The sequence below is a fragment of the Aplidium turbinatum genome, chromosome 1 (assembly GCF_918807975.1).
Source record: "Aplidium turbinatum chromosome 1, kaAplTurb1.1, whole genome shotgun sequence".
NCBI lineage: Eukaryota > Metazoa > Chordata > Ascidiacea > Aplousobranchia > Polyclinidae > Aplidium > Aplidium turbinatum.
The window spans coordinates 8,145,346-8,289,524 of record NC_137472.1 but is presented as its reverse complement, the minus strand read 5'-3'; the positions used below and the strand labels follow the sequence as shown (position 1 = coordinate 8,289,524).

The 144,179-nt window shown below is 38.4% G+C and overlaps 10 protein-coding genes across 10 annotated transcripts in view; 5 read left to right on the top strand and 5 right to left on the bottom strand.

Moving 5' to 3' along the window:
* LOC145771787 (serine protease 27-like) overlaps positions 1–912 on the top strand; it is a 13,379-nt gene extending 12,467 nt beyond the window's left edge. Inside the window, exons 8-9 of the mRNA XM_082583549.1 lie at positions 231–430; positions 893–912. Of these exons, the coding sequence (XP_082439675.1) occupies positions 231–430; positions 893–912 (220 nt within the window). The remainder of the gene's footprint in view (positions 1–230; positions 431–892) is intronic.
* A 417-nt stretch (positions 913–1,329) lies between these two features.
* On the top strand, positions 1,330–5,366 carry LOC145768910 (uncharacterized). Its single transcript, XM_082580517.1, has 3 exons — positions 1,330–1,438; positions 2,184–2,316; positions 2,599–5,366. The coding sequence occupies exons 1-3, from the start codon at positions 1,436–1,438 to the stop codon at positions 3,597–3,599; spliced, it is 1,137 nt and encodes a 378-aa protein (XP_082436643.1). The 5' UTR covers positions 1,330–1,435; the 3' UTR covers positions 3,600–5,366.
* Positions 4,535–10,407, bottom strand: LOC145771698 (uncharacterized). The gene is made up of 2 exons (XM_082583459.1): positions 7,582–10,407; positions 4,535–4,654 (listed from the first exon to the last, which is right to left on the bottom strand). The coding sequence occupies exons 1-2, from the start codon at positions 10,405–10,407 to the stop codon at positions 4,535–4,537; spliced, it is 2,946 nt and encodes a 981-aa protein (XP_082439585.1).
* Positions 10,408–21,494: 11,087 nt separating this feature from the next.
* On the top strand, positions 21,495–35,482 carry LOC145768905 (serine proteinase stubble-like). Its single transcript, XM_082580511.1, has 12 exons — positions 21,495–21,556; positions 21,649–21,741; positions 22,890–22,948; positions 24,050–24,077; positions 27,113–27,299; positions 28,654–28,757; positions 29,955–30,113; positions 30,579–30,714; positions 31,639–31,838; positions 32,736–32,848; positions 34,110–34,251; positions 34,870–35,482. Exons 1-12 carry the CDS (start codon positions 21,505–21,507, stop codon positions 35,202–35,204), a joined length of 1,608 nt encoding a protein of 535 aa, XP_082436637.1. The 5' UTR covers positions 21,495–21,504; the 3' UTR covers positions 35,205–35,482.
* A 4,174-nt stretch (positions 35,483–39,656) lies between these two features.
* On the bottom strand, positions 39,657–64,932 carry LOC145771511 (P-selectin-like). Its single transcript, XM_082583245.1, has 14 exons — positions 64,890–64,932; positions 64,451–64,630; positions 63,891–64,088; positions 63,319–63,498; positions 62,561–62,758; positions 61,990–62,169; positions 59,796–59,984; positions 59,289–59,477; positions 55,006–55,404; positions 54,201–54,395; positions 52,905–53,018; positions 50,548–50,720; positions 46,588–46,723; positions 39,657–41,208 (listed from the first exon to the last, which is right to left on the bottom strand). The coding sequence occupies exons 1-14, from the start codon at positions 64,930–64,932 to the stop codon at positions 41,069–41,071; spliced, it is 2,514 nt and encodes an 837-aa protein (XP_082439371.1). The 3' UTR covers positions 39,657–41,068.
* Positions 64,933–78,455: 13,523 nt separating this feature from the next.
* Positions 78,456–79,708, bottom strand: LOC145771385 (uncharacterized). The gene has a single exon (XM_082583173.1). It carries the CDS (start codon positions 79,706–79,708, stop codon positions 79,028–79,030), a length of 681 nt encoding a protein of 226 aa, XP_082439299.1. The 3' UTR covers positions 78,456–79,027.
* Positions 79,709–79,835: 127 nt separating this feature from the next.
* On the bottom strand, positions 79,836–91,998 carry LOC145771294 (complement C2-like). Its single transcript, XM_082583071.1, has 18 exons — positions 91,815–91,998; positions 90,820–91,038; positions 89,715–89,891; positions 88,979–89,176; positions 88,113–88,298; positions 87,388–87,611; positions 86,386–86,515; positions 85,456–85,584; positions 84,855–84,931; positions 84,247–84,394; positions 83,682–83,827; positions 82,725–82,854; positions 81,732–81,850; positions 81,430–81,625; positions 81,099–81,264; positions 80,480–80,621; positions 80,103–80,271; positions 79,836–79,936 (listed from the first exon to the last, which is right to left on the bottom strand). The coding sequence occupies exons 1-18, from the start codon at positions 91,996–91,998 to the stop codon at positions 79,836–79,838; spliced, it is 2,841 nt and encodes a 946-aa protein (XP_082439197.1).
* Positions 91,999–98,552: 6,554 nt separating this feature from the next.
* LOC145778945 (medium-chain acyl-CoA ligase ACSF2, mitochondrial-like) lies at positions 98,553–127,375 on the top strand. The gene is made up of 15 exons (XM_082590535.1): positions 98,553–98,708; positions 99,785–99,980; positions 102,133–102,261; positions 102,817–102,989; positions 103,428–103,593; positions 107,479–107,574; positions 108,080–108,228; positions 108,700–108,791; positions 111,465–111,538; positions 120,091–120,198; positions 120,444–120,592; positions 121,667–121,808; positions 124,152–124,262; positions 124,617–124,685; positions 125,564–127,375. Exons 1-15 carry the CDS (start codon positions 98,596–98,598, stop codon positions 125,618–125,620), a joined length of 1,824 nt encoding a protein of 607 aa, XP_082446661.1. The 5' UTR covers positions 98,553–98,595; the 3' UTR covers positions 125,621–127,375.
* Positions 113,692–116,074, top strand: LOC145774758 (uncharacterized). The gene is made up of 2 exons (XM_082586067.1): positions 113,692–114,162; positions 114,548–116,074. Exons 1-2 carry the CDS (start codon positions 113,692–113,694, stop codon positions 116,072–116,074), a joined length of 1,998 nt encoding a protein of 665 aa, XP_082442193.1.
* A 3,216-nt stretch (positions 127,376–130,591) lies between the features above and the next one.
* Positions 130,592–131,794, bottom strand: LOC145779012 (uncharacterized). Its single transcript, XM_082590596.1, has one exon. It carries the CDS (start codon positions 131,792–131,794, stop codon positions 130,691–130,693), a length of 1,104 nt encoding a protein of 367 aa, XP_082446722.1. The 3' UTR covers positions 130,592–130,690.
* Positions 131,795–144,179: the final 12,385 nt, after the last annotated feature.

Here is a 144,179-nt window from a genome sequence, read left to right as displayed (position 1 = left end):
CACAAGTGTCAATTCAAACATTTTGAGTCAAATATCTTTATTAAAATACGAGAGATTTTGCATATTTAATAATGCTTAGTTCGAAATAATTTGAGAACTTTTTAGTTTCAACAAGATATTCCTTTGTTCAATAATTGTTTGATTCAGAATGCGTAAATGGAAATAGACTAAGAATAAATATAGAACTAGTTTATTAAACCCTAAAATTCCATACCTTTTTACTGATGCAGGTATGAAGCTGGTGGTGTGGATACTTGCCAGGGTGATAGCGGTGGCCCTCTAGTGTGCCAACAAAACTCATCTTCCCCTTTCGTTCTTCAAGGAGTCACCAGTTTTGGCTTTGGATGCGCATATCCCAAACATCCAGGGGTGTACACTCGGGTGTCCAGTTTAGTAGATTGGATGGAAAGCAATATCAAAAAAAAGAAAGGTGAGTGTCTGCTAGAAATGTCCACATTTTATTGTTTGACGTAGAGTCTTCTAGACTTTAAAACTAATTGCTAGCGCGCAAATAATGTTTTTGCACTATTGGTTTGCAGTCATAGAAAACAAAACCCACATTCAGGGCCGGATTTAGCTGATTGGGGGCCGGGGCACTTTTAAATCGGGGGGCCCCGTGCAAAAAAAATTTTCGCGCCTATTGCGCGAAAACCCACCTCTATGTCTACAGTAGCATTAATCCAGTAGGCTACTGCACAGCATTTTTCAGAAACTTTAAAGGCTGAAAGGATGAAAAAATAACACAAAATCACATTTTTTCCACGTAGAGTGGCCCTTCAAAAGTCTGGGGGCCCGGGGCACCAGCACCCTCTGCCCCCCCCCTAAATCCGGGCCTGCCCACATTGCTCTAACTAAGCAGTTGTTCATTGTAATAGATCATTATTCATCTCAGTTATTGGAGACTTCAAATAGAAGAACATAATTCTTTAAATTAGAAGAGAGCCATTGAACAAATATGATCAAGTGGGCAACGACAATTGAAACAACGGTGTAGCTAAGGTTCTAAGACACAGATGCATTCATAAAAAGGCTCCACACCCCCATTACATCAGATATGTTTTCAATGCTTAAGTAGTCTCACTCTATTAATAAAATACAATTATGATGCAAAAAACGTTTAATGTTCAAGACTTTTAAATACCTCCACTCCACAGACAGCAAAATCTGTCATCTTTACAGTGATTCAACGTATAAAAATGTAAAAATCAATCTAAAAATGACAGATTTTGCTGTGTGGGTCTGATGGTTGAATCTAAAGCACCAACGCGAATTGTGCTGACGTCACAATTAGTCGCAAACGTTGGTTACATGACATTTACTTTCAGAGAAGGATCCTTTCTTTTCCATCCCTCAGACGTCGTGCGGTTCAATTATTAGTTCGGATAGTCGACTCCGTTTACCAGTTGATCCTGAAACACAACTTTATGCTCCGAACATGGTAAGCGTTCCACAGCTTACTTTTTTAGACAACAGACCAGGAACATGTCTTTCCTGATTGTTTGTGACTATTTCTAAAGCTTTATGCTCTTACCATGTTTTGCTCTTCGTCTTGACTTTTGAAAATGTGCGTAACATGCGTGGGCCTACCATATTTTCATTAACCAAAAAGAGGACATGGTTAGTATACTGTAGCCTATAAGCAAGTAAAATGCGAGTGGATTTTTACGTTTAAACAATTTTACATCTTCTTAGATGATTATAGGCCTAGGTAGCAAAAGTGACAACTAAAACACATATTTATTTGTCAGATTCAGTCGATGAATATTTTGCTGTTCATTTAACTTTAACCACAGAAAACACGAGTAACAGAAAATTCTCCATTCACTACCACCCAGTATACGTCCGGCTTTCAGTTGCAACGACAGCGAAGGCTTCTTATAATGTTTAAGACGGCGTTCTCAATGCTATGTTACATGCTAATTGTACCCAATCAAGCCAAGACTTAATCTCTTTCCAGATTGTCGTCATGACAAAAAGTTTCTCATTTACAAAATTTGCATGCACAGAATGATTGTGTTTGGTGTTGTCTATCTCCCGATTCTTTCCAATAACGAACACTTTTAATATAATTATTATCAAAATAAGCTACATCTGATAGGACCCGCAAACATAACCTATGTCAATGTGGTTGAACCATCATTTAAAAACATTAGTAGCGCTAATTTAAACATGATACTTTACAGAATTGCACGTGGACTTTCAGACCTGAAAAAAATACGAAAACATTTTTATCTTCTGTGGGACGATTTGCCATACAACCTGCCAATTCAAACAGAAAATGCCCTGACTACTTCCAGATTTTATGGAGCGGAAGGGGTAACAGTTTTGATAGAGTTCCGCAGCTTTACTTGGTTGATGTTATATACATATTATAAAATGAATAAATAACACATTTTATAGATTTAATAAAATTCTATAAATAAATTAAATAGATAATAAATTCTATTTCACTAAGCTTTTGAAGATTCTATTAAGAGTGAAACAGCTGGTTAATTCTTGGAAAGTAATAAATAAACTGTAGTTGCACTAGTACTGTATATACACGTATAAGTCTTAACATATAATTAAGATAAATGTATAATTTTTCTTATTGTTTAGAGATTACTGAGAGGGTTTGTGGTATTACCAATCTTCCTTTTGTACTCAACATCACCCACGAAGAAAACGTTGAATTTAACTTGGTCTTTAAAAGTGATGATGCTTTTCAGTTTGAAGGGTTTGTTATTGACGTCAATTTTAAAAGTGACGTAGTTTTAACGACTGGAGTCTCCGTGTTTTCGACGTCTTCATCTTCAGCACCTCACTCTACACCAATGCACACAACTCAAGCATCTTCCTCTACTTCAATGCCCACAACTCAAGCATCTTCCTCTACTTCAATGCCCACAACTCAAGCATCTTCCTCTACTTCAATGCCCACAACTCAAGCACCTTCCTCTACTTCAATGCCCACAACTCAAGCATCTTCCTCTACTTCAATGCCCACAACTCAAGCATCTTCCTCTACTTCAATGCCCATAACTCAAGCATCTTCCTCTACTTCAATGCCCACAACTCAAGCACCTTCCTCTACTTCAATACTCACAACTCAAGCATCTTCCTCTACTTCAATGCCCACAACTCAAGCATCTTCCTCTACTTCAATGCCCACAACTCAAGCATCTTCCTCTACTTCAATGCCCACAACTCAAGCATCTTCCTCTACTTCAATGCCCACAACTCAAGCATCTTCCTCTACTTCAATGCCCACAACTCAAGCATCTTCCTCTAGTTCAATGCCCACAACTCAAGCATCTTCCTCTACTTCAATGCTCAAAACTCAAGCATCTTCCTCTACTTCAATGCCCACAACTCAAGCATCTTCCTCTACTTCAATGCCCACAACTCAAGCATCTTCCTCTACTTCAATGCCCACAACTCAAGCACTTTGCTCTACATCAATGCCCACAACTCAAGCACCGTATTCGACATCGATGCCTTCATTTGATTCAATATCTCCTACCATTGTGGCATCAACAACCGGAGCAAGTAACAAAATGATGTCTTCCAGAGGAGCGGTCCTCTTGTGTATTTTCACAAGTTTTTGGCTATATATTTGAAGTGGTACACTCCTTATACTTTTCCCATGTTAACACATTGACGCTTTCACTTTTAACATGAAATTGACATGCTGTTGCCGAAACACGTTTTCCAAGCTTTTTCAAATGACGTATTTTGTTCAACTCTTCAATTTTTCTCTGAAAGTTTTCTGTATCTTTTCATGACGTTTTTCAGAAAAACTTTAATTTTAAAAATCATTTTTCTAAGAAAATTATTCATTACTTTCATGTTGTTGATAGAATACGATTCATTCTTTACACAAGCCGCTTGTTGCGTTCACGTTGATTGCAGTTCATGGCCATATTGCAAAATTCTATTTTTTACTATTCTGGAATGATCGAATGCAACAACTGGTAATTGTTTACTTGCTATTACATTATTTTTTTCCATTTTTTTAGCAACAATGGTAGCCTACTCTGTAAAAACAATATCATAATTTTACTGTCATTTAATTTGGAAGAAAGTTAGATGTGTTTATGAGCTTTTATTTCGTTTTGATGGTTTATTCATTGCTTGCTGGCATATGTAGATTAGAAGTAATCTACTTTAGCTTCAAGTTAGACTGTTTTCCCAACACTTCTTGCTAGCTTTTGCAAACAAAAATTTCGCTTCTTCTCTTAGCTGAAAGTAGTTTTAGCCCAGATATCCAAAGTGCAACTGATAACGCTTTCTGCAAACTAAGCTTTGCATTTGGTGATTTCTTTTACTGAAACAAGGTTATTCATTACTTCATCACTTTACGCTGTAGATAAAAAGCTTGTTTTCTGTTACTAAAGAAAACATCGTTGATTGAGAAAAGAGAACATCTGGTTATTCTAATAAAAAAAATAATAATCCGGCCAAAATATCGATAGCCGACTAAACCCATGTTCAGCAAACGTTTCGAAAACTAAACTGTCTTCATTTAAGCCTACAGTGCTATGAATGACCTTTCTCAATACTTGTGCAGCTTGGCATCACATAAGATTATTATTTCGTCGCTAATTACAAAAACTGTCGTCAGTTCAAAATTTCCAAAAAGCTTTTTTTCAGTTTTGTGTTTTTGAAGTTGTTTCTGAAAGAATTATGTCGGTTTTATGAAGTTAACAAATAAAAGATTTATCCTATGAAAGTTAAAGGAGAATTGTTCCGGTAAAATCAGTGAAAGATAATTGCAACTGCAAGCGCTTTAGACGCTATTTGAAAAGGTCAGTAGACAAAAGAGAGGTCATATTTAGCCTACCTTGTATTGATAACAACTTGAAAATATCGATCAGCAAAGAAAATGCTTTGTGTCAAAAATTTTTGTGTCAAATTGGGATTTGCCTTTGCGTAAAATTTTAAATTAGTCAGTAGAGAATTTTTGATCTGTGCAAAAAAACAATCCATGATATGGTCTTTGATGGCACTTTTTTTTAAGCAAAATCCAGGAAGCGCTGTTAATCAAACGCTACAACCCAAATTTAAACAAACAATTATTTGTGGGAGGCGCCTCCATTCTGCTCAACATTTATTAGATGTATCACGTACCCCGTGGTGCAAATTCTTTTGTAACTTAGCCTGCAGTTGCCTTTTCCCAATGTAATGTGTTTTCTGTCTGTCTGTCTTCCACACTATTGCTTTAATCGTTGCGTATTTCTTGATGCTTATAGTCAGTTATAGTTAGTCACCTTCAAAGAAGTTGAAATTTATTGTATTTTATAAAAATTTTCAGAATCTTGATGAGGGCTTAAGTTAAGCCGAAAACGTTTGACTGTTAAACTATTTGTAAATATGTAAAATATACTGTTGTAATGCTCAACCCTGTGGTATTGTTGTGTCTTGCAAGTCTGTGGTACAAAAAAGCAAACTCTATCCCGAAGCTAAATGCTACTTTAGTCTTGAAAACGTAGAAGTGCTTGTGTAAAACATAAAACATTTAGTACTTGTTCTATCAGTGAAAGAACTGTGACCACAGCATTGCAAAAAGAGATTGGTGATGGTACTATAGAGAATAATCTTCATGGAAAAGTGAAAAAAAGAATCAACCAACCGCAAGCAAGTAGTGAAGAATCATATTCTTACTTTTCCCCTTATGCCAAGCCCCTGTTGCAGAGCTACCAGCAATTACTTATTGTAGGCCCACTTGCCTTCTTAAACTGGCGTTGGCTTACTTTATAAGTTAAATAGCACAATGCCGGGAACATCGTACGTCCAACCCAATAGCTCAGTTGGTTAGCACATGACTTCATGAACAAAAACTTCACGATCAAGGGGCATTGGTTCGACTCGTGGTGTGCGCTTAATCAATGCATTTTAAAGACTGTTCTCCTTTCAGTTGAACCTAATGGATGAAATAATTCTCCGGCAGCGATAAGTAGCGATAAAGCGAGCAACGCGATACCCACGCTATTACGGTAATTCACGTTAAATAACTCACGAGAGGGGGGAAAATTAAATTAATTTTGGTTTGATTCAACCTTCGTGTCAGCACAAATCGATTTAATTTTCCCGGCGGCTGTGTAGCGTAACAACAATGCCCAATAAGAAATTTACGTTTGTTCTACATTAGTTCGACATCTAGCGACGTTGAATTATCATAAAATAATATTAAATGCTCAACCAGGTACCGGTAACAAATTAATAGCTCAATGCGAGAAGATTGCCTCGATTTACGTATACACTAACATAATTTCGGCACAATTGGAATACTGCGAGCAATACAAAGTCTGTTTGATAAAGAACTAGTCAAATCGGTATCATCAGATGCTGTATCAGCTGAACGAAATAACGGAAAGCAAGGCGCAATAAGGAATAAATGCTTACAATAATTTGACGTCTACTGGTGTTAAATCAATGCAAATTGGGTGATATTTCTATAACAGATTCAATTCTCCAGCTGGGCACGTGTCCAAGCGCCGACAAAGTAGAAAGTAACCCAAATAAAACATCTAGCAATAGTAAGCTTGAATCAACATCTTAGTCTGGTGTACTCTAAAAAAAGTAGTTTTTTTTGTAATCTAGCGGTCCTTACAAGCGCTCGTGTGGCTTCGGCATTTTTATTGCCGACGCTAACGTGTCTTTTATGCATCTGCGTCGGCAATCACCTCGGCAATTGCCGATTGCCAACGCTAATTTCGAAGACTGAATAAGAACCTTCTGATGGTAGGCCTACCAATTTGGTGAAACAATTATTGCTTCGCATTGAACAATTTCAGTAGTGTTGATAGTATTGGTAAATATGATTATACTAAATAATTCGTTGTACAGTGCATAATGGTTCAAGCAATGTTGGTATAGTGACGTTTATTTGTGTCAGGATTGGCTGCAATTGTTTGAGAAACAACGACTTTCCTGAAGGAGTGCGCGCTCTACTAGTCGATAAAGACAAAAAACCAAAGTGGCAACCCTCCAAACTCGCTGACGTCACCGATGAAATGCTAGATGGATACTTTAAACTGCCACAAGCATTGAAAGAACTTGAACTTTAAGAAGATTTTTCAATAATTGAATCTTTTCTAAATAAGTAGTGTCAGCAGGCCGGCTGTGGTGGAACTTATTGAGGTGCATAGACAATTAGACATATATTCAGTCCACAGGTCACCTTATGTTGTGAGTGGTAAAGAAACACTACATATTGGTAGGTACGAGAGCTTTCGACAAGTATTTTTTCGGGACGTTTTTTGTCTTTACCAATTGGCGACCGCCAACATCGTTACCACATTGTGGATTACCTCATGATTGACAACTCATACTACCAACCTTCATATTTCTACAGTTTGTGATGTTGATAGCAAAATGACCCAATAGCTACCTTCCGTTGAACTATGCCTACTGGGATTGAACCCCTGTTGAACAGAATGACCTCGGTTCGCTGTTTATCCGGTGCACACCGCTGTGTTATTATGATGACGTGCTTGATGATGATGATGATGATGTTCGCCCTTCGTTTCCGAAGATGGCCAATGAGACTGAGATCAAGCTTCTTTTTTTTTAGTGTGGGCTTTGGTCAGTGTAGGCTACATGAGTGCGGAGATGGATGATGAGGCCAATCTGTGCGGTGAAGCTTCTGCTGCAGGATGGACATTGGAAGGATGGTTGACTTGGTCCAGGGTTTTTTGAGGCTCGGGCCTTGCGATGTTCTCGTTTTCTGACAGCAGATAGCGTACGGTGTTTCTCAGCTGATTCTGCGCCTTTATAAATAAGACTGCGCCAAGTTGGTCGTTCTGCACCTAAGTCTTCCCACGAATCTACGTCGATGGCGAATTCTTTCATGGAAACTTTTAAAGTGCCCTTAAAGCGTTTTCTTTGACCACCTACATGACGTTTGCCGTTAGTCAGTTCTCCATAGAGCAGTTGTTTAGGAATGCGATGGTTCGGCATCCGGTGGACGTGGCCAGCCCATCTTATTTGTGCCTTTTTTATGAGGGTAAGAGTGCTGGGCATGTTCGCTTTACTGAGAACTTCGGTGTCTGGGACTTTGTCCTGCCATCGAGTCTTGAGAAGCTTTCGGAGGGAGGAAAGGTGGAAGTGGTTCGCTTGCCTTTCGTGTCTCCTATAAAGAGTCGAGGCCTCACATGCATACAGAAGGGTCGTCAGAATAACAGCTTTGTGAGCTTTTAGCTTTGTGGGCAGCTTGATTCCCCGCCTCTCCCATACGTTAGACCTCAATCTACCGAAGGCGATAGATGCTTTGGCGATTCTGTTGTTGATTTCCAGGTCAATGGTGGCTGTGTTAGAAAGAGTACTACCGAGATACTTGAAACTTTGACATGCATGTAGTTTCTGGTCGTTTACAGTGATGAGTGGTTCGCTATAGGATTTTCCAGGGGCTGGTTGATACATTGCCTCTGTTTTTTTAGTGCTGATTGTTAGTCCAAAATTATCGCAATCAGAGGAGAACTTGTTCATTTGTTGTTGGATTTCGCTTTTGGAACAGGCGTTCAGGGCACAGTCATCCGCGTACAGAAGTTCCTTAATGGCAGTTTCGGTCACTTTGGTGATTGCTTTGAAGCGTCTCAGGTTAAAAAGTTTTCGGTCACAACGATAGCGAATTGGAATACCATTGCAGTCTTCATCTCTGACAGCATCTGTTAGCATTGCTGAAAACATCATGCTAAATAAGGTAGGTGCCAGGACACAGTCCTGTTTAACGCCGTTTGTAACTGGGAAGGCTTCAGAAAATTCATTGTCATCAACAACGTAGGCCATCATTCCATCATGAAATTGTCTTACAATGGAGATGTATGTGTTTGGGCATCCGTATTTGTGCATGATCTTCCACAATCCTTCCCTGCTCACTGTATCAAAAGCTTTGGTCAAATCGACAAAGACAGTGTAGAGGTCTTGGTGTTGCTCCATGCATTTTTCTTGAAGCTGTCTGGCGGCAAAGATCATATCTACAGTTCCTCGACCCTGGCGAAATCCGCACTGGATTTCAGGGAGGAGGCCTTGCTCGAGATGGTTTAAGAGGCGGTTCAGTAAGACACGAGCCAGAATTTTTCCAGCAATTGTCAGGAGGGAGATTCCTCGATGGTTGTCGCACAGTTGGGGATTTCCCTTGCGTTTGTAAATGTGCACTATAGATGCATTTTTGAAATCCTGGGGAAGTGCACCTGTAACCCATATTAACTGGAATAATTCGGTAAGACTGTCAACAAGGCCTTTGCCGCCTGATTTGTAGATCTCTGCTGGTATAAAGTCAGGTCCAGGGGCTTTTCTCAAGGGTAAAATGTCGATGGCTTTCTGAACTTCATCAACTGTTGGGAGGGCGTCGAGTTCACGATTGGTGGTTACCTGAGGGAGGCGATCAATGGCTTCGTCGTTTATCTCTGAAGGCCGGTTGAGAACGTCATGGAAGTGTTTGGCCCACCTTTGTAAGATTTGGCTCTTGGTAGTGAGTAGAGTTGATCCATCGATGTTAAAGAGAGGGCATGGTTTAGAGGTGGACGGACCATACACAGTTTTTAAGGCGGTGTAAAAGCGCTTAGTGTCGTGCCTATCTGCATAGCTTTGGATCTCATCAGCTTTAGCACTAAGCCAAGAGTCTTGCATGTTTCGCAGCTTGGCTTGAATCTTGCTGCGCATATTGGTAAAGGCAGTTTTCTTGGAAACATCCAAGGGGTTGCGCTGGTGATCTCTAAGTAGAAGTCGCTTGGCTTCCAGCATTGCCATGATCTCTGCATCGTTATCATCAAACCAGTCTTGATGGTTTCTGACTGCGGAGCCTAGTACCTCAGATGCGGTGGAGTGTAATGTGTCTCGTAAAGTGGTCCATTGACTTTCAATGTTGTTATCACTACTGGTTGTGATTGAGAGATTGTTCCTCAGGGCACATTGAAACTCCTTCACAGTGTCAGGGGACTTCAGCCGGTTGATATTGAGCCGTTTTGTGACTGTTTGGCCTTGAGGTCTTGTCTTGGGCTTGATGTGAAGCGATAGATTGGAGACTATTAAGCGGTGGTCAGTCCAGCAGTCAGCACCACACATGGCTTTGGTCACACGTACGTCATGTTTGTCTTTCTCTCTGGTTATGACATAATCAATGAGATGCCAGTGTTTAGAGCGGGGGTGCATCCATGATGTTTTGTTGCGGGTAGGTAGACGGGATATAGTGTTTGTGATAGCTAGGCCATGGGTGGCACAGGTTTTTAGCAGAAGAAGACCATTGCTATTGCACTTTCCTGTACCATGTTTTCCAATAATGCCATTCCAGACCTGGTATTCACAACCAACACGGGCATTGAAATCGCCAAGAAAGAACAACTTCTCCGATTTGGGGGTGGAAGCAATAAGAGAGTCTAGTTCTTCATAGAATTTTTCATAGTGATTGGCAATTTTTAAAGACATAGTGATTGGCAATTTTGTTTACCCGTCCTTTTAATCTTCATCTTCAAAACCTGGATACCATCAAAATAAGATCAAACAAAACTGCGAAGTGGTAACTTACCGACTTTTTACTAATGTAAGCTGTGAACACATCAACCATGTTGCTTGCAGTTGAATACGCATTGTCTGATTTGCAGCCTCAACGAACATGATATTTATGTATTGCCTATAGCGTGATTGTTCTGTGGTGTCGGTATTGCTTGGACTGTGCCATCTGACTAAAGCAAACACATTCTGAAGTGATGGAGTTACTCAACCGGTTCCAGCCGGTCAAAACCGAGACTTTCACCTTCAATTTATGGATATGATTTTACCATTATCGTCTACATATTATTGTCCCGTCATAATAACTGCACCACTACATTGCATTGATGTTGTCAAAGTGCAAAGTAAGTCAGTGCTTGGCTGTGCTGGACATTGCCATAATCTCTAAATAAATAGAAGACTTCTTACCATACGTCCGAGTCGTCAAGTGGGTTTGTGACATGCCTAACCCTATTCGATCCATCTTGCGTCCACCCGTTTCTGCTGGGAGGATTTATTAAGCCCGGTACCTACTACAATGGGCCTCACGCCAATCAATGGACTGGATCGTAATACTGCTAATACTAGTGATCATCGAGGTGGTTATTGTAGCCGGCGCTGGAAAGTCTGTGCTACCCAGTCATACCATAGCCTTCAATACGACGGCGACACCCCTGACCACTGTGGTGGCAAGGGATGACCTGAGCACAGTCTTCATTAGCGAGGGATGTTTATTCCAATAACCTAATGCACAAAACTTAAAGTATAAATGAAAAGTATAGAGCTGTCTTCTAACAGAAACATAACAGAATCCAAAAGTGAGATAGCCACGCTGGACTAAGATTGCTAGAGTACATCACCGAACAAAACAGCAAAACTCGGCCATTCTGCAACAGAAACCAGAATAGGAATTCGACGGTAAGGGTACATAATAATCGTTCGCTATCTCCGCTTGCAGCAGATTGCGCATCAGCATGAGTTACTTGACAGGGTTCCATGTGATTTTATGAGCCCTACTGCTTCCATGCTGGCTCAAGGCAGATTGAAAGAGGGTGTTATGTCACCAAGGGTATGTCATATGGTCACCAAGGGTGTGATATGTCACCAAGGGTATGTCATATGGTCACCAAGGGTGTGATATGTCACCAAGGGTATATCATATGGTCACCAAGGGTGTGATATGTCACCAAGGGTACATACACGCACTTAAACATAAGTTTTTTGGTAAGACAATTGAATCATTGGACCAATCAAAAGTTACAAGAGCAGCAATTCAACCAATCAGAAAGTTACAGGTAGAACAAAGAAAAAACACAACTGATAGAAAGTAAAATCAGTGAACGTTTCGCCGTAGCCAGCGTGGTCTAGTGGGTTAAGGCTAGGAAATACATTTCGATAATGTCGGTTCGTTTCTCACCCCTGTCATAATTCTTCTGTAATGACTAAAAAAAGTTCAAAGTAGAAGCAATTCTCTGGCTGAATGCTAGATGGGCGACAATTAGACGATAGTCACTTAAACATACGTTCTGATTGGTTGGCGGTGTATCACAGGTCTTATAGGGAATTGTCATGTTTAAGTGGCTACCGAATTCACGGACTATTGGTAAAAATACCAAATATGGGAATCGGCCGTTCTGTAGCTGAACAAAAGTAGAAATAAAGTGAGAGCGCACTGCGTCGGCGCTTCGAGCTCACATCAGAAATGCGAGAAGCCGCCACACGCGACCCAATCGAAGGATCGATAGCTTATGCATACGAGAAGGTGATATGCACATTTCAATTTTAGGCTGCTACAGCAACAAGGAATGTTGTTTGATTATATGGTATTGGTGTTGCATAACATTAAGTAGGAAAACCTGCTGACGTATGCCTATGGTTCACTATAACAAGTTTAAGAGACAGGATTAGTGACTTCGCAAAACCAAAGCATATTTTTATTTATCCGATGATGTAGTCCAAAACCTGCCAAAGTTTTCAAATTCATAACGGTATTTCCATAAAAAGACGCCACTTTAAAGTAGGCAATCAAATAGTCAGGTTGATAATTGAGGGCTAGACTACTTCTTTAATAACACAGGCCAACAACAAAATTTCGGCACAAAGAGTGTGTATTATTTTAGAATGTTTCTAGGCTCCTGATTCCCAAAAATAATATTATTATAAAATGATAGCCTACTATTTACTCCGAAATTGTTTTCCCAAGTCTTTTATTTGATAAATCACGTTTTTATAGGCCTAATTAATAAAGTTAATTCACTTATAATAAAATATAATAAACTCATTTCATAATATCAATCATAAAAAATAACGCTTTAAACAAAACTGTTAGAAGAGCATGCGTTGGTTTATTTCTAAGGCAACTTTATTACGCAGGTGCAGTAGCGTTGACAGGGGCGGTCCAGAAGGTACTTTTGGAATCGGTTCCGAGAGAATTTGAGAGGCCTGAAACCTTTCTGAGAGCACAGAAACTTCGAGAAACCACCGCGTAATGTTTGGACATAATGTGGTTCGCATACATGTGACTTGATTTGCTCAGTGGTTACGCGCCCGGCCCAAGATCACGCGGCGCTGGTTCGACTCTCGGGGTGTGCGCTTGAGCAACGCATTTCAGGGCTGCATTCCATTCAAAGGCATCTAGTGAATGGAATAATTCCCTGGCAACAACACTTCAACAATCGGAAAACTTCACTCTGCCAATCTAGGTAACCTGCCCTGTGTCAAAAGCCTCTGCAAATATGCGAAACTACCAGGAATAACCTATCAAGGCTTTGTCAGTCCGAAGATAAAGATTCAAAACCAAAAACTTTTTATGTTCCACAAAAAAGCAACAAAATAATGCAATTTTCCGAAGAAGGCTAAACACTGCTCACGCAAATAGCTTCATTAATTAAAGAAGTACATCATTGAAAACCTTCTACGGTCGTGAATGAATGTTTTTGAAATGATAAGATGGCTTCAATTCAAAGCAAACTTTCTAACCAAATCTAGTTTTAATTTATGAATTTTGTTGCCGGTGCATGCAAAACGATTATGGTTACATTTACATACAAAATCTGCATCGATAAATAAAACATCATTAACTAAAAAATTGACCAAAACAAGAATATATTTGTCAAAAATTTCTGGCGGCAAGCCCCCTATACCCCCTATCCAACTTTACCATTTCAGAAATTAAGTTTTGCATTGTCTATTTATATTATAAATTTTGCTTTACAGTATTAAAAGTAGGTTCTTTGTCAACTTCTTCTCAAGTCCGCTACTGCATTGTCGGCCTATTTACTATTTTTTAAATCTTAAGAGTTGTTTACTCTTGCTAAAATGATGAATGTGAATTTTCTCTCTACATTGAAAACATTTGCAGCTATAACCCAACGCTTACTTGTCCTATTTTTAAGATCCACCACTAAAGATAGGGGCCCGTTGTTGGATTTCGCAGGAGAGGGGGCAAGATGGTGCTTACACGGCCCTGATTACAAATGTTCCAACTCCTTACCCCATTGTCCTTTCCGCTTTCACTCATATTTTATTGTTTGCTTTTGCACATGACAACACAATGGAAACTTCAGCCATTTTTTGATGTAGTTTTTACCTGCGGAATAAGCGAACATTTACCACCATTGGGGTGTGAGGGGGTTTACACCCCAATAAACTTTACAAGTTTAATCTTGTTTTGATCCTGACCAAGCGACCCCCCCTGGACCCGCTAAAGACAGTCTGTGGCCTAGTTCACCATATATTCTATGCCTGGCATATCATATCTCTGTAAAAATATAATAAACAGCGACAATTAACCCAACAATCTGTGAAAAACTAAACCAAAGAATTAGTAAACATTGTTTGTAATCACATCTTTGTTGTCATTATAATCATAGTGAAAAAGCTTTTGTTTGTTTTATTTGGGGCTTTCCTGTTTCAAGCATGGACTGTAGAAATGACAATTGTTCAGAAATCTTCCCCTCTTTAAATGGTAAGGTAATAATAGAAACAAAACAGCTACGTCTAGGTTATAATTTTATAGAATTCATTATTTTTTGCTAAGATCCCAGCATGGAGTAATAAAATCGGTTCGCTATTTGTTCGATACTCTGTCGTTTTAGTAGCAAAGACTTGTTGAAAGTGACAGGTCTAAGCTGTTGAATACTGAACTTAATATATTCAACTTGACATTCATTAAAGGAAAGATTCTAAGGTGACGTAATCTACACAGCTAGAATTGCTCGCCGCATCTTGCAATATCAAAATACCTTTTGCACAACAAAAGTTAAACCATGGTCACCTAAAGATACGCCTGATTTGTCACATTTTGCAGAAATTTCCAGGTTTTTCTAACTTTGAGCGAACGTTTAAATAAATTTTTCTAAAAATTAGATTTTTACGCTTTCTTTATTCTTTTCCCCAGATGACACTGTGGTTATATATTATTTATGCGTAACTTATAAAAATGTGGTTATATTTTATTCAAGTATATGTTTAAGTATGAGAATGGTTTGTTTATAAATTAAATTAAGATGAAGGCTGTCTAACTGCCTGATGAAATTTCTATTTATCTAATTTATCTAGTTTGGCTATCTGACTCCATTATCTAATTTCCACACAATTGTTATTCGAATTATAATTTTAAGTTATCAGAAGGTGTTCGTATAATGTTGTAGGTCTATAACACAATTTGAATTCAAACAGTACAGAATAATGAAATTACAGGATAGTGAAACATTATCACGAGCTATTACATTTTAATTAAACAATCAACTGAATGTTTTTCTAAGAGCTGAACTGGTCTAACTGAGCTGGTTTGATGTGAGCTAGTCGGATTTGATAGAGCTCTTTGTCTAATAGACCTTTTGCATAACAAACCAACAGAGCGTGACGTTGGAGTCGTGAACGACTAGCCGCTGTTTACAATGCTGTGGGATAGGGTTAGTGGTGTAGTTTGCAGGCGAATAAATTGTTTAACGTTTGCTTGAGCTGTTGTTTTGTGGTCTTTACAGGCGTGTATCAGTGTTTCAGTATAATGTGCCAGAAAAAAAAAACTCTTTTGAGTTGTAAACTTAGGCTACAGAAGTGTCAACCTTCGACCAGTTCTTTGCTGTATTGGAAGCGATCTTGCCAGGCAAAGATAGGAAGAATTTCTTGCATTATACAGCTTCAAAAGCTAAGCATGCACATCAAAATACTGATGCAGAACTTAATGACGAGGCTATTTTCGAAATACCTCAAAATGCTACAGGAGCACTGCATCTACATAGATTAGCGGTGGAAGATTGAATTTTTGCTGGTGTTGAAGCTTCGCCTGGGTTTGATTTATACAGACTTAAAGCACAAGGTTTGGTATTAGTTCTGCATTCGTACTGTACAATGCACCTCATGTATTTAAGGTTGATTAGTTTGAACTTATTCCCTCATCGTGACGTTATCATAGCAACCATGAAGCCAGACTTCAAAAAGGACTACCCAAGCACCATGAACATCATCGACTGCACTGAAGTACGTCTCAAACGATCTATAAAAGTACGAACACTGCAAAGGCATTAGTCATAAGTGGGAGTTGATCCAAATAGGGGTAGCCTAATATGTTTGTATTTCAGTTGTACACTGGTAATATGAGTGACAAAGAAATATGTCAGAAAAGTAGATTTTTTCACCTTTTGAAGCAAAAAATAGCTGCTAATGAACTGCACTTCATGATGCTGTTATGGCCGCTAAAGGGTTTCTTATAGAAAAAGACTTAGCCTACATGGTATTGGTCTACATTTGAATATCTCACCGTTCCTAGGTAAAAGGCCTCAAATGAGTGAGGACGAAGTGTTGAATAAACGAAGTATTGCACGCCATCTCATTCATATAGAGAGGACCATAAAAAAATTCGTCAATTTCACATCTTCGATAGGAAAATACCAGTGACTATGCTTGGTATCATCAATGAAGTGTGGTTGGTTCGTTGCATATTATGTTATGCAGAATGAAAATAAAATGTTGCAAGACAAGGTGCCACTATCGTGGTCCATAATTCCCGGTCAAAATGCACACGCTTCACAATGGCCGTCCTAAATTGCCTATCCTAGTCTGTTAGCCAACACTATGATTAAAACGAACAAGAATTGAAGTGTACCGATAACCTACAACAATTCATAAACACAAAAAATTTACTTTCACCTGCCATCGACCTCACGCTTGCTTGCAATAACAAGAAACGCCTTCATAAACCGTAACAAACAAGCGATTCTCAACCCTCAGACTCCGCGTAACTCAAACGTCACGCTCTGGTGATTTTGAATGTGCAAAAGGTCTATTGAGCTGGTTTGATGTGATCAAGCTCTCGTCAAAGGGCGAACAAACCCTTTTATTTTCTGTTCCCTTTTTTCTATTTACTTCGGGAGCAGTTTACACGGAAAATTACAGAAACTTTAGTAAAAGGCAGGAAAACTTATATGTTGAAATAATGGATCGCTACAGAGGCCCCCCAAATTTGGGCTAAATTGGAACCAAGGGTACCAAGTTTAGCTCAAATTTAAGGAGTTAAAACGTTAACACAATTGTAACAGACATAGTGTGAAATAGGTATGTTTAGTGTTTATGATAATAATGTGGTGTTGTGTTTGTGATATCGTGTCGCGAAGTGATTCTGCGTGGTTCCACCGCCTTCCGCAAAGGAATGTCTGAGTTTGTGCTGTATAAGAAGAGTCCACCGCATAAAAGAATTGGTTGTTTTGTTTGTGAGCGCCGTTGCAAACCGTAGCAGGCATTCATTGTTTGTCTGACTTTTTCTGTTGAAAAGCAGGCCATGCCGATTGACTTGATACAAATGTAGCCTTGTCTTGCTTTTTGCTTGCTAGAGATCATCGCAGTTGGAGATCATTGACGTAGTCGTAGCATTTAATTGTTGGCATTTGGCTTTTTGTATTCTTTGAGAGGCGCTAGAGAGTCGAGTGCAGGTGGCTCTGGAGCAATTTTTTTTTGTTTCAGGCGGCAGTACGCATAATCACGTCCTTCTGTTGTTCATGAATATGATGCAAGATTTCTGAAAAAGGCAAAGCAAATTGATTACAAGTTCAACTTTGAAATATTTAGCGACTTGGTTTATAAGTCGACCTGTACAAAATGTAAAGATACGATTTGAAATACGGAAAAAAAAATTAATACGTAACAAAAGAACATACGCTTCGATAGATCTAAATATCATTCACAAAATCGTAAATGTTCATAAGTTTGAACAGTCGTTCAGCAACTGCAAACAAAACACAGAAATAAAAAAAGATACAGTAGGCTACATGATTCAAAACCATGCGGTTGTTTCATGCAGTATAGAAAGTAATGTTTCGTGGACATATGCATGCTTGCCCAACATAGGTTAATTAGGTTAGTAACATGCCATGCCAACCGTTCGATGCGCGCATTTGCATGCAACTCGCAGTCATATTCAACCATACACAATAAACAAAAACATTGAGCAGACAACTTATACAGAGAGAAAGGTTGAAATAGACAACCACTGGATCTGCCTTGGAAAAGATGCAGACAGTGGAGAAAAAGACAACGATTTCGTATTAATGCAATATTTGCATTTTTCTTGCGATGAAGCTATATAACCTACAGTGTATAGGCAAGAGCTTTTGAAAAGCAGGTTGGCCAGCTTGTATGGCCAGACATCCAAGAATTGCCGCAGTGGCTGAGGTGCACCTCATTTCAAAGTAGGCGTACTTGAGATGGCTATACTGGAAGGCGCTGTACTGTCCTGCAAAGAACTACATAGGATGAGTAAACAGTCACATGTATTTAGAACAAACAAAAATGACCTACATTGCTGCTCTGCAGACTGCAAAATAAACAAATGGACGAATGCTGGAGTGGACAACCTTAAGACCATTCGTCTTAGCACAACAGCTTGGCGCTGTTAAAAAGACACAAAAAATACAGTATACAGTTACATAATTACAATATTAAAATACAACGTACAAGTAAATATTTGCAGCTTTAACCGCATGAGCTGCCAGGCAGTTTGAATCATATTACAGAAAGAAATATTACACAATGGTAATTAAACGTTGCGGGCGGTTGACTGAGCGCCCAGATTTTGACACAAAAGGAAGAAAATCTACTCCTTGATGGACATCACCGCCGGTCGACTGCTGGGCAGATGATGTTATTGATGGATCGTTTTGTTGACCAGTTGCATTTCCTGAGTGGGAAAGTTCATCATTGTCGGTTTTCACAGCGTGTGACGTGACGTCACTTGTGGCGGTGGTGGTACTTTCTTGATGGGCTGTTCAACAAACGGTTTAAGACGATGAATTGAGACTGTGTCTGTTTTATCTCCGCGTTGGATTAGGAAGTGATTAGAACGACGTTCAATCACTTGATATGGACCATCGTATCTTAGATCTAAAGGGCGTCTTTGTTCGGATTGAATTAAAACTTTGTGAACAGTCGCCAACAGGGGGTCAACGTAGGGCATGGAAGTGGGTTGTTGTCTAGTCTGTGTTGGAGACAAACTGTAAAAATGGTGTGCAAGTCTGGAAGCCAATTCAGTGGGATTAATGTCAGCACTTTGAAAAATAGCGGAAAATTTATACGGTAAACGTGTGGTTTGTCCAAATAGCATATCGTTGGGGATACAATCTAAATCTTCCTTTATAGTGTTTCTCAGTGAAAGTAACGTGATTGGCAAATTTTCTGACCACTTTTCTGGGTGGTTTTGCATGCGCAATGAATCTTTTAGCACGCGGTGAAAACGCTCGACCAAACCGTTGCATTGTGGGCGATAAGAACACGTAGTTTGATGCTTGGTATTTAACATTGTCATAAGATCTCGCCACTTCTTAGATAAAAAGACGCTGCCTCTGTCAGAAAGCACTGAAACAGGGGATCCAAAATATTGGACCCAGCTATTCAAAAATGCATGGCAAACAGTCTCTGCAGTGACATTTGGCATGGGATAAGCAGTGAAATAACGTGTATATCGATCTATAACGGTGAACAAGTAGCGATTATGATCTGACTCAGGCAGTGGACCAACAATGTCTACAGATATGTTATGAAAGCGATTTGTAGGAAGATCGAACTTTTGTGGTGCAGGATGAGAATGTCGCCATACCTTACCTTTCTGACATTGTGGGCAAGATTTCACCCATTCTTTAACTTGCTTCTTCATTCCTGGCCAAACATATCGGTTTGGGAAGGAATTAACAGGTTGACGGCTTCGGTCAGACTGAAGATTAGACACACTTGCCGACAGGTGTTCCATTTGATGTTGTAAGCGATCAATCTGTTGCATTAGTTGGGCATTGGGATTTTGTTCTGTAGTATGCTGCACTGCGTTTACTGTGGCATGGGAAACGTTTGTTAGTTTTGACATTTGATCGGCAGCTTTTGCTAATTCGTTTAATGACATTTCGAGGTTGCCAGCCAAAACAAGTTTGATTTGATTCGGGAGTTTATTTACAAACAATTCCCGAATTAATTCCGTCGATGCGACATTTTGAGGAAGTTTTGCTCGCATCTCGGCCAGCACTTCGGAGGGCAGTCGATCGCCGATTTCAGACAGTGACATGACGTCAGCGATACGTTCGTTCAACGTCGGTTCGAAACGCTGAAGTAAGCGTTCCTTTAATTTATCATAGTCTGCCCCGGCGCTGATTAAGTCTTGTATGTTTACAATAATATCGTAAGGCAGACACGATACAAGTTTGTCTGTTTTCAGACGTTGGCAATCAATCTGATAAGTGATGAATCTATTTTCATTTTAGATTCGTAAGAAATCGCTGAAGCTATTGAGCTTGAGATTTTAAATTTTTTATTGTTTTATTGCTTGTTATGGAGTTGCGATGCCCTTTACATCAAACTTGTGTATTGATACATGCAGAAGCCTACAGGGGGTGCTTTATATAAACGTTGACAGAGGGAGCAGGGGCAGGGGGTACTTTTGCACCCGGACCCGGAATAATTTTAGGGGCCGGGAGCCTTTTCAAGAAGCTGGGGAAGTTGAAGAAACCATCGCGTGTTCTTTTAATACTGTGCGCTTTTTTAAAGTGTCTTGATTTGGGGCTCGAGCAACTCATTGGTACGGGGCCAAAAATATCCTCGCAACGGCCCTGAGTATCAGTAACTTAACGGCCCTGAATACATGCGCTTGAATCAGTGGTTCTCAACCTTTTGTCTTGGTGGACCCCTTATGGTGCTTTCTAAGCGGTCGCGGACCCCTAAAAATTTCTATTTGAAACTTTAATATATCGCGTCTCCTTATATGGAATCAAATGTTACATAAATTTCGAAGTAACACTCTTAAAAGAATTTGCTGAATTCGCAACGCACTTGACAATTGATGAGATCGACGAAATTATGTTATGAATCCGCTGTCTCAAAAGAATTAAGTTGAAGATAGCCACCATAGCCTTATTAAAAGGTTTAAGTCATTTATATGATATTTTTTTTGTTAAGAAACCGAACTTTTGTGCAATGTCCGTTGAAATTTCAAACGACGCACCAGTGCGTTGCAACTTACAGTTTGAGAATCAATGTAGGTTAATACAGAAACAAAGCACAAACAGTTTTTAAATTTCATAATTTATCAATCATGCTAAAACCTCGGAAGCTTTCACGGACCCCCTGAAATCGCTTCACGGACCCCTTGGGGTCCACGGACCCCCGGTTGAGATCCACTGGCTTAAATAATGTGGACGTTGCGGTTGCTAGAAGATCATTGCCACCAAAAAGCCAATACAATTTTTGTTTATTGATGCGCTGGTATTGCCATGACAACATTGCTCTTTCATAGTCTCATATTTGATATTTTAATGACATTGTAAACTTCCAGTGATGAAAGCGATTGCCAAAGCTGGTGTTGTTTGTAGTAGAGGGTGTAAAAATACTGCTATTGATTTAAGTACCGATTCTTTTGTTCAATTCCTGTTCATTTGCGACAAAACTCTCGATACCTTTGTTTGTTCTGATTGCAGACCCAACAGATAATGCATAAAAGTCACATCTGGGCTACTCTACTGTCCACACGGCATGGCTCAAAGAGATGTTCACAGTTCAATGCGCTACGAGAAACGTTTAACAAAAATAAGTGTCTACAAGAGCATTAAGGGTAAGGTGTTGAAAATATGTAACTTCCAAAGTCTTGTTTAAAAGAGTTAAGACTGACATCCAACTTTTGCTTTAATTTTATCACAATGGTAGGACGTGGTTGGTTTCTTTTATTGGGAGCTTTCCTGTCCAAAACACTCGCAGTGGAGATTTCTATTGTTGAACAAATCATCCCATCTTTGATCGGTAAGTTGATAGCAATAGAAAGTTACATAAAAGTTTATATGAAGATGAGGTTAACCACTGGTTGTGGTTCATTCCGACCACGCAATGATCAAAACAAATTCGTTCGATCAAGAAACCGGTACCGTCAATTGTAGAGATAAAATGCTATTAGGAACAAAAAACAATGTTTTGATTAAGAGGAGTTGATTTTTGGAATCTTTATGCTCGGACAGAAAAAAGCTTAATCCTGGAAGTTTTGTGTAGCCTACTTGTGGAAGTGTTGAAATACTGAAGCAGACCAGGTTACCAAGGTCGCTAGATTGAAATTTTCCACTTGTTGTTGAAGCTTGTAAATTTTTCTATTTACTTTTCCCGCTTACCGAAAAGCTGTCTGAGAATGTGTTGTTAAAATGCGCACCTCGAGCATGGAAACCTTGCTGTATGATCGTACCGTTTCAGCGTCTCCAAAGTTGAACGCTTACCCAACCAAACTCAACTTTGCTGAAAGTCTGGCTTGAATGTATTGTGTGGCGACAGTGCCATAGGGTGTTGTGACTGTGTCATATAGGGTGTTGCGACTGTGCCCTGACAAACATCTCTGCTATGTTTGGCATATATTGTTTTTCGTTGTGAGGATCATAAACAAAAGCCAACTGAACTGAAGGCTGCAGTTAGATTGATTGAATTTACTGTAAATCTTTAATTTTACCTATTCAGAGCTTTTGAATTCCTCAACTTTTCCTTTCCCACAATGTGATCTTTAAAAATGAACCTACAGTAGGACCTAATGAAAATGAACCTAAAAATGAACCTACTTAAATGTAAAACGAACGCTCCTAATTACTATAATTGACTTTAAATTTAACTTTCGATTTTGCCATAAACAATAAGATTTAATTTATTTTTGACAATAGTAACTTATGCTTGTAGTAATTTGTCACAGCAAATAATTAGCAACTTAACGGTTAATCAATGTCTTATCAAGCTGTAGTGTCATGGCAGTACTGGGCATTTAATTAACTTAAAAATTAACATTTTTGATATGATTTTGAACAATTTCTCTAATAGAGTATTCGCATTTACCTCACCTATTCAACAATTTTCTTGGAATTTATTATTACGTCTTATAACATTGACTTTAGCAAAGTAATTATTTTTTATTATTTCAGAAATGTCAGATGACGTTGAACCAATGTTTGGTTTACGAAACTCAGCTCACATGTTGCAGGTGGGTTTTACTTTATAACTTACATGTTTTAACGTATCACAAACTATAGACAAAACAATCAAAATTGCTACATTTGCCACTTTGAGCACTTTTTTAGAGGATGTTAGCCTGCCCTATGCTATTTAAAATGAAGAATTAGGCTATAGAAACAACATAGAAATAATAAAGCATACTGGAAAAATAACAAAATGGCTGATCGTAGCTTGGGTATCGGATTGCCTGATTTTGAAAGAATTCCTGAAGACCGAGAAAAATGTGACGCAATCCTGGGGAACGGGATATCGAAAACCGCTAAGTCTTGATTTCCGGATTGAGATCCCAGTTCTAAAACCCTAATCGTAGCAAAATGAAGATGAAACAATTTTGTTGGAATATGAGTGAATCGCAGGCAGACTTACGCCCGGTGGTTGAAGATTTAAACGAATAGGAAGGCAAGGAAGACAATCTTCGTGTTTAGGCTACCTTTAGTTGTGCCTTCAAGTGTCTTGCCAAAGACACAGCTGCATGCGCTAGAGCGGCGTCGAACCGGCGCCTGTACAGCGTAGTACCGGGGCTCTCATTGATCGGTTTTGCAGGCGATGCTTTGACTCCATCGTGAAAAGAGCTTTGTCTTAATTTAAGAGAACACTCGGCATCGGTTAAACAGACAGACCTATGCTCATAAAAGTGATGTTAAAACAGTTAAACAACAGCCGGAGTTAAAATTGTGGGCTACACATCGCAGAAAGCTGCTTACTGTATTGATTGCATTTTCATCATAAAGAATTTTTATTTTCGGCGTCTAATAAATAATCGTGTTAACTTCACATAGGTTGCTCATAAGAAGTAGTTTCTATCAATGTATTTATGGTGCTACAATCATGTCATACTTTAAACTGATTTTCCTGTTTTGGTATCAAGCACGTTATAACGTTCGTAATTTGTCACTTTTACCTTTTTCTAAACCTCTGCTATGTTTGGCATAGCCTATATTGTTTTTCGTTATGATGGTCAGAAACAGCAACAAACTAAGCTGGAACGGTATGAAGTGTAACAGTGTAGGCTACTGCAATTACTGCGTACAACAAAGACAAACTTTAATGCAGATCAACTGTGTTGCAGGACAAAGAAAGTCAACTGTCAGAAAACCGTAAGTCATCTGTTAAATTTTTATTTGGAAAAATGGAGTTTTATATTTCTTACGATTGAAGGTATGTTTCAGGGGTTTCAACTTCTCATCGAATGGAACCGACTAGAAACTTTCTTAATCACGAGCGATCGACCCGTCGGTGATGAAGTCACTGAGCAATTTGTTTCATGTGACACCTTCACTGTAAATGAATTTGCATTTATCGCACATTTAGGGGAAGGTGGGCAAGATGAGACGTGGGGCAGGACGGGACACTGTGGATATTTTTAATAGTATTAGCTTTAGCGCCCTCTACCCATTTAGATGTTACAGGATACCATGATTCTCGATGACTTGCAAAAAAAAGAGAAGTTCAGAGAAAAAACGTAGTCGTGGCAGCAAGATAACGGATTTGAGGCTAGTTGCTACAAGAAATCTTATCAAAACTTTTTACATTTTAGCATGATTTCAGAAAAATCTGGAAGATGATGCGTGGTCTAGAGATGCAGCAATAAAAGTGCTTTTTGAGGTATCTGACTTTTTAGATGTGAGTTGCATATATAATAAAGAAACAGAAAATTTCAAAATGCCAGTCATTGGGGCAAAACGGGACAGAGCTGCTTGGGGCAGGATGGGACATCTGTCCCGTCTTACCCCACTGAAGTTATCAATTTTCAATATATGCTAGCCCAACTTGTTGCATAGGCAAGGCCTACTAGCTAGTGCAAATGCTAAGTTAGCTAGTAACTTGAGAGTTAGGCATCTATCAGTAAGCTTTGCATCACACCCTGGGGGTACTCCTACTATAAATGGTAGAGAAGAGGTTACACGGATTTTGTTTTATTGTAAAGTTGAAGCAGATTTAGCATGCTGTAGCCAACCTTTGTTAAAACAGTCATCATTTTAGCAGTAGGTGGCTTGACCGTAAAACATAAAATGGTTGTCACATAATTATGTTAATATCACTTCATTATTATTATCTCATTAAACTAAGTCAAAGCCTCTACAGACCAAAGGACCACCTTTGTGGTCAAGTGAAGGACCACCTTTTTTGTCTCAAAATTCTATCTTTGACTTGAATAAACACAACTGAACAAGCAATCAGTCAATTGTCTGTATTGAAAGCCTAAGATAGTTATTCTTTGTGCAAAAAATGGTGCCACGAACAATTTTGTATGTGATTTTCATGGAAAAAAGTAGTCTGTCATTTTCCCTGATGTCATTATGTGTGCTGTAAATGCAAGTCATTTTTCAAATTACAAGATATTATCAGTGGATTTGTAGTTTTACAGTTGATTCCCTTTATAAACAATACTGTAATAAGTTTTGGTGACAATGGGGCAAGATGGGACATGCGTCCTGTCCTGCCCCAGGTGTGGGGCAAGATGGGACAAATTATTTTTTTATTAATTATGAGGTCATGCGATACTGACTGAGTCTCAATATCCTGCTGGTTGATAGTGGTGGGCAATAGGAATAACACGATACCAAAGTTACCGATGTTGATAAAAAGGAATTCTGCAAAACATCGATTAAAGTTAAGTGTCTCGTCCTGCCCCACCTTCCCCTACCATCGTCAGCACTGAGCAATATTTTCTTGTTACAGTTAACTTAATAGATTAGGTTAAGTTTGGGTTAGGCTGCAATAAATGCACTTAACAACACTTGGAAAAGAACTAGCCTCTTACTTTAACGTAAGCAGCAATCAAACTTGGAAATTACTGCTACTTGTTGGCGCCAAGATAGAGGTTAGCACATGACTATAGATTTAAAACAGAAGATAAAGAAGTTAGCTATAAGCTGTAAGGAACTTTTTTTCTTGTTGCCTATTGTTCTCTTTCTAAAATGTTTGTCCCTCGTTTTTCTTTTCTTTTTCTTCTTTCTGTTTCTTCTTTACTCTTTGGCCAAGAGCCCTGTCTTTGCCTACGTAATTGTTACGTTGCCATCTGCTTCAACAGGCGTGTGTGGCTGACAGGTATTGTGTTTTTATACCTACTAAAGCTCTGATTGATCCAACCAAATAAATTGTCTGAGTTGATCGACAATTTGTCTCACAGGAATATTGACTGAATCTTGTCAAGTCGTCGCTAAATCAGATGCGATCGCCCAGTCGATCGTGATCGACGTATTGGCCACCCCTGGTATATTGCTTGAAAAAGTTAAAAGCATAATAATAATATGTTGTAATATTTGTTTCTTGAAGCTGCATTATGTCGTCATTTTCTATGCATCATTTTTTCTATATTTTGAAATGCATTTTGCATATTATCATCATTTCCTCACTCTTGTCGAGGATTGGAGGCAATGAGACGCCAAGTTTCTCTGTTGTGAGATTTTTCTACTGCAGTTTTGTAGTTAAGTCCTGACCAGTCTTCAATATCGTTAGTCCAAATTCTTGGTGATCTGCCCCTATTTCGTTTGCCGTTCATTTTCCTTCTAGTAGTTGTCTTTGAATAGAATTATTGTGAATCATGTGGCCAAAATATTTCAAATTTTTTTTTATTTAATTGTTTATAGAATTTCCATAATGGTTTGTATTTTAGATAGTAGCCTACATCTTTGCTCGTGACTTTATCCTTCCATGAAATTTTAAGCATTCTTCTATAAATCGACATTTTAAATGCCTCAAGTCGTTTAACCATTTGTGTAGTGTCCACGTTTCTGCATTGTAAAGTAACGTAGTCCATCATATATAGCCTAGCATTTCATAATTCGTTTTCGAGTGTTGATGTTAATTTTACGTGTTGTTGATGTCTTTTTCAATTTCACATTTTGCTAATACACCATAAAATAAGTAAATATTTTCTGTGGTAAATTCTACTCTACCTCATGGTGATATAAGCTATAGATGTTATACCCTTTTTAAGAAAAATCTTTTTTTAAATCACGTTTTTTCTTTTTATTTAACCTTGAACAAACTACACATTATAACATATTTCACAAGACAACGCCAAAGATTGCGATCAGCATAAACATTTTTAAAACACTTTATATACATATTGAAATATGAGGCTCAGGTGAATATATTCCATTGCTCAACATTCTTGCATTTGTAGATCCTTGTGGAGTCCCCGTAATTAAACCGGAAGCAAAAATTGTTGGAGGGCGAACATCTCAGCCGGGAAAATGGCCGTGGCAAGCTTTGATGGCGGGAGTCACAACTACGGGGAGTTTGGTTCAGGTCTGCGGGGGAACCTTAATCAGCCCGGACTGGGTGGTCACTGCAGCTCATTGTACAACGGCGTAAGTTCGTCTTGTTGACAATTACTCGCTGGAAAGTTTTTGCTTGTTCATTTTATTCAAATGTAATTCACAGTGCTATAAACTAATGTATCTTATAGGATGTACTTTGTGCTTTTGCCACAAAGTAGGCCTATCAACCTGATTGAAATTTTATAAGTTTGTAAATGTAACAATATTACAGTATTAGCAGTAAAGGGGGTGAAGTTGAATTGGGAAAATCAGTACGATCTTTTTCCGATATCCTCATTTGTAAAATTTCTTTTGACCCGGGCCTGAGAGAGGATTGGCATGTTCTGCATTAAAAGAACAAATTAAAGACCAGAGCTGAAGAACTACTTTAGCCCAAAATATGACCGTTGATATAAAACAAGTTAAACTTCTTTCAACGTTGTTTAATATTTTATTTTCATGCAAACACTAGCGTGTGTTATAGCGAAATTTAGCCATTTTACAAACCAAATTTTGCGTGTGGAGAGAGGGAAGTAACTATTTGCCAATCAGATTCTATAATAGTACGATACACAATAAGCTTTACATCACAATAACAAACAGTTCATAAACATAGAGCAACGCATAAGTACGCTCAGTGTTGAATAATTTCATCTGATTAGCCAGGAGCAGCGAAATACCAAAACTGCAAGGATTAGAGAAAGAGGGAAGTAGCCTAACTATTTACTAACCAGATTCAATAATTATAATTGTAAGTAATTGTACACAATAAACTTACATCACCATAACATACAATTCATAAACATAGAGCAACGCATAAGTACGCTCAGTGTTGAATGAATATTTGATCATCTACTGCTCCCAACCGATACAGGCATTGAACATCATACAAATATTTTGGTGATCACTTAATTTCCACAAAATTTGACTTAACTAGTTTTATAACTCAGTCGGGCTGTTCCGAAACGAAACGAAATCAAGATAAATAATTTTAGGTCAAAATGAAACGAAACAAATTAAAACAAAGAGTTTAAAACGAAATGAAATATTTCCAAATATTTTTGTTTCGTAAAGAGTTAACGCGATATTTTTTTACACTTTTTAAGTTCCCAAATTCTTGTATATAGGCTATTGTTTCGTTTCGAACACAGAACGAAACGAAATGGCATGGACTTCGAAACGCAACGAAATTGTTTGCTCAGAAATTGTTCCAAAATGATGCAAAATAAAATTAAGACAAAGAGTTTCGCTTCAAAACGTAACAAAATGTTTAGAAATTTTGAAATATTTTCGAAATATGTTTGTTTCGAAGAGCCTGACAACTCAGGTCTTTAATTACATTTTTCGTCTTTGACATCACGAGATGAAAAAGTGAAATCGTGATTGTGTTATTTTCAAACGTCAGAAATTCGCCTGTTGCATTTCACATGTTTCTGGGTCGATACGATTACCAGCAATATGAAGAACAAGCAAAGGAATATGCTGTTTCAAAAGTTATCAACCACCCAGGCAAGTTTTAGCTTACTGTAAATATTAATCATCATCATCGGCCATGCCTGAATAAGGCGTCGGCTACCGTGAGTCTCCACAACGATCGATTGTCCATAGTTCTAATTAGGTTTTTAAAATTTTGGTTTGTCCATGTTGTAAGATTTCAAGTTCAAGGTTTAGCTTACTGTAAATATTAACATCACAGTAAATATGAACTACATCAAATATGAGACAGGAAGCTATAGATAATTGTGTTTATTCAACTTTAAATAAAAGTGACGTCAACATGGGGTTATTAAAAGACGTTGAATAATGAATTGTTCTAAATAAATGATGAAACCCATTGTTTCAATTGCTATGATGTTTTTTTTTATTCATTATTGTTGTTACTTGCACTAGGATATCAACATAAAGATGACATAAATTTCAATGTTACAATCAATCAACATCTCATTTTTTTGGTTTCAGATATGCGCTTAGGCTATATTGCACATTCATACGTTAATGTTAAAAGAGAAATGAAAAAATAATAAATACTGTACGAGTTGCACTAAAAGCAAGACTAAAAATAAAATAATGCAAACATAGACACAACATTCTGCACTTAAATATGGAAAAATCTAGGCATAGAATAAACTATTGAAAATAAAAACTTTACAATTATATTATAACCACAAGGCCTACATATCACTGCAATGTGTTTACTGCGATCACTGCGATCTTTTCCAGCGTCTTTGTAGATTTTCCATCGTGTTCATATGGTATAGCATGATATACTTCAACTTCCTTGAACGGTGATTTGTAGCTGGTGGAGAGTTTCTAATTTAAATGTTACTTACATCAGATTTAACTGAAGTTCTAACTAAATATTTTACAAGACTGTATCTTGGTTAATGTCAAAGGTTTAAAATGTATATAAAGTAAAAGCAAGGAAGTCAAACTTTGTCCCCACATTCATCATGTCATTAACTGCTTTGTTTAAGACACAAACTTGTGCCTCTGATAGGTGTCGAACTAAAGTCCCTTGGAACGTCGTACCGCTAATCAGAGTCAAAACACGGACAAATCCTTGTAGAACTTGAGTTAGCTTTTAAAAGCTCGATAAGCAACTTTTAAAACGACCTATTCCCAAGTAATAGCCAAACCTGTTATTCAACCAAAGATTGATTCTTAAGCCAATTTATGTCATAAATAACTTTTGTCAACTTATTTCAGATTATGACCCCATTACAAAAGAAAATGACATAAGTTTAGTCCAGCTTGCCGGATCAGTAAAGTATACGGATTATATCCTTCCGGCATGTCTTCCGCTTTCCTTTGTCAACGTCACAGTGGGATTGAATTGTTCCATAACTGGATGGGGAAATTCTGGAGGTTTGTTGGGTTCAAGCATTTGCTTCATTTGGGTTATTAGCCCACTCGGCATGCAACAACTCAGCAAGTACATTTCAGCTACTGTCTAATTCAGCGAAGAAGGAAATGAGATTTACTTGCTCAGTTCGAACTTGCTTGGTCGTTGCTTGCTAAACTGAATTTACTGACTTGTGACATGCCAAGTTTCGGCTTTCTCAGTTGTTACTTGCTCATTATCATCATTTACCAACTTCAGCCACTTGCTTAAATGTTGCTTGCTCAGTTCTCACTTGCTCAACTGCAATTTGCTCAGTTCACAACTGCTGACTTGTAGGAGACTTCTTCATTTGTGCTTGATGCTTGGATTTGAAATTTGTATAAAAGTTAGCACATTTCATAGTGAAACTTTTTGATCGGGTCGTTAACAATTTTTGCCACTGTTACCATCATCTGTTTTGATATCTGTTGAACTCAATGACTTTTTAGACCCATCTGTGCCGCGAAACATTCTCCGTGAAGCGACTGTTCCCATTTTGTCAAACGATGTATGCCAAACTTGGTATGAGGCTTCCTCTCCTGAAGCTCAAGACATCACAATACTTGATCGACATGTCTGCGCGGGGTATGCAAATGCAGTTCATGTTGTTGAATTATGAAACGAAGAGAGCAGTTAAAACAAAAAAGAGAGAAAATAATGAGAATTTTCAATATTTTTGTTTTCAACTTTGGACCGGTTATTCCATAAGAGATACATGGGAAGTTTTTAAAGTATCAAATTAAAAAAAATTGTACCATAACTTTAAGAATTCAAATTGACATTCGTCTATGAATAACTTTGAAATATTTTTACCTCGGCCACGCTTTGACATTTTCGAAGTCTAACAGATTTGAGAACTCTTTGAAAGGGGGCTGATGATGCAAAAAGCGTAACAACGACTGCTTATATTCACAATAATAAGTTTAAATCAATTTAAGAAATTTTTGGACCGCTTAAAGCTTTATAATTTCAGGAATGTATTTTTTTGTGCAATATTGTTTTGACTCAGATGACGTAAATGGAAATAGGCTAACAATAAATATAGAGCTATTTTAATACAAGGCTGTGAAGTCGGGCCAAAATTATACGACTACTCGATTGATAACTGCTCGACTCCGGCTTCAGTGCTGCCAGATTTTTGAGAGTTTATATTTTTTTAAAGTTTTTGTCTTTTTCCATTTTTTTTTAAATAATTAATTTCACTCAAATTGCAATCGACGTTGAGACAGCGACTTTTCAAAGAACTGGAAACTTCTATTTTCTGGTAACTTTATACAGAGAATAAAAATAAATAAAGTTAATGGTAAAGTAAACACAGAAAACAAGGAAAAAATATTTTGAATAAAAATTGCAAACAAAAATTTTATTTTCATCGTTTTGCATCAAGCTGGAGGCGTTTTTTTTTAACGACTCCGGCTCTGACTCCGGATCCGCCGAAATCCTTCCGAATCCAACTCTACAACCCTCGTTTAATAGACCACAAAATTCCGTACACTTTTACTGATGCAGGTATGAAGCTGGAGGTGTGGATACTTGCCAGGGTGATAGCGGAGGCCCTCTAGTGTGCAAAGAAAACGCATCTTCTCCTTTTGTTCTCCAAGGGATTACTAGTTTTGGTTTTGGATGCGCAAATCCTTTGAATCCAGGGGTGTACACTCGAGTATCAAGTCTCGTGGATTGGATTGAAAACAATACAGAAGAAAACAAAGGTGAAAACTAAAAGAGCAGCTGATTAGATGACTTTTGCTGCTTTCCACTGTCTGTTGTGTTGCATTTGTTATTGCCAGTGTTCTGTGGTAACAGGCACAAAATACTAAATGATTATTGTAAATGATTATATAATTATATTGGGTTATGCTAGTATCATCATCATTATCAGCCATTGTTGTTCCACTGCAGGATGAAGGCCTTCCCCATATCCTTATAATTTTGTCTGTCTTTGCAAGTTTGTGTCCAGTGTTTGTCGAATTGGTAGTATAGTTAGTATAGCTATGATCTACAACTCATTCAGTCACTTTTTCTTGTGTTTGAGGCCGCCACAGATCACGTTGTTACATCCAGGCGCAGCAGCGAATGGAATTTGTGTTCATCGAGCGTTGTGAGGTCCACATATCTGTCTTGGGGTCGATATACAGGACAATGGTAGATAATGTGGTGTCAGTCACCATAGCGCTGAAAGCCCTGGGCTTGTTTTGCAGCAACAAGCTGCTCCCACCTAGAGATTATGGTGATCAATAACATCTGTAGTGTATTTGTTATGCTCAGCCTATTTTGTAATTTTGTCTTGTTTGCTGTTTTTGAAGGAAACACCGGTTGAAAATCAATGATAGGGTGCCCATTGCATTAAGTCATTCTTCATCATAGTTAGCCTACTTGAGACTTCAAAATAAAGAGCATGGCGTATTAAATTAGAAGTCACTGAGCAAATGTAATCACATGCGTGAATGACAATTGAAACAACGGTGGACATGTTGTACGAAGCGGAAAGTAAGTTCCGAGTGAAGTGTTCTAGTGTGGACCAAACCGATGTTTTGAAACACATATGGTTTTATAAAATGGTTCAATATTTTTATTGCTGAAAATATGTTTGTCATATTTACTTTCAGAGAAGGATCCTTTCTTTTCCATCCCACAGACGTCGTGCAGCTCAATCATTAGCTCGGATAGCCGACTCCGTTTACCAGTTGATCCTGAGTCACAACTTTATGCTCCAAACATGGTAAGAACTGTATGTTGTTGTACTTGGCTATTTGAGATGTAGTCCTGCCTCAGAGATTGCCGTTAAAGTTCTCAAAAAATGAGTTAAATTAAATGAAACCCCTTACAAGGAATAGAAAATTCTTAAAAAAACAAGCATTAGAAAAACACTCACATTAAAATCTAGGCTATATAACTTGGCACATTTCAGTGTAGATAATGGCACACCAATATGTAGATAATCACAGCAGAGTATCAACTGAAATTTTTCAAAGCCTAAAAAGCAGCATTTCATTAAGAAAAACGTTTTTAAGTTTTTTATTTTAATACCAGCACCCATAACGTTCAAATTACAAAGCAGCATGCTTCTAATTTGAAACCACTAAATCTCACCAGATTGCGTCGCACTCGCATCATACCGTGTCCGGTACACAGTAGGTTAGTTTCACAATATGTGGATTTTTGGGGTTATGTCTCAACTGCTCAACTGATAGAGTCCATGCTATTTGAGCAAAGAAACGCTAAAATCAGATATACAATAATTGTACTCTTGGCAATGAATTTTATTTTTATTCGTTTCTCAGCAGAGCCTACTCCACAGGGTGTTTGCATATCTTACAGCACCTCTTCAAAACTAGACCCATTCAAATAACCAAGTGAACGGAATAGTTTACTGACAATAACATGTCAACCCAAAGCAAATGCTTTCCTACAACGTACTCAAGTTGTTTAATTGTTTATTCACTGTTTCACGGCCGTGTCCAGTCTTTCAGCTGCAACAACTGTGAAGGCTTGAAACAATATTTTAACAGATATTTTGAAAACTGAGTCACGTGCAAGATTACATCCTATCTCCTTGACTTGATTGTTTCATGTGGAATAAGAAAAGTTCCTCATTAATAAAAATTGCATGCACAGGATGATTGTGCTTAGTGCTGCCAATATTTCATTTCTTTCCCATCCAATCTTCTCATTGCAATTTTTCTGCAATACGTCCTAGCGGACTCACAAACAATTCGCCGCCTTGATCTAAAGCAGGGGTTCTTAACCAGGAGTGCACTCACCACTGAGGGGTGAGAGACCTATTCTTAAAGGGTGGGGGACCTGTTCCCAAAGAGTGCATGGGTTTGAATAATTATGATTAGTTGTAAAAGGAATCAGTTATTCTAGAAGGGTGCGAGAGATAGTTGGTGGTGGTCATAAAGAGGTGACAACAAGGCAAAAGGTCAAAACTACTGACTTAATGAGTGCAATGGCGCCGATGTACAATTGATGTTTTGCAGAATTGTGTGTGGAGATTGAGACCAGGGAAAAATACGAAAACGTTGTTGTCTTCTGTGGGGAGAATTGCCATACAAATGAACATCAACAGTATAGGACAAATAACCTGTCCTGATGACTACTTTCAAATTTTATGGAATGGAGGTAATTGGTTTTGAAAGATTACTTCACAATGTAGATATTAACGACCAGTTTTAGCCTGATGCTGCGAGCTCGCTGTGTTAATAGCGATTTGCAATAGCTTTCGGAACACAGTGTGCACTAGTGTTTCTAGTTAACTAATGTTTCTAGTTAACACAGTGTTTCACTAGTGTACAATTGATTGAGTTTCGCTTGTGGTAATGGCGATTTGGATTAATTGCACTAGCCATTGGATTGCACTATCGTAAGCTAGTGCAATTCGCTATTACCGCGGCGAACTCGCAGCATCAGGCTAAAACAGGTCGTTAATATCTACATTGTTAAGTAAGCAACGATCATGCTGCTAGAAGCGAAACTCAATCTATTGTTTTTGGAACAGTTTTGCGGTTTAATTTAGATTGTGTTGTTTATAATGTAAGATGATGTATTAGCCATGTTAAAGGCTGCAAACATCCATACTTTATTGCAAAATGAACCATTTGAAAATATCACCAAGTGTGAAGCAAACTGTTAAAGTTTTTAGATAATAATAGTACGGTAGCGATAGTTGTGTTAATATACACGCATATATGCCAAATATATTAAAATCAAATTTAGACTAAAACTTCACCTATTGTTCAGGGAGTAGTCCACGTTACTGTGGGATTACAACTGTTCCTTTTGGAATCAATATCACTCACACAGAAGATTTTGAATTTAACGTAGTCTTCAAAAGTGATGAAAGTTTTCAGTTTGAAGGATTTGCCATGGACGTCAAATTTCAAAGCGATGAGCCAGTAGCGACATCAGCGTCATCATCGGATCCAATATCTTCGACCATTGTGACATCAATGCCATCATCAGATCCAACATCTTCTACCATTGTGACATCAACAACAGGGGGAAGCGATAAAGTGATGTTGTTCAGAGGAGCAGTCCTCTTATCTATTTTCACGAGTTTTTGGCTCAAAATTTGATAAAATCCTCATTCCTTGTGTGTCGATTTTTATCAAGTTTCTGAAAACGTTTCTACATCTTTGTACATAATTATGCAAATTTCCGAACCTTATTAAAACGCCAACGCATGAAATCAATGCAGACACAATTAGAGACTTTTAAGCCATAAATTCAAATTCATAGCTAGGTCAAATTTTTGATCAGTGCGACTTTGTATTGTTGCAGGTGTTTTTGTTGTTGCTGCAATTTTTGATTCGTTGCTACAATCTTCAAAACAATAATTTTCTTTTGCTCATCACTGGAAGATTGATAATTCGAGTTTGAAATCTAGAAGGTTATATAACCTTATAAGTCAGTTAAGCCAATGCTCACGCATCTTGTCAGGACAGTTTGAAAAGAATTTGTTATAGTAGACACAAAATCACTGAGCAAAACTCTTAAACAAAAATCTAAGTATTTGAAATAGTTTCAGTGAAATAAAATCAGTTTCAACAGTTTAATCTTAAGTTCTTCTGTTTTGTAATTTATTTTTTAGCTATCAATCTGAACCTCTTCCCAATGGAGGAGCTATATTTTGATTGTTCCTTTAATTGACGTCTTAAGGGCGCCGTTGGGATTATAATTAGTTTCAAATTAAAAAGTTCTGCTCCCAACAAACGATGGCTATTCTTCCTTGAAAAGTTGTCTACGTGAATCACAAGACAATTTTCCTTTTCAAAAGTTCTTGATTTAAAGTGTTGGACGATTTTTTGTCCGTCCCTATAGCTTAGTTGGATTAGCGTCCGACTTAGCAAAAAAAGAAAAACGGCAAAATAAACAAAACTGGTTCAACTCCCACGGTGTGCACTTGAGAAATTCACTACAAGGATAAACTTCCATTCAACGGCACATACTGGATGGAAAATTCACAAATGCCAACATTTTATCAACAAGTGGAAAGTTTCACTCTGTCAACCTAGGTGGCTGGTCCTGCATCAGTAATTCAAAGCCTCTACAAGCAGGCTATACAAAACAGCCAAGAATAAATTTTCAGAAGTTTTATTAGTCCGGGAATAAAAATTCGATTCAAATCATTCTTAACTTGATTTACCTTGCTTTGATCTTCTTAGGCCTATACATCTTCATTTGCTCACAATGCAGTAAAATATGGAACAGATTTTACAACGTGAAACCTGACAATAAAACATTCAACTGCAAAATTTTCTAAACTTTTCAAATGACATGCTCTCGTAACAATTTATGGTAGCCTAAATGTCAATCAACATGAAACGCAGCTGCAAAAGAACATTTCACGACTATTGACTATTATTTACAATCAAATACTTTCTCAGAAACCTACCAAAGAACGGTCCACTCGTCAAAAATTTTATATGTAAATTCTTTTCAAGACGCTAAAATTGGAACTTTTGACCCGCGTTCGATTGCTCGAGAACATAAAAGAACAGCATAATTAAATAGTACTCGGGGCCTTTAATTTATGTGTGTTTAAAAATCGTAAAAAAATTACAAATATCAATCATCTAATATTCAAATACCAACTTTAACGATGGCGCTGTGCATTATACTTCAAGGATACATAAAAAAAACATTATCATGATGTTACATGGTAATCTATTCAGGTTAAACTTTAAAGTTAGAAATTTGTTGCACAGCGTAATTAGCGAATTCCATATTCTATTTGATTAAAATTGGAACATCCCTTAAAGAGTAAAACAGATTTTTAAATTTTTGGAAAGTAGCAAAATACAGTTAATATACAGTACGCTACACTAACAGGTCTTCAATATGAGCTCAAAATAAACGCACAATTTCTGTTATTATTCGGGGATTACCAAATTGCTTTGTGTACTCCTTTTGAAATCAATGTCCCATACACAGAAGATTTTGAATTCAACGGCCTTCAAAAGTGATGCAGTTTTTCAATTTGAAGGGTTGGTTATTAAAGCGTTGCAGTTTTAATGACTGGTGTCTCTGTGTTTTTGTTGTCTTCATCTCAAATATCTTTCTCGACATCGATGCCTTCATCTGATCCAATATGTTCGGCCATTGTGACATCAACAACAGGGAGAAGTGACAAAGTGATATCTTCAAGAGGAGCGGTTCTCTTGTGTATTTTCATAGGTTTTTGGATAAACATTTGATAAACTTCTTATGCTTTTCACATGTTGTCCCGCTGACGTTTTTGCTTCATGAAATTTAATGCTGTTGTCAAAACACGTTTTTAAAACTTTTCTCTTCTCTACAACTTCTGTTTATCTTTTCATAACTTTTTTCAGAAAACTTCAATTTCTTAAATTAGTTTTCCAAATTAATTATTCATTACTTTCATGTTGTTGATATACGATTCATTCTTTACAAATTTCTTTTGGTTTATGTCCGGGTGGCTTACATTTGTTGAGTCTCACAGCCATATTGCAAAATCGTGAGAAGATGGAAAGTATGAACTTGTTTTTTCAAGTTGCAAGTGTTTCTTTCAGACCATATTACAACGATCGTTGAAAGCCGTAACTTGATTTACTTTGATGCTATGAACCCTTTTTACAATTCTGTTTGTTTAAATAGTAGTAAAATGTGGAACAAATCTTAAAAAGTGGAAACCCAACATAAAAACATACAGTATAAGTGCAAAAGTCTCTATATGTTAAAAGAACTTGCTAACGAATCTCTCGTAAAAATTTATGATAAAATGTGATTGAAAAATGGCAGTTAACATATTGCAAAACTCAACTGTAAAAAACATTTACCACTATTGACTATTGTTTACAACCAGATACCACTTTGTCAGACACCTATTGCAGACAGCCGATCGTAAAAAATATTTTATGGAAATTCTTTTTAAAATATTCCAAAATTAGGCTTTTGACCCTTGTTTAATTGCTCAAGAAAATACAAGAACAGCATCATCCAATTGTGCAGTGCACACAAGCTTTCCATTCATGTCTGTTAGACCAGTGGCGGCTCGTGGTCTCAAAACATGGGGGGGGCTGCATCAACCAGTAGGCTAACCTAGTATAAATAATTATAAACCTGTACCGGACTGAGTTATAAATGCACTGAGTTAGGGTTAGTAACACAGTAACATGTTCTTTTAATTGGTTGTCGTTTAATGTTTTTATCATTTAAAGTAAACTTTTGATAATGGCTTGAATTTGGTCAAGTTTAGGTGGTCACCAGATGGAGCTAATACTATTTTGGGACTTGGTATTAACTTAGTTGGTTAGATCTATGCTTGTGCTTTCCAACGATAGCAAATTTGTTGAAATTGAACAACAAATGGATAAATGGGAGACAATTTCCTTCAGGTGTTTTTCATTGCATTTCCACCCCGTACTTCCTCCTTTATAATTGTCCATTCCAACCTGTGTGACGTATCAACCTAAAAGGACGAATTGTGGAAGAGCACCAATAATTACAGTAATTGGCTTTACTTCACATCAAAACTAGTCTGTATCATTGACTTCTCAAAACACAGATAACCTACGATCCCTTCACCTAATCACCGATAGCTTACACACGCTTACCCAAAAGATTTATGAGAACCAAAGTTGGAATCCCTGACCAGGGTCTGTTCTATTTGCAGTCCCTACAGCGCTTGTTCAGTGACGCTAGAAAACTTTTTTCTGAAAAACCTACGTCATAAAAAAAGAACAAATAACACCGGACCTGCAGAATTTGCAGACCCAGAGTTGCCAATTAATTTTTGTAACACAAATTTTTTTTTATTACAAAAAAAATTAATATTAAGAATTTTTTAATTCTTCAAGCGAAATAAATTAAAAAAACATGGCAAAACTATCTATACGGTATGTAATATAATTCACATATGCACAAAAATGTTGGGGGGGCTGCAGTCCCGCAGTCCCTTATGACGAGCCGCCACTGTGTTAGACAACCGCAAAATAGTTTTACAAATGTAAACAACCTAGTATTTAAATAACAATTATGTAGAGAAAACTGTGCATTACAATGGTCTACTACATCAAAAAACATACATAAAAAAACATTACAATGATGTTGCATGGTAATATAATCAGGTTAAACTGAGCCTGAGCTTTATGCTTGAAGCAACGTAATAAAAATGTCAATAAGATAAAATCTTAATAATGTTTGCTGCAGATTGGTTAAAAATATTTTGGCAAAGATTAAGCTGAATGTCTAACACTTCCTGAACGCAAACGGGAGTCTAATATGCTCCAATTTTCATTATATTTATTTGTAAAAGACATGATTATATTTTGATTAGTCTTGTGGTGCAGATTGTAAACGTTAATCCTTGATTTCAAATATCTTCTTGTGTCAGTGTATTTTTTCATGTGTTTTAAAACATGAAATTCCAGAAGATGTGGGTCTTCAGTAGCTAGAGACCTACTTTTACTTAGGAAAGAGACAAAAACTTTACAATACATTTTTATTTCTTTTTAATGGTTGAAATATTTTGCTGGAGCTATCAATTTGCTTTCCCGCATCTAGCGAAACAAAGATTATATTTCTAAAATACTTTGGAGTAGACAACATTTGAAGAAAGAGCAAAGGGGATAGGTGACTTCAGTAATTTCTTCGAATGTTGTCTTTTAATTTAGTTGTTTGCGAGATGCAAACCAGACATACATTGGTTTGTCAACCAGATATTCGTTGATGAAGGCTGGGGAGCACCTAAACACAAATTTAACAACTAAAAAAGCAATTAAAGAGCAGATCGCTTCTTGTGTAACGTGCACTGACAATGTCTCGGTCGTTCAATTCAAAATCATCTCTCGAGGTCAGATTTGAATGCCGGACCAAAATCATGGAATCCCCAAGAATCAAACGTAATAATACATCTCTCAACATGCAATTATTTGCTTGTGGCTCGTCTTTCCTTCTCTGTGTACTTTAATTGTCACATGCTTGTATTTTACAATTCATGTAATTTATATTCCGCGCCGTGTTATCTACTCGTAATCATCCTTGAATCTCTTCTGAGTTTGTGCTTTTCACTTTCGAGTGTCGTTACAATTATAGTGCACAGTCAGATTTATCTTATAATTTTCATATTATGTATATTGCAGATTTATAACTCCTGATGAAGACACAAGTACGTGTCAAAAAAGTTTGAATTGATTTTATTATGTTATATTTTTTGTGTGTAACACATTATGTTAAACCCGTTAAAGTTGATTTGTCTTGTCTGTCTGTGTTTCAACAAAGCAAACTCTCCACTAAAGCATTATAAATTTGACTAAAGTTTAGCTCAGGTAGTTTGCTTTACAATTGTGAGCTTTATCCCATTGATGTAAGCCCGTTGTAGGTATGACGTCACAAAAGCAAGCTATGCCAACACAATCAATGCCTTACGCAGGCTTGACACTTGTTTGTCTTCGCATTGTTCATGCATAAAAAGACACAAAAGCATACAGCTTCAATCACTGAACCAAGAATTGACAAATTGCGTTTGCTAACGACAGTATCTCTATTAAATAACCATGTACATTGTACAAGCACAATAGGTTTGGAACAATTGTTAACCTAGAAAGCTTGAGTTGAGCAATCTTCGTTCGCGAAAAGAAGGAGAATACCCTTTCAGTTGCCAATTGTTTTTTTTATTTATTTTTATTTTTGGGATTCTAATTAGAATAGTGTGCACTGACAAAACAAAATTAATTACTTTTGCACTCTGAAACACTTTCTTTTGGCACAAGTGTTTGCATCATGAACAGTATATGGGGTCGTATGGATGGAAAATGGCAACATGGTAAACGAATACAAGAATTTGAAAATTGTATCATGTACGATACACAGTGATTGAAAGAGTTAAGGAAAAAAGAACCCAACTTCTTGAAGAAGCCTTTTACAACTCCATATTTTTTAACGCTCTCTCTGCGACTAAAACGGCCATCACTCTTTGCTAACATTGCCTGGTATTACAAGGCCTAGTTTGTGATGGCGAGCACCCTGTAGCGTTCTTGCTGCATGTTCGCCGACGAAATTGTCTACCTCTGCAGGTGGATGAACATCTGGTCCATCTACTCCAGCCGCCGATTGTTACTGCACAATGAAGTGAATGAGTAATTTAGTCAAGTAACAATTAAAGTTGTAAAATTATAGTACTTTATAATATTAGTATAAATTATTAATAATAATTATTATATTAGTTAAAATTAATTGTGATTTTAAACTTGCCCTAGTCAAGTAGAGTTAATTTGGAGTTGTAGCCTTAGCTGCTAAAAGTTTTCAAAGTACAGTAGAATTCGCCTATAACGGCACCTCTAGGGGATTTGCAAAAACTGACGTTATAGCCGAATTGACGTTATAGACGAACTACCGCAAACTATTCCAAAATCGTCTTTTGATTAAAGAAAGAGGTGTATAATCCAGTCAGGTTTACTGAGTACCACCAAACTGACAAAAGTCACGCAGAAAATACAGTAAACAAAGAAATTGTTTAAAAAAAAAAAACCTACTGGCTACTGCGAAAGGTACAGGAAATTTGCGCAATACAGCTCGTTACATATAGTAGTAGAGAAGTTCGTTGTTTATTAGCAAAAAAGGCATTGATCTTCAGCTGTTTCGGTTTTGACACGGATTAGACAAAGCTGTAGAGCTGCTTTTTACACGTGATAGTTTTTCACGCGGTAAAAAAAAGTTAATTCAGTTAATTAGTTTATACAGTAGCCCATGGCCCACTGCAGATAAGGCCAGATTTGTCACATTTTGAAGGATTTTATTAACAGGCTGACTCAAATTGTCTTAAACATTGCAGTTTCTACAACTAAAGTTCTTTCAGAAAATATTGTAAGAGGGTAACAAACATTTCCTTTATTAGTAATAAGTATTTAAAGCTTTGCACGATATCGTGAGCTTTCTTTGAGTTGATTGATAGTTATTAATCTTCATAAATGCCAACTGCAATACGAAATGAAACCTAAAGTTATCAGAAGTAGTTTTCTCCAAACCATCAACATTAACGTAAACGGAGAAAATAAACATTTTCTATAATTCAGTAGATTGTTTCTGATCTTTACTCAATGCACATTATAAAAAAATACGTCTTGGCAGGGCCATTGAGTGCATAATTGGGCCCGGTACCAAGCCAAACTTCGGGTCCCCTCAAAGTTTCAATTGGCAATGCACAAATAAATATACGTACGACCTGAATTTCACTTTCACAAGTTTACTTTTTCTGCATAATTAGTGCAAACTATTTTTTATCACATAGGTCCTCACAACAAGTACGGTGTGTGGAAGAAATAACATACATAAAATAATAACCGTTTTAAATACGTTTGCCTGCAGAAATGACAAACTTTAGAAAAGATTCTGAATACTTGGTGCAAAATAACCTACGTCTTTCTTTAGCATACGACTACAAAAATAATTGCCAATGCAGCAGCCAAAAGAAAGACCATGAAATTGTAATGATAAATGTTTATCAGGGGTGTAGTCAGGGGGGCGAGCAAAGAGAGCAATTGCCTCCCCTCGAAATATTTTAAAGTAACATTTCACACTCTATTACAGGATCATTTGACAAAGTTTTACTATCGATTTTGGCTGAAACAATGGCAATTTTAAGATATATTTTAAAAATTTTTCTGGGGGAGGACCCCAGTGAGTGCTCCACCTTCGATGAAACTCGTTGCCACTCCAGGCTCACTCACATATGAAAAAATACTTATTTGCCACCCCTGAAATTTTGTGCTGGCTGCACCCCTGATATTATATTTCATAGCCTACGTAAAATTTCAAGATTAATACTCGATCTTGCTTCACACCATCACATACACCAAAGGGATGAGAATTATGGTATCCCTACTTTACAATCATACATTATTTTGCATAAAAATACAAGAATTGTACAAATACCATAGGATCATTGAACAAGCTTCGAAAACTTTACTTGGTCAAATTCATTTGGACAGTCTAAACATATAGTACAGTAAATAAGTGTAGGCAATGGGTTTAGCAAAATGCAAGATAGTTAACCTATTGATTTTAAAAAATACACTTACAGAAGTTGAAGCCAAACTGATTGTCAGTCATACATAAAAAGACTCTAGTTATGAAAAACAAAATCCTTGAAAATTGTTGAATGTCATGTTGGCAAATGTGTATGGGCTACCACAATAACTACTGTTGTCTTTGTTGCTTTTCACAGCATGTACAATTTCAGAATACATGCAATAATTAGATGCATGTCCAAGATACATTGAAGAAATGACTAGAAAAAGGTAACATACAAAAATCATAAGAAGGTTTAATACTCTCAGTTGTGGTACCCAGCTGATTAATTAATACCAATTTTTTAACACATTGTTTTGAACATATCTACAACGCAAAGGTACAAAAACCAACAAAAGTATATATCACGTTCCTATCTTGTAGAAGGGTTTGGATACAATGCATCATTGTTCATCACGAAGAGCACTTCTTAGTCTTACAGCATTTTTATAACAAAAGTAGAACACTCCTAATGCAGTAAGCTACATACTCACCATGGCACTGAGGTTTAACACCAAGGTCTACTGAAATCTGTACATGCCAACAATACCAGCTCCACCAGTCACTCTAACTCCATCAACAGATAACGAGAGAGGTGAACAGGTGGCAGACAAAAACTTTCTAATTACTTTTATGTTCATACTTGTCACTTAAATACTTTTGTAGTAAGTATTAATTCTTTCAACTTTGTCTTGTTTTGAAGCTGTTCTTGAACTCCTTGTGTTTTTGCTTCTTGTTTTTATATGAGGCAAAGCTTCTTTATTAATGAAGTAAAACCCGGTCAAATGCTGAGTCATTTTCAAACCACTGATATTTTATTAAGAAATTGGAATGCCTTTCTACCACCAGAAAGTGGTCCATCACCATGAATATGCTTAAAAGCAACTTCATTCCTTTGTTCAACATTACACAACTGAACTTTCCCTTCTATTTTTCTGTTCTTTTTTTGATGAATGAACTTTCCCCGAAAGGACACAATCATTTAAATACAAAATTATAACTTTCAAAAATGTTTGTAATGGCCCTGATTAACTGTAACAGCAAAAATTCTGCATCTAAATGGTGATTGCTATGAACTACGAATAAAACTAGATAAAAGTTTTCGCTAAGCACCTTGGTATAATGAGGATTTCTAATAGTACCCCACTTTTGAGACGATGTTTCAGCCTAACACTTACCAGCAAAAAATAAACTTGTTGCTTCAGGATGTTTACAAACGAGTTTAATTAAAAAAGCAATGGCATTTAAAAAAGTTTTTTCTAATAGACTCACTTTTTAACATATCCATCATGTATTTTTGTTTTTAAAAACACAGCTCCTAAATGTCAAAAAGCTGTTTATGGTAAATATAACACAGTGGTACTTTGTTGGCTATTGTTGCCGCAAAAGTGTTTTAGCTTGTAAAAACATTAATGATTTTGTTAGATTTGTTTCAATGTTAATATTATGTTAAGATTAACTTGATTGAGCAGTCTTTGACCCATTGTAGATTTAAAAGCATTTCTAACTCCTTCAATCCTATTTATTTCCAGTAGATTTAGTGTAAGTCTAAATTACCATAGTCCAAGTCTAAATTACCATGTTGTACGGTACCGGTATATCGCGATTTCGGGTATTGAACCATTTTCAGTGTCACACAACTCCATAACCAGCACATTAAAATTTACAGCAGTTCAGTTTATAAAATGGCTAAATGAAAATGACTGTGGCTATCATTCCCATACAAGGGTTGCCAGACATGGAATTCTGCCCAATTTTGAGAAAATACTTTAGCCTACGTTAAATTGCCCACTCCATTTTTTTTTATAAAGTGTAGCACACTGCAAAAACTTAATCCACATACAGTCAAGTTACTACAATTTTTCATGCATATTACAAAGTATTTGACTTGCGATAACTTGAAAAGATCCAGTGTCTAAATATACCGTACTTGGAGCAAAACTAAAGTTCTTGATTTTTTATCATTACAGTGCAGTGTTAAACACTTGTCATGCAGCCACTTAAAAAATGTGGGCATAAAAAGATCTGGGGGCTTGATTTAATTCTTTCAATTCTGATCACTTTCACAAAAGCATGGCTAATAAAACCTACTGAGACACTGTCATTTTGAATAAACCATGCCATAATAGCAACCACAAAAATGACTGCAATGATGAATGATGAGTTTTTTTATGATGAAATCAGCACCTGTCAGCATACTTTAAAGCTTGGAAAAACTTAAAAGGTATAGTTTTTGCATAGTGAAAATAAAACAGTCATACTTGTTTGACATATCATTGGGCTATGTTAGCTAAAGCAGTAGACACTAGACAAGGCACTCTAACAGCTGCAAGGTATTATTATACGGTATCTGTTAAACATACCCAAAGATTAAATTGGTGAATGCCTAACCTATTCTGGTATACCTATGCCTGTTGAACTGCCCAGGTACTTTTCAGTTTTAACTATCAACTAAGCAGCTTCAAAAAAAAACAGACCCATCACCAGTGGTTTGAACTGCTGGACTTGGCTGGGTTGCATTGATCAAAAGTCTCACCAAATAGCCAGTTGAGTAATGTGGGAGTGGCAAACAAATCATGTTTAGTTAACTCTAGTTAAAATAACAATAACACATGAACTTTTTATCAATGAACTGCTTTTAACTTTTCTTTAGCAATCGCTATCTTTTCGAGTATCCTGCCATATTTTGCCAGCAACTCAGACTGTTAATGTTTCAAAGAAAAATGTGACAAATCAGGCCAGACACTAGAGGGGGCCATGAGTAGCCTATTGCACGTACAACTGTTGCTTTGAGTTGTTTAAAGGTCAGCTGTAGAGCTGCTTTTTACACATGATAGTTTTTCACGCGGAAAAAAAGTTAATTCAGTTAATTAAAGTCCCTGCTGTGAACGACGTAGCAAAATAAAGGGAAGACATTTTGCAAGCTGCAGCGCTAACTGGATTAAAAGACTGACCGTTCGTGGTGAAGGTGATGGCATAAAGTGACGTTATAAACGAACAAAAGACGTCTGGGGACCAACAAAGGGTGCTGTTACATGCGAATTGACGTTATAGGCGATGCTGGTGTAGCCGAACTACAATGTACGTAAAATATAGGAATTCTGCCGGGACCGAGCGAAATGTGACGTAATAGGCGAATTGACGTTATAGGCGAATTCTACTGAAGTAAAACAAACTGCCTGTTAGCACATAAGTTTTCAAAGTCTTTTTTCACAAACATAAACTTAAGTTTTAGCTGAAGTTCACTTTTCAAAAACAGTTTTCACTTTGAAGCTGTTTTAATCATCACTGACATTTTATGACCTCAGTATTTCAAAAACCACATAATCCTAATAAAACATGAAATCCTATCGTATATTACCAACACCCATCTCAGTGTGAAATCATTATAAATTATTTTGCTTTGGATTTCCGGTAGTTATCACTTACTTTCTAAGTACACGACACGAAATCTTCTTACAAAAGACTTCGAAGCTAAGCTCAAATCTAAAGATCTTGAAGTTGATGTGAATGGTCCTCCCGTGCTGTTCAATCGAAGAGACGGTTTCTTTTCCCCATCAGACACCTATGTGATCATATTAGGCGGGTCAATATATGAAAAATATAGGGGCAACCCCAAAAAAATTTATACAAAAGGTTTTTTTGTTCCAAGTGTATGATTAGGTTGTACTATACCCCAGAAAAAAAGTCTACAAAAATCCGACCCCGGGAAAGTAATTAATTAACATAACTATTGGGTCATTCCATGTCAAGTGATCCAGAAAAATGGGATTTCGTAACCCTCCGTCTCAGATTTTAATGAAAATTCACACACTGATAAAACTTTTCTTTCTGATTTCAAAAAACTAATTTTTTTTTAAATTGGTCAACTAAAACAAAAGTTACGGCCACTTAAAGTTGACTGCTTTTTGTGATCGCTGAAGCGTAAAGTCCATTTCGCTTTCACAAGTTTAACTATAGGAAGATATTTCCCAGCTTGTAAGAAATTGTACTGATTGATATTTTCAGGTATTGTAGGACATATACTTCTTCAGCCATATCACTCAAAACTAAAGCTCTTGACCATCACCTTTGACCTTTAACCTCATGTTTATTAGTAGCCCAATTGTGCTCAATCATGCAGAACATAATTTTTGATCATAAATAACCCATGGTGCTCACTAGTTACAATCACATGCAATGCATCATTTTAAAGGTATTTTCAAGGAGAATTGATATCAGAAATAAAATTAATGGTTTATTGAGTATTTCACCTCACAACGTGAAAACAAAAGCTTGTGCCTGAAAATCAGTACTATTTTTTTATTGCAAGTGCGCTATGCCAAGTTCCCCTAGTGATGTTTTGTATATTTATTATTTAAAATAGGCTCATTAAATATTATAATTGAAGAAGATTGTGCCAAACAATGCAAAAACACCCTCCACACCTCCAAGACACCCATTTGAATGCCCCAAGCTCCCAACTTCCCTGGACACAACCACCCTATGGACAAATCCCACAAAAGCGACCAAGCTTGTGGCTGTGTGGGGGAGGCCATGGCTTGACCACTAAACAACTTGGAATGGCTCCTCCTCAATGACTTTCAGGGAGAGGAGCCAACAACAAGATTGTGCCAAAAATTTATGTTTTTCAACTAATATGGGTCCTGCTACTTAAAAATTTTAAGCCTTAGATCCATCTGAGCAACAATGATAAATTCTATTATTCCAGAACAACATTTTGTCACTTTGGGTACATACTCTTTCTTGACCTATTTTGAAGTTTCACTGGTGAGTCACCCAAATTGCCTAAACTTTCATTTAAAATGTTCAATGAGTCACTACTGACACTATCTACCTGCAGTGATTGTATATCGCTTTCACTAGATGAAGAAGCTCTTCCAGAAGTATCTATAAATTGTTGAATTTTCATTCTGCAATTGGAACAAAGTTTTTTTCCAGGTATGAGTTTTAATGAAGGCTGACAAGATTTAACTTTTTCGTGCCATTCCAGACTGATAGTGCGCAAACTTAAATTTCGCACAGGTTTTCTATGGACTTTGAAAACGTCACAGCAAGTCTTCTGCTTTGATGAGTAAGCATCAATATACTTACAGTATTTCTGTGGAACACAGATTGTCTCAAGAATGCATTCTCTTTTATTCTCATCTGCAACTCGAATATGAATAGGAGGAATTCCTGTCACAGGGCTGCAATAAGCAAGGGCTGATCAATATGATAAGCAACAAACTGCGAGAGAAAGGCCCCACGGTTATAAACGCTGAAGGAGATGCCGACTATGATATTGTTCAGGCAGCTATTGCAGCTTCTGAATACCCGGAATGGCCCGTTTCGGTGAGTCCGATCCCTTAGCGGGGGATGTTTTCATTTTTTTTTTTAAATTATCGGGTACCGTGGCCTAATTATCATTGCCGTTTTAGGGTTAGGGGTTAGAAACTCACCGAATCGGACTCACCGAATAGTAGCAGACTCCTGAATACCACACTACAACCGTGGTTGGAGAAGACACATAGAAGGAGAAGTTGTTGGAGAAGACCTCTTGATCCTTCTCCTCTATCATATGGACAGTCGGAAGAAGACAATGTATTTTCGTTCGGACAAGAGGTCTAAAGATCAGAGGGTGTACAATATTAATACCCTAAAGGAATGTCTCGGACAACAGCTATGTTCTCAGTTACTCTTCATCCATGCGTTTACAGGATGCGATACCACCTCACGAACCTTCGGAATAGGAAAGAGAACACTCTTTCAGAAAGCCACCAAAGGCGACAAAGAGCTAGAATCCTTGGCACTTGCATTTACAAAACCTGGCCAGAGGGTGGATGCAATTGAAGAGTATCGCAAACAGTCAATGGTTCTACTCTATGCTGGAAAGCAAAGCGATTCGCTGGCATCTTTGCGACATTCTGTGTTGGAAAACAAAGTAGTTTCAGTGTCATCCTTCGTGGCGCCAGCCCGACTCCCACCAACTGCATCTTCTACAATATTCCATTCCCTGCGTGCTTACTATCAAACAATGATATGGTTAGGACTAGAAAGCAATTTAGACCCTACTGGCTGGGGTTGGAAGACTGGGGACAAACAATTCGCACCAGTAATGACTCTGAAAAACCCTGCACCGGACAATCTGTTAAAGATTATGCATTGTAATTGCACGATCGCTTGCACAACACGGCAATGTAGCCTACATGTAGGAGGTACGGATTTCCGTGTACCTCTGCTTGTGGACAATGCCAACTTGTGTCCTGTGAAAACCCAAACAATGTCCTTCCATTGGATCAAGACGACACAGACAGTACCGATGATAATTGTGACGACTACCGGTACTAGTACAGTATGTAACAATCATAACTTGAAATATGGTACTTCATCTACTGACGTTTAGTGCATATACTCTTCCATCATAGGCGTCGATTCCCGGGTGGCAGGGGGGCGCGCCGCCCCGTAGAAACTGTTTGAGGGGGCAGCCACCCTGTTTTTTTGTTCTTTTTTGTAGCTTTGACAGTGTAATTTTATGGAACTTTTCAAATTTGGGTACATATTTCACACTTTTTATCATCTTGCCCCCTCAGATTTTTTCTTACATGTTAAAAAATCTACGCCTATGTCTTCCATGACATCATAATGACATCACAAACGGTTTCTGATATGTTCATTTGGTGCATAGATACCATGGGTACCCGGACATTTTGCCGAAAGGACATTTTGCCGAAAGACATTTTGCCGAAAGACATTTTGCCGAAAGGACATTTTGCCGAAACTCATTTTGCCTGAAGGACTAATTGTCGAAATTATACAAACGTACTATATGTATTATCATAACCTAATAACGCATAAATATCATTCACAACAAATTAGTCCTTTCGGCAATTAGTCCTTTAGGCAAAATGAGTTTCGGCAAAATGTCCTTTCGGCAAAAGGTCTTTCGGCAAAATGTCTTTCCGCAAAATGTCCTTTCGGCAAAATGTCCGTGCACGGATACCATGTTTATACGTGTTTAATACATTTATAGTGTGTTAATTAAAGTAAAAAAATTTTTTGTGTACATTGAAAAATTTGGGGGTCACCATTTTCAAATTATTTAATTGACCACTTTCCCGGGGTCAGATTTTTATATACTTTTTTTCTGTGGTATAGTACAACCTAATCATACACTTAGAACAATAAAACCTTTTGTATAAATTTTTTTGGGGTCAAACCTTATATTGACCCGCCTATATATATTTTACGTGTAAGGATGATTTTATTGAGATTTTAAATGTTAATTGCACAAGATGAAAGTGGATCTAACTTGCAATCAGCTGTTGTCTCAGACTACAGTTCAAACGTTAGAGACAGACTCATACAGTTGAGCCAACAAGCTGGACAAATTGTATTTCTACGACTAACCTCAACGTATCCGTTGTCGAGATCCAACTCTGTGACGAACAATTGAACTTGATTCCCAGGCTTGGCTTTGATTGTCCACTTACAATTAAAGCCTTGGTTTGCAAAGTGGAACCACGATGGAGAAGAAAAGGTTTGGTTCCGCCTTCTCAGCCTTGAAAAAGTTCCACATTCCACTGACATTAAAAAATAAGTTGTATCGCTTGTAGTATCACAAAAATGTGAATGTGAAATTGAACTATTTTTTGTAATTAAAGAAATAGGCGCTGATGTCTCGCAATCTCTCTTCTGGTTTTTCGATGTTATTGAAGATGAAAAGTTATACAAGGATTCTTCATTTAGGAAGCAACCGAACAGTTAAACATAATAAGTGAACAAAATCAACCACCGTAAAGACAGCTTCTTCACTTCAGTATCTTCTTCAAATAAAATGATTTGAATAAGACACTGAAGAAGTGGCCTTTAAGACGGCGAAAGCTTTAGCAATAAATTGCAAAATTTTTCGAATCTGACTGTTTTTTTTTTACTTGTTACATTTTTGCAGCTTTGTTTCTGTCACAGATGTAAGTTGATCACAGCGCTTTGTAAGGTAAGCAGTTTTGGCGCAACCTAATAGCCTACACAGCTTACAGTAAATTATAAACAGAAAAACATTTCAAAATTTTCACAAGCGATTTCAACAAAACACAATGGTCGGGTCACCAATCTTTTTGCATGCGGGCCACTTTGGCACTAAGGAGAGCTGTGGCGGGCCGTACTAATAAAATTTTGGGTAGGTTGAATCTTTGCTAGAAAAGAACGCATTTCGCACCCAGTATCCAGCGTTACATGCTGTTAATATTCATCTTAGAATACCGCAGCAACAAAATTAGTCGAACAACGCTACTGCCAGGTCAAGTTCCTTTAACAACACTTTTGACTTCTTTAACAATGCCAAATAAACGAGGCCACTTGTTTTGCTCACTTATAGCGAGGCGAACGGTTTCATCGGAATATTCATCGCCAAGCAAGAGTGGTGTTGTCACTTCGCTTCAAAAAAGATATCTTGCAATTAACGGTTTCAGTAAACAAAGAAATGTTTGACACATCGCAATACAAGCAACAATAGTGACCTGCAAACATATCAGCGAAAAATAGGCTCCAATAACAGGGAGGAAGAAACCAGGCACCATGAAACAAACCTTTGTGGAAATCTCTGAAAAAACATTTCTATCGTAACTCATGAACAGTCTTCCCTCTAAAAAAGCAATGAGTTGGTTTTTCATCCTTTTTGTGAGAGTCTATAAAACAGTCTTTCTTTGATTATTAGACAACTGTCACTTGCGGTGCTTATCAGCATGGCAAGAATTGTTGATTAATAACATTTTTGCAGTACTAAGCTAAATATTTTTCAACTGCCCGGAAGCATAATAATTCAACTTTGTACGCGTTTTAATCAACCACTTGGACAGTGTGGATGGACATCGCATTGGAATAACTTTAAGCGACCCTCACCTAGAACGACAATCTGATTGGTCTGTCGGTGGAATCGTATGCAAAGCGAAAATATGCTTTCCGGAAAGTATTGTTTGCCTTCAGGCTCTTTATCTCCTCAAGGAAAATATTTTTGGTTATACTTGTATGCTGATACTTTCGGCGGCCGCATGCGGCCCACGGGCCGTCAGTTAGTGACCTCTGGTCTACATTAATCCGACCTTGCAGATGTACCGTAAATAAAGTTATTTTTCTGTGTTTTAGGAGCCATGGCCACCTAAAGATACGGCCTGATTTGTCACATTTTGCAGAAATTTTCAGGTTTTTCTAACTTTGTGCAAACGTTTAAATGAATTTTTCTAAAAAGTTGATTTTTACGCTTTCTTTATTCTTTTTTCCAGATGACACAATAGGTTTTAACATCCTCACATGTTGAAAAACAAAGAAAATTTAATTTTGTAAATTTTAGTCAGACTGTTAATTTTCAATAACAGTCTGATTTTGCGTTTTTCAACTTACTTTTTTTCATTTGCTACTGCTTCTCCAAGGCAAAAAAAAGTTTTTGTCATTAGGAATTCGCAAAAAGTAAAAACATCTCAAAAAATGTCAGTCAAGCACTAGCAGTAGCTGTAATCAAAATCTGCAAAATGTGACAAATCAAGCCGCATCTCCAGGTGGCCATGGAGGAGCGTTTGCTCCGATCGCCCGCCCCTGGATACATCACTTGGGTGAGTGTATATTTAATTTACTACATCCAGTTGTTTGATACGTTGCATCTGCTGCTGTGCAATGCCAATGTACCCTTGCAGCATCATTTGATATTGTCACAGCAGAAAAAAAAACCTTGGTTATTAAATTGACATAGTAACTTCCAGGTCACAGTTCACCTGTTTCACAATTTCTTCCGCTTGTTCCAGACAAGCAATCACAGGAATATCCAATTTTCCGTCTTCGGCATATTCCTCCATTCCGGCAAGGATCAATTTCACAAGGATTGATTTCTGCCACAATAATTCCTTTTATTTCTCATTATGACGTCATTTCAACGATCATGACACAACAATGCTATTTATTTGAAATAAGCTGCTTGTATAGTATACACCAATATTGAACAAAATTGAATATGTAGACGATTTCACTAAACCTTTATTTTGCTTTTGCGTTGCTAATGTATGAAAATAATAAGGGATATTTTAATTCGTCTACTAATGTGTGGCTTTGAAATTTCTTTGTTTCACTGCAATGAACATGAAAATCTTCTCAATCAACAATATATCTGACAATACATTTTTTATTTTAAGGTTTCATATTTAAACTGATCAAGAAAATGAAATATCTTCTGACAGGTGTCAAACCCACAACAATGTTTGATGTGAACGACTCGGTTACATGTCTTGTAATGCAAAGGAATTTATGAATTTCTTTACATATTTAAATTGAAAGTGTTCTCCAGATAACGCAAACTGTTGTCTCAGGCTATTGATAGTTACAGTGCATGTTATAATCTTATACGTAGTAATGTAAAGGTGAGTCCCATACTTGATCCAAGCATCGAGAGATGAGAAGATAATGTTCTCATTATTATTTTATTAATATTTATTTGCATCAGATCAATAAGTCCATATTTGGTACCAAACATGCAAAAAACAAAACAAAAATTTTTTGCTACGTAAGTTATCATGAAAGTGAAAAAGCACTACTGTGCTTGCAACACCATTATTATTACCATGATTATAAAATATGCAATACAAGTAATAATCACTATAACCCAGTTAACAGATAATGCTGTTGTGGAAAATTGTCAACGAACGAACTGCGAATGGCATCAGTACTGAAATACGACGATTTGACAAAAGCGTTAAAATTGCTGAGAGCATTCATGTAACAATTTTTTGAAGATTGACATCTACATAAAAAATTGTGAAGAGATTCGCAAAGTACTGCATCAAAGGTCAAGATATTTTGTTAAATTGGAATAGTGCGGGTACTATACTAAGCCTTCACCACTAATAAGAGTAGGGTGACCAGTTCTTTTCTCTAGGCCGCCTTTCCTCAGCAACTATGCCCACTCAAAGGCCATCAAAAATCAATGTTAATTTCAATAAATTAACTAAATTACATCACTGTCCAATGTCCATTTATTTGAAAGCTCAAATATTTCATGATGTCAGAATAAAACCTACTTATGCATCGTGGGGTGGCTGCAGACCAAGTCCCATTGCTTAAACACGTGGCCGATAATACTCCAGATGGATGTCCCAACATCTCGTACTGTAAGTTGCACACAAACTTTATACCACTCAGAACCGGAACTGTACCTCCTGTACTGCCGATGATGGCTCCATTTTGAGGCGGCAGAGCTTCAGGGCAGTACATTTCTGCAAGAATGAAGATATATTTTAAAACAATTTACCTTGATTAAGTTTAACTAAAATCTGTAACGTAACCTACTAACTATATCAGCATTTTTATAACTGTCAAACTGCTAGTTCTACTGTATCGCACTTTTTCCTTGTAAGAGGTAATCTTTTTAGAAAACAAAGAGTTGCGTCTAAAATAATAATAATAAATAGGCGAGGATGCAAATGCACCATAGTAAGCAACGCGTAGCATTTTCTGTCAGTCTTAAGGCCTATTGGAAGAGTTCTGGATCCCTAAAATCATCCCTGGTTCTGGTCCAAAAGTACCTCGACGCATTTTCATTTCATTGTAGTTACAAAAAAGCTACAGTTTACTTTCTATTGCATTATATGTAAATGTTGATTTCTTTCTAGCATCAACCTAAATACGATGAAGTGTGTTGTAACTAAGAATGTCAAGCAAAAAAGAGCTTAAGATGTGTAGCAATTTGTTCAATTATAATTATCAGTTGTTCACGCAATCAACTTAAGAAAGTCAAGCAGCCACACATTGATCAAAGAGTAGATTGAAGCATAAAGATTAAAGAAGCCATTGTATCTATAGGGATTCACTTACTATAAACCTTACTTTCTATTTTCTTCGTTTCACACGCGGTGGGCGGGTTTCGATTCCAGTCCCCATTTCTTTTGCATACCAACACTTTTTCTCCGACTACTGTTTCTTTGCGCTTCACGCATGCAAACGAGATTCTGGAACCAGCTCTGTACTCTTCCTGATATCCACCAACAATCTTGATGGAATCTGGGAGCGAAGGAGCCAAGCAGAAGGACAGGCATCTATAATCCCGAATATCCGGTTTCCATCGATTTTCTCCCACGCAAGTCATTCTCGGGTTGTTGTTTAGTTCTTGCAGAGGATGGGAACATTCGACTTGGAGAGTGTCACCGACTGGGTGGGCCAATCCTGTCAATCCAAGGATTCGAACTCGCGGAGGTATCATCGGCTCAAAAATGATGCATCCTACCTCTGTTGGAAATTTTTAAAATTTTATTTAATTATTGATTTGCAAGAAGGTTGGTGTGAAACCAGAATTCAGGAAAATGAGACGGTTAACAAATATATCGGTTCGAAACGAGGCATTTCGTTTTGACTCTAAACAAAACAAACGAAAGCAATAAATTTAAAGAAAATATAGTCTTGTTTTTGCTACAGATTTGAAAAGAAACTATACATTTTTTCGATTGTTTCACATTTAGCTACATTCAGGGGCGCCGGAACGGTTTTTGACTGGGGGGCCAGGATTATGAAAAAAGGGCACTTTTATTGCTGAAAGGCCAATTTGTTTTTAAAGTTTTAAAGATAAGATAAAGCGATAATGCTCATCCATCAGCTCATCATCGAGTAATGATACAAGTGTCCGGTATACAAAGAACAATGGCATCCGCCCCCTTGCCCCCCCGCTTCCGGCGCCTCTGGCTACATTTAATAAGCGCGAAAAATATTTCGTTTCGACACAAGTCGTTGCAATGATTTGGTCTGTTTCCAAGTATAAAAAAGAAACTACACTAATCGAGTAATCGTAATTTCTGATTTTTCCGGTACTACGACAGTTTATCGAACGACAGTTTATCGAACGACAGTTTATCGAACGACAATTTATCGAAACGACAGTTTATCGAACGACAGTTTATCGAACGACAGTTTATCGAACGACAGTTTATCGAAAGACAATTTATCGAACGACAATTTATCGAAAACCTAACCCCTAACCTAAAACCCTAACCTTAACCATTAATCCCTAACCACTAACCCTAACCCTTAACCCCTAACCCCTAACCCAAACCCTTAAATCCTAACCCAAACCATAATCCCAACCCCTAACCCAAACCCTAACCCCTAGCTCCTAACCCCTACCCGCGCCCCTAGCCCCTAACCATTAACCACTAGCTCCTAACCCTTAACCCCTAGCTCCTAGCTCCTAACCTCTAACCATTAACCCCTAGCCCCTAACTCTTGAGTATTCCATTGCATATGTGCTTCGTCGTTCGATAGACTGTCGTTTCGATAAACAGTCGTTCGATGAACTGTCGTTTCGATAAACAGTCGTTTCGATGAACTGTCGTTTCGATGAGTTGTCGTTCGATGAACTGTCTTTCGATAAACTGTCGTTCGATGAACTGTCGTTCGATAAATTGTCTTTCGATAAATTGTCGCGTCACGGATTTTTCCACGTCGTTTTCTTTCTGTTAATTGCTGTAGGTTGCCATGTGAACAAAAAAAGAATAATATAAAACAATATTAAACAAAATACTCTTACTGCTACAAAAAAGTGCTCAATGTCAAGCGCAAAAGCCAATCAGAGGGATTTACATCACATGCAGTTAGGCCTACTAGTGACTAAAGCCTTTTAAAGGCTGCTTATCTGCGATCATCAGAAGGTTCTTATTCAAATGGTATTAATAATTATTCTAATAAAAATTCTATGAATAAGAACCTTCTGATGAACCAAAATAAGGGTGAACCAGCCTGTAAAAGGTTTTAGAGGTTAATAACTGCATTTGACGAAATATTAAACATAAACGTGAACAGAAAGTCCTTGGATTTTTTTTCATTTTATGATTAAACATATTGATTGTCATCTAAATCAAATGTGTATGTTGTGAATAGATTTAAGGAACTTGGTACATCTGAAGATCGTCCTAGGAGTGGAAGACCTCGCACTGCTCGAACAAAGAAAGTGGTTAAGGCTGCCCGAGAAAGGGTGAGAAGAAACCCAAACAGATCCATCCATCAAACAGCCAAAGACTTGAATTTGAGCAACACTTCAATGAGAATCATTGTAGAAAAAGATCTTCAATTGTCTCCTTACAAGATGAGAAAACGGCAGTTCCTTACACCTCTCCAAAATAAAAAGAGATTTGAAAGAGTACAGATTCTTCTCAGAGAACTGAAAGCAGGCATAGCAGGGTAAGAGATCATTTTTTGAGACAAGAAACTCTTCACAATTGAAGTTCAGTTCAATAATCAGAATGATAGAATTTATGCAAAGTTTTCAGCAGATATTAGATTCTGTGAAAATAGTTTACTACGGACAAAAACTATCTTCTGTCTTGGTGTGGGTCGCCATCTCCAAAACTTGGAAGTCTTCTCTTATTAACGTGGAAAAGGGATTAAAATCAATTCAGATAGCTAAATCAACGATATTTTGACTCCAGCCCTTGAAGAAATGAAAAAACTACAAAGATGAGCTCTTCACGTTCCAACAAGATGGTTCACCATCCCACACCTCCAGAAGGACTCAGGACTGGTGCTCACGTCAACTTCCACGATTCTGGAGAAAGAAAATATGGCCTCCTTCATCGCCTGATTTAAATCCCATGGACTTTTGTGTATGGCCGTTATAAGAATCAAAGGCTTGCTCCGATGCTGTAAAGCAGTGGTTCCCAACCTGGGTGCCGCGGCACCATGGGGTGCCAATTGCAATTGAGATATTGCAATAGGCTACTATGGCCCATTCTTTATTTTAACTTTATCCCGTTTAAGTGCGGAATTTATTTATTTTAACTCTGATCCGCGGTAAGCCTTTGTTTTCTCGGCCAGGAAAAACAGCGTGGAAGAGATTTTGACTCGTTGCTGTTCGTTCCATAAAAGAGTTTGAAACGCATCATTATTGCCAGGTTTCAGGATTTTATTTTGGGTTTCACGGCGCACAAAGTCAAAATTGCAGTGATTTCACACAAAGGATTATCGGATTGTGTGACCCAGCACGATTACAAAGTTGCACAATTGTTTGGGGACCATTATAAAATTGGAAACTTTTGTTATATAAAAATTTGACAAGTTCTGGATAAAAATTCAAAATAAATATTCTTGCGTTGGAAAGAAAGCTATTGTGCTTTTGCTACAGTTTTCCACGTCAGACCTATATGAAAGTGGATTTTCCGTATTAAGGAACATAAAAACTAAAAAAACGAGAACGACTGCTTATAGTCGAGGAAGAAATAATGCGGGTGGATTTATCGAATGTGCTCCCAGATATTAAGGGACTTTGTGCAAGAAGTCATGCCCAAATTTTGCACTGACTTTTGAATAAATACATTTATTTACGCGCGCTAGTGTACAACTCATTCTGTGTTATTTCATACTGTTATTTGAAATGCAGAAACCTCATAAAGCTGATTCAGTTTTGTCAGGGTGCCGCAAACTATTTTTCTCTTTGATAGGGTGCCGCAAGGTTAAAAAGGTTGGGAACCACTGCTCTAAAGCAATCACACATGCGGGAATGGGCCAAAATACCCCAGGATGAGATACATGCCTCGATCAAAAGTTTCCGACAAAGAATTGAGAGAGTTATCCAAGTGAAGGGCAGCCACATTGAAAATAATTAAAGAAATTTATTCCTAGTATTGCACGCTCTCATTGTGACACTTTTTGATGGAATTTGATTTATTTTCTATCAATAAATCGTTTATAAGTTGGTCCAAGGACTTTCTGTTCACCCTGTATATGGAATAATGTAGTGCTATGTGATGATGATGTCACATGTTATAGAATCGATTGATCTAGCGTTACATCACTGCGAGAAAACGGCTGCACATTGCTCAAAGCTGCAGGTTTTCCTCTGACTCTCTTTAGGACCTAACGTCAGAATAAAACCCAAAATGTGATGAAGAATTTATAGTAGAAGACAAAATGTAAATTTGGTTAATCAGAAGAATTTAAATTAACCGAAGAGCTTAAAGGCATGAACGAATTTCTTTCGGCGGCAAAAGACTGGATTGAGAGTTTTTATAAAAAAATGTTTTCAGTGCTGAGAGGTGGAACAAGAAACGGCCTTTGAAAGAATTGAAAACATTTCGAATCTACAATTTATTAATGTCGAAACGTTAATGGAAAACTATCACAGTAACCTTCACATTTAGGGACCGCATGTGTCCATACAAATGTATCCAAACAAATTGTGGATGAGCTCCCTTTCAAACGGAATCCTTCTCGGCAAAAAAAGGTGGCGAAAGACTCTGGCTGGTAATCACCATGCCCGTGAAACTCTATTCTGCCATTCTTTGGAGGAGCCAGAGTTGGACATCGATCTCTCGCGACTGAAGATAAAATAAAGCACTTCACATTTTACAGCAACCATGAGTTTGGTATAGTTATTAGTAGAATAGCTACATTATTCACCAAGCATCTTAGCATAACATTTCTTGCGTTCTTCTCGAGACTGAAGGCTAGGTTACCATCGGATGTGTTGGAAATAATAACCAGTTTTATTTTCGACGCTTCGTCAGTTAGCACCCTGCCATTAATAATGAGCGAAAAAAAATGTTAATTATTATCTATGCATAAACAAAACGGATAGTAAAATACTTAATGTTTAGAGTTTAGACTACAGTATATAAATTACAACTTGCTCTTACTTTGTACACAGACAGGAAATGCATCGGACCACAGAAGGTCTTCCCGACAGACTAAACTCTCCAACCCCAGTAAGCGATATCCAGCGTCGCATGCAAACCGCACGGACTCGCCCGGCCGAAAAAGACGGACGCTGCCAACAGTGTTGCCATTTCTAATATCAGCGTTAGTGACTCGTGGACAAGACTGAACTGAAAAGTGCATATTGACCGTAAATGATGTCAGAGTTGGACCACCAATGGGAATTATCTATGTGAGATGAAATGAATTATTCGTCGACTTGAAAAACGTCTTATTATGTCGTACTTTGTTACATTACTTGTCTTATGATAGTACTATTAAAAATGGATTATTGCTAAAATGTCACTAAATATAGTTTTAATAGTTAGTCGGATTCATAAACGTACGAGATATCCGACTACCGGCCAATTCACAGTTGCGCTACGCCAAAGTTTGTCTGATGTTTTCCAAACTTTTTGGCAAATAATTATTTTAGAGCAGCGGAAAAATTATTTCAAAATTAATTTAAAGTGACTTTGTTATCCTTATCCACACAGATCACCATATAATGTGTGCACATTTAATTTAGGGATGGAAGAAGTAGGGGATTGCTCGCTCAAAAGGAAGGTGGACAACTGGAGGGTCATAATGTTATGACAAAATTTTAGTTTTACAATAGCATGGAGTTTACAGCTATACGTCGCATATCCAAGTGCAGCATATGTGAAATGTCCATGTGCTTACAAAGTGTGTATTGCCAAAATACATGTATGGAAATACGTGATATCATGTTTATTTAATGATATTCAAGTCATGATAATGCAGCGGTAGAGTGACGTTACAGTGATAACCTCAGAGTGCTGCAGTAATATAAGGTTTTACCGATGTTTTACCACCCCCACTTGCTGTTGTTTCTTTGGGCAAGAAACTTTACGATAATTGCCTCTACCCAGTGATCGATTTCGAGTAATGGGTAGTACCAAATTTAAGTTATAAGTGGAGTAGACAATCGGAAACAGACATTGCCGTCGGCTGCAGCGTGGGTCAGGTGTACGTCGGAAGGCGTACACCGATGCATAGCGCTCAAGTCCGCTTTCCCGCAATGCAGGGTAAATATATGAAAAAACAAAAAAACAAAAACAAAAAACAACTCAAAATTCTAAGCAAAATATAGCATTTCATTTGATGAAAATGAATTTACTTAAATGCGAAAAAAAATTTCGCAGTTCTCCTAATTTTAACATTTTGCAGTGACTCTCCAGCTGTCCATATCGCAAGAAAAATCAGTAAAGTGAGTCGTCCTGGTATTCAACTGTCCTTAATTTAATTCTATAGAAATCAAGGTGATAGGAACCTTATCTTAATACGAGCTGTATTCATACGTGGAAAGCATGTCACCGGCTATCTTAGCCCCGTGCTAATTAATCGCTAATAACGGGAGCTATGAAAATCACAGAACCAAAATATTTTACAAGATAAAATCCATGTGTATTGTGCGTATAGAAATTAAATTTTTACCAAACAAATTTATTGAAATAAAGTGTTTGAGATGAAAAACGTCAGAAAGTCGGTTTTTATTCTACTTTCCCAAAAATAGCTTCAAAATTAAAATTTTTGAATTATAACATAAAGCAATGCTAAACTAAACAAAAAATTACTTTTGTTCATTAACATAAGGCATCTTTGGGCGTTTTTACATTTCAAAGTAATTGCACTAAGATTAAATTATATATATCTAGCATTGCACGAAAATGTCTAGCCACCTGAGACGAAATCCTTATTGTGAAGGGCAGGGAGGTCGAAAAATTACCAGTGTAGGTTTAGAGAATTTGCAAAGAATAAAAACTAAAAGTCAAGAAATTTCACATTTCTAGCATATTTCCTTCTGAGAAATATTTCACTACTAGAGTGGGGCGTCCTCATAAAACCCATGTCGCTGCAGATAGGGTAAAGTATGCCGCGATTGTGGAAGCTTTCTCTCTCTCTCTCTCTTGGGAAGTTTGTTTGTTTCATGTTCTAATTATAGAGTTCCATGTAACCTGTCTTGGACTAGTGATAGGTATAGCGGATGTCTGTTATGTCCAATGTATTGCCTGATGTCACCATTGCTCAGTTTAGTACAAAAGCAAAACATCTGTAACAATTCCAGATGGAAAGGACAAAAACTGTTTTGACCAATCATGAAGACAAACTCACTCAAACAAGTAGGAACTGGATTATTCCAGCTTCCATCCGACAGACACGTAGATGATGTCATTCCGACTGCATCATAGCCAGCGTTGCATGAATACGTCACTACATCTCCAACGAACCATGACGATCTTAGTGGATTCGCTTCAGCGTGTTGTGGAGTGGCTCGATTGGGACAGGTGATTCCTGATGAAGAAATTAAATTTCATTTTGAGTTTTTAAATTTAGTTTTTATGCCCCTTTCCGATTTACAATGAAAGATGATTAATTATTTTTATAGTTTCGCAGTTTTAAAATTTCGAGAAACATTTCATTGAAGCAAGCCTTAAAAGTACACGTCATAATATATTTGATAAACTGTGAAGGTTTTTACTGAATTTCAATAAGTTTACAAGGCTGATCGATAAGGTCAAAACATTGACCAGGTTGACGGCCGATCCTACACTTTCCCACACGACAAATAAAGCAGCCTGCCGGTTGCAGTACGTGCCTGTCATCAGCGATTTCATTGACTGGTGACGTCTTCATAAACTAACATTGTCACCACAAATCAGTCAACAGACAAACAAACGCTCACTAGTGCACTCTGGTGGTTCATCTGACCACGTTCCATTGTCTTGGCAAGTAATAGTCGATTGGAGTTTTCGCCCTGGGCCGTAAATGACGTGGCCCTCGTCACATGTAAACTCGATAATGCCACCGGATGGGGTGGTAGCCTGGTTTGTTGATATTGAACCAAACAATGGAGGAGGAGGAACCAGGCAGGTAACTTGTCCTGCGATGGAATAAATGTTGTTGGGCAGGTTGAAAGGAATGTTGTATTTGATATCATCCAAATACTTCTTAATGTAGGCTGCATTTGATTTACCTGGTAGCATATTACTTGAAGTGGGCAAAACGACTACTTGGGCGATAAAAAACAAATTGCTCAAAATCGATTTTCAATAGCCTACATGCAATGCCATTGCCAAAGTTTCATAACATGATGCAGAATCTACTGTTGGTTCCAGTTAGACGGAGTGAGCTTGCAAAGACGCAGTTGCGATTCAAGGGAAAACATTTCCTGAATCATCCAATCATGGCTTCGAATGCTTTTATAGGTTTCAGCGTTCTTTTCAAAAATATTATGTGTGCTGATAAACTCCAACTTTGTCATATTTTATTGAAAATTTGGTTTATCTAATCAGAAGATTCCTATCTGACAACAGAGCTACTTCTGGGTACCGGTAGAATGTGCTTTGCTGTCACTAATAGTCGTTTAAGTACAAATGCAGAAACATCTCTGAATGCTAAAAAATAAAAAAAGTCTTCAAAAAACAAATTGAAAACACTTACTCAAACAAATAGGAACTGGATTATTCCAGCTTCCATTTGACAGACACGTTGATGACGTAGCTCCAATTGCATCATAGCCAGCGTTGCACGAATACGTCACTACGTCTCCAACGAACCATGGCGATCTTTGTGGATTCGCTTCAGCGCGTTGTGGAATGGGTCGATTGGGACAGGTTATTCCTGATAAAATATTTGCCTTGGGACATTGAATTTTCATACTTAACTTTTGATTCTTTCAAGTTACAATAAAAGATGATAAACTTTTGTTTAATTGCAGCTTCATTGTTTCAGCTTTTGAGAATCATTTCATCTAATCAAGCATGGAGCGAATATACGTCATAATGTTGTAATTGTGCTGCAACATTTGTTGTAGATTTGTAATAGAGTCGAGGTTGATCAATTAGGCCGGAAATTTGGTTTAGAAATTTTTGACCAGATTGGTTTAGCTGTAACTGTAGGTTTTTAAAGTTCCCCTCACGACATTTAAAGTAGCCTGCTGGTATGTATAATGTCATGAGTCACCATCGTTAAGAAACCTGGCCTTTATGAATTACTCATAAACAGACACTCACTGGTACACTCTGGTGGCTTATCTGACCATGTCCCATCGTCTTGGCAAGTAATGGTCGATTGGAATCTTCGTCCTTGGCCGCGAATGATGTGGCCCTCATCACATATAAACTCGATACTGTCACCTGGTGGAATGGTGGCCCGATTTGTTGATATTGAAGCAAACAATTGAGGAGGAGGAACCAGGCAGGTAACTTGTCCTGCGATGGAATCAGTGTTAAAGAGCAAGAGTTAATAGAATTCAACCACAAGCTTTCATTACCTAAAACCTTGTTGTTAGTTCGTAGTTAGTTCTATGCATGAATGCAATGCATGTTTATTCCAGGTGCAATAGATCAAGAAGAACCCAGTCTCTAAACAGAGTTTAGAATTGATCGAACGTGTTGTGACAAATTGGTGTTTACTGAAGATTATTTGCCAGAACCGAGTTTTTGTTGAGTAAATCCAACAGGTAGCCTACTCAAGCTACTTAAGTGATCTGCAAATTAAAAATTGTCCTTTAGCTGGTTGTCAGGTGAAGTTTGTTGGACTCTTCAATTCGTTTCATTGTAAAGGAACTCACTCGAACAAGTAGGAACTGGATTATTCCAGCTTCCATCCGACAGACACGTTGATGACGTAGCTCCAATTGCATCATTGCCAGCGTTGCATGAATACGTCACTACGTCTCCAACGAACCATGACGATCTTTGTGGATTTGCTTCAGCGCGTTGTGGAATGGGTCGATTGAAACAGGTGATTCCTGATAAAGAAAACAATAAAGTTAATGGCTTATTTGTATTTTTATTTGGTGGTTTTCTATATTATGTAGCTGATGAGGTTAGCGTAGCGTGACCATTTTTTGGTGTTGACTTTTTTTAGCAAACGTCAGTCTACATATATTTAAAAGATCCCTGGATGTGATTCAACCAAGTCAGCTCTACTATTTTTTTTAAAAATACAAGTAGACTAGGATATGCTTAAACTTTCCTAAAAAAGTGAACAACCCCAAAAAAGGTCACGCCAAGCCACTGATGGGTATCTGTGCTCATAAGAATGTGGCATGCCTGTTGCTTGCTGAATTTCTATCTTCCGTTTTCTATTTCTACCTCTAATGTTATGGTGAAAATTATTTTTTGCTTTGTTAGTAGGAAAGAAAAATGAACTGAAATCATCACTAATTTGTGTTACACAATCAGACACTTAAGTTTATCACAAAATGAACATTTTCGAGCGAGTTTAGGTTGAAATTAAACCAATAGTAAAGTTGTTGGTTTAATTCCAGCCTATATACCCGACTGAAGCTGTTCATTTTGTAATCGGATCTCCTAAGTTATGATCCAGAGTTCTTGACCATCGGTTGTCCAACCCGGTAGCGCTTCACAGGAAAATGAATCTCAGAGCTAATCAATAGTTCAACAGGAATGTCTAAACGTAGAAAATATTATTTATATAGCAATTTTATTATACGTTAAACGTTACATAGATGAGATTATCCCTATGAAAATGTATTCGATTCGAAGTACTGCTTATGTGCTTACGTGAACATGTTGGAACCGGATTATTCCAGCTGCCATCACTAAGACATCTTGATCTTGATGGTCCGTTCAATCTGAAGCCTTCCGAGCATTCATACGTCACGATGTCTCCAATCATCCCTGACGAATTTGTTGAACTTTCTACAGCGAATTCGGACGCATTCCTATGCGGACATGTAATTCCTAAAGCAGAAAACAATTCAACTCTTTTTCGTCAAAATTATGCATGGTGTTAGGAAGTGGAACTACTATTTTTGTCTATCAACAGCCATAAGGATACGCCATGTACCCATGTACTTTCACAACCAGCTGTAGCCTATATGTTCGAAAAATTTATTAACTGACTCATTGACTGAGGTAAAAACTAGGAACACATTTTGTCCACCGAAATAGCCAACAAGATCGGATTTAACGGGTACTGCAACGCACAAAGTAAGTAGCCTACCAGCGGGGTGTGCATGTTTTTGCTAGTTCAGTTATCTGCCCCTTTGACCCTAGAACTAGGTGTTAGCAGATACCCAGCTAGAAAGCTACGTATATTACACGTTGATTTTTGGTTGATTTTAGGTAGTATGGTATCTTAGGTAGAATTCAGGTGTTATTAAGGAGTTTGTGTACACCAACACAAATTCACTTGTTTAAAAAACATTTTTTTAGAGACATATTTTAGCTATCATTTAGTATGACTAGTGTGTAAATATGATTCTAGAAGTTTTATCAGGGATTCTTTTTTGAATATAACTCTTGCAAAAATAACACGTGTTTTCCACGTATATTACACGTGTTCAAATTCCTATGATTATTTGACTAATTTTTAAGGTATATAAGGTAAAATTACACCCAGAAGAGGGCATACAAAAGAGAAGAAATGTTTACCCGAGCAGAAGGATGTTTTACCGGAATTTTTTGTATGTTGATTATATGTTGTTTCCACGTGTATTGCACGTTTCCATCTGTTGAAAAGTAACACGTGTTTTCCACGTATATTAAACGTGTTGAAGTTCTTTCGTTCATTTGGGCAATTTTTAATTTGTGTTAGGTAAAACTACCTCCCAAGGACGGTATAAACAGAAAGAATTCTCCACTCAAGTGGATTGGTGTCAACCACGCTCCTCCGCATTTTTTAGGATATAAGTTAGATTATGTGTTTTTGTAGGTATTTTTACACGTTTTTATTACGTTATGTAAAAAGGAAACTTCATGACATTTTTTAGTCGCAAATTAATGTGATCTTTTAACGATAGTTCTTAGTGTAAATTTAAGTGGTCTCGCTTACTGATATTAAACAATTACTTACTAAGGTTTGGTACGGTAGCCACTTTAACAAGTCGAAATTCTGCCACTAAAAATGACCAGAATGAAACCGCCAACCAATCATAAGCTCTGGTTTAAGTGACGTAAAAATGGCGAAAAGAAGATGATACAAAGCAAATTAAGTGATGGATTTTTTGTCAGCTGGTTGGCTTAGGGGTTTTGTCAGCTGGTTGGCTTTCATTGACGCGGGTTCGATTCCCACCACTGCTATTGCTCTTTTTCTTCTCTAATTCCAAATAAAGTTCAAAACAAGCGTTAACTCTCCGAATGAGTGCTAGAAGGGTCACAATTGGACAGTAGCCTCTTATAACAATATGTGTTAAATAAATACAAATGTGTTAAAGTGTTGATTTCAGATACGGTACGCGGAAATTAGGTAGAATGTGGGTGTAAAAACACGTAAAATCCACCACCAAATATACGTGTAATTCACGTGAAATAGTGTCGACACTTATACGTGTATTATACGTGAAAATTAACGTATAATACACGACCCAAGGAAGGTAGAATCTACGTGTCAGATACGAGGAAATTAGGTGTAATGCGGGTGTAAAACACGTAAAATCCACTACCAAATATACGTGTAATGCACGTGAAATAGTGTCTACACATATGCGTGTATTATACGTGAAAATTAACGTATAATACACGACCCAAGGTACGTAGAATCTACGTGTCAGATACGAGGAAATTAGGTGTAATGCGGGTGTAAAACACGTAAAATCCACTACCAAATATACGTGGAAAACACGTGTATTAGTGTTGTCAGATACGAGGAAATTAGGTGTAATGCGGGCGTAAAACACGTAAAATCCACCACCAGATATACGTGTAATGCACGTGAAATAGTGTCTACACATATGCGTGTATTATACGTGAAAATTAACGTATAATACACGACCCAAGGTACGTAGAATCTACGTGTAATACACGTGAAACTTCTAGCTGGGTAACCCTTGGTGCACATTCGTATATAGTTTGAACATTAGCAAGATCATTGGCTCACGTTGACATTGTGGGGAAGGGAGTGACCAATTTCCACTTGATTGGCATATTCTTTCAGATCTTCCCTTTGGTACTCCCACCATCTCGTATCCGTTATCACACACGTACGTGATACTTTCTCCTAAAACCACTTCTAATTGTGATGTAAGAATCGATCCGAACTCCGGAGCTTCAGGAACAATACATACTCCTCCTGTAGACACAACACAAAAAACCTGAAGTTCCAGAGGAAACCCACTTAATACCGAAAAACTCACCAGACTATTGTGTTATTAAACACACATAGCCTACAGATAGAAACACATTTACACTGGCACACAAACAAACGAAAACACAGATACTGCTATAGTTATTTCAGTAGCCGATTGTAAAGTAGGCTACCAAGAATTGACAGCAATAGACACGCGTTTCGCCCATAAAGCTGGGCTCATCAGTATCGTACCATTAAAGTTTTATACCATTGTCAGTAAATGACGTATGTTGAGATGATGAAACAAGGTGTGTAGCAAAAAGCAAATAGCCAACTTACGGATACAATGTGGAGCCCGCCGCGTGAACGTCTTGTCATCCAAACACGTGACAGACAATCTTCTTCCTGCTCGATGTGACAGCTTGTAACTTTCATCGCACACGTACGTGATGTTGTCTCCAACAGCTACTCTGCTTACTTGGGGAACAATTGATGCAAAGTCTGGGGGGTCGGAGACCATGCATTCTTTGTCTAAAGAACGTACAATAGGTTGATGTAAAACTCGAGGTTATTACAAATACAACAAGCTTGAGTTTTGTATACAACACACATCGGCTAAGTCAATATGGTAGGCCTACCTGAAAGGAATTGGAACAGCAGTTAAATTAGGCGAAGCACCTAGTTTTTCAAGCTCATAATTACGGTAATACTTTAGTTCTCGAGTTAATGTCAACAAAACATCATTAACACGAAGAATTAACATCATTACAATTCAAGAAGTACAGTTTGCGTATTTGTAGGTCGCTGCCGCAGCCTAGATGGGGTATTTTGACTTGTAGACACTTTAACATATTGGAACAATTTTCTCCATGAACCAGTTGACTAGCCTACAGTCATTGTGATCTTTTTAGCGCTCAGCCAGAGAGTTGATTCTTTCTTTAAACTTTGTTTGGTAATGAAAGAACAAAAAGAGTAGCCTAATGACAGAGGTGGGAATCGAACCCTCGTCATCGAAATGACTAATTCCCCAACCTTCAAACCGTTAGACCACGCTGCCGACGGCGAAACGTTCACTTAATTTACTTTCTATTTATATCAGCTGTAGGCCTATCTCTCTCTCTCTCTCTCTCTCTTTAGGTATCATAGCTGATGCAGCCCTCGATGTACAATGATGTTCCAGTTTGATCGATCTCGTGCTTCTTGCCAAATTTTAGTAGGGTTTTTGATAAGTGGTTGAAAATTGTGCAAAAATGTGAATCTTTGTGCTCCTCTTGACCGTTTACCTAGAATTTTTCCACTTAAAGATAAATCTTCAAGTTCGCCTTTCCTTATAATGTGACCTAAGAACTTCAGCTGTCGCATTTCTAAAGATCTCAGTATCTGCTGCTCCTGGCCCATCTGTTGGAGAACTGCTCTGTTGGTTCGAAAAGCTGTCCATGGAATTTTAAGAATTCTTCGGTAAAACCACATTTCTGCAGCTTCAATTTTATTTCGGGTTTTTGCCGTTAGTGTCCAGGTTTCACATCCGTACATCAAAATTGACCAAACAAAGCATTTTAACAAACGAATTTTTAAGGTTTTGGAGAGCTTTCGATCTTTAAAGATTTTTGTATCAGCTGTATGAGCTGATGTAAATCTTGCCGTTTGATTAGTTAATAAACCTCATCTGCTGCAGCGAACTGCAGATTACAAATAGCCTACGCCTAGCTACGGTAGAGCTGCTTGGCAGTTGCTAAATGACATAACCTAGGCCGTTGTGATATCTTAATACAAAAAAAAACTTTGTTAACACAAACAAACTTACTTGTTGAGCAGTCTTTTCCTTCATATCTGCTTGAACATAAGCAGAGGTAAGAATCATCTTGATTAACACAAGTTCCACCATTCTGGCAAGGATTTGGCGAACAAGGACTGATCGTTACTACAAGCAAAACAAGTTGTTATCACAGCAAGATTGCAGAAAGTTTGATGAACAATGGAACTATTTGGTGTATGGTTTTGCCTAAAACCGTTTACTGTAAGATATTTCAATGTTCGATTCAACAGCAGCTCCATTAAACATGATGTCGTTTCGAAGCTCACTGACCAAATAGATCAATAGCAAGTAAACCGCGTCGTTAATATAATCGTCGTCGTCGTGTGAGCCTCTAGGGCCGAGGGTCTATCCTTTTACCACCCCAAATTCATGATGTTCCCAGACTACACTGGAAGACTACTAGAGAGCAGGGAGTCTTTGGTTTCATCATCCATGACACGCAGACCTTCCACTCCGTTAGGTGGCTTGAAGATGGAACAGTCATTGATGATGCGGTCTGCGGTCTGTTCCTCTGCACCACATTCGCAGGGGGAGGAAGAGGCCATTCCCCATTGGTTCTTTCTTTGCTGTTTTAACTGCTGTTCCAATTCCTTTCAGGTAGGCCTACCATATTGACTTAGCCGATGTGTGTTGTATACAAAACTCAAGCTTGTTGTATTTGTAATAACCTCGAGTTTTACATCAACCTAGTGTACGTTCTTTAGACAAAGAATGCATGGTTGAGCGGAAAAGCCTGGCGCCCGTACGAAGACGGTTGAGGCGCACCCATGCCTGTCTTGGTAGTGTTAGGCCGATGGGGCGTGTGTTGGTGTCGGAGATGAACGAATAGAGTCTGGTGGCGCTTGACTTCCATTCAGAATACCATTTATGGTCCGCCCAAGTAGCCGCAGAGATGTCTTGTGCATCAGCTTTGTTGATCAGAAATTGAGCTGCTGGCACAAATAGGTGTCTTGATTTCAGTCGACGGGAGTGCTCGTGTGGGAGAGCAGAGATCTTGTTGTGGAGAAGGTGGTTAGGCTCCAGTGCCTGTCGACCGAGGGACAGAGTGGCTTCTTCGCGACGAAGCTGAGCGGGTTGGATGCCAGCGAGAATGGGGAGATTGTCCAGTGGTGTGGGACAAAGGCATCTGGTCAGTGTGCTCAGGGCGCTGTTTATGGCAGTGTCGATGTTATGGCAGTGAGCACTTATGGCAGTTAATATAATAATTACATAATAACTCGAAGTGCCACACTTCTGCAGTCTATTGTGCCGTTAAAGAGCATAATAAGTAGGCGACAGTAGACCTAGGATCCAAATTCCACGCATTAAAATTTCGATAAACTTCAACAGAAAAGTGATTAATAGAAAGGCTGGTAGAAGAAAAAACAAACAAAAGCATGCGCTACCGGTACCGCAACAAGAATGATTTGGTCATCAACATTACAAAATAGCAAAATTATAAGATACGAATACTATGAAAACTACTTGATCATGATCGTGAACAATGGTGAGATGACATATCACTATGAACCATGACCATGAAGTGTTTGTATCCACTCCCATCACGAAAAAGATGATTGCAACCTAATTGTCGTATGACGTTTTGTATATTATGCAAAAGATAAGATAAGATCCGCTTAAAACCACACTAGAGAGGTACCTGCACACTGTGGTGTTTGCACAGACCAGGTGGAATCGCTTCGACAAGTCGCTTCTAATTGGTCAGTTGATTGACCAATCAGACTGTAGCCTTGATCGCAATGAAATGTAATTGTAGAATTGACAGGCAAGCTTTCTTCCGGGGATGACACTCTTCCAAACTGTGGAGATTGGGGAACATCGCATAGAATTTCTGCAAAATCTGTTCCACTTTAATTAATGTCGATACAACCTGTGTCAGTTTTATTCAGTTTATTGAGTAGCGTAAGAAATTGTAACATTTGAAATTTAAAAAATCAGTTATTAAAAAAGTACGACCAAACGATGTAACTAATGAATAATAGCGACCATCACTCTAGCACAACAATTTACGTTCTCTGCACTAGTAGGCTACGCTACAGCTTTTGTTAACCGCGGTAAAGCGAAGATGATAAATGAGTGCTAACAAAACAGCTCACGTCATGACGACACAAACCAAAATATGTCACAGACCGAGTCACGCGGAACTCTAATAACACTCCCCCATGATGTCCAAATCATCGTCAACAAAATAATCATTAAAGCGAGTTGGCAATCGTCTCTGACGCGCTACGCGCTGAACGTGCGCGGCCGAAATGTCCTCTGGTTCATCAGCCCCCGTCAGTCCTGGGTTGATGACGCCATCGTCATCGATGAAAGACTCAGAAATACTTGGCACACATTCGCGATCATCGGGTGCCAAGGGCACAGCAATAAAGTTTTCACTTTCGTCTCTGCATTGGTGAGTAGGGTGGGCCGTTTTTGACTTTTTTTCGAAATTCAAAAACGGCTAGTCATAAAAAGTGGCACATGCATGAAAAAATTACGTGTGGAAAATTTCATCAGTTTGGGGGTGCATCTTCTGCCCCCGCAGGGGGGTCAAACTTTCAATTTTTTGAAAAAAAATGGAAAATTTCTCTTTTCGTTTTAACATATTTTTTTTTATAATTTTTCTACTGGCTAGTTATAAATTGTAAGTGGGATGTTCCCAGAACTTTCCTATGTAAAGGCATGTTCGAAGCGTAAAGTTTACTGCCCCCGCATCGACGACCAAAATGCTGAATTTTCACCAATTTGAAATGCTATTTTGTCATTGCTCAATAAACAAACTTGTCGCAAAAGGGCGAGATGGTGTTAACGCTGTACGCTCATTTATGTTTTGTCCACTACCTTTGCAGGATGATACGAACTGACAAACTATAAGACGTAGTCTTGCTTAAATTAAAGCAATAGTAGGCTACGTTTGATCAGTTGCAGCTATAAAACGCAATCCTATAATTTACTTCAGAATAAAAGCAATATGATCTGCAGGTTCCGTGAACGTAATGTACTGTACAGTTCCACGTGAACTGTTATCATGATTTTGTTTACACAAATTTGTCATTTACAAACCATTAAACGTTCACTTGATAGGCTACTACAGAACCACATACAAGAGTAAACTTTGTTTGACAGCAATGTAACGATAAAAAAGAACTTATGTTAACAAAAAAAAAAAACGAAATTGTGTCAAAAATACAACAAACAACAAGGTCTTTTAGCCAGTTCCCCAGATTTTGCTCAAATTTAGTTCTGGCTGAAGTCTAATGAATCATAAAATCTTGTTTCGACTGGAACCTAGGATTTTTTTTTCCTTGATTGTAATATTGCTTTAATGTAGGCTACCCATCTCTTTCAACGCTGTCCACCACATGTAATGAGCATCTGTTGTGTATGGCAGAGAAAACGTAGAAAACAACTGTTGTGAAGGCATCTTTGTTTTGATGTGCTCTTTTATCACATTGCTGTCAACACCACGCATCGCTGGGGGTTCCGTATCTGGAATATTTTGCCAGTCTATCATCTCAAAGTAACGTTCGGAACTGAACTGCAATATTGACAAGGTGAATTTTTGCTGACGAGTGCTGTGAGGTGATAATATTCTTGAATTAAAAATTCTTCTCCATCCTAGTTCCCTTACATACTCTTTGGTATAACATATGATTGCAATCAAAATGTTTTCAGGATGGGCATAAAACGCATTCCTCTATATTATTTGTTGAGGTTATTGCGAGCTTTATTCGATAGCTTCTGAGCAGAGTGTAGAATTTTAAAGAAATGTTTTTGGCCATTAGTGAAATTGCTTTCCTTTATAATGGCAAACCATACTGGAATATAAACATTCATAATATAGTCCACACGTCCACCAATACAGCTGACGCGTTAGATGCAACATATAAACGTAGAATTCTATTGGCTGTGTTCAACCATCTTGAGTGGTTCATCATACCTGGACTCCTATATGCGAAATAAATTGATATATCTCCACTTTTCACTGCTCTGTGCATGTGTAGAAGATACTTTTGGTCAGTGCTGAGGTCCTTTCCATCAATTTCAATCTCTGGTGCCGGAACTGCTTTATATTTTACAACATGTAGTTGTGTGACAGTGGCTAGCTGCTTTACAATGGGCCCAGTGAAGCTATCAGGTCTGCTAGTATTGCCATATCTTTTATAAGATGCCTAAGAGGCAATTCATTGTACTATGTAGCCTAGTAGGCATATTAAACATTGAAGTGGCTTTTGGAAATGATCTTCCAGGAGCTTTATCACGACGCCTTTTTGACCTGTGTTTATTGCGGTTCCATCGCATCCAATTGCCATTACATTATCGCAGCTAATTTTATTGGATCCAAGATATTCAAGAATCCCGGTAGCTATTGACACATTAGATCAGTTGGCTACAGTAAAATGACCAATGAAATGAGAACTTGGCTCCCCAAGTAAAGTATTGTGCTCTTCAACTGCGAAATGTTTTCGAAGTCGCCCAGCAATTTCATTTTGTTTGATGGTTTAATCATTTCGGCCATCAAAATATATGCTTTGCAAATTTATGCACATGATAGGCCTACTTTCTATTTGAGTTGTAAACCTCATTTTTTTCCTCGCTCTTCTCACTTTGCTTTTATCTATGACTGATTGACAACTCCTACAACTTGTAGAAATGATGAAGCAATAAGTGCTGCAGACCTATCTGAAATACCAGTACGATCGCATGATTCAGCAAATACTACTAAACTGGAAACAAGCCCGCAACCAGGGGGGGGCATTGGGGGCATTTGCCCCCCCCGAAATTTTTTGAAAATTTTTTAAGCGTATTATGCAGTATGAAATGTAGGCCCTACTATACGTCGTACACGTACAGCCATACTGTAGGGTACCCGGACATTTTGTCGAAAGGACATTTTGCCGAAAGGACATTTTGCCGAAAGACATTTTGCCGAATAGACATTTTTTCGAAACTCATTTTGCCGAAAGACTAATTGCCGAAAGGACTAAATGCCGATTAGACAAATTGGCGAAATTATAGAATTCGGTAATTAGTCCTGTCGGTAAAATGAGTTTCGGCAAAATGTCCTTTCGGCAAAATGTCTTTCGGCAAAATGTCCGTGCACGTACTGTAGAGTGTAGACTATCGAAACCGAAAGTAGGCTACGCTGGTTGGAAGCTATGCTAACGATTTTGTTCGATAAATTAGGCTGGCATCCTCATTATCTGTTTCGTTAGCGTATACATAATGTCAGCATCCATCATCACCATAAAAAGCGTTTAAAAACAACTAAATAATTCGAGATCAAAAGCAGCTGCGATAGCGTGGTGAATAAGCTACTCAGTTGAGCTTAGGCATTTGTAAATCTGATTTTAAATGAATTCTTGAAAGTGAAAGGCCAGCAAGTGCGATTGATGCGGTGTCAGCAATAGAATCCCAAAAAGAGTTTTATCCAAACATTTACAAACTCTTGATAATTTTGACTACACTTCCAGTCATAATTACTTCTGCAGAAAGAACAGTTAGCTGTCTACGACGCTTGAAAAGTTACCTTAGAAGCACTGAGGGGCAGGACAGGCTTTCTGGACTAGCTCTTATGCAAATCCATCGTACTCAAATTCCAAGCGCGGAATTGGTGTTAAACGAACTTGCCAAATCAAGTAGAAAGTTAGACATCATGCTCTAAATTAAAATGTCATTTTGCATTTGCAAAGTCAACTTCTTTGGGCCTACAAACATAAAAACTTGCTGAGCCAACAAAATGTTTCAGGATTGTAATTTATAATTACCGTGTTGAGTTTATTCATATTATGTAGGCTATCTGTTTGTTTATGTTGATGTAAATATATGTTATTGATTAATTTATGACTCCAGTCGTGCCAATGCAGTTCGTAGCCTGCAGATGTTGTATTTTATTTGTAATCGACTGAACACATTACTGTGATATTGTAATTTTCTTCCTTGGGTAGTCATAGCTAAATGAGAAAAGGTTACAAAGGCTAGTTTCCTTTAATGCTGTAGGCTACTAAACAAAAACGTGATTGACATAAGTTATGACCACTGAACCGTAGCATGGTAGTGCCACACACTCTATCAATGGGCGTGGACATTAACATAAAAATGTCACAATGCATCATTTTAATGTTTGTTCTTTGATAAAAATTAAATGCCCCCCTCGAAAATATTTGCTGGTTGCGGGCCTGACTGGAAATAACCTTGCTTTTTCTGGGGTTTTCCGAGGCAAAACTGTGTTGATAATCAAAATCTTCGCAGCGTTCTTCATTGGATGACAAAGTATCTGAGCTTGAATAAGAAGTTAAAGGTGTTTTAACCAAAGCGCTACTTGTGCCTGCTCCTGGGTCTTCAGGTAAAGAACGGAATTGTTCTGATCTTGCGACTCTCCTCGGAAAACGTTTAAAATTAGATTTTGTAGCCGATTTATCATGTTTATCAATCACCATTATGCGGGTTGTTCTTTGATCAAGAAGGAACTGTTGTTCTGTAACAGGGACACGATTTTCCTGCGGGCAAGTACATTGCAGAAAATTGGAACACTCAGGCTACAACAACCGATTTCAAATATTTTTGCTTTGCAGATTCTTTCATTTGGTCCAAATTTTGCTGAAATTTAAGCCCACCTCTAGAATTTGACTTCAAAAGGTTATTCATTTCATTTTGTAACTCTTTATTATCAATATGTACTGGTGTTCGTACCTCATTCGTATCATCCTGCAAAGTTAATGAACAGAACATAAATGAGCGTACAGCGTTAACACCATCTCGCCCTTTTGCGACAAGTTTGTTTATTGAGCAATGACAAAATAGCATCTCAAATTGGTGAAAATTCAGCATTTTGGTCGTCGATGCGGGGGCAGTAAACCTTAAGCTTCGAACATGCCTTTACATAGAAAATTTCTGGGAACATCCCACTAACAATTTATAACTAGCCAGTAGAAAAATTATAAAAAAAAATATGTTAAAACGGAAAGAGAAATTTTTCATTTTTTTCAAAAAATTGAAAGTTTGACCCCCCTGCGGGGGCAGAAGATGCACCCCCAAACTGATGAAGTTTTGCACACGTAATTTTTTCATGCATGTGCCACTTTTTATGACTAGCCGTTTTTGAATTTCAAAAAAAAGTCAAAAACGGCCCACCCTATTGGTGAGTCCATCTTCTGATATCACGCACGTGTCTGGGCATTCCATCGATTTCGATGTTGTACTTGGAATTAACTCTTGTGACCCTACCAGGATCCCATGAAAAAGTACAACGTGCACGTGGAGGTTTAACCCAGACTTGATCACCAACAGAAAATTTACAGTCATCGCATTCACCATCGTCCTTCTTGTTTATTTCAGTTTTCTTTTCAAGAAACGGGTTTCGCCATTCATATGAGAAGAGTCTCCTTGATGGAATGATTCTATGATTATGATGGGGAGTGACATTGTACCAAAATACACAGTATTCGATGCTTTTATTTGATCTTGCGGACATCCTTTTTATTGTTCTATGGTTACGTTCTACTATGCCATTTCCGGAAGGCTTGTAGGCACATCGAAAAACTAAATTTACCGACCATAACTCACAAAATTCCCGCATTTGCTTTGATGTAAATGATTTAGCGTTGTCGCACAAAATCTCAACTGGTGGGCCAAACTGGGAGAATACTTGCCTCAACACAGACACAACTTCGATCTCTGATTCACTTCCAATTATTCGCCATATAGCAAATCGACTTGGACCACAGTCAACTACTGTCAGATACTTTTGACGGCCATGATGCGTCACATCCATTGCTACACGTTGCCAGTCCTTTTCGACACTCAGGTTTCCCTCTTCAACTCTTATCGGACTTGGATCAACTGACTGACACTCACGGCAGCTCTTCACAACGCGATCTGCTTCTTGTCTGGTGATGCTCGGGTCAACTTTTCTTGCGAAATGCAGTGTAGTGTCAACACCACGGTGGTGTAAAGCATGAGATTGTACAGCAACACCAGAGATTTGCGATGTGCTCTCACCAACAGCAACAGCACCAACTGCTTTTGTAGAAGACTTTTGTAACCACTGCTTTGGTACGCGCGTTAGTGCATCAGCTTTATTTTTGGCGATAGTTAGACTTTCTGAAGATGTTTCAGATGAGACAACTGCAGCTGCAACAGATAACTTCCCTTGATTCAAACATAGTTTAAAATGCTTTAAAACATCAGTTCCGACTATGACGTCAACATCAGGTACCATCGTTCGGGTCACTACACATGGCACTTCAACAGTTTTTCCAGCCAATGATAAAGTAACAAAAACTTCACCCTTGCAATCTATCATTCTTCCATCTGCAGCCATGATTCGTTTAGCTTTACCAACTCTACCTGTCCGTATCGTTGGTCCTACTAAGGTTTGCGTGCAACCAGTGTCAATTAACGCACAAGCTGATTGTCCGTTAACTTTAATAATCATCGTTGGAATAACTGCGCCGTTGACATCTCTGGGGTCATTGTTGGCGCACACAAAGCCCCTTTTGCGTTTCCCGCGTAATTGCAATTTCGCGCGATATGCCCTAGTTTGTTGCAAGCATAGCAAATAATCCCCTTTGGACAGTCTTTCCGATAATGCGGACCTCCACAAGCAAAGCAACCAGCAATGGGCTTGAAAGTTGAAAGTTTGTTTGTTTATTGGCCGCTGCGAAAAATATGTACAATAAATCAAAACACAATGTACAGTAAAACTGTTGAAAAGTTTACAATAAAAAAAAAACGGAGTAAAAAATGATGGTAGCATCACAGCAGCGGGAGGCTGCGAAGTGACCGTTCAAGGTCTTCAAGTCAAGCAGCCACCCTTAACTCATCAATGATAATTATAATTGAATAACTGAGACAAAGAGATAATAATACATAAATAACGGTGAAGCTGTCCAAGAAGATAAGAAATCAAAAAACTGATTAGTAGGTTAATTTAGCATTTGTTAATATGAGTCAATAATTTTCTTTTTGTACATTCTTTTAAAAGTTGTGAATGAAGATTTGCGAATTTCATCTGATATATTATTCCAAATTTTTGCGCCAGAGTATTTTATTGAGCGTTGTAGTTTTGTGGTTGTGTATCGATAATAATAGTAATCTAGGTTGGTCGAGTTTCGAGTAGAAAAGTTGTGAATTTGGTTACATTTTTTAAAGTAGTTTTGAAAAGTGTCGGGTAATAAATTAAAACTAAACTGATACATAAACTTGGCAATTTCAAAGTTGTACAGATCTTTTAACTTTAGGATATTTAGTTGTTTATAAAAGGGTGTAACATGGTCAGCCCATTTGCCTTTCACAACAGCTTTGACTGCCTTATTTTGCAAAACACCAAGCTTTCCAATATGTGTTTTGTATGACGACCCCCAAATTGTCAGTCCGTATATTAGGTAAGGATGCACAAGAGAATAGTAAAGCTGAAGCATAGCTTTGGTAGATAAACAATGTTTTAATTTGCTTGCTTCCACGACTTCTCGCGACTGCTCCAACTTCAAACGAATCCACCCTTGCGGTGTCAGACATCAAAGCACGGGAGATTTGTACTATTGCGCTTAAATCAAGCGTGTCAATTTTCGGTGTTGCTCTCAACTGAGAAGCAACCTTAGCCGGTAGCCCCATCACGAAAGCAAGTTTAGTAATTTCCTGGCCATCGTCGCCAACACCAGCTAAATGCAGCAATCTCTTTAGGTCTGCCAAATAGACGTCCACAGTCTCACCATTCTCCCACGTTCTTCTTCGAAATTCATCAAAGGCTAAAAATTTGTCCTTTGCAAATGCACTCCTCAATGCTTTTTCAACTGCATTGGCGTCTTCTTTTTCTCCACTGCTTAGTTGATCGTAGACCGCAAACGCAGGCCCATCGAGAAAAAGCGGAATGACGACCGCCAAATCTTTTAACTTTAGCAGGCTTTTTGCTAACTTAGCCTGCTTCAACCAAACTTCCACATCACCGGCTCCGCTGTATCTGTTCAAAACGTCTGTCACTTTCATACTCATCTCGTACCGGTATGTCAAAAGTGAACAGCACTGGCCTCAATAGCTTGTAACTAATGAATAATAGCGACCATCACTCTAGCACAACAATTTACGTTCTCTGCACTAGTAGGCTACGCTACAGCTTTTGTTAACCGCGGTAGAGCGAAGATGATAAATGAGTGCTAACAAAACAGCTCACGTCATGACGACACAAACCAAAATACGTCACAGACCGAGTCACGCGGAACTCTAATAACAAACGAGATGGTTAAGATACGTTTGAAACCTAAACAAAATGCTATCTATAGTGCAACAGTTTCATCAATCTATTAACGAAAATATACTAACAGCGACGCGTTATAACAATCGTTAATTCGACGCTTTCATAAAACCTCAATTCACTTTAAAAACTCACCACGTTCGGGATTGATCATCGATTTGATCCATTGAACAACTGAAGCTACATTGGTGTAGTATCCCGGGAAGAACCTTGGAGTTCTATTGTCCACGTAGCGTTGTCCACACCCATACCCCCAACTCACAATACCAATCTGCACCCAACATGACTCATTGCCGTTTGTCACCTTCACATAGAAACCAAAGTTATTTAGAGTTAACTGCTGAAATCATTAACTAAACGAACCATATGTCTCTTTTGTGTAATTTATATGTGCTTAGAAAATAAACAATGGGTAGGCCTAACAGACGCGCATGTGCAGAAATAAGCAACCGCTCAGCGTTATTTTATGGAAGTTATTCGAGTGCACGAGACAGCAACAAAGATACACCCACTTCTCTCAAAAGAGGTCCACCGCTGTCCCCAGGGCAAGCGTCGATACCCCCAAATCCCCCTTCACCGATCCCACATATCATCCTATCTGTAACTTGGACTTCGTCTTGCAGTAAATTCATATGATCCCTCGCTCTACGACACCTGTGAAGCGTCTATTGTTGCGTTGTATTGTCATTTGAGTGTTTACTTGGTTAAAGTCTATACAAATAAGGTCAGTTTTGTCGGTTTGAAATCTGTTTAAAAATTTTGTATCGAATGCATTAAATCTTTTAAAAGTGCAAATAGAAAAAATTATAAATAAATCAATGCTTTTCTTACACAAAGATTGCACAAATTCTATGTTGTAATGATTAGAATGTATGCACAGTAACTTCTTGAAAGCGATTTCTGGTCACCAAGTAGGCTACTTAAATAAACGTAGTAGAAAGTATACAAGGGCGAAACAGCTACCTGCCACTTTATTTGCTTCTTCAGTTAACTGTCAGAATACTGTGCATTGTATAACTAACTGCATTATATTGCGTATTGTATAGCCTAACTATTTTTACGTAGGCTACGGTATAATTTCATATGACAAAGTCATTGAAGCATTTTGATCACATTTTGATCACTTTTTACCTCGTGTCGTTCTTCATTCTGATCAAACCTTCGTTCAGAAACGGTGACACCTCAATTTCAAGAAAGTCGTAATCCGGGTCAAGATTCATTGTGTGTCCAAACCCGGTCACTAGTGTCTTCACATTCAAATCCTCTGTTGCTCCGTACCTTGGCAGCAACCAGTTTCCTAGAAGACGACAGACAAAGAAAGATCACACAAGAAAATTCACAGAGATTGTATTTGCCATAAACTCACCTACACTAGCAACTATGGATTGAGCGAATTCATTCTTTAAAATTATTTATCAATTTGGTATGGCTTATGATTTAAACATAAATCAAGTAAACATACCTTCAATTTCACACCTTTCTTTGCTGCTGGTCGCGCCAGTCAATAATCCTTCACTTCTTAAATACTCTCTGGCACAACTATCCTCCATGCAAGGAAGACACACAGGACGTATGAATGACGTAAAGTTCACCGAACCGGAACGACCAGTCAGTTTGAACAAATCCTCATCTTGATAATACTCGTTACCAAGTCGAACCTAAAAAGTGATTGAGATGGTAAAGAAAAGCTGGCTAAGGATCGTAGTTAGCTTCAGTCTCAATCTCGCGCTTCTTCAGACAAAGCAAATAAAGATTGAGACTCACCAAGGCAACGTCATAATCGAAGTTGGAAAAATTATGATGCAAGACAATCCTTTCGGCGTCGAACACGCGAGCTGACATTGGCAGGCTTCCATTGCTGGTGGTCACCCTGTCGGTGATGCCTGGAAGGTAAATTGAAAATACAACTCTTGAATTGTACAACAAACAGGCAAGTCACTTTCGACTACGTGGGGGTGTCGCTGTAATTAAGAACACACCGCAAGGCATTGTGGGAGTTTCAAGCAGTGTTTTAGTCAAGCTTATTCAAATAGAATCATATATTAAAAGCTACTATATTTGAAAATGTTTGGCTCAAAGTAATGTTTTAGATCGATAGCTAATGTGTTTATACCAGCCTTGATTAATAATTTTTAAATATAAAACAACTTACTGAAAACTTGAGCTGTTCGAAAGAAAAAAGGTCGATACAAACATTTAGTTCAACTCAAAGTACGGTGGCCAACTTATCTTAATTTCGCTTATTTTGGCTTTCATACCAAAGATAAACAACAAATAAAGAAAATAAACCAATTCAGTTTCAAACACCTTCAAGTTATTAACTTAACTGCACTTGTACGGTTCAATTAAGGTTGTTTATATTTTTTAAAATCACAACAAAAACAATAGCAGAGGTCAAAAAAGGTAGCAGCGACAAGCACCAAAAAGTTGAATATCTTTGCAACATGTAGTGGGCTATGTGACCCGCAGCTGCATGTTTTGTTATGCACGAGAATTGTATCAACAGGAGTCATGCTTGTTTTAAATGAAACTTGTTACGTTCCAAAGTTTATTTTATCCATAAATCTTTACAAAAACTCCTGAAAAGTTCCAACTTTGGTTGGCAGGCAACGTTATTAATTCATAAAACATCGAAGTTGTATATTTGTGTTTTCACTGAAGATATTAATTGCTGTGGTATGAGAACCGTCATTAAATCACGTCAGTATAGACTGGCATGTTTACAATCAGCTAAAATACAATCACTGGCCGGCTTACCTAACGTGAAGAGAAGGTTTTCTTCCCACCTCGGAATCTGACGTAATCGGTCAAACAAGTGAGCAGCTGTGAGTAGCCACTGGCGGTTTATTAAGGTCGCCCCACCAAGCACCCTGCCAGCCTCGTAGGACTGAATAATACAAGAAATAATTAAAAGCAATATGGAGATACGAAAACTGACTCAAATTAAACGCCATGCTAATAAAAATAAAAACAAAAAAAAAACAGCAAACACGTTATTTTACAAATAACTTTATAAATACTCTCTGATGAAAATCTAATAATAATAAAAATCATGCTTTTATTTGTGCCCATTGTGATAACATACAGAATACTGCACTCAAAGATCCGATACAACGGACGACAGGAAGCAACGAAGTGACATATGGTTAGCTGCTCCCCTCATTTTGGCTTGCCATTAAGTGTCTTTGCCGAGGCACAGCTGCGTGCTCTGGAGCAGTGTCGAACCCACGTCCTTTCGAACGTCGCGCAGATGTTCTCACCACTCGGTCAAGCTGCAGACAATCTCAATGACAAACATTTTGGACACGCTTCACTTACCACAAGGGCGACTATAGATAGGTGACAACCAGAACCTACGTAACTGGTAACATTTCAGACCTAACTGTATATTGGATGGGCGTCAGCTTTACATTACCGGGGTTGTTCTCCACAGCTCTCAATTATCCACAAGTATTTATCTAATATTATTTAGCCACTCAGCCAACTCTACCAAATACGCTGAAAACGGAAAGGGGATAGCGTCATAAAGGGCATTTGTCTGTAAAAAGCTTTCCAAATTTTATCATTATGGCGAACAATTTTATAGAAAATCAAGTAATGTCTAAGCTCTAAGGTGTATCACACAATTGATGGGAGAAGTAGGTTACATGGCCAGTCTTGTAGCATAGCAACATCGATAACAGTTAGTTTGAGTTTTGCTGTCAAGAGGCTCACCAAGAAAACGATAGGGTTATAAAATGTGACCAAAGCTTGCCAGGGCCAAGACTTCTCTTCCGACTTGATTCCTCCAACAACCTTCCCGATCTTAATGCGGACTCGCTTCACCTCGGTACTCTTTGACTTTCCGCACTTTGTAAAATCTAAAAAAAAAATCCCTGAATGATACTGTCCTTCTTAATATTAACTGTCTTGAAAGCAAAATGATTGAAATGTCATTATCAAACATTCACGTGGTTTGAAGGAAGTCACCCTAATACTAAAGAGTTGAATCGTGAACATTTATCATTGCAATGAATTAAAAGTAGGTTCACACTTTGTCACGTAAAGTACAAAGCAATTGTCCAGAAAGTATTGTCTCACTTTGGTTATAGAGATCTAGATTCACATATTGGATTAGTCAGTTCAATGATCGTGCAATGAATGAAAAAAATGTTAAGAGAGGGTTTGATCCGTGGACTTTTGAACAAGACTCGAAACACGGCACTGTCGCTACAATTGGTTATTTAAGTATTCACTTTAACTTATAAACGGTTAATGCAAAATCCTCCCTTTTACGCACCAGCAAAGTCGTTGGTTGCATTGAAGATCGTTTGGAACGATGCGACACTGGGGTTCGAGATGAAGAGACCGAACGGTTCCGCTACAGCTTGGAGCTCAGTGTAGGCTGCAACCTCAGATTTCCCATCGCCAAACGTCACCACATATACCTAAAACAAAGTATCAAAATTTGACATTAAACTGAAGTTGTTGACATGTTTGAACGTTGTAGTGACGGCGGGATCTATGACGTCGTAATTTTACTAGACACTGCTTTGGTAAATCATACTTTAACAACACCAAATCACAAGTTACAATCTGCTAATCTCGCTAAATGAACCTGATGTCAAGCCTTCATGTGGGTTAAGATGAGCTTTTGTGAAGACGCTTTCCCAACCAACAATGCCCTCAAATGTATTCCGTATGTAAAATAGATAATTACAAATGACAACATTGGAATTATCACTGTTTGATTGGTTTGGTTAGTTTTTAGTGTCTAGTTTTCCTTGCAGTTTCGCATACTTGTAGAGGGTTTTGACGCAAGGCCGGTTACCGAGATTGATAGAGAAGTAGGCCTACTGCAGTTTTGCCATGAAAACAACATTTTCAAGTAGAAATGCCACTCCTTACATGTATAAGGTCGTCTCCATATGCATCTGCCATGCTCCTCACTGCATCACTTGGAGGAGGACCGAGAGTTCTTTTACCTTTAAAAATAATAAAAAGCTCATAAAGATGTGAAAGAAAGATCCATCAGGTAAAAATGAAATGAAGTTAGAAAGTTCTATGCACGAATGTTTGAATGGAAACATCTATGCGCTGCAAGACAGTGTTCAAACTCAAGCTATAGACGTCTGGCTTAGGCCTATATTTGACAACATGTTCCTGCATTTTACGTTTGTAGATTTTTGTATTGGTTGAGTTTCTGTTGTCTATTTGATGCATTCAGAAAATTTACTTTCTGACCTATTTTAAGTCATAATAAAGTATTTCGGATAACAATGCCTTCTACCAGCTGATTTCAAGTTACTCCAAGACACTTAATAGGAATGATTTCTTCTGAGTGACCCCGAAAATAGCAAAATTTAACCAACTCTCACACACTCCTAGACGTTATAACTAGAAATACTGATCTCCACGTAATTGGGGTTGATTTAATCCTGTTAGCAAAATAAGTATGCTACAGAGCTCTATTTTTTTTTGCGTATACAGTTAATTTTATACTTTTCACCATTAACGATCAAGAAGACGATCCTTTTCCTGTTGTTGTTTTCCTCATAAGAACTAGCAAAGGATGTATTTAGTCTGGCCACCCCTGCATATGTGTTCCTTTCATAGCCGAGTCTGGTGTTTAGATTTTCTGGAACAAAAATGTTTGTTTAAATAAAAGCAAAACTACTTCTGAACAAAGTGTTTGTCATACAGAGATTTGTATTATTTTTTTTTATGAACCTGCCAGTCAGTGACGTATTCATGGGGTGAGGGAGCTATCCAAATTTGTATGTTTTACCTTCAAACATATTCTTAACACTATTAAACCGTTGTAATGATGTTGTATTATATGTTGAATGAAGTTTCATACGTGATTGGCTGCATTCAGTAGCTATATTTTTAAACATAGGCCTACTTTTCATTTCAAACATTAAAAAATTGGCCCCCTTAGCAGTTACTTTTACCCCAAACATTTTCTTTCTAGCTACGTCATTGCCAGTATTGTTCGGTTGTTAAAAATAAATTCCACATTGACCGATAAACGTAAATTTATTTCAAAACAAAACACTGCATTTTATAAACTTTATAAACTTCTTAATCTGATGAAGGTTAAAATATTTTATCACGGCCATGATACTTATTGTTCGGAGTGTATGATACTGTCAAGTGTCTGAGCTATGTATGTGTGTGCATTTGTATGTGAAGATGTGTATGTGTACTCGTGTGCAACTGTGCAATGTGCATGTATGTTTGTGTTTGTATATATGTGTGTGTATTGAGAGTGCCGTGGGCTTTTTGTTTAACTAATGACGATAACATAAATTCATAAACAAGATTATTTCACAATGTAGATGCTAACAACCTGTTTTAGCCATGTGTTTAGACTTGTTTTTAAAGCTGCTGAAAGCGAAACTCGATTTATTCTATAAACAAGATAGTTGACACTTACGCCTGTTGATTCTGATGTCATTAAACGCTTTTATGACGTCGTCACTGAAAGTTGTGGTTAGCTCGAGGATGCCGTCAGCCTCTGATGCAAATACAAAAATGGCCGCTTTGATGGCGCCGGTTTTGTCCACCTGGAGGTACAGAGAAGTTGGATTTGAAGAAGAAATGCCTCGTGAACGGCAGTTTGTTTAAATGTTGGTAGAGAGGTTAGCTACTTAGTTGAACAAAGTAGTTACAGTAGCTTTACCATGGCCACCTGGAGATGCGGCCTGATTTGTCACATTTTGCAGATTTTGATTACAGCTACTGCTAGTGTTTGACTGACATTTTCTGAATTTTTTTTTACTTTTTGCTCTTTCCTAATGATAAAAGCTTTTGGTGCCTTGGGGAAGCAGTAGCAAATGAGGAAAAGTAAGTTGAAAAACGTTCAATCAGACTGTTATTGAAAAATTAACAGTCTGACTAAAATTTTCGAAATCAAATTTTCTTTGTTTTTTAGCATGTGAGGATGTTGAAACCTATTGTGTCATCTGGGGAAAGCAGTAAAGAAAGCGTAAAAATCTAATTTTTAGAAAAATTTATTTAAACATTCGCCAAAAGTTAGCAAAATCTGGAAATTTCTGCAAAAAGTGACAAATCAAGCCGTATCTTTAGGTAGCCATGGGTCTACTTTATAGTTACGTATACCAGCAAAATCATTTACTTTTACTGCAATGAATAAAGTGTAATCTACCTGTTTTAGCGCACAAAAAGTTTTGATTCTAAACTTAATATCAGCTGAGAATTAATTGATGATCAAGTGATTTACGCAGATAATTGTCTGTGTGCAGTAAAGCGAAATCTAAATACTTCATTCTCAACTAATGAATCAAAACGGCCAATTTTGGGTAATAACCTTTGACAAAATTTAGCAATGGCTAATCAAAAAATAAGAAACGTTATGCAGCAGTAGGTGCACAACACTTTTAAAGTGGTCACATCGAAATGCTGTTTTTCATTTTACCATCTTGGCCCACTCGGAGGCGAATTGCAAAGAATCTTCAAGTTCAAATTCTGACACTTCTCGCGAAATATCAAAGAGGAAATATATTTCGTGAATGTTTTCCTCTCGTCCAGCGAAAGAGCGAGAAAATCGGTTGCCTTGTTGTTGAAAGGACGCCTGGATTGAAAACACGTTTTCGCGAAGTTGGTTGAGAGCTTCGCTGTCGTCTTCTGGATATCGAGGGTCTGGAAGATAAATAACAAAAATGCTATTCAGTAGTAGATAGAGTCGCTACGGTATCTAAAAGTCGGGAGATATGGGTTCGATACCCTGTCGTGTCATACCAAAGTTTTTATAAGAATGGCACTGATCTTGCTCCTACTTTGCATGTATATAGACTAGGTTTGGGACAATGGTGTAGGCCTACTCGGCCGTGCCTCTATACAGCTGCACTACATTTGTCTGCCTTGTAAAGCGCTGAGAGCAACACACATGTACGATAAATACAACGCTATCTATTATACATAAATATACAACACTATTATCGTATGTCGAGAAGAACAGCAAGATTTCACTTCATATCGTCATTTGGCAGTGGGATACTAAGCTGAATGAGTCGACAGGCGACCACTTCTATTTGAAGTATCGTTGCTTTTCTTTCAGTTTTCATGGCAAATGCATTGTAAGTAGAAAAACTCACATATATTCCGTGTCGTTTTTGACTTAGTTTGCCGCTTATTACCTACCAATGCAGATCGGAGCTCCTTCTCCGCTCCATTGTAGGAAATAAAGACATTCCTGTGTTTCTTCTCCAACCATAGCGTAGCCATCATCACAAGCAAAAACAACTTTGCTCCCGATAGAAAAGTCGGATCTTACTCTCAAACGTCCATTGATGGGGACACCGGGATGTGGGCAACGAATCTTTTCATCTTCAAATTATTTATAAGGAAATTTTAAACGACTAACTTATTTCAACATAGTAAGAATAAATAAATTAACTTTTGAAAACTTTCAAATTACCTATAAAAGCCAGGCTTATAGGAGCTACACTTTCATTTAGCGTTGTTTACGTTTATTTGTTTGTAGTAGCAAAAATCCTTATTAGCTGAACAAGAAGGCGTGTTAATGACTCCATATCCACCTTCAAACGTGTTACTGACGTCTAACGCTGAGCGTTTTTCATTTGGGGAAATGCTGCAGCCATCTTTAGGGGTTGCTTTGTAGCAATAAATGCAAGAAATAATAGCAAAATGTTCACCATAGCCAATATAATTAAAACAATATGTACTCTGTAAGCCAGATATTTATAATACTTAGGATGTTAAACGGTCCAGATCTGCTTGCAGGGATCTTAGCGTTAGAAAAAGTTAGAAAGCGTTTATTAAGTTAAATAAACTTCAGCAAAATGTAAGCAAAAGCGAAACATCTATCCAGGATTCGGTCATTTAAGTAAAAGCTGAGCGTCGATCTGGTTACACGGCTTTTATGAGTTGTTGGCCGGAATAGTTGGACAGTGAAAAAACGAAGCTCAAAGTTGCAAACAAGTTGGATATTAACTGGTATCGAGCCCAATTAGACAGTGCATGTGATTTCGCGGCATGTTCTTTACCTCTTATATCACAAACAGTGTTTTCCCCGCTCCACTGCCCATTCCCCATGCAGGTTCGTATGCTTGGACCTATCATCTTATGGAATGGCCGGCAGCGGAACCGGAGCTGGTATCCCATCATAAAAGGACCTGGGGTCCAATCCAGCACCTCACCCCTCATAGATTCAAATGCAACTGTTGGGTCTCCACAAGTGATTGCTGAGAATGTTTAAATGGTTACCATTTCGTAGTCAATAGAGTAATCGTGCTAAACAAGCAAAAGAAAGATGTGAGAAAAACAAGTTGTTAGTAAATCACTGACTTTATAATAGTCAAATATGTTTTTCAAATACCGTCTTATACAGTTCAGCTGGCCATAACCCTAAGAAGGGCCGTAAGCATTCCTATCTAAAGCAGCGTAGCCTACTGTTCATAATCACGATAGAAATCAAGAGCTATAGTGGAACGGGTGCCACCGGGAAATCGATGGCATGCCTTTAAGTGTTGCCAAAGACACAGCCGAATGCTCTTGAGCGGTGTCTAACCCTATCCAGTGCTCAACCAAGGTATTCCCTTCGGCTATGCAGCCTATTTCATACAACAACAAGTGAAAGAATTGTTTTCATAAAATACATTAGGCTACATCGTTTCCAAACTATTCCTAGTAAGTAAATGACTGCACAGGAGCTAAACGGTTGGAACATCTGGTCAAAACTAATTACATGATTTCAACTAATCAAAACACAAACTGACTTACCTCGGCAAGAAGGGGGTGTACCTACCCAAGTACCCCCACCACTGCAACCAATGGCAGTCATTCCTGAATACACGAAGAATCCATCGTGGCAAGAATACGTGGCAACTTGTCGAAACCCTTCACCTTTGTACCTGACGTCAGCGTTTTCAACCATGGGAGCAAGTCCACAGCTCACAGCTACGTGCAAGAAGCAAAAGTTAGCTGAGAAGTTTTCCATACACTTACGGATGTTTGAAATGGAAAAAAAAAACGATAGATTATCTTCTGATGAGTGGATTTTAGGCGGTTTCATATTAGATTGAAATGAATTCAAATCTTCGAAGTAGTTGCGAGCTTGATGACATAAATTGTTTAATTAAAAGAAACGATGAACCAACCTTTAAGAATTCTTCTTACTTTAGCACCAGTCTGTTCAAGTATCAGTGTTTAATACAGAAGAAAGTATTAAAAAGTTAAAGTTGTTGTAGCCTATATACTTTATTCGGTATTTCATTTCTTCAATAGGCTTCTTTCTTTAGTAATTATAAAAATGCAATGTTGCATTGGTAGAAATCAGTTATGACGTCAACGTGACGTCATTTGAAATTGAAACGGTATGTCATACCTGGATCAAGGCACGATCTGCCACAGTAATTATCACAACGGCACTTTAGACTTCCCCTGCAATCGTCATCACTGTTGCACGTCACGCCACACGTCATTCCACGACGCCTCGCTCGATACAGACTGCGACGTCTACACGCCACTACGACGTTATAAATCAAACAAAGGTGATCAAAGTGAGGAGGTGATAATAAACGTCATCATGTACAATATTTTGAACAGCGCACTGAGCGCTCAATGTAGGCACAGAGGCCAACTTTCGATTGCTGATGGTAATTGTTGTTATCATAAAAGTTAAGTGTATTTGCATTTTATTTTAGTATGAATTTCTTAAAGATTAAATTTAATATGTACAATAGTATACAACTTAGAGATTTTTAATTTTGTGAAAATCTACTGAGTGTGAATACGGATTCAAGAAAAAAAAAGTTGAATTAATTAAAAAAATAAATTATTTAAAAAACAGCCTTTAAAAAACAATCCCTTAGTAACCGATACTCACATATACATGTTGTGGTGCCAGTCCAACGTCTCCTGCTGTGACAGAGATGGCTCATCACTGGCTCTGCTCGTTTGTAACCAGGTTTGCAAACATACTCCAAAGCGTCGTCATATCGGAACGGGGTAGTGGCCCCTCTGACGTACGTTCCATTGGAAGTCTTCCGGGAGACAATTATTCTTTCCATGTTCGGAATCTTGGGAGGTGCTCGACAAGTGTTCTCTGAAAAAAGGCTCAATAATCATAGTGGCTGAATAAGAACTAACCGAAACAAAGATGCTATACATTTCTCTCGTCATAACAAGAAAGACTACGATGAGAAACGAAGCGGAGAGAGAGAGAGGAGATATAGAGGAGAAGCATATGGAAACTTAGAGAAATAAGGCTGGCATGAAAGAATACTTTTCAGTGAATGAAGAAGATATATTGTTAGAATTATATTGAACGATTGGTAGAGAGAAAAAGGAGAGAACGCCTTAAATGAAGATGGAAAGAATGTAATGGAGAAGATATAGAAGATGTGGATTTGTCCTAACTCCTAATAGGCTACATGTAGGATCTTCAATACTTTAACTATGCCAAAAGTGGAAGCAAATTTTCTCAAAAACATGTCAGATGGATCAACAGGTGTGAGCCAGAGAAAAGTATCAAGAGAAAACAAAAAGTACCTCAAGTCCCCAACATCTCAACAGGTGAACAAAGTCATTACAGATTCAACAGTTGTAAATACTCCACCATATGTCTCTAGCTGATAGCCTATTACCTGGGCCTTCCTGGTCATTAGATGAAGATGATAGCCAAGTAGCTTTGTCTATTATTAGGCTATATATTTTTTAAAACTATGCCGTGATTCACTGACTAGATCAACCTGGCATCAAAAAACTTTACCTGGCTTACTCTATACTACTTCATTCTGCGCATAAGCAAGAATATATAGGGGTAGGCTATTACACAGAGCAGCAATCGTGGTGACTTTTTAGGTTATTATTTTTGTATACCTGTGTTGATACAAGAATATCCACATTCGTAGTCGCATATGCACCTCTGCTTACCAGAGCATGATTTACTTTGAGGTGTGCATACCGTTCGTTTGCATCGCCTTCCAATTGCTCTTGCAGCCGCGTTGTCCCTTGGAAGACATTGAGCTGAACACGTGAAGTTGTTTGTAAAGTAGACAAACATTATGGCTGCTTGCATCTTGCACAATGGTTGTCAAATCATCTCAGGTCAAATTATAAGCCCCAGTCCAAATTTGGGCTCCGAAGCCTTTCATTGCAATGGAGTTTCAGGAGAACCCAGAGCAAGGCGAGATTACAAGAGGGTCGGGAGAATGACGTTTTAACAAAAAAATATTAAATGTTGGGCCGCGGAAGACAGGGGTTTAAAAAATATTGGTTAAATCAGAGGTTAAATGTTTATCTTTCGTTTATGTCCGCGGACTTGTATCACAGTCGTTTGGGCCAAGTCGCTTAAAACAACTATAAATCAGTAGAAACATCAGTCACAAGAACCTCCGCCGTAAAAGCAACGTCTGGATAGACGTGACAATTCATTCAATGAACATTTACTTGTGCGAGGGAAGGAATTGCACGATCAAGCGACGATGGTTCAAATCTTGACATAGGCAGCAGTTTTAGAAAGCGCAGAACACAATCAGTAATGCACTTCAAAATAGCTTTCACTTTTGCGATCTTTCCTATTAGTCCGTTTTGTAAAATAAGCTTGGTCCGAAAACTAAATCCATATACAAGAATTTACCTCCTGAGTGTAAGATCCCTTCCAGTGTCAAGATTACAAGAGATAAAATTATTAAAAAAATCCGCATTCTTCTTGAACAGTGAAAGATCACAATCTTAAACAATGAATACCATTGTATATCCTGCGGAAAAATCCATGACAACTAGTTATGGCAATCCTGTAAGATATATATACGTAAATATACACATATCAAACATACATATCAAATGGCAGTAGCCTAGGCTGTTTATTTCAGATGTGATGAACACTTTGCATTTACTGATGAAACGTCATAATAAGCGTCGTGTTGCAAGTGCCGCTGTATCTACATTTTGCACGTTTTTTTCTTTTTCTTTGTGAAAGCTTTTAGGCTATCCAGTGGCGTAGCCAAGGGGGGGAGGGGGTTGGGGGTTGCAACCCCCCCTTTGGCACGCGTGTGACGTCACGATATTGAGAATGATGCTTTCAGTCTCTTTATGCTTGAGAATGATGCTTTCAGTCTAAAAAAAATTGCCTAATTTTAAACAAACCTGCAAAGAGCGAGTTTTGCCAATACCAAACATTTAAACATCTTAGCCAAGAATTAGCAACAAGAAAACACAGAGACTTAGGTTTATTTTCGAAAAATGCCGAAGAAAACATGATCTTATCCTTTTGCTGTGCCAACGGACTGCACCATTTTTCAGGAACATTTATACCCACATTTTTGTTGAAAATGCTCTCAGAATGCACCAAATTCAAAGTAATTTTTCAAAATTTTCTGGGGCAGGGCAAAAATTTCCCACACCCCCCGCCGCTGGGTCGTCAAACCTCCCCCCCCTTTTCAAAATTCCTGGCTACGCTACTGAGGCTATCAGTAGGCTATATTGACGACACAAATAAAGAGGCTACCTAGGCTAAAACTAGACCTTGTCTACAAGCCTATTGTTTGGCTTAAAGTAAACTTTAATCTAAACTATAGGGATCGAAATGGATGATCCAGTGCTCTTACCCTTTCAAGTTCAGTTACAAAAATCTGCTCTAATCTGCTGTTTATTTATGAATGCAATGATCTTTCACTAGCTTCTGTTTTCGTGAAAATATGCATTCAATTTAACAAAAGCACATGAAAAATTGAAGTCATTGAAAGAAAATGCTAGATGTTAAAAAATACCGTCTCTAAATAAAACAACGCTGTGTTAATGATAGCCCTTCTAGCGCAAAACTTTTCCAAAATGGCTTTTAAGTGTTGGCTTTTGGAACCGATATAGAAGCTGCGGCTTTCCATCTTTGGTTCAAGCTGCTTAAATTTCACGACTAATTTCATCAAAGTCATTTCTTGAATGAAAGTCAAAATTGAAATTGTAAACAGTCGCAAGAAATCATTGCCTTTAGCTCTCTGTTATGTAGCCTTATTATCTTTTTTATGATGAGTGGTATTTCCTCGCTTGTGGCCAAAATGAAATTAGCATAATTCCAGTTGCTGTAGCCACTAACACGTTCTTGCAAGTAGGCTATGCAGATATCATTTGCTTGGTTGCAGTTTTGATTATCTGAAGTTTCGAAAAGATTGTAGGCCTAATATAATTTTGCGATTGATGCAGCAAAATTTTGTTTGTGGTTCAAGAAAAAACTTCCTGCTATGCTGTCTGACGCACAGTAACATTTTCACATACCCCAAATAAGTCGTTTTTACATTGATTCAACGTCTGCAGACGTTGAATCAATGTATACAACGGCTGATTTACTGTTTGGGTTAATACTAAGATAAGACGTCATAATTCAAATTGTTAGTCACAGAGTGTTTTGAGTCGAAAAAGGATAAACCATTTCGAAACTTTGCAATAATTTTGTTTTGTAAAGCTCTACACTAAGTAGCCTAGGCGCAAAGTCTGAACCAAAAACATCTCTTGGTATGCCTAGATTATACGAGATTAAATTGGTTTTTCTCAAACTTTTACTGGACAACTCGATAATAACGGCTACTTTCCCTGGTCTGCAAATTACCTTTCATAACTTTTTAATCTTTTTTTTATGAAAGTATCGTCTCGTATTTAAACAAAAGCTAATAGACTTAGCAGTACAAACGCAACCTGCAAGCACTGTATCGAGCTATTAACCACAACATTGGCACGTTAGCGTGATCATGCATTTACTCAAAAACAAAAAACGCTTTCCTATTACGTCATTTATGGGCTGCTTTAAAATCGGAAATCTGAAAATTTAATAGTTGTATTTCTAACAACTAAGCTGGAAAGGGCTCCATATTCTGCGTCTTTTCAAAATAGTTTAGTGGGATAGAAGCCCACCTTTGCAATAATCGAAAAAACCACAAAATCAAGCAACGCGGGCTCGGCTCTTGAGGCATGTGCTTGAGCAGCGCGTGGACAGCTCTTTATTCAGAGGCATCTACTGTATGGAATAGCTCACAGACAACGACACTTCAGCAACAAAGAAGCTTCCTCAGTCCAAGGATAAAGATTCTCAAATCAAATAAAAATAAGAAATTTTGTCGACGCATCTAAAAGCCGTTTCAAGTTTAATTGCAGTAAATGTTTGATAATAACATATAACAATACATATGAAAATACAACTTTTTCGAGCAACAGGTGAAAGCGTCTTGACCTACGGCGCTAAAGGTTGGACGCTCACAAAAATCATAAAGGGTCGTTTCATTAACTGCTACACCATACTTCTAAGAAAGGAACGCAACATTAGTTGGGAGCAGTGGCGTTGACAAGGGGGTGTAGGGGGTACTTTTAGGCCAGCCTGGAATGGTTTTAGGGACCAGCAACCTTTTCAGGGGCACTGGAACTTGAGGAAAGCACCACTCAGTCTCTTAATATAACGTATTTTTCTTAGAAGTGCTTTGGTTTTTGGGTCCGAGGAACTCATTGGTAACGGCCCCAAATTATGTTCTCAACGGTCCTGGTTGGAAGCAGCACTTCACCAATAAAACCGTCTATGGTGACTTGTCGATTCTCACTGACACCATCAGAAGACAAAGATCACAGCTATCAGGTCACTGCTTCAGTACTCACAAAGAAATTAGGAATATTCTTCTTTGGGAATCAAGCTATGGCATAAGAAAAAGGGGTGGACAAGCAAAAACTTTCCTCCACCATTTAAAGTAGGACAGCAGTGGAGTGCAGAAACACCAACTGTGGAATTTGATGAGGGACATGGATGTTTTAAAGAATTATGTTAATGGTGTCTCTGTGAGCCCGAATAAATGATGGCAGAGTGTTTGATTTATGAGAAATTCTAGCTTATTTGAATCATAACGTAAACCTCCGTACAATGGTGAAGGAAGAAAATCCATTGAGATTTTGATGCAAAATTACAAATGCCCATTTTGTGGTTTCTTGCAACTTTGGTGTCTTTGCGGAGTTTGCGGACAACAATTTTTCCCTTCGGCCACCTGGGGCAAGTTTTACAATGAATCCGGTTAACAATTATTCAATAAATAAATGTTATTGAATAACTTTTTAGAGACAATTTTTTCTTTCCGATTGTTGAAACTTAGTTGCCGGGGAAATATTCCATCCACTAGGTGCCGCTGAACGGAGAGCAGCCATGAAATGAGTTGTTCAAGCGCACACCCCGAGAGTCGAACCAGCGCCGTATAACTTTGATTCAGGCGCTTACCCACTGAACTCACGCGACCGGAAACCGTTTGATAGCTAAAGAGGAGGATACGAAGGCTCAGAGCGATTATTGATTCTCATGACACTATAGAAGGGCGGTAGTTGGTACCGCGTTAAACATGCGGTTCTTTTTTAAATTGCAGAAAGTTTTGTAGTGCAGCTAGTACACTCAGCTACACAAGACAGTTAGCAAGTGTTATGTAGAACATATTTAAATAATATTTGTTTGAAAAGACAGTTGAAAGGTTACCAGTTTAGCTGTTTTTTTGACAAAACCTTTGCAGTTGGCTAAGTGTACAGCAAGTATACGGGTAGTTGAATTAACAAAGTGATTATGAGCATTCATTGAATATCCATACCTGGTTGTAATAGTGCAATGCAGGTTGTCATAACAAAGGTTATTAAATTACTATATGTGCCAATTGTCATTGTATCATAAACAGAGATTATTTAAGATAAATAGAAGCCCTTCTATTGTCAGACGTAATAAAAACCTTAGTATCCCCTTCTCTAGATATCCCTGATTTTCTGACAACTTTTGGAAACGTTCCGGGTGAAACCATCCCAGTCCAGGGTATAACAGTAGGCCTTCCACTTGAATTCCTACGCTTGTGGCAGAGACGGTGCGATCAAAAGAAGCTTTTAATCATCTAATCCGGAAAGATTTTGGAATTGTGATGGTCTGTACAATAGGCTGCGTAAAACACTGCAGTACATTTTGCAAGCCAAGCTACCGCAATTGTTCATGCATTCAAGACGAAATTATCTAAACACATTCCACTGCGCCAAGTAAAGACATTCCATGCAGCCAGAGAAAATCATTCTTATGCAAAGTTCTAACAGCTGAGCTCGAATATAGTGGGGAGCTATGGTTTCAATCGGAGTTGAAAAGGGAATCTGAGATAGAAAGAAAGTTTTAATTGCTTATGATGCTCATTCCTATGTTGTTTGTGAGACCTCGCGCACAGTAATTCGGCCTACTTTGTGTTGCGTCATGTTTGGTTTTTAAACATTAGTCTTGCTTAAAAAACTAAGATTGTTTCCTTTGATACATGGGTGGATAAAGTATTAGGGAATGCAAGGAAGCCAATCTTTATATCTATCTACAAACATGTCGAGTTTGTTTCAAGGACACAGCAGCGTGTTTTTGATCCAACCTTCTTTAAATTATTGCTGAAATAATAATTAACCGATATGGTATTTATTTACTTCATGTTGATGGTGCCTTGTTACGCAATGTTTTGTGTTCTTCATTGTGTGGTGCTATCGAAACAAATTAGATTGACTTGACCATCTACTGTATCTTTCTTGGAATTAACATTGCTGTATCTTTTGTATCACCGTATAGGCTACGCAAGACGTCACGCTCTGTTGCGTTTGTTTGATTGAGGAAAACAAATAACGACTGCAGTCTGCACAATGGACGAAGACTGTCTGCTGTTGTAGTTGAGCTGTTAGAACTTAGAAGGCTACGTTTGCAAAGTTTGCTTGGAAAGGCACTGGCAGTTTGCGCTATAGTCATTTAAAGTAGAGTTGTGCTTGGTTATTGTGAAATATAAATGAAGAAAACAAGTTGAAAATTTGTGCTTCAAAGCAAAGCGAGGACTAGAAAGTAGGCTACCTTGTAATTGGAGTTTCATTATGCTAGATGCAATTTGCTAACGTTTGGATCTCAAATCAACAAATCTCCACTTTTGTGGAGATTTGTAGCCTGCTGTATTTTGACCAAGTTAACAACGTCACACCAAACAAATTAGTTACCGATGGTCAGCACTTACGATTAATTGCTTTGTAAATTGTAATTTTGATTGATCTAATAACATAAACCAGAAATTTAGACCTAAACGAATGAAAATTTGAGAAAGGTGCTCGGCATGTTATTCAAAGGTTGACTATTACAAGACGTCGTGTGTTAAAACGTCTTACATCTGTTTCGTATATTCTCATTTGTTACTGAACAATTACATTGCACTGTTCGTATGCAGACCTGTACAATTGCACTGTATGATGTCACAACAAACCTTAACTTATTGAGGTGAATTGCAATTGTTTTCATGTTTGACAACTGTGAGTCATCATATTTATTTGGTTCTATTCGTGTTTTTAAGCTTTCAAACTAAAACTGGTTCATGTTAAATATTTTTAAATATCACAGTCGTAAAGTAGCTTTTGCTGAGCGCAAACCGAAAAAAAAATGACGCAGATGTAAACTATATTGTTACAAAGCTTTCAGCCGAGTCATAACAGCCATCTATAGGTCGTAGTTAGGACAGTTAAAGTCGATGTGAGACTTCGTTTTCCATTTTAAATATCATTAAATATACGACACCTAGCTCAGAAAAATCACCCAGTGTTTTTTTTCTATAGAATACAGGAAATTTTAGTTTAGTAAAAGATATTTTAAGTATCATCCATCATGGTTCCAGGAGTTTTGAGAAAGAGCGTTGTTGATATTGGCCGATATTTGAACAGACATAAGAAATTAACATCCTTTGTTTATACCAACAAATCAAAGATTTGTACCAGCAGGTGAGTGGGGACTAAGCTAGCAGAATGTACTTTTTCTGCATCGTTTCAACGTTGTTAGACGAAATCGACATCTTCGGCTGATAAGGCGTTCATTATTAATCGAGTCTGCATTGTTAGAGGAGGCTACTTAGCTTTTCAACACGGTTGCTTCCAGTAGCGGATCTAAGGGGGTGATTTGGGCGATCGATCGATCTATAATACATAAAGTAAAAGTAAAGTAACTATAAATAAAAGTAACCGCATTCACGGTGTTTTTGCAAGGTCTGACTTGTGTAGACCTACACATCACTCTGTTTTGTTGAAACCCCCCACCCTAAGGCTACTTACTGGATCCGCCCCTGGTTGTTTTGCAGGTGAAAATTAAGGATGCGCAGAATGCGCAGAAACTTACATTGAACGTTATTTAGAAGATGAAGGATGCTTTAATTTTATTTCAACTTACTGAAGTTCATCGCATTCGTTTATTTACCAATTCAATGGCAAAAAACGAGTTTTGTAGGTTTAGGAAACGCGATAAATAACACAACACTCCCTTTACAGTGGATTTGAGGCTTGAGCACAACAGCAGTGGTTCTTAATCCTTTCAAAACTAGGGATTCCAAATCTTGAGGTATTTTGATGTTTTCCCGCCTGCACAACTTACAAGAGAAATACGTGCCAATAAGCAACACGCCTTATGGCATTGACTGAGTTCCCTGCTGTTTTATTAGTTTCTACACCCAGAGCTTCTTTGAAAGCTTCTACTTCTGCCATTCACGAGAATTTATTTTTTGTTTATTTTGCATCATTAAACGCTAAATCAAATGTTTTTGGACATTGTAAGAAAATTTAAACGCTGCCTCAATTTTCTTTTACGCTGGTTGTCAGCAAGGACATGCTTATTCAAATAGAAAAGATAATAACTGATCATGTATGTATGAGATGAAAGATACCGCTTGACAGGGTGTGGAACTGGTGACCCATGGATTGTCAATCAGACGCGTTTCTAGTACCGTACGCCACCTGTTTAGGTAACATTTCTGTTTCCTTGCATGCTACGGATTGCTACGCTGTCATTTATTTCCATTTCTTTTCAGCCAGTTAGAAAGCAACACGTCGGCCACTCCGCCCAAACTCACTTACAGCTACAGTCATGTATGTGAGGGGATTCCCCTGAGTGATTTGACCATCTGTGGCGCTCTAGAGCAAACCGTGGAAAAGTTTCCAGACAGAGAATGCTTCGTCTTTTGTGAGGAAGGGATCAGAAGGACTTTCTCCCAATTTTGGGATGAGGTGCATACACTTTTACATATAATTGCCGGAATGGCCCGTTTCGGTGAGTCCGATTCGGTGAGTCCGATTCGGTGAGTCCCATTCGGTGAGTCTGATTCGGTGAGTCCGATTCGGAGAGTCCCATTCGGTGAGTCCGATTCGGTGAGTCCGATCCCTTAACGGGGGATTTTTTCAATTTTTTTTTTAAATTATCGGGTACCGTAGCCTAATTATCATTGCCGTTTTAGGGTTTGGGGTTTGGGGTTAGGGTTAGGGGTTAGAGGTTAGGAACTCACCGAATCAGACTCACCGAATCGGACTCACCGAATCGGACTCACCGAATAGTAGCAGACCCTATAATTGCATATACTGCTCTACTGTACTATGGTTATGAACTTCTAAACAATTATAACTTATCACTAAACATAAACCGCACTTAATAATTACACCATATACACATATAGCATACTCCCAAACAACAAAATTGGTCATTTTTACATTGATTCAATGTCACGTTGAATCAATGCAAAAATGACCAATTTTGCTATTTGGGCTACTATTCCTTTTATCTGCTCGATACAAAGTTTTTCGAATGCATCGTATTCCGTTATTATCCAATAACTTAATTTCACTTGGAATTGCTCTTTTCAATAATTTTGTTTTATTTCAAACCGCTTTTCTATATAGACAGTTTCAATTCGAGCAAGAATTTTTTTTTTTACAACGCCAGCTACTCTGATACCCTACAAATCTGCGTATAATCAAGGTAGTGCCCTAAATACAAGAATTCACGGTTGTCAAATAACGTATGTTGGTGTCGTGCATACAGGAAGTAATAAATGTATGCTAAACTTAAAAAAGACGGACCCAAACACGACCTACTAGAACACGGTCAAATATGTTGCTATTTGACGAAATTTCTAAGAGTCTGAATTGTTAAAATCATAGCTATGACAAACTTGTAATCTTCCCATTTCCAGAAGTAAGTAAAATAAGCAATATTTGCACCCAGACATACTGTATGTTTGGCTTGTTTAACCGGAGATTAGGTATGTATGTACTGTACGTTGAGCACAGTTTGCACAATGATAATGCAATATGTAAAACTATCCAACTGCACTCAGGAGGTAGTATCGTTTGGTGTGTCGCTTTTGGCGCAATCGCATGTTCCATTTAAAATAGCTAGGATTTTTCGTGGATGCTATGTTGTAAGTTGTTCATTTGATGTGCCAATTTAAACTTTAGTTGTTTTTTTTCGCCAAGCTTAATTTTGCAAGTAAAATATGGCTATTGGCGAAAGATCCTGCTGTACAAGAACATAAGGACTGTATGATGAGACTACCTCCAGGATGCAGTTGGAAAGTCTTACATATTTTACATTATTGTTGCATAAATTGTGCTTAACATACATATCTAATCTTCGGCAAAACAAGTCAAAAATATGTCTAGATGCAAATATTGCTTATTTTACATACTTCTGTAAGTAGGATAATGACAGGTTTGTCATGGCTATGATTGCAACAATTAAGACTTTTAGAAATTTTCTCAAATAGCAACTTATTTGGCCGTGTTCTAGTAGGCCGTGACCTAAATTTTTCCCAATATAACTGGTATGTTTTTGTGTGAACTGAATATAGTTGCATTTAGTTTGCTTTTAAAGTCAAGAATACCCAAACGTTTCAGTATTTAAATGCAAATATCTAAATTTGTACATGCAGTGCATCTGCAACATGATGTTGTGCACAGTTTATTCTGTTTAAATTGGCAAAAGTATGGAACTGGGTGTTACTTTTTTTTTTATAAATTTTTAAGAGCATCCAATGAATTAAAGCTAATCATCCAATCATTAAATTTATTATCAAGGTTATGGAGTCAAGCTGAAAATATTCAACGGCTACTTCAAAAACACTAACAAACTTTGAACCGTTTTGAGATACCTCCGATAAAAATTAAGTTTACTATCAGGACTAAACAAATTCGAGTTGGGCTAAAAATATTCACATTTGATTATGGAAACTTCCGATTTCGAACCTCCGACTCTAAATCTCTACAAATAGTTGTGATGTCATAAAAGCATAACCGGTCTCGGGTATGTTTCGGTTGCTAGTAGGCCTAGCTGTTTTATTTACCTGTACTACGTTTTCCAGGTGATAGGTTTATTTTTTTCTCAAAGGTTGATCGACTGGCGGCCGGGTTCCTTAAACTGGGTCTGAAGAAAGGTGATCGTGTCGGGATATGGGGCCCGAGTACTTTGGAATGGGTCCTAACCCAATTTGCTACGGGACGTGTAGGCATTATACTGGTAGGTGCTATGAGTGGCTATAGAAGTTAGACAGTTATTTGGCATAAGTAAGTTTTTTACAATCGAAAATTTTCCAAAAGATTTATTGAACAGTTGATTGGTGGTACAAAACTTGAAATTTGTGGGTAGAAGGTTGGTCAATTAGCTCGAAGCTGCAGGTTTCCGTCTGACTCTTTTTAGGAGCTAATGCCAGAATAAAATAAACCTAAAGTGGTGAAGTATTGAAAACTAGAAGAAAAACTAGAAAATTGAAGTATTGAAAATTAAGTATTAAAACTAAAAAATAAAGTATTAGAAAATTACGTATTGAAAACTGGAAAACTATTTTCGCCTTCATAGATAAAAAAAAGAGCTAAATAAGCCTAGAAGTCGTTGAAATAATTCACCACTTCTAGGCTTGTTTAGCTCTTTTTTCTATCTATGAAGGCGTAAATAATTAAAGGTATAAACTATAAAACAATGCCGTTTTATTTAATATAAAACACCATCAACTTGCTATGAGTAGCGATAAATTCTAGCTGGAAGGTATCTTGGCAACATTACTATGACGTTTAGGTGAACATTAACCCCGCCTACCAAGTCAACGAGTTTGAATATGCGCTTCGCTTGGTGGGCTGCAAGGCGATTGTGTCTGCGAGCAAGTACAAGACACAAGATTACTATTCCATGATCCGTCAGGTGGCGCCCGAGATCGAGACGTGTTCTCCTGGACAAATGAAAAGCAAAAAGTAAGTTTGCAATAATTGTTCGGTGGGATCTTGACAAGTGGTGGATGAGACGCAAGACCGTTGTATTGTACTGTCGCTTTCTTTTCCTTCGTGTTAATTATTTTATTGCTTCTTCCGCCACATTAGCGCAGACGGACGCTTGACTTTGTGATCAAACAAACAGAAAGTTCAGACATTGATCAAACGGCAAGCAACAGCTTGCGTCGGTGTTTAAAGCCTCTACAATTATGCGAAACTGCTCAGTCAATCAATGTAGAGGGGAAGCTTCTGAAGGAAAAGTTTTATTTTGTTTCCTTCCGAAATCTCTCTCGCTAACTGGACAGATGTGATGCTTTCAAGAATGTGGTCTTCTAGAGCGTTGCCGCAAAGGCCGCTTGTCATCACTGCTGCTTTTGTTTTTGAGATTTTACTTTTTTGATTGTGACTTTATATCTTCAGACTTCCAGAACTGACTACGGTTATCATGATGGGGGATAACCCCCAGCCGGGAACGTTCAAGTTTGATGACGTCATGCAGATGGGAGGCTCGGCAGAGATGACTGACATCCACAACTTGCAGAAGAAGCTGCAGTTTGATGACCCGATCAACATCCAATTCACTTCGGTATGTCCTTGGAGAAGCGCATCGTTAATTGTTTGTGTCGTTTAGTTTACGTGATGTTACGTTTTGTTGGCGTTGCGCGATGTTTTCGCTAACCTACTACGTTTTGCAATAGATTAAATTTCGCTTTTAGCAGCATGATCGTTGCTTACTTCACAATATAGATACTGTATTAACGACCTGTTTTAGCCTGATGCTGCGAGTTCGCTGTAGTAACAGCGAATTGCACCAGCTTTCGGAACACAGTTCCCTAGTCACGTGCTATGACGAGTGGTGTTAAAGTCAGTGAGTCGTTCTATAATATGGCTCTCTTTGTTTGATTTGAGGCTGCTGTCTGTTGAGTTTCTGTGTTGTTAGGCGTTATTGCTGTGAAATGTTGTTGCATCAGTTGATTGATAGATAAGGTGACGTAGTTATTCTATTTCGGCACGGTTGTTGATCTTCGAACTCTCTCTACTTATGAAAATGGCCTCATTGTGTCGAAATTTCACAGCAATAACGCCTAACAACGCAGGAACTCAACAGACAGCAACCTCAAGCCAAACAAAAGAGCCGCATTAAACAACGACTCACTGACTTCAACACTATTCTACTATTCGTCATAGCACGTGACTAGGGAACTGTGTTCCGAAAGCTGGTGCAATTCGCTATGACCACAGTGAACTCGCAGCATCAGGCTAAATTAGTATCTACATTGTGAAGTAAACAACGTTTTATATACCTTTCAAGGTTTGCCACCTTTTCTCGTTCATTAACGTGCTGGTGGTGCTATATCGACTATTGTAGTTAGTAGTACCCAGGGCTTCGATTTTTGCCTTTTTCGGTGACGAGGTCACTCGACACGCGCCATCACTATTCGACAAGCGCTGTGCCTTACAGAAAAAAAAAAAAGGAAAAAAAACTGAGAGAGGACTAAACATCGTCAGGTCGAGAAACAATCGGAGGGGGGGGGGGCATCACGTGATCCAATCATAAGAGTGCTGACTTACCTACGTAAACTTTCCTTCGCCAGGTACTTCAAAGCAAGGTCTAAAAGCGACGCTTCACACGAGAAACTCCCAAGGCGTCAGCGCCGCCATTTTGAACACTGCGGGAGAATGCTTTGATCGAAGTTCCAACGCCTGGCATCAAACATTTCGCAACACACGTTTCGTGCTATTCGACACAGCGGGTTTCTTTTATAGATGAAATAACCTAGGCTACGTTGAGTTGTCAACGTCTATGCCAGTTTGTATTTCGCAGTTTGAGCTAATTAACAATATTGCTCTGGTAAAAGGACTGTCAGATACTTGCTATGAAAGTTTTTCACATGTAGAAAACAGCCTAGTTTCCGACCAGACGTTCAGAAATACAAATGAAAAAAGCCGCTATTTTTATGGAAAGGAACATTTTGAACACTGCGGGAAAATGCTTTGATCGAAGTTCTAACGCCTGGCATCAAATATTTCGCCACACACGTTTCGTGCTATTCGACACAACGAGTTTCTAACTTTCTTCGAAGTAGGCTACTTTTACTTGTCAACGTCTATGCAAGTTTGTATTTATGTCTGACTTATGCACTTGTTGTTCCAAGAATGGAGAATTTTTTTGCAATGTGAATAAAGAATAGTAGACAGATAAACACGGTTGCAACTCGAATTCCTTCCACTAAAAGGGTTTCTGTGATTACGTAATGTAAACGAGAAGTAAACGTAAACGAGAAGCGAAAAATATACTAGAGTAGTCTATCACGACTGCACTGTTTGATTTGTTGTGATGTAATAATACCAAAAGTAGCGATACGCACGCTGTTACGTTAATTCACCTTAAATAACTCAGGGAGGAAAAGTAAGTTAATTTTGGGTTACCTTTAAAGTAAGTTAACAGCACAAATCGATTTAAATTTCCTGGAGGGTTATATTGCGTAGGCTACCCAGACAGCAAAAATCATCATATTACATTGATTCAACGTCTACAGACGTGAAGTCAATGCAAAAATAACGAATTTTGATGCCTGCGTATCACTGCCCAAGAAGAAATTTACGTTTGTTTTACATTAATTCGACATCTAGCGACGTTGAATTTAATTATCATAAAATAACGTTAATTGTTCAACCAGGTACCGGTAACAAATTAATAGCTCACTGCCAGATGATTGCCTCGATTGACGTTTACACTAACATAATTTCGGCACAATTGGGATACTGCGAGCAGACACGAGTCTGTTTGATAAAGAACTAGCTGTCAGAATCGGAATTATCAGATACTGTATCGGAGGATGAGGTTGTCGCTTCGTCACTAGAAATACTTGAAGACGCAAAACTGCCCGTTCATGAACGCGCGATGCCATATTATCGAAAGCATTACTTTACTGCCCAAGAACCATTTATCGAATTTCGTACTACTTTTTTAACTTGACCCCTTAGATTTTCTAATTCCAATTTGTTTCCGTCATAAAATTCTTTAGAAATTTTGCAAAATATCTCACTAACTTTTCCTTCTGTTTGATAATCTATAACAGGCAAATTCTACTTTTTAACTGTATCTTCTTTCACTATAATTTATATTCGCAATGACATCGGTTAACAATAAGCATTCGATGAAAAAATAACTTTTGCGTAACAATAAGCCGGTATTTATAAGGTTGCAAACTTTTTACAGTTCACAAGAGCATTGTCAGCGCATAAAATAGCTTGCGTGATGCTCTGGGCTACCGCCGTGTGACACACGATGAAGAAACGCATAAAATTTCGTTTGATTAAACACTAAAGCATACGGCAATTGCCGCCGTAATCCAAGGTTTGTTGATTTGGCGACGGCAATGTTTTTGCCGTCGTAGATACAAGCTAATTTCGAGGGCTGTATACATGTCCGGTAGGTACATAACTTAGCGCTTGATACTCCTTTGCAATCACTCAACCAGCGTGCGATCAAAAGCTTAAGTAAGTGACTCTGATACCACACAACTTGTGCGGTAACTCGCGGCCAAACGCTTATAATCTGACTCCTGTGACGTCATATTACTATTCGACAAACAAACGCAGAATTTTTGGTCGTTCGACAAGAAAGAAAAAATCGCAGCCCTGGTAGTACCTTTTACGTCCCGGACGCGTTTATGACGAAAAATAAAATGAATAGCCTAAATGAACGCCATTTCAAATTTATCTCCTATCTGGCAACCCCATGCATTTCAGCTGTTGTCAAAACGTGCCAACGTGCCCCGCTTCTTCAGCAGCAGATTATTCATATTTGGTCAGCTGTGGCCTCCCATATGAACTCCCTCCTATTAGCTCTGATTTTCCCTGGTACTTCTGCATACTATTTATTCCCATAATTTGCTTGATATTGTCAAAATATTTCATTTTTTGTCGTCCTTTTGTTCGTTTGTCTCGCACTATCCCAACCAACATTAAAATTGCCAACGAGTTGCTATATATCCGTTCCGCGCAATGTTCTCTTTTATAATTTTTTAGAATCATGACGCTAAGGTTTTTAGAAACCAACTCACCTATAACCTCTGTTAGAAAGTCACTCTCATTTGGACCAAGCACCACTGACGGTTATCTTAGTCCGTCTTGAGCGACGACGCGCGCTTGATTAGAGTAAACAAGCCTGAAGGTGTCGCAATTCGCAACTTCGCCAGATTGTTATTTACTTATTTATATTATTATCCTATTTCAATTCAAGCACGTCTTAAAATTTATTTTTTGTCACTTCAACCTTTCTCTAGATTGCTTCTAAGGTAGCATGTATTGTTTTCGCTATGATGGTTCGGAAAAAAACTAAACTCGTTCAAGATATTTCCATTTCAAGCGGACGTATTCAATGCTTTTTGACGCCGCATGGTTGTGCACGCGTGCACATCGAGCGTGACGTTAAACATTTGCGATAATTGTTTCCGGTTTGCAGGGAACGACTGGCCACCCCAAAGGCGCAACATTGTCACACCACAATATCATCAACAACGCCATTCTCATTGGTCGTCGGCTCAACTACCACAAGCAGGTAAGTGACGTCATAATAACATAACGCCCTACTGTAGAGACGATTGATAAGTTGTCTGTTAAACTCGTATTCGAATGTAGCATGTCTCGTGTTATGACGTCTGATATTCACGATAGGCCTATGTCTGTTTGAACTAGGACGTATGGTATGACTCCACTGGTAGCATGAGAGCTGTCAATCCAACAAAATGAACCGTCTGTTTGGGGTCTTACAAGCAGCTGCTTTACGGTTAGTGTGTCCACTTCTGAATCAGTAGACATGGATTTGATGGCCTGTCGTGTCTTACTAAAGACTTTTTAAAAGTGTAACCGAACCTTATGTCAGTTTGAAACTCAGCAAAAGAATTGATTCAGGACGACGACGTATTCCGCTGCGCCTCCATACAGCTGCACTGACACTGTCTAACTTTAAAAGCGATGACAACAACATAGGCTATATCTGCGATGGATACCGCGCTATATAAAAAAACGTTATAATCAATTAATTTTTTGTTCTATGTGTGCAGTACGATCGTATTTTATGCCAAGTTCCACTGTATCACTGCTATGGTATGGTGGCCGGTACTATATGCGCTGCCGTCCATGGTGTTGCCAATATATTCCCGGTTCCTGGCTATGATCCTGCTGCTACAGCTAAAGCTCTGAAAGAAGAAACGTAAGCGGAAACACTACAAGCTAGTTGGTTTTTGATTGAAATGTAGCTGAAGTGGAAGCTAGCAATAGCAGCAGCACTAAGCTGTTTTACCAACCAAAACAGAAAGAATGCGATAAAATTAGCAGGCGTTGCTCAAACGCTGAATGTGCCATTTTGTTGATAGAATAAGTAGCTCACGTTGGTAAAAAAATTGAAATTCAGATCATTTCTATTGGGCTTGGAACGAAGCGTTTTTCAATGTTTTCTTGTGACCGAATAGCAAGAGACACAAGACACAGTGCTCTCTAGCGGCGTCGAACTGACGTCTCGCAAGTTAGCCCTTCATGTTGAGATGATGCGTAGTTGCTGGGAAGCTGTAGGCATGACAACGCAATAGTGCCCACTGCACAAAAGTCATGAGGGATTTTTTTGGTGAAAATTCACCACTGATTGTCTATCAACATTTTACATTTGTATTATTTACTTTACCAGATGCTCTGTGGTGTACGGAACTCCAACCATGTACATAGATCTCCTTAGCCAAGTGGAAAACACAGATTACGAAGTTCCGTTGCTTACTAGAGGTAAGTTAACTTTCTGGCCAATTGTAAGTTTCGGATTGATTGGAAGAATATCATACCCCAGGGTATGCCACTGCTAGGATCCAGACCACCCCCCAGCTAAATATAATAATTGAGCTTTATTTGGTTTGTTGCTTTAACAATGCAGCATTCAAAAACGTTCCTCTGGCTTATTTTAGTTGTGTTTTTTGAGAGGTTTTAAACTGACAAAATTTCAATGAAACCGGTTTTCAATGCATAAAATGCCGGATGCTGGGGTTATTGCATAATTTTAAATAGTATCCATTGTTCATTTTTGCTCAACGTTGGGAGAATAAGTCTGTTGTTTCGTTTAGGTCGACAAGTTAATACAAAATTTAGCGTGCGATGAATTGCCAACCAACTTTAGCAATTGTAAAGGCGATAACAAATAAACCTTGCCTTTATATACAGTATTCCCTTCATGAAAGGTTATCACTAAGAAAGTGGTCTTTGAATTTATGAAAACTCTTTTGCTTTTCACTTTTGCTTCTGGGGCAACGAGTTTATCCTTTTATCACCCCACATTCACGATGTTCATGGACTAACTACACTGGAAAGTTACGGGAACAGCCAGCCCGATAGCTCAGTTGATAAAGCGTCCAACTTTATATACGACGAAATAGCGTTGGTTCTACTCTTGGGGTGCGCGCTTCAACAACCTATTCAAGGGCTGCTCTCCATTCAGTGGCACCTGGTGAATGGAATAGCACGCACACAACAACGCTTCAACAATCGAAAACTTCACTCTTTCAAGCTAAGAATTTAAGACGAAACTTTACTTTGTCAACCCCGGTAACCGGACCTGCTTCAGTGGTTTAAGGCCTCCACAAAGATGCGAAACTGTCAAGAATAGCTCATCAGAAGTGTTCTCCGTCCTATGTAAAAAGACCATTTTTGTTGACTGGGTAACAACTGCTTGTTCTGTTCGTGCACAATCAGTTACTACCCAGTACCCAGGCAGCAAATCAGGTGTGTTTTACTTTGCAGACGTTGAATCAATGTAAAAATCGATTGATTTGCTCACTGGATACGTCCTTACCTAACATAGGGTTTGTTTAGTCATATTTTGGAAAATCGGAAAATCACTGTCTTTCTGCCCCGAACCAAAATATCTTGGCGTGACAAAACTACCTTAGGGTGAAATTAGACAGATCGCTCACGTACTGCTACTATTTGGTGTTACTGCGGAAGAAACTCTCTTCGCGTGCTGCTCAAGCAGTAGGCAGGCTCCAGCTGGGGACCGAGGGCTGACACTTTGCTTAGACTACAGCAGCTCTCGCCCTTGTCTACACTTCAGCAGAGTACTGTGCACCTGTTTGGTGCCACAGTGGTCATTGCCACAACATCGACACTGCCATCAACAGCGCTCTGCGCACAGTGACCGGATGCCTGCGTCCCACATCATTGGACAATCTTCCCAGCCTTGCTGGCATCCAACCCGTTGAGCTTCGTCGTGAAGAATCCACTCTGTCTCTCGGTCAACGAGCATTAGAGCTCAACCATTTTCACCATTCCAAGATCTCTGCTCCCCCAAGAGAGCACCCAGTCGACTGAAATTAAGACACCTATTCTTACCAGCCGCTCAACTTCTGATCAACGAAGCTGACGGACAAAACATCTCTACGGCTTATTGGGCGTACCATAAATGGAACTCTCAATGGAAGTCAAACACCACCAGACTCCATTCGTTTATCCCTGACTCTGACACTGACACAGTGCTGACACCCGTCCCACCGGCCTGACCCTACAAAGACAGGCGTGGTGCGCCTCAACCGTCTCTGTACGGGCGTCAGGGTTTTCCACTCAACCATGCACCAATGGGGAATGGCCTCTTCTTCCTCCTGGGAATGCGGTGCTGAGGAACAGACCGCAGACCACATCATCAACGATTGTACCATCTTGATTTGAACCACCTAATGGAGTGAAAGGTCTGCGTGGCTTGGATCATGAAATGTCACAATCAAGATGCGTAGCTCGGGCGGCAGACTGCTTCATGATCTTGAATAGGTGAACTATTTTATTTTGTAATTCTGCTGTGGTGTTTCGACGATTACTGGCCGATAGTAACCTGTAGTTACACAATCTTTTATTGTGAAATCTGTTTCTAGAAAATTGTGTACGTGTAATTCTGGAACTTCCTTGATTTTTTTGATCAGAAGAATGAATTCTTGTGATGAAATATTACCCTTGTCTCTGGAAGCGTCTGGTCCAAGCAAACTTGGACAGTTTGTCAGTTCAAACATTTCATCTATCATCTTACAAGTAGAACTATTCGACGATATATTTGACTGCTTAACATTTGATATCCCTATAAACTACGTCATCAATTTTTTCAAAGTAAGTGTAAGAACAGCAAGAATTGTGACATGACACAAAAGACCGGCTGCTCTCATAGCCTTCCAGTGTAGTCCGGTAACATCACCCTCGACCCCAGAAGGTCACACCGCTACGACGACGACGACTCAAAAACCGACAAGTTGTTGTAGCATATCAGCTTAGTATTATACTGTAACATACCGGCAAATTTCAGATAAACTTTGTCTTTAAAATGAATGTTCATAAACATGTATTGAACACAACACAAAAGTAACAGAAGTGTTTGGAAAGTCATAACGCACTTTGATGAGTGAAACTAACACAATTACTTTCTCGCAGCTGTTATGGCCGGATCACCTTGCCCCGTGGAAGTCATCACCAAAGTTGAACAAGTGTTTAACTTGCGGCTTCAGGTAATATATAAGAATTATTTTGTAACAATGGTAGGAGGACAACGTTAATAAGAAAGTGAATGTTGTACTTTACTTTGGCTTCGTTTACTTAGGTTTGAGATCGATTCCAGGTCGGGTCAAACCGAAGACTTTAAAATCGGTACCTATTGTGTTCTGTCTTGCATAACAAAGTGAGGATAAATCGGGCAATAATGTGGTGACATCGTAAACCTGATATACATTTAATCTTCACAAGCATCAAAACGTTTAAAACTGCGCCACTCGACAACGGCAAATCATGTGAGGTGTGATGAATATGCAAACATAATACAAACTAATTTATAAGATCACACAGATGAAACAAGACGAACCACAAGTGTACAATTGCTTGTTGAACAATGTATAATTCTTATTAACATGCAGGGTTTCCAAGATTTTTCTTTGGATCTCAGACTTGTCTCAGAATATGTTCTTAAATACATTTGACTTAAAATTGTCTGATCCTGTTATTTTTCAGATGTGGTTAAAGCATTATTATTATTATTCCTGACGAGGGCACAGAGTTTGACTAAAAAGATTTAATCTAATCATTTTGTTTATTTTGTAGGCTACATATTTAGACAAACGTTTTACATCCGGGTGTGCTGTTATGCTTATAGCTTATACATGACTAACATTAGAAATAAAACGTAAATATTTTGACACCACACGTGCTTGCCTGTTTTTTGTTCATCAAAACCTTGCACGGTTGTGTTGAATCGAAGTCAAATGTCATAACTAACGTACAAAATATGTCAAAATTATACCATACCTGCTGTAATTTCAATTAAACCGCCACTTGCTTTAATAAACCTTCAAAAGTGTTTGATGTCCAAAACTAAACACATATATTTAGGTTGTATATAGGTTGTATATTTTTGTTGCTGTACATTTGCTTCATTTGTTCAACAAGAATCATCGTCGCTATACTGATAACATCTCCAGCTAATTCAAATTCAATCTAGAATTATAATATAGTGACCTTGTGTTTGAGAAGGTTGGCCGCGATACCACAGCGTCTCAAGAGTCTTTCGCTTGCGGCCTATCATCGGCCTTTATCTGCGTAGTTTTGCATGAACAGAGGAAATAATCGTTTATAAATAGTTGAGATTAACCGCAGTTGCCGACACAAAGGCTTGTTCGATTTCCGTGCTTGTCACATTCCCAGCAAGCGCGTAGGAAGGTTACAGCTTTGTAGCGGCAGTGAGCGGGTGTTGTTTGTTTTTGTTAGCCAGTGGCGGTGTGGGAATCATTGCCGATAGTTTGCCAAGAGCAGACAGCAACAAAGATAAAAATAATACAACAAAGAAAGCGAAATTATAAACTTTAGCCTACATGGTGTTCATGATTTGTGTGACGTTATAACCACCTTGCTTTTGCTCAAAGCGACGTTTGTGGTTACAATATAAATTTCTCTGCTTCTCTTTGAATAAGGCCCTTCTGATGATCCCCCTTTTAGGGTGAAACAGGCTGTAGAGTTTTTAGTGAATAGTAACTATATTTGATGTAGTTATTGATACCGGTATACATATTGGCTGCCCCAATATCATGTCGATCTCATCATATTCTACCATTAAAGTTCTACTTTACAAATTACGTTTTGTTTAATTTTTATTGTGTAACAACTGCAGCAGCGGAAATATTTGTTTGGAGGTCCAGTTATCTTTCATCTTGGTCAAAGAGGCATAGAAGATTTTACAGGTTCAGAAAAATTTGAAGCTTGGCGAATAATGAGGATTAAGAGAGTAAGAGCAGCCACTGGATGAACACCCTCGATTCTGGGAGCATTTCTTTCGGATAATCCTGCTGGTTTACAGTCCAGCCAGCAAAATCCGTTTATACACACAGTATCAAAGTGAAAAAGACAGATTATTCTAGTTGAGGTGTACAGTACTTATACCTACCACTGTTATCTTAGTTTGCGAACAGTTGTTGTTTGAATTAAAAGCTAGAAAGCTCACAACTCGAAGAATTGGGCTGGTTTTGCACGATTTTGATTTGTGCTTAATGTAGAAGCTCAGTAGACTTGGTAACTGAATTGTTTGAAACAAGCAGTAGCACGAAACTATAGAGCTGTAAAAGTGTTATTGAAATCTTATTATTGCATAATTTTGCAGAAGATTTAAAAAGCGGACATGCGTCCTTTGGTGCGAAATATCATAATCTTAATTGGGTCTTTGGCTACGTTTGTGGTTGGAATTATAGAAGAACAAGAAACTGGTGGGACTCTGATGGAGATGTATAACTTATACCCTGATGACTTTCCTTTGCTGTACGGAGACAATGATGATTATGAAGAGAACTATTCGACTCACTCTGGATGCAGTGTCTTCCCTTCCTGCATCACTAATCGCAGTCTGGGGTATGGTATTGAGATTCCTTCGATTAACCAAAAATGTGAAGTCTACGCAAACTGCTTTGAAGTGTCAGAGTTTCCGAGTACGATTCCACCCGACACCACTTTGTTATTTATCCAAAACAGTATATTTAAGAATATCACATTTGAGAATATGAAAAACTTCACCGAGCTTTTGGAGTTGACGATTGAATTCAACGACTTAGAAATTATTGCACCCAAAACCTTTCTAATGCAAAGAAGATTAAAGGTAAGATTTTGAAAGCATAACTTTGTGAGTAGACGTCGCTTTAAATTTCTAACTCATACGCATGCCAAGTTATAACATAAACTGCAATCTCATCCTGATGTTGCCCACACGTAATTGAATGTTGGCTCTTTTTATCTGTGGTTGAGAAGTGGCTGTCTGCTCCGAGTAGCGAGATGCTAGGTTCAGTACTCACCTTATGAATGTTTTGTTGTTAAAGGTCGCTACAAAGTTTAGCTGTCATTTTATGTAGACTCACAACTACCATGAAAATCTTCCAACATTGTTTTCGGAGTCACATTACGTTAATTGTAAAATTAATATTCTTGCTATCAAACCTGGAATCATTTATACCATATTTTCTTGCTAAAAAGATGTTGTTTTCTAGGTGCTGTTTATACAAGGAAATAGTCTGAGTGATTTATTGCCGGATACATTTATTGGACTTTCCTCCGTGGAGAAGTTGGAATTACAAAACAATGGAATCACAAGATTGCATCCAGGATGCTTCACTGGTTTAGGATATGTAACTTACGTCAATTTAAATTTAAATAGAATTTCTAGCCTCGGCCCTAATACTTTCAGCGGCTTGTCCAGCCTGGAAGATTTGAACCTCCAGCAGAATAACATTTCGTCAATTTCTCCATTAGCTTTCCAAGGGCTAGTACGCTTGAAAGCTTTAAACTTGAAGCTGAACCGACTTTCGTCCATCCCAACAAAAGCACTGAAGGTGCTCCCGAAGCTGTCCTCTCTCTACGCTGGAATGAATCCCATTGTCGAGATAAAGCGTGGGGACTTAAAGGGGTTGCGATCATTACGTCATTTATACCTGGAAGATTGTCAGATTCGACGTATCGCCAAAAGATCTTTCAACGATAAGAACATTTACACCCTGGCATTGGAACGCAATTTATTGACCAATTTTCCCAATCTGGGAAGAATGACGCAGCTAGTGGTGTTGAGGTTGGATGAAAACCCCTGGAGATGCGACAGCAAGGCCATCCCCATGCTGAGGTGGTTGCTGCACCACGATATTGTTGATCTCACCGTCATATGCCACACCCCTGAATACCGGAGGGGTTACAACCTTATGATTTATTCAATCGAGGATCTAATCAGAGGAACCGGGGTTCGAAACCTGGAATCGACAACCCTCCTCACACCGATGACTACACATCAGAAATTGGCAATGAATGTTGCAATTACTCAGACATTACTATCAGAAAGATTTAAGGTTACGACTCCTGAACCTCTTGAGGTTTTGTTCTCTTCACCAGACATGACATCCATCGCGCAGAGCCATCCAGTCTCTCAAACACCCCATGCACAAAATACCACCGACCAACCTCTTGTGATGACATCACAAAGCGATGCGGTCGCTCGAAACGCCACATCTTTTGCTGAAGACGAATCGTCTGGTAGTTATGATGTCACACTGACTGCTACTGACGGTAATATGGTGGAAATCGTCATTGATGACGTAATCATCGCTAAAGAACACGCGCAGTCGACTACCGAACATATTGCCATAGCCACTGAAGAAAATGACACCCGCGTCAGTCAAACTACTTTTGTTATTATTGTCATTGTTGTCATGGTGATTGTATCTGTGGCGGCGGTCTTTTTCGTTATGCATAAGGTTAAAATGCGGCGAAGACGCGAAAAGCACCGGAGGTATCTTGTAGGTGACAACCACTTCAAAGCAGCCTCTTCTGTTACCGCGACGCACGACAATGGTATTCGAATGCATTGCCATGGTAACGGAAACCGGCCAAGTCCTGATCTCGGCAAAATCAACGGAAGCCAATTGACGTCATCACACGATGACCGCATGATGACGTCACTGGACGACAATGATAAAGTTGTATCGGATGACTTGAAGATAATCGTGGACGCCAACGGAAACTCGTCTTGAACAAGGACCAATCTCTTCTAAAGTGACATCGTCACAGACTCGGATGCTTGCCAGCTCCAAGGGGCTGGCCTATAGGCGCACGGACTGCGCTTGGTTTTTTTGTTATAATATAAACGGAAGGAAGCATCCCATATTAAATTTGCGTTAGATTACATTTTAGGCAAGTGAATCAATTCTTGTGGTTTCGTATGTTCTTAAAGTCTTGAGTATCTTTTCGTAGTAGTTTTCAATTGCATTCGTTAGAAGTTGGTTGTCTCGTCCTGCTGTTGATCATTCCACCTGACTTAGTTGACCTTTGGATGTTTTTCCAGACAGTTGTATCGGACGTTGAATCCGTGTAAAAAATGGTTGATTTGCTATCTAGATTGTCCAATACCATCCATTCAATTATAGGGCATGGGTAAAGTGCAACTTCATCGTCTGCATGGGTTGAATTAACCCACAAGCTTGATTAACGCAATGATACTTGATGTTATAATGACAAGTAAAATATTTTTGCAGCATCCCGTTATAGCCCATTGATGAGTTGGCTAATGGCTATAGTCGCTTGAAAGAAATTTTGTGCAATTTTGGCAAACTTAGGCTACATTTGAAAAACATGATAAAGCTTTGGTAGAGATTTCGTTTTATTGAACCATTGTTGATCTACTTTTAATCAAGTTAAAAAAATAGTGTTAGAAATGAAAGAACATCTGGCAACACTTTTGTTTAATGCCGCCTACTTTTGTAGCCTGTGTTGCTATAGCTCGCTGCATTCAAGCGAAAGATATTTGTGTTCTGACAATATTTGTCTGCCGCTTCAATTTCAATGATTGCGTGATTCCACGACAGTCGTTCGACTTTCTGTGCTAAATATTATTTTCGTCATACTGCTTCTACTGTGGTAAAGCGATTAACTTCACTCATCGTGGCTTTTGGTTTTCAAGATTTGCTTTTGATATCCAATCATAATTATTGTACTCCACAGTATTTATTTGATGTAACTACACTGGTATTGTGTTGTAATTTGTTGCTTTTAATTTTGCTGAATCTTTATTTCTTGTTGTTGCAATTGATTAGAGACCCATAATAGTAGCAACTGATCCTCATAATAACCTCTACCCTTGTGTGCCAATTATATGTTAGCGCGTCATTTCTCAATATCATGTTCTCTTATTTCAGTAGTTATTAAATATTTTTTTGGTGGCACCCTCTTAAAATCATCAACCAGTTCTCGCACTCTCTTAGAATGGATAAAACGTTATAGTCAGCTACAATTTAAAATGTTGGTTTGAAATCCCGTTAAACAAGCATAGTTCTTCTGTCAGTTTATATCTAACCCTGTTGATTGAACATCTTCACCCTCCCCACTGGGAACACGTCTCTCACTCCTTAATGGTGTGTGCACCCCTGGGGAAGACCTCATGTTCTTTTCCTTGATTATCATGGGCCAAAGTAAGGAACACGACATGTCCTATGATTCGTAATTGCGTTTCCATGTTTACATTTTATTGATTCTACTTTTTCTCGCATTGTACAGTATAGGCTACTATATGAAGTTGACAGCAACTTTTCATATCTTGAAGAAAATTTTATGCTACCGTCTTGTGTCTACTCACAGTCCTGCTGTTCTTTGTTTGTCATATCATTGTGTAGCATCCAGGGCCGTTGAGAGGGTAAGCTCAGTGTCAATTAGATCATCGGAATCAAAATGGGACCAATATTAAAACATTTCTAAGAACAACGCACTATATCCAAAGAATACGCGGTGATTTCTTCAAGTTCCAGAGCCCCTCGGAAAGGTTTCGGGCCCCTAAAATAATCCCGACCTGTGTCAAAAAATACTCTCTGGACCCACCCCTGTCAACACTAGTGGTAGCAGCTCACAATGGCAGCATGAATAGGAATTTCAATGCATTTTGAAGAGAACAGAAAATCCCAACACGTTTCCAATTTCATTGTAAGAAAGGACAAGCAATGCCATTCAAAGACTTTGTATTGAGTCTTCAAAATGTAATTTGCTGCACTTAGCAAGTCTTAGCCACTTAGCATTTGCTGCTGGCCCTCGCATCAATTCATCGAGTCAACACCCTTTAAATTTTGCTTTATTTTGGTGACAATGCAGACAGGAAGAATTTCTTTGCTGCAGATGGAGGCTACATGGTGATGCCCCGCCATTATGACGCCACCCAGCACCTCTAGCATGTTGGCAATATTATTTATGACTTCCTTTCTCACCTGTTGCTTTCCATATATGAAGCAAAGTTATGAAGGTTGCGATCATTAACGTGGATAATTCTTTTCGTGTTTGCGATATGGCCATGTAGCAAACGTAATATTTCTACATTGTTTTTGCATTATTTTTACTTCAAATTATGTGTAATTGACAATGGTGTTTCATAAAGCTCTGTCTACAGAGTGCAATTACGCGGCGTCGTGTGGCTCGATAGACAACTTACTGCGTTAAAATTCCTTTTAATTTAATTTTGAAACATCTCTATGACGTCAGTATACATGCTGCAAGAAACTTTTTTTGTATTGTAATGTTGATACTTGTGTCCAATAAAGTTTCCATTTTATAAATCTGTCTATTGATTAAAAAAATATCTTGTGAAGACCCATAGATATCACCAATTTCACAACGGGTCGGTTTGCATAAGTCTTCTAAGCTGTTTCTGTATATTTTCCTGGTTTGCAAATGGCGATGACTCGCGCTCTTAACGTAGGAACACCGAGTAAGATTTCCTATTATTCCTCTGCGCTTTGTTTCTCTCCATATTTTACAGACAATAACAATCGGAAACTTCACTCTGTCAATCTCGGTTACTGGCGCTGCATAAGGGTTTCAAAGCCTCTACAAGTATGTGAAACTGCCAGGATCAAGCTCTGCAAGAAGCTTTCCCAGTCCGAGGATAAAGATTCAATCAATCAATCCATACATCAATCAATCAATACATACATACATACATCCATACATACATCAATCAATCAATTCAATCAATACAATCACTTAATCAATCGATGGTTGAATACGGAGCTGTTCTCTAGTGACAGTAACAGCGACGTGAAACATACTAGTCATGGGTTGGCCTGCAACAAAATGGTGCTGTCTGTCAATGTTTCAAAATTGCAATCAGACAGACAACTTTTCTTCATGCAGCACACTTTTAACCGAGCACATGTGACGTCACGCGGGGTGAAAAAGTCGGTTCGCGACGTCATTGACCTATTAGCCATTGTTACGTTATCGGGCACTGTTGCTAAGGTACTGCTGGCCTCCAACGTTATCATGAAGAAAAGACAATTTTGTTTTGTGGTGTCTGATGAAAAGCAACGGTTTTCAATTCAGTGTTTACACATGGTTCAAATTTCGGTTCCAATGTTAAACCATACGTAGGTATAGGCCTATCTTTTTAGCATCTATGAAAAAGACACTGAAAACAATTTCCGCAATAAAATTGATGTGCGCGTTTTGCATGGTTCACTTTTATTCGCAAATCAGCAATTTGCGGTGAAGTTGATGTCATCAAAGCTTGGAACGTTGAGAACCGGAAGCACTTTTGCAAATGTTTCCTCATTCAACTTCGCTTGACGGATGTGATGTCACAACACAATCAATTTAAGTTACCGACTTGACCAATGGTGACCTATGAACTTACAGAGAGCACTTTGTCCGTAATTCTGCTTGATTTGTATTTAACACTACGCTGAGATACAGAAAGCAATCTACACGCTGAAACAAAATTAAAGATGTTTTTTCCTGCCTTTTTCTGCTTTGACTTTGCAACTGAGTGTCCCTGAACTGAGTTTATAAAAAAATTTCTTTAATTTACAGGGATTTTTCTTTTTCAATCAAATTCATAGCCAGTTAGCCACATAGGCTAGTGAAGTGAAAACGAACACAGCAGGACGTTTGTTATGATCGGGTGGTCTACCGCTCTCTAAAGCGCTTCTTACGTCAAGGTTGAACCATATAGGCTGTTTGTCTTGTCTTTGTCGTTCACCTCGAGCGGTTCAACTATACGTCATCTATCCAGGTGGCGTATGGGTCCACAGAGACGAGCCCAGTTGTGAACTTGATGTATTACGACGATCCATTCGGCAAGCGGACCTCAACTGTAGGAACCACCCTATCCAATACAGAGGTTTGTCAGAGAAAGCTTAACTCGTTGTAACCAAAGTTGTGTATGTAGATGGAATCTTAAGATTCCACTCCGATAGTTTGTTGAACGCCCGTCTTGTGTGCAAAGCGCCAAGATGATATGATAAGATCATATATTGAAATTAATAGCCTCGTTACTTAGGCTACATCTGTTTTTGAAGCTGCGACTGTAGTAAATTACGCGCTGGTACACTCTACTTGATCACGACTTTGTGTGCGATGATGCAGAACAAGATTGTCGACCCCGAAGGTCACGTGGTTCCGATTGGCGCGCCTGGTGAACTCCTGTCACGTGGTTATTGCGTCATGCTTAAATATTGGGGGGATGAGAAAAAGACAGAGCAGGCTATTGATAAGAGCGGTTGGTACCACAGCGGGTAAGTCATCCCCTGTAGTGGGTAACAGTGTGGATGAGTTTCCACATAGAGACTAATCATTGGGTCAGCGGCGGATCCAGGGGGACGATTAGGGGCTGGCCCAGTGCTGTATTTGTAAAAAAAAAGTACAGGGTATACTGGCAGATTTGCCAAAATGATAAATAATACACAACTTGCAAAATACTAATATTTATTCTACTATAACATGAATTATCAAAATTGGACGAGAGGTACAAAATTACTTATTCTTGGAAAACCAGAGGGCATACTATAGTTGCTCGAAAAGCAAAGAGTATACTGTGTATACCGCCGTATACCCTCGAATACAGCACTGGGCTGGCCCCTCCCCTAAAACACGGAAAAGTAATTGTATTTACGGTGTTTTTTTGCAAGGCCAAATTTATGTAAACATCATTATGTTTATCACCCCCCTACCCCTAAAACTACTTGTTTGATTCGCTCTTGCGTTGGGTTTACAGCCATAGAGCTTACTTATTGTAAAGGAAGATGGAATAAGAGCATCGTGATCTTTATATAGATCGTTGTGGTTAAAGTTAAATAATTCCGTTGCCTTTGGAGATATATCGACTTTTGAGTTGAGTCACGACCACTCTATCTGTGGTCGTGACTCAACTCAAAAGAAATCGCCAGTTTCCACCTGTATCAGTGGACTGGTGTGGTTCTGTGCATTTCGTTAGCGCATCATGCTGCTTTGTTCCATCATGCACGTTTTTGGTTTTTATCATGTGCTAACATGATTGTAACTACTTTTGAGACGCTATTGTGTCATATCCATGATTAGGCGTTACTATACTTATTACTATACATGCGGTATACCCGATATGCTTCACAGCTTCTTTGTGGATTATTTTGACGTTACCACGTTACCTTAATTTACGGACTCTACACATTTGTTCACTAATTTCATAACTTATAAAAAATAAACAAGAACTTCTATCATGCATATTATTGTGTATGTTGGAACGTTTGGTTGTGCAGAATTTGAGGCATCTGACGGCAAATATAGGCATAGAAATGTTATTTATGTTTTGAATTTAAATCTTTTCTTCTCAGAGACCTGGCTACAATGGATGAGGATGGCTTTGTTAAGGTGGTTGGAAGGATCAAGGATGTTATCATCAGAGGTGGTGAAAATGTTTATCCAACCGAGGTGGAAGACTTCCTCCACACCCATCCCAAAGTGGATGACGTGCAGGTGAGGAGCTGGCATGGCGATGATATTCTTATTATACACTGTAGCTCTGCACCCATCGTAGCTATATAGCTGTAGCTATATACGTTGTCAGTGGATTTCTTGGTGCACATTGCACATACGGACAATACAATGGCGACGGCTAAATTGTTAGGTGGTCTTGGGTTTACAATATTACAGAGAATCTACATTATTATGGAGATGAGAGGGTTTGTAAATCTTGAAGAGTTTGTAAAGTTATTAAGGTCCTGATAGAGCAAAATGAAACAAAAACTCGAGTATGGCGTCTTTCATTTTATCTGGGTCTTGATATCTTGATGTATCGTACAGCAGACATCACACACGTCACTTTCTGTGGATTAAGTAAATTAACGGCTTCCGGAAAGGACCGTTAACATTTTGTAATTGTTCATAAAATTTCAACGATTTCTGTCCAAGCTAGTTTGGACTGCAGGAGACGATTAGTTTGTGGACGATGCTTGATCTAATGCCCTTATCTGTAGTTGTCGGCTGCATTGCCGGTTGCATTGTCGAGTGGTGAGAGCCCTGGAACGACGTTCGAAAGCGGCATGTGGCTGTGTCTTTGGTAACACACTTAAAGACATGCATGAAGGACAAAGGTGGACACAAAGATTGACTTCCTTGCCTTCCCGTCCACTTAATCTAAATCTTCCCCCACCGGGTGTAAGCCTGGATACGACAAACAAAAATCTGTAGTTAATGAGTTTGTTAAGTTGGTCTACGATGCGCTGCTATGACCATTTCAGTGAGTGCGCGCCTTAACAAACGAAGCGTATCTTATTAACTAATCGTACCAGATTGATAGTCATCACTGTCTCATTCTTCCATCTTGAATCCCGCCATTGCGAATTTTTGATTTTCGTAGCGGCCGTTTGCATCTTCATCTAACTCACTACTCTTGTATCCTCTTTGATCCAGCCTCTCCATCTTTTTTAGGTCTCCCTTTCTTTTTTCACTACAATTGTAGTGACATCCTCTTTCATTGAAACGTCCGCCCCGTTAACGTAAGCCCCGTTACCTGAGTGATTACGCGCTCAACTCAAGGTGAAGCGTCGCTGGTTCGACTCTGGGAGTGTGCGCTTGAGCAACGCATTTCAAGGATTGCTCTCCATTCAGCGGCGCCTAGTGGGTGCAATAATTCTCCAGCAATAAAACTTCAACAACTATGGAAACTTTACTCTGCCAATCTCGGCAACCGGCCCTGCTTCAAACCTTCTACAAATATGCGAAACTATCAGGAATAATCTATCCAAGACTTTGTCAGTCCGAGGATAAAGATTTAAAACCAATCAAAACGTGCCCTTTTCATGGCAGTCTCGTTTCTCAGTTTGTCCGAATGCTTCTATGATTTCTCCTCGGGACTTTATTACGGCGTCAAAGTCCCGGATTTTCCCTTCTACATCTCCTCTCTGTTTACATCGTTTCTCATCGTAGCCTTTCTTTTATGCCGACAGAATTGTGTTGCATCTTCAAATTGTTGGTCAATTCTAAGGTTTGCTCTTGAATTTGTTTGTTTGTAAGAGGATCACTTTCTGTTCTACAGAGTTGGATCATTGTGGCATGCAAGCTTTCTTTCACCAGTTTGGCGCCTGCTTATTGCACAGCAGGCTACACCTGTAAATTTTCTTCAATCCTGCCAACCCGCTTTTAACTTTGCTCCAACTTTTCCATTCGCACACCAATCGGCTTACATTGTTGAACTCGAATATTTCAAACCGATCACTTCGGATGCTTCCTTTTTTGGCATTTTGATTCTACAAGGAACCTCTTCCTATGCACAACTACTTCGTTATGTTTCTCTAATCTTCATTTCGATGTCTTCTAAGGCTTCTCGCCATTCCAGTGGGTTTTTTCCCCGCTTTGTTTTTTGTGTTGAAGCACCAGGTCATTGGCAACATCATTTTTCGGAGTGTCTTTCCTGTGTTGTCTTTTTTCGACCAGCAATCCAACATCACTGCAGAAAGAAATGGGCCACAACTGATCCCTGATAAAAGCCCACCGTGCGTGACTGTGGCAAGAAAAGTCTCCCCGCAGCCGTTCAGAAACCTCACATGCCTTGCGGTGCTACTGTACATTTCTTGGACAAGTTGTGCAGCCGATATGGTTGGTTCCGGTACGACTTAAAGTTTTATGCCTACAATTCTATAGCTCCTTTACAGTCCGACGATGGCCAGTTATATTTGGATGGTTCATTTATTTATTCCTTCAAATCTTTCCCTTATTGTAGTCCAAAAACATGATTGAATGAAGAGGTGTTGCTTCACGTCTTGGTAGGGATTCCAATCCGATTAGCATTAACCACGTAAGTGGTTGCTATATTTTCAGATCATAGGTCTTCCTGACAAACGGATGGGAGAAGAAGTTGGGGCTTGGATTCGACTCAAAGAAGGAGAGGAGGCAACAGAGGAAGAAATAAAATCTTTTTGCAAGGGGAAGGTGTGTTCGCTTTTCAGTGGTTCATTTTCATTATAATTTGTTTGGATATTTACCATTCAATTTGTTTTTACCAAATCCCATCGCGAGTCTTGACCTGTTCAATGCTGCAGTTAAATCTGAAGCAATATTTTTGGTAGCAATCAAACACGAGCAATATTTTGTTTAGTGGAGACATTCAAATGTTGTGATGCATGTCGTATTGATTCGGGAATTCAGTTCTCAAAGTGGCACCTAGACCAATACATACAGTTGCTAACAGCAGGTTTGCGGGCATTATTTAATATGCCAAGAACAGGTTCGCACAAACTGGCTAAATTCAACCGTAGCTTTTCCCGGCAATTCTTCTTTTTACAGATATCTCACTTTAAAATACCCAAGTACATCAAATTTGTGGACGAATTCCCTATCACTGTCACCCGAAAGGTAGGCCCACTAGTCATTGTGCAAAACACTTTTTCCCACAATGGGCAGATGTTTATGTTTTGATAATTTTGATATAATCGTTCACTGTACAGTACAACAACGCTTCTATAATATATATGCTTTAATATGTAGCAATTGTGAGCCAGGTAGGCTACATTTTTCTAGTTTTCGTATTGTTTTTTCGTTTTGCTGTTGATGGAAGAAAGTGTATCAGAAACTTTTTTGTTCTCTATCCTCTCAAAATCATGAGTACAATACTATAGTCTATTGCACGAAATCAATCAAAACGGATAAATTTATCCTTTTTCGCGAAACACCATCTTTTTGTATGCTGCCTTGTGACCAAACATAGCTGGCCAGTGGCTCGGGTTCCAAATAGCGACTGTCAGAACAGCGACTGTCAATAGAGCGACCACACGACAGCGATTAATTAAAAACAGCGACTGTCAATAGAGCGACTACACGACAGCGATTCATCAAGAACTCGATTAATTAAAAACAGCGACCTCGAAATTTGGCCTCCAAGTCAAAACCTGCTGACTGGCATGATATAAGTCCAAAAATTATAAAGTCGCTATTATGAAGTCGCTATTATGAAGTCGCCATTATGACAGTCGCTGTTTTGACAGTCGCTATCCGGCCTGGATGCCCTGGCCAGTATATGTTTAGGCCTACCTGGGTATGGGTGTCATTACATCCTACTATTGTGAAGTCAGGAGTGGGCATATCCATAGGCTTTGTTCTCTATATTTCTTTCGAACGATAAAATATCGAACATAGTCTCAGATTTGTTACACCGGCAGGTGGCGCTTTGAGTAAGATAAAAACCTTCCAGAAGTAACGTGTGGACTTGAAGAACTTAATTTATTATTTTTCAGGTTCAAAAATATAAGATGAGAGAAGAATTTGCCAAAGAACTTGGTTTAACGACGTAGTATTGTGGCTTGACTGGCTAAATACCGATAGATCTGACGGTGTTGCAATTTTTTTTAGACTAATGGGTTAGGCCTACGACAACTGATCGTGCCCTTTGTGTCCGGCTCATTGATTTTATTATAAAAATGTTAATTTTATAATTTATTTTTTCAAATCTGAAAATTACAGTATGTTGCAATTTCTTAATCAATGCAAAGATGTGTAATTTTTACATCATATAAACTTTTGCAAATTTTGTAAGGGGAGTGGTAGATTGGATTTGGTTAACATGAAGTCTGCCGCATGCGAACTCCCATATTTACCATGTTTCGCACGCTTGTATAAAATGAAGATATTTGCAGATGTGCTTTTGAATTTTCCTTGGCACTTCAATCATGGTGAAGCCTACCTAGAGTCTTTAAAAGGGTATTTCCTGCCAGAAAACAATGAAATGTTTGTAGCCTACCCTCAAAATTCACCTCTGTCAATGCTAGCCTACACATAAACTAACACGTTTACATTAGATTCCCTATTCAATTTTCAGTCTATAGGGTATAGCCTATGCATAGACATATGTGGTGCAAAAATATAGATAGACATGCGATGTTGGCTAATAGCCTATATTTTATAAACTGTCAGCAGTGGCCATACCTACGCTTATGATTTACTTCTAGCTGTCTTGCTTCGAAACATTTTTGTACGTTCACTTTTTCAGCAAATTGTATAGGCCTAGTCTGTATATACTTTTAAGCTATTTAAAAAAGCCATGGGTACGGTTCAATCAAGTAGGGTCTAATCTCCGCTGTTTTTTTTTTAATACAAGTAGACTTAAGGGTGCTAATGTAGGCTATCCTAATTTACAAGTAGAATGCTTAAAGTTCACTAAAAAGTGAACACCCAAAAAATGTTCACGCTATGCCACTAATGTCTTCAAAGTACGCATTCCTCCTACAGTGCAGAGTAGGCTACCCAACTTACCTTAACAGTTGTGCAAATATTATTTCTTGTATCTGTTGTTTTGCTGTTATATGCTTCCCACGCTTGCATAATGTGTAGCACACTGGGAACGGGAAAGTTTTCTTAAGATCCTAATCCGTATGCATCATGAAACTGAGTAGGCTAGGTCTAATTGACTATAAACATCATTTTATTGAAATTATGGATGAATATTCAAATGATAGGTGGCATAATTTAACGAGCCATCGGGCTATTCAAAGATAGGTAAAGGCAATCTTTATTGCTTGTCATCCTTTATAGCTTGTTGCAATTTCAACATCTTCAATTTAGTGCGTCGTGCAGCAGCCCACCATTTGAACATCTCCGAGGGCTCACATCAACTTACAGCACACCTATAGCCTACGATTTTGTGCAACCAATATTTTTGTAAACTCATCGCAAACACAGTTGTTACAGTGAATCCAGATGTAACTTTGCAATCGGGAATTGCAAGTGTTTGCCTTAAATGCTGAAATAATGCAAATCACGATTTGATTAGGATTTACATTTAATCTATTGCTTCATTCGCCATTATAATGTTTCTCATGCGCAATGATTAAAGATGGCGATGAGAGGAAGTCATTCTTTATGTCCACCGTAGTTTACCAACCAGTGAATTGTTTTTCCGTGCGTCTTGCAGGCACTTTCATCACCGAACCGGCGTAGTTCATTGATGCCCATCGCCATATTGCATTTCATTTTCTCGTTGTGTGAGTTACTGGCCTGTAGCCTATTTCGTAATTTAATAATCATGACATTAAAGTATAGCAGTATCGCCATCAAAACATTGCTTTCCTATAGGCCTAGTTATCAAGTGGAGTCCTTTATGTAAGTTATGGTCATGACCAGGCCCGTAACTAGCTTGGAGCACCAGGTGGGGGGGGGGGGCAATAAGTATCCTAGAGGGTGCCCAACTTTTACCTTCCGTATCATGTACGAAAACGACGTTTGTACACAATGTGGGTATATTTACGCAAAAACATTAGGCTAATCGTATTACAGCGTTTACATTAGCATAGTTCATTATCATAGAAACAGCAGCGTGAACTAGCATTGTAGAGTCAAGTACATGCTGTAGCTTAAACAGTATAATGACGACAGCATAGAAATTGAGAAGCAAAATCATTTTTAAAACATCCGACCACCGACTAGTGATAAAATGGTTATAAATTGGCATAGAAACCGCAGTGAAATTCATGATTTTGGAGTTGATTCTTTTGTTAGTTAATCCATTGCCTTTCATGGACTTCGAGTTAGTTTTGGTTTATTAACATTTTCTTCTAATGCGCTGCATAAATCACACAAAACATACTAATACATAGAAAATAGGCGTTTAACTATGATCAAATAGGGCTGCAGCCGCTGCACCTGTCACTCATCGTTATGTAAATAATAATTGTAGCCTACAATGTGTAGCCTATGTTGCACCTCATTTTAACAAGTGCAGAATCAACAATCATCTCTTCCAGATCAATCCTTTGATGATACTAGTGAGAATGTATGTCACGCCATCAGTAAAATGTTTCCTCCCCATAGATAGGTTAGGTCCAGATAGGATAGATGGGTTAACAAAAGGCGTGATTGGACTTCACTGAATCTATTAACAAAAAACGTCCAGGTCTATTTTCTGGGTCATTTCCTTTTTAAAATCCAACAGAACCAAGTTCGCCTATCTCGTCTGGAACATAAACTGTGTGTGGCCTGTGGATTTGTCTTCGGGACTTAGTAAAGTCCCGAGTTTGTCTATCCGAGATAAGACCGGGAAGCTACTCTCACAAACCGCACTGCTGATGGACCCGAATGATGCCACAGTAGCGGCAAGTTTATATACATTTGAGAATACCAGTCGTTGATTGTAGGCTACAGCTCTTTCAGTAGGCCTACTATATCGGAATTCTGGTATTGTGCAAATTGCACATCGTCATGTAGGAACTGCTTTGCGACTTGTAATTCCTTCTCTGAGGAAATATCTATCTTCAGTTGCGTACATAGTGGCATGAGCGATTCACGGTCCAAGAAGTTTTCATTTTTTCTTGAATGGGCACGAACAGATGCGTAAAACGATGATTTGTCTGCAAATCTGAGTTTCATGTCCAAAACTATTTTGTCTATCACAGCATACATCAGTAACTTTCTCAGATCCCTTTCTTCGTCCATTCCTCCAGCAACTGGTAACTCTTCCATCATTAGGAAATCAGTGAGGCTTGTATTTAATCATCACTACGTAGTAACTGAATCACGCTTCATAAGGAAGCGTAAAGGCAGAATACGCAAATTCCATGGCGAAAACAGCAGTTATAAACTGCAAGTATATAAGCATAGCCTACCTAGAACGCAAATGCCAAGGTGGTTGTCCGGTAGCCTACTTTAAGAACGCTTAGTGGCAGTCAACTGCACAGTACTCTGGAGACTGATCGGCTATCACACTGCTTAGCTCAGTTGGAAAACTGGTGTAGGCTACCTACTAGCTCTGGATCTAACCAGCAATAAATCTCGAGTCTGTCTGTTTAACACAACATTCGACCACACCATTCAGCACACACTGCTTACAATTAAACAACACAAGAAAATCGGGTGTAAAACTAAAAAGTCAGCAAACAGAACTAATTAACATCATTTTTCCCAAGGGGGGCCAACATTTTTGCAGGGGGGGCTTCGCCCCCCTAGTTACGGGCCTGGTCATGACTCACGAAGCTAGTTTAATAGAAGCAAATAATCAGGGAAGGCAGCCACTTCAAACCAGGAACATCGACTGCAGGCATTAAAACCTACAGTGCAGGTATTAAGTGGCTCACTTCGCTGAGTAGTCCCCCATTCTAAAATTAGAATATTCTAGCTGATAAATGAGCTCGGGCACCTTATTTGTGAAAAGGTAGCTAAAAACGGCTAGGCTAAACGTTCACTCTATATTTGGAAAATAATGACTGGGAACGCGCCGTGGATATATCCTAAGTGGTTTGGTTTTGAACCTTTATTCTCGGACTGACAAAGCCTTGATAAGTTATTCCTGGTAGTTTCGCATACTTGTAGAGGCTCATGACGCAGGGCCGGTTACCGAGATTAGCAGAGTGACGTTTTCCGATTGTTGAAGTGTTTTTGCCGGAGAATTATTCCATTCACTAGGTGCCGCTGAATGGAGAGCAGTCTTGAAATGCGTTGCTCAAGCGCACATCCGAGAGTCGAGCCAGCGCAGCGTGATCTTGAGCCGGGCGCGTAACCACTGAACTATTAGGACGGCCACTGATCAATGAGAAGTGAGATCACCAGTAAATTTGATTGGTTTTGAACCACTGACACAGAGAAGGCACCGCAATTGACAGAATGACGTTTTCACTTGTTGAAGTGTTATACGCTATCGGGGCGAAAGCTTCTTTGAGAGCTCATTATTATTCTATTAAATTTTTGACTCAAATTTAGCCAATAGTCGGTGGGCTTGGTCTACTTGTGGCATATACAATGAAAATAATCACAAAATTGGCAGATAGAATAGAAAATTTGTAGGCTATGATGGAATGGAAATGTCAATAACTTCACTCGGTGACCGGGCCTGCGTCAGTGATTTAAAGCCTTTAGTCTACAAGTATGCGAAACTGCCAGGATTAAGTTCTGCAAGAAGCTTTCCCAGTCCGAGGATAAAGATCAAATGGGATGGAAGATGAAAAACTTTCTAATCCCACCACATAATTAGTGTTCAGTGTGGAACACTTCAACGATTAATAAACAAACTGCATCGACACCCAAAGTTAAAGTTGTGGGCGCTGGTCATCGTCGGAGAGATCTTGTCAGTTTTGCATAACTGGTCACTTCTTATATCATACTGCACCATTGAGATGAAATAATCAAACTTTGCTGTTCTTCGTTTAGACGAAAAATTACTAGGTTTGATTTCGTTTTAATAGAATTTTCTGTGGATAAGTTTGTTTCAACAGCTGGGCGCTGGCCTATAGTTCATAGCGATCTTTTTGTTCGGTCTGAATACAAATTACACGTTGAAATCTCAATAAAAAGATCACCTTGTATTTCTCACAAAACATAAAAATTGATTGAAAAACATCGCATAGGCTAATAGCACAATGAAGTAATATTTTTTTCATTCAAGATGAAAATCTATTTGGGTCAAACGATTTTATATCAATATCCGAAGAAATATTTAAAATCAATTCTGCTAAGGACTTGCCAGTCGCAGGAGAATTAAGAATTCCCCAACAGCCATGTCCAGCGGTTATGTATAAGCCATCAACTTCAGCTAGGTTCCCAATTACAGGCAGGCCATCTTGAGTGAGAGGCATATAGCATGCCTGAGAACATGTCACTTGGCCATCTTTGATAAAAGTAGATACAAGGTCAGACATACATTTAATTCTATGGCAAGAATCTGTGGTCGGGGTGATGTCGTTTGGAGAGGGCATAGAATGAAAAGGTATAGGGTTTTCAGCCATACCGCAAATATACACCTCGCCATCAGGCCGAGGGTACAGCTCAGGTGCCAACTCATCGTGATCGGTCATATGAACAAACACACTTTCAGCGGGCACTTCATGAGATGGCCTGACAGTTATTGAATGAGCTTTCTGTCCATGAATGGATGGCACATTAGGAAACCATTCACTCGCTCTACCTGACCACGGTCCCATAGCGATCACAGCTACGTCACATTCAATTAAACGTCCACTGGATAACAATACACCAGACACCTTTGAATTATTTTGACTAAATTTGATTCCACATACTTCTTGATCTTCTAAAACCTCTACACCATTAGCAATGTTGTGCCCGGTGAGGGTTTGCACAAACTTATACGGATGAAGTTGAGCTATAGCACTGTCGGAACCAATTAATGACACTTGGCTTGAATCCACCCCTGAGCCATTCAACCATGTTGTACTCGCTGTGCATGTCTTTCTTAACTTTGACTTTAATTCCATTGAATAAGCTTTCATGGGCCGGTAATCATAAGTTTTGTCTCCGTTAAACTTTGATGACAGTTCTTTATGAAGTTCAAAGCTGACTGATGCAAGCTTATCCAGAGCAGGGTCATCACCGCACCAATCCTTGGCCAGAAACCCTCCTGCTTTCCCAGATGCTGCACAAGCTACTTTATGCTTTTCAACAACAAACACAGATTTAACTCCATTTTCCACAAGAAAATAGGCAAGGCAGGTGCCCATTATACCACCACCTATGATTACTATTTTCATTTTTTCTGCACAAAAAACAAGATATTATAAAAAAGGAAGTGGCTACATTTTCATCATCACAACCTACATAAAGCTGTTTCATGTCATTTTTGTTGTGTTTGATCATAATTATTGTAACAGTGACGATACTATAGTATAGGGTATAGGCTAATGTTTCACTTGAAATTGTATCATATATAATACAGTTTGTCATGCTTGGCATCAACAAAACGAAAAGCCACAACCAAAAAAAAATTAAAGTACAAGCAGCTAAATCCGTCGTTTTTAAATTGATTCAATCTCTGCAGATGTTGAATCAACGTAAAAACGACGGATTTTGCTGGCTGGGATAGGCCATGAAGTAGTTATAAAGCAGTCCTTGAAAATTAGTGTGGTTGATTTCTACTGCTATCATTATACTGATGTAGACCAACCAATCAATCAAGTTTATTCTCCATCTAGCAGATATATACATATATAATATACAACAAAAACATCAGCATTGACAAAATTAATCTTAACAATTGCTACTCAATGAAAAAGAGACAGTAAAACCACAAAAACGTCATCAAGTCTTCCACCACATTCAATAAACCATGCAAACGGAGTTTAGAAAAATTTCCACATCCCAAGACAGTTGGAAAAGCTTGGAAAAAATGAATTTTCATTTAAAATATAATAATGGCGTCACTTGGTGTCTATGGTGGCAACATAAAATACAGTGAAAATGCAGTGCAACAAAATGCTAGAAGTAACAAATATACAGTTATTGGGAGCTACTAACATTTCACGTTAATAAATGTTTTGGGCAAATAGCAGCGCTCTTGTGCAGTGTCAAAATTAATATTCTCTATGGCTTCATATAGTCGCTATGACCCTGCATATAGTCATTGTTGAAGAATGGACAAGTTTACAAACTTCAGACTCAAATGACTATGAAAAGCCTCAGATTTTATTTTTTGATGTTGCTTGAACACAAAATTGTTCACATCAGTTAGACCAGTGGTTCCCAACTCGTTTTTAAGGCGACCCATTAAAAAAAAAAATTCAGTTTGGTAAAATCTTGCGACCCAAGCAAATTGTCGTAATATTTTAAAAGCCATACAAGATTGTGTTGCAAACAAACAGCACTACAAAAGCAGTAACTTTTTCCGAAAATAATATGTTTATCAAATCACTATTGAGATAGCTGTGCTGGCTTGCTGTTAGTGAGTTTTTGAAATCGAGGCGTTATTCTTCCAGCCGGTTTCGCTGTTCAGTTTTCAATACACACATGGCGCTAAATCCAATCTTACAAAGCCAAGTTGTTGCAAATGGAATCTGTTTTTGAATCCCTAATTGTGAAACTGTGGGATACACTTCGTACATGGAAGCTCAAAAGAGGATGTTTTCAGAATCTTTGGGGTATTTGTTCTTGAAGGACGCAAAAGAAATACGGTTTGCTACTTCTGTCGTTATGTCCATAAACTGTTCTGCAACATGGGTGGAAAGTTGAGGCAGATCTTTTCCAACAAATGGATCAATTATCCAATCATTTTGGTTATCAAGTGTTAGAGATTCTCCATAGTAGTGCACAAACTTTTTGGCAAACTGTTCCAGGTTTCTAATTATCGTTTGCTTAATATCAACTTCATTGCCACAGATATATTGCGTTAGCTGAGGAAATATATTGTACTCATCTCTGGTGACATAAATTTTCCTGAATATGAGTTTTTTGTGATAAGCAGAAACTTTTGCGGCATGATCAATCACCGTAAAACCGTTGCCTTGCATGTATAAATTTAGACAATTCAGAGAGTCAAATATATCGGCAAGGTAAGCAACTTTTGTCTTGAAATCTTCTTGCAAAAACTTCTCGGCTAATCTCACACAGTTCGGTTGCCTCAGGAAAATAGCAATCTCCTCTCGCAAATCACAAACTCGCTTCAGGATACGACCTCGTGACAATTATCGCACTTCTATGTGCAACAGCAATGCTTCATAATAATAATCAGAATCCACAAAGACGAAAACAAATGACGATTTAGTGGACTTGTTTTGATGAAGTTTACACACTTCACATCATTCAACACTTCGTGCAGCTCTTGAGATAGCTTTTTTGCAGCAAAGGCCTCTCTGTGGAGAAAGCAATAAGTTCATACAGCACTTGGGGCTTTGTCTTTGATGTGTTTTACCACACCAGACTATGCGTGGTCCAACGTGTGGAAAACTTTGTCATAGTTTGTCCGACATAGCGTTCGTGACATATAGTGCACGTTACAATATATATCCCGTAACTTTGTCAAGTTAATTTATGTTTGAGACTGAAATTTTTGTTGGGTTTACATTTAATAGTAATAATAACAATATTAAAAGAAGCGAAAATTGTTAAAACTTCTTGCACTACAATCATGCTACAAAGCTTTCCGATGTCTCGACATGAAACGCTTCATGACTTGTGTTTATATTTTCCAGTTTTGTGATCGATCTCATCACGTTTTAAATTTTTTTTATTGTTATTTTTTTCGCCCAAGATACAATATGCCTGAAAAACAAGCGACCCAAAAAAATTATCAGGCGACCCAACCTTGGGTCGCGACCCATGAGTTGGGAACCACTGAGTTAGACCACATGCCTTACAATGCATCATAGAAGTAAAATCCCTGAGTTGAAGTTTGTGTTAAGTAAGCTTGAACTTTTAAAAGATGGGTCATTCTTGGTGAAATCATTCAGGCTATGTCATCCAATCACCTATAGTCACAGATTTTCATGAAAATTTATACATACAGTTACAGAGCATAGTTTTCTAAACAAAACAATAGTAGAGCTTTGGTAGAGAGTTTCTCTTGCACTATAAGCAGTAAAGCACACAGAGCAGAGTAACGCAACCAGATATAAAATACGTTGAAGAAGTTTGCAAAATGGATTCATGAAATACAGTGACCTACTTAGTAGGCATACAGAGCTTACTAGACTACACCATGCATTATAGTCTGATCACCTTTTATAGCACTTTTGTTGCCTATATAGACAAATAACTTTATTTGCCAATCAGATTCCACAATAGTATGATACACAATAAGCTTACATCTCAATACATATAATTCATGAACAATAAACATAGAGCAACGCATAAGTACGCTAAGTGTTGAATAATTCAATCTGATAAGCTTCCAGCAGTGAAAGACCATTTCATCATCTAGTCAGCTGCTCCAACTGGTTATATTAATAAAACAACAATGGATTGAAGAAAGCCCTTGGGTTGACTAATCGCAACAAAATAATTACAATGTATCAGTGTGTAATTTAATCATATTTAACACTTAACAAGGTGTATATCTTTGTAGTGGTAGGTTAAGTTGCTTTTCATGTAGTGGATTGATTTATTGTCATTTTAGATAATGTAATTTCAGTTTACCACTGAAGGTTTTAATGTTGAAAAACGTGCGTATGTTGTGTGGGATTTCATTCCATACTGTTGGACCTTGAACTTCTAGACTAGAGCTCAATGGGTGCAACCTAGTTCGTACCCTCAGTTCATACCATGAAAAGGTTGATAGAAAAAAATAGAACAAAGCCGAAGTCGCTGATCGCAGTTTCCGTAAACATTTTAAAAGAGTTAGGAAAGGATTGAGAGAAAAAATTAAAAAAACCAAAGTTGCTGAACGCAGTTTCCACAAACGTTTTAAAAGGGTTAGGGTGTAGGGTTAGGAAAAGATCGAGAGAAAAAAATAGAACAAAGCCGAAGTCACTGATCACAGTTTCCATTTTTCCGCAGTTTCCGCAAACATTTTAAAACTTCCGGTAATGATCCTAAGAGTTTGCCGAAGTCGCTGATCGCAGTTTCCGCAAACATTTTAAAAGGGTTATGGTTGATATCGAAGTTTCCGCAAACATTTTAAAATTTCCGGTAATGATCCTGAGAGTTTGCGGAATCTGCGATCAGCGACTTCGGCTTTGTGCTATTTTTTCTTTCAACCTTTTCAGAGGGAAAATTTTAAAATGTTTGCGGAAACTGCGATCAGCAGCTTCGGCTTTTTTTAATTTTTTCTCTCGATCTTTTCAGGGAACGAACTAGGTTACATCCGAGCTCAATTACTTTGTTTGCCACATGTTATCCTCCTTTATCAAATTACATTATGGCGTACTATACAGTCTTCGAAATTAGCATATTTTTACTACGGCAAAAACGTTGCCGAGGCCAAATGGCAAAAGTTGAAATTGCCTCGGCAATTGCTGTGAACGTTTATTACGAAAAAATTGTAGGCTACCACAACATGTAAAACGAGAAGCGAAAAATATACTAAAGTAGTCTATCAAGACCACATTGTTTGATTTGTTGTGATGTAATAATACCAAAAGTAGCGATAAAGCGAGCAACGCGATACGCACGCTGTTACGATAATTCATGTTAAAAAACTCACGGGGGGGGGGGGGGGGGGGGAATATGTTAATTTTGGGTTGATTCAACGTTCGAGTCAGCACAAATCGATTTAATTTTCCCGACCGGTTGTATTTACGTATTGCGTAACAACAACGCCCAATAAGAAATTTACATTAGTTTTACATTAATTCGACATCTAGCGATGTTGAATTATCATAAACTAGCGTTAATTCCTCAACCAGGTGCCGGTAACAAATTAATAGCTCCCTGCGAGAAGATTGCCTCGATTTACGTTTACACTAACATAATTTCGGCACAATTGGAATACTACGAGCAACACAAATACTGTTTGATAAAGAACTAGTCAGAATCGGAATCATCAGATGCTGCATCGGAGGATGAGGTTGTCTCGTCAATGCATAACATTAAAAGCAAATGATCGCCTCCTTCTGCCTTTTGCAAGTTGAACGCGGCCTTGTTCACGCTGGCCCTATCGGACCCAATGCCTATCAGTCGGCTGTTTTTCGGAAATTCGAAGTTCCCCTTCAATACGCTTCGTCGAATGCATCCTTCAAACCTTTCGCATTACGGTCCTCTGGTTCCTCGACAGATAGCACGTGACAGGTAGGTTTTCCCAAAGAACACGTCTTAATGACGAAAACTTCTTTTTGTCCATATAGTCCGGCAGCCCGTGACGTTTTTGTAACATCATAAGGTACAAAAGGTTTGAGTGTTTTATCAACCTTGCCCCACTGTGGGATGTTCAGAAACCCACATCCGAGGTTTCACTGCTGGGGCGTTTGGGGGCTACGGCCCGGTGAAAAACCCATTTTGGGGGTCAAAAAAACATCATAAGGTACAAGAACAAAAACTACGCCAGAGTTTATGCCTTCACTTGTAGACTTTCGAACAAGTCGATCTGGGTGCCCCAGGTGGGGCATTCCCGAATAAGGGGCCCCCAAAGTTGGGGCAAAATACGTAAAAATAACATCATAAGGTACAAAGATGGAACTTCTTTCATCAGTTGGGGCATGTTCCACTGAGTTCGAAACAACTTTTCTTATGGCCCCAAGGTGGGGCTTGACCTCAGTTTGGGGGTATAACCCCTAAAATTCACAAAATTAACATCATAAGGTACATGGATGAAACCAAGTGTAGGTGATAGTACCTCACTTACGGACTTCAGAACATTAAAATTTGGTCGCCCCAGGTGGGGCATTCTCGAATAAGTGGCCCCCAAAGTTGGGGCAAAATACGTAAAAATAACATCATAAGGTACAAAGATGGAACTTCTTTCATCAGTTGGGGCATGTTCCACTGAGTACGAAACAACTTTTCTTATGGCCCCAAGGTGGGGCTTAACCTCATTTTGGGGGTATAACCCCTAAAATTCACAAAATTAACATCATAAGGTACATGGATGAAACCAAGTGTAGGTGATAGTACCTCACTTACGGACTTCAGAACATTAAAATTTGGTCGCCCCAGGTGGGGCATTCCCGAATAAGGAGCTCCAACGCTGGGACAAAATACGTAAAAATAACATTATAAGGTAGGCTACAAAAATGGAACTTTTATCATCAGTTGGGACGCCTTCCACCGAGTTCTAAAAAACTTTTGTTGTGGCTCCAAGGTGGGGCTTAACCTCATTTTAGGATATACAACCCCAAATTCAAGGTTGTAGCCTATTTGGATGGAACCAAGTGTTTGCAAAACGTCAAAATTTTTTTGCTTCACCTGAGGATTTTTCCTAGCACAAAGACTGATACCGGGTGCGAAAGTCATAATTCCTTAAGCAACTATAATTTAATATTTCACCGGTTGAAGACTGTAGTGTACAGTAGCATACGTACATGTGTTAGCAAGAGTACCTGTGTGTTACATACGATCTGGCTATTGCAAAACATTCCCTCATCATTCAAGAGCAAGAAAGTCCAAAATGTGACCGCTTGTTTATATTACTGGGTGGTTTCCACATTTCCATGGCGTTCTTTAAAGCTATGGGTAAGTACTTGGATGGTTCAGGTGGTCCATACATCCTAACAGAAGCTGGTATTCTTGCCGAAGGATCCCTTAACGGATTTCTGCTTGGTACTCATTACAATAGGTGCAAACGAATACACGTTCTTTTCGGAACAGCATTAGAAATCTTGCATTTTAATCAATTCTTGTTACAATGCCCTGCTCCTGAAAATCTGGACGAAGAACTACGTCGTTTATGTATTCGTCCATCCCAGTCAACGATTGGCTTTTTGGATGACGATGTTAAAGACTTTTTGAGTTCCTACCAAGAATTTTCAAGAAAAACCGAAACTGGAGAAAATGGCAAGACTGCCCAGTACTGGTATGAATACTTAAAACTTGTCAAGACGTACCTACTCTTTGCTCGGAGTATTCATTCTGCAAATCATCAGTTGTTTGTGCACTGCATAGGAGAGATGTCAAGCGTGTTCTTCATTTTCAACCAACCAAATTATGCAAGATGGATTTTGCGACTGCATGATAACATGCTAAAAATGGAAGCAACTCACCCTGAAATAAGTGATCTGTTTAAACAAGGCATCTTGTCCGTAAAAAGAACTCAAATAAACTTCTGCGGATGTGCTGTTGATCAAACTTTGGAGCAAACAATCAATGCAGAATCTGCCAATAGACTCACTGGGATTTCGTCTTTCACCAATTCAATTGGTGCCAGACAGAGATGGGCACTTACCCACTCTATGCGCCGATCGATCCTTCACAACTTCTATGAAGATCTGGGGATGACATCAGCAGAGGAAGCATCATTTGACCTTCGTCCTTCAAGCACCGATAGAGACCGCAAACATTTGGATAAACTAATGCAAAAAATAAGCAGTACAGTTAATCTATTTAATGCAAGCTTCGATGTATCCTTTCTATTCAATTTTAGCACAGGAAAAGCAATCGCTTCTGCCACTTCAAATTTTCTTTTGAATGTTTTTCAAAAAGGAACTGAAGATAGAAACAAATTTATAAGTCAATGCCACCAGGACGCTAGCACCTTCAACAAGCCAACATGGAGAAACAAAATCTGCAACTTTGCTTTTAAAACTGCCGTTGTGAAAAGCATAACCCGCGAAGGCAAATTTTCTAAGCTGAGAATGGAACGCAATTTGATGGAAAGGCTTCTATGTTCAGCAGTAGATCACAAGGTAGACGTGGAATTGATGCTGTCTTACCCCCTCACACCAGTACAACTGTATTTGTGCCATATGGATGCAACGATGAAATCAACCCGAAAGTCAATGCTTTTGAAGGCTCTTGAAATCGATAGTATGTTTCTTCTTCACACTCTTGGAGATTTGCCGATGACGTTCGGAGGTGTTGCAAAGACGACTTTGAAGAAATTGTGCAGACACAGTGGGAAAACAATACACGTTGTTTTCGATAGAACTGTATCGCCTGTCCATGAAACTGTATCGATAGAACTGTATCGCCGTTGTTTTCGATAGAACTGTATCGAACTGTCCATGAAAGATGCCGAGCGAGATCGCCGAGCAATTCATGGCTTCCGCGATCAGCAATACGTCATCGAAGGAGAGGCCATAAAACAACCTGTTAATTTTGCAGCCGCATGAGGAATGACAACTTCAGGCAAGCATTGGTGCATTTTCTTGTTAATTCTTGAAAATCAGATGAGTATTCCAGCTTTCTCGACTTAAGGTTCTTTTATGCTACACTTGATAAAAAATGTTATGTTTATCGAAAAGATGGCGAAAAAATGTTGTGTGGTGAAGAGGAGTCCTTGTTATGCTACCACGAAGAAGCAGATACGCGCCTAATGTATACCACATCGTCACCGCATGCCAAGATGTGAAAAATGTGGTAGTCCACTCTAATGACACGAATGTTCTGATTATATTGTTGGGAAATTTGTCGTTTGTACAAAAAGACGTAACATATGGATGGAAGGTGGTGTAAAGACAAACAACACTCTGAGATATATTGATGTATCAAAGCTTGGCAGTACTTTATCTCCAGACATGCTTCGGTCGCTTCCCGGTTTTCATTGCTTTACAGGCTGTGATCATACAGCTGCTTTTTCAGGTAAAGGGAAGGCTCGACCCCTTAATATATTGGAGAAAAATGTGCATGCTCAACATGCCTTTGCTGCTTTGGGGTATTCGAAAAATCTTGATGAAAACATCGAAAGAGGCATTGAAAAATTTGTGTGCCAGATGTGTGGATGTAAAAGTGGTCATTGCGTTAATGAATTACGATTTAAAAAATTCATTGAGACATACAAACCGAAAGGTTCCAATCCATTGCGACGACGGAAAGGTTCAGATGGAAGCAACTTTCCCCTGAGCAAAACTGTGCTCCATCAGAAAATACTCAGAGCGAATTACATTTGTGGCATTTGGAATCATGCTGCTGAAAAAGGAAGCATTTTCCAGACACCAGTTGAAAGCGGCTGGCGTTTGGAAGATGGTAAATTCACTGGTTTGGTTTCATGGAGATTTAGTTCCGTCCTGGATAACGTTACGCTGGATAACGTTCTGCAAAGTGAGAAGGGTTTGGACCAACACGGAACAGAATCAGATCATGAAACAACAGAAACGGATGAATGCGACTTTTCTGACGACGAACCTGCAAACCTTTAATGAATAGATGTTTTTGCCTTTCTCCACCTCAAGCATAAATAAACTGTAGGCTATAGCTTACATAAGCAACTTTTTACCTTTATTCTTGTAAACATGGGGATAGAGTATGATTTGAACTTGTATTAATTTTACAGTTTCCACCAGAACTTACGAAACCACATAGAACAAAGTGTTAAGATTGATCTTTTCACATGGCTGCAAACCGGGGCCAATGGTGCATAGCCTACCCGAGAGAGATTATGCAGGAGGCATGCTTTTTCAAGAAGCCCTTTGACTTGATGAACAGGCTATACGTTTTTAAATAGTTCAATGTGCATCTTTTCGTTCTACTAGTGTATAATTTAACGTTTCTTTCACACGCCTTTCCAGGTTTCGTTATTTTGTAGCGAGCAATTTTTCCATTCCTTTCAGCAGAAGTCACATGTTATTCGAGAAGTCCTCTCAGTTGTTTAAATAAGACCACATAGTGTGATTTGTTTCTGTTCAGTGTTTAGTCTGAGAGAAACTTAAATGTAGGTAGGCCTACGTACAATCAGGGGCGGATTTGCAAATTGAATTAGCCCGGGAATTTAAAAATAATAACGGTTCACTTCTATCAAAATAGATTTAGCATAAAAATACTCGTTTCACAAACAATTTATTTCATTTCAGAAAAAGTCTTTCACCGGTAATATGATGTAGGCTATAAAGTTAGACATTGCACGTATTTGTACAGCAAGCTTCGATTTGTAACTTGAATCATTGTCAGTGTTATTCAAACAAAGAATAAGAATATAACGCTACGACTATTATATTTCAAATAAAATTTTCTTTTGTACATAAAACAGGACAGTGACCCTCTGACCGGCCAACCGGGAACGTTCTAGAATTCCCAGTAGGCTAATGATTAGCCGCCAATTCACCCCTGCGTAGAATATCTATTTTCATAGTGATAAATTTTAACCTAATAAGCAAATGTTATGCTGTGTAGATATTATATCTTACATGCTTCATTGATTTTCCAAAATATTTGCAGACGTTTTAAAATATACACGAGAGACACTTGGTTTTATACCTTATGATGTTAATTTTGTGAATTTTAGGGGTTATACCCCAAAATGAGGTTAAGCCCCACCTTGGAGCCATACGAAAAGTTGTTTCGAACTCAGACGTGGAACATGCCCTAACTGATGAAAGAAGTTCCATCTTTGCACCTTATCATGTTATTTTTACCGGTAGTCTACGTATTTTGATCCAACTTTGGGAGCCCCTTATTCGGGAATGCTCCACCTGGGGCGACCAAATTTGAATGTTCTGAAATCCGTAAGTGAGATACTATCACCTACACTTGGTTTCATCCATGTACCTTATGATGTTAATTTTGTAAATTTTAGGGGTTATACCCCCAAAATGAGGTTAAGCCCCACCTTGGGGCCATAAGAAAAGTTGTTTCGAACTCAGTGGAACATGCCCTAACTGATGATACAAGTTCCATCTTTGTACCTTATGATGTTATTTTTACGTATTTTTCCCCAACTTTGGGGGCCCCTTATTCGGGAATGCCCCACCTGGGGCGACCAAATTTTAATGTTCTGAAGTCCGTAAGTGAGGTACTATTACCTACACTTGGTTTCATCCATGTACCTTATGATGTTAATTTTGTGAATTTTAGGGGTATACCCCCAAAATGAGGTTAAGCCCCACCTTGGGGCCATAAGAAAAGTTGTTTCAAACTCAGTGGAACATGCCCCAACTGATGAAAGAAGTTCCATCTTTGTACCTTATGATGTTATTTTTACGTATTTTGCCCCAACTTTGGGGGCCCCTTATTCGGGAATGCCCCACCTGAGGCACCCAGATCGACTTGTTCGAAAGTCTACAAGTGAAGGCATAAACTCTGGCGTAGGTTTTGTTCTTGTACCTTATGATGTTTTTTTGACCCCCAAAATGGGTTTTTCACCGGGCCGTAGCCCCCAAACGCCCCAGCAGTGAAACCTCGGATGTGGGTTTCTGAACATCCCACAGTGGGGCAAGGTTGATAAAACACTCAAACCTTTTGTACCTTATGATGTTACAAAAACGTCACGGGCTGCCGGACTAATAGTTTTGGCATTTGACGACCCATCGTACAAATACTGAAATATTGCTTGCTGTTACTGTTTAAAGGCACAGTAACCTCGTCTTGCATTAATGCGTTGGATAAAAAATGAATCATTTCTCTACAAGCCTTATCAGTAGAGTAGGCTATCCAATTCTCAAGTCAGCATTAAAAACGTTTTTTTCAAATTTATATATGATATGATATATATATGATATAGTTCTTTGTAAAATTTGAAAGATTTATTGTTCAAAGCCAAGAAATAAGCCATTTGGAACTTTTTCATGAGTTGGTCCCGTTGCTGCAAATTTTGTACTACTTTTTTAACTGGGCCCCGTAGCTTTTCTAATTCCGATTTGTTTCCGCCATAAAATTCTTTACAAATTTTGCAAAATACTACACTAACTTTTCCTTCGGTCCCCTCTGTTTCATAACCTATAGCAGGTAAATTCCACTTTTTAACTGTATCTTCCTTTACCATAATTTATATTGGCAATGACACTGGTAAAGAACAAGCATCCGATGAAACAATAACTTTTGCGCAACAATTAAGCCAATATTTATAAGGTTGCCAACTTTATTTATAGTTCACATGAGCATTGTTAGCGCATAAAATTGCACCTGTTGTTGTTATGCAATCAGACATGGACTTCTAAATAGTAGTATATTTAGAAGTCCATGAACCAGACATCTATCACAAACCGCAATTAACAAAGCTCACTCTAAAGGTTAACGCGTTAACCTATTACTTACATGTATTCAACGTCTGTTGAGTGTTGATGTTGTGTGGTTTGTTGTGAAAGCGACGTGATCGTTTCTGATACAGCTGGACGAGATAACAGAAGGCAAAGCGCGATAAGGAGTATATAAATGCTTACAATAATTTGACGTCTACTGGCGTTGAATCAATGCAAATAGGGTGATATTTCTATGAAAGATTCAATTTTCCCAGCTGGGCACGTGTCTAAGCGCCGGCGAAGTAGAAAGTAACCCAAATAAAAACATCAAGCAATAGTAAGATTGAATCAACCTCCTAGTCTGGTGTGGTCTAAGAAAATTAGGGTTATTTTTGTAATCTTGTGGTCCTTACAAGCGCTCATGTGGCCTCGGCATTTTTATTGCCGAGGCTAATGTGCCATTCATGCATCTGCCTCGGCAATCACCTTGGCAATTGTTGATTGCCGAGGCTAATTTCGAAGACTGACTATATGACACAACCACTAATTGTACCGTATATATATATAATAACCAGAGGTGGGCAGTAACGCGCTACTGTTTTGGTAAAAGTAGCGGCGCTACTTTTTTGTTGGAGTAGCAGCTGCAGTAGCGGCACTATTTTTT

Excerpts from the sequence above, each read along its gene's own strand:
- LOC145768910 (XM_082580517.1), top strand. Across the intron at positions 2,317-2,598 it reads GATTTTATGGAGCGGAAGGG|AGATTACTGAGAGGGTTTGT; the intron begins GTAACAGTTTTG and ends CTTATTGTTTAG.
- LOC145771698 (XM_082583459.1), bottom strand. The coding sequence starts at position 10,407 with ATGTCTTTAAAAATTGCCAATCACTATGAAAAATTCTATGAAGAACTA. Across the intron at positions 4,655-7,581 it reads TCATCCATCTCCGCACTCAT|AAACAACTTCAAAAACACAA; the intron begins GTAGCCTACACT and ends TAATTCTTTCAG.
- LOC145768905 (XM_082580511.1), top strand. The coding sequence starts at position 21,505 with ATGCGCTACGAGAAACGTTTAACAAAAATAAGTGTCTACAAGAGCATT. Across the intron at positions 22,949-24,049 it reads ACTCAGCTCACATGTTGCAG|GACAAAGAAAGTCAACTGTC; the intron begins GTGGGTTTTACT and ends ACTGTGTTGCAG. Across the intron at positions 27,300-28,653 it reads GCAGCTCATTGTACAACGGC|AAATTCGCCTGTTGCATTTC; the intron begins GTAAGTTCGTCT and ends TTCAAACGTCAG.
- LOC145771511 (XM_082583245.1), bottom strand. The coding sequence starts at position 64,932 with ATGCCACATTCTTATGAGCACAGATACCCATCAGTGGCTTGGC. Across the intron at positions 63,499-63,890 it reads TAAGCCACCAGAGTGTACCA|GAATAACCTGTCCCAATCGA; the intron begins GTGAGTGTCTGT and ends ATATTTTATCAG. Across the intron at positions 62,170-62,560 it reads TGAACCACCAGAGTGCACTA|GAATCACCTGTCCCAATCGA; the intron begins GTGAGCGTTTGT and ends TTTCTTCATCAG.
- LOC145771385 (XM_082583173.1), bottom strand. The coding sequence starts at position 79,708 with ATGAGTATGAAAGTGACAGACGTTTTGAACAGATACAGCGGAGCCGGT.
- LOC145771294 (XM_082583071.1), bottom strand. The coding sequence starts at position 91,998 with ATGTTTGTCTACTTTACAAACAACTTCACGTGTTCAGCTCAATGTCTT. Across the intron at positions 88,299-88,978 it reads CACTGTTTGTGATATAAGAG|ATGAAAAGATTCGTTGCCCA; the intron begins GTAAAGAACATG and ends AATAATTTGAAG. Across the intron at positions 86,516-87,387 it reads CCTCCGAGTGGGCCAAGATG|GTGGACAAAACCGGCGCCAT; the intron begins GTAAAATGAAAA and ends CTGTACCTCCAG.
- LOC145778945 (XM_082590535.1), top strand. The coding sequence starts at position 98,596 with ATGGTTCCAGGAGTTTTGAGAAAGAGCGTTGTTGATATTGGCCGATAT. Across the intron at positions 108,229-108,699 it reads AAAGCTCTGAAAGAAGAAAC|ATGCTCTGTGGTGTACGGAA; the intron begins GTAAGCGGAAAC and ends TTACTTTACCAG. Across the intron at positions 111,539-120,090 it reads TGTTTAACTTGCGGCTTCAG|GTGGCGTATGGGTCCACAGA; the intron begins GTAATATATAAG and ends TCATCTATCCAG.
- LOC145774758 (XM_082586067.1), top strand. The coding sequence starts at position 113,692 with ATGCGTCCTTTGGTGCGAAATATCATAATCTTAATTGGGTCTTTGGCT. Across the intron at positions 114,163-114,547 it reads TAATGCAAAGAAGATTAAAG|GTGCTGTTTATACAAGGAAA; the intron begins GTAAGATTTTGA and ends GTTGTTTTCTAG.
- LOC145779012 (XM_082590596.1), bottom strand. The coding sequence starts at position 131,794 with ATGAAAATAGTAATCATAGGTGGTGGTATAATGGGCACCTGCCTTGCC.